Source organism: Macaca nemestrina, chromosome 10 (assembly GCF_043159975.1).
Source record: "Macaca nemestrina isolate mMacNem1 chromosome 10, mMacNem.hap1, whole genome shotgun sequence".
NCBI classification, from domain to species: Eukaryota; Metazoa; Chordata; class Mammalia; order Primates; family Cercopithecidae; genus Macaca; species Macaca nemestrina.
In genome coordinates this window covers 77,874,196-78,018,374 of record NC_092134.1, presented here as the reverse complement: position 1 = coordinate 78,018,374, position 144,179 = coordinate 77,874,196, and the positions used below count along the sequence as shown (strand labels likewise).

General features: G+C 37.5%; 3 protein-coding genes and 2 pseudogenes across 4 annotated transcripts; 4 read left to right on the top strand and 1 right to left on the bottom strand.

Moving 5' to 3' along the window:
- The first annotated feature begins 13,580 nt into the window (after nt 1-13,580).
- Nucleotides 13,581-21,357, top strand: LOC105474192 (olfactory receptor 6C2). The gene is made up of 2 exons (XM_011728680.2): nt 13,581-13,663; nt 19,336-21,357. The coding sequence occupies exon 2, from the start codon at nt 20,224-20,226 to the stop codon at nt 21,160-21,162; it is 939 nt and encodes a 312-aa protein (XP_011726982.1). The 5' UTR covers nt 13,581-13,663; nt 19,336-20,223; the 3' UTR covers nt 21,163-21,357.
- A 27,606-nt stretch (nt 21,358-48,963) lies between these two features.
- On the top strand, nt 48,964-123,548 carry LOC105474189 (olfactory receptor 6C4). Of its 2 annotated transcripts, XR_011608557.1 has the most exons (5): nt 48,964-49,001; nt 49,150-49,190; nt 91,217-91,256; nt 117,697-117,757; nt 123,515-123,548. XR_011608557.1 is itself a non-coding variant. In XM_011728678.2 (3 exons), exon 3 carries the CDS (start codon nt 91,235-91,237, stop codon nt 92,162-92,164), a length of 930 nt encoding a protein of 309 aa, XP_011726980.1. In that variant the 5' UTR covers nt 48,989-49,001; nt 49,150-49,190; nt 91,217-91,234. The 2 variants fall into 2 exon arrangements, 1 of the variants encoding a protein (XP_011726980.1); XM_011728678.2 differs by lacking the exons at nt 117,697-117,757; nt 123,515-123,548 and having other exon boundaries at nt 48,989-49,001; nt 91,217-92,164.
- Nucleotides 119,525-120,454, top strand: LOC105474188 (olfactory receptor 2AP1). Its single transcript, XM_011728677.2, has one exon. The coding sequence runs from the start codon at nt 119,525-119,527 to the stop codon at nt 120,452-120,454; it is 930 nt and encodes a 309-aa protein (XP_011726979.2).
- A 1,803-nt stretch (nt 123,549-125,351) lies between the features above and the next one.
- Nucleotides 125,352-127,227, bottom strand: LOC105474384 (ATM interactor pseudogene; annotated as a pseudogene).
- A 15,774-nt stretch (nt 127,228-143,001) lies between these two features.
- Nucleotides 143,002-143,953, top strand: LOC105474383 (olfactory receptor 6C4-like; annotated as a pseudogene).
- The last annotated feature ends 226 nt before the right edge of the window (nt 143,954-144,179 follow it).

Here is a 144,179-nt window from a genome sequence, read left to right as displayed (position 1 = left end):
TATGTTAAGTCACATAGGTGAATATATGAATGTACATGCACATGTATGTAGTCAGATATACATGTGTGTTTGTTTCTGTGTCAATGTTTGCGTATATATGTATAAATTCATATATTCATATATTCATATATTTGCATATATGAATATACATACATGTACACATTGCATGTTCATAATTCACATATATGAATATGCACACATATATACATATATTCTAAAGATATTATATTTGTATATAATATCTTTATATATTATAAATAGTACATATTTATAATATACTATATATGTGTGTACATTCATATATGTGACTATATGAAGAGTGACTAATATATTCACTCTTTCAGTTTTTTTTTCTTTAAAATGAAACTTAAATGAAACTTATGGGATATAGTAATAACTGGTATATGAACAAACTCTAAGAATTTAATAATTTAAATAGGGGAATTAATTTTTATCGTGATAATATTTAACTTATGCTTAACATATCCTATATAAAATACAAAAAATAAATTTCATGTTTGTCATTATGACAGCAAATTATGAATTAGAATAACCTTTATTAGTTTTTCTTTTGTTTTTAGATCAATTTATTGTGAATGCTTAAATAACAAAATCAATTAATATAACAAACCGTGTCATTAAGGATAATTTCCTGAGTATAGAAATTTTCTAATTATAGTTATTACTTAAGAAAAGTGTGATAGCATTTAGCCACATTTCTACAAAACATTTCTACAGAGAACTAGCAACATCTGGCTTGGGAATAATGCTCTCTGAGGATTTTTATCCAAGAATGTTATTTACAACTCAATAACCATGCAATATAGTAGCTTATGGTATTGTTTTCTGTCCTTTATCTGTTGTTTCAGACTAGTTTTGATACAATTTGCCCACTGTATTATGTGTGATTATATTAGTTGCCAAATAAATATCAAAATAAAACATGTTTCAGCAAAAAAAAAAAAAAAAAGATTTATTGGATTGATAATCTTAGGAAGACTTAAAAGTTCTGAATTATTCTGTTTAGCTCAGGAGTCAGAAAAAAGGATTCACATGTGCCATGACACCATCTTGCTCAATCTCACCTTTGTATACCTCTGTGTCTTCCTGTTTTTATATGTCATATCTTTATTGTTTATGTTTATTTTCTTCTTCCTTACTACAGATACTCTTTTGTCACATTATAAATAGACTTTGCACTCTCCCATTTATTCTTTTCAATTCATGAAACAATGAAAACAGACTCCCTATGACCAACTCCAACAGAAGTGTCAGTTGAAAAGAGTTGATTGACCCATCTTTGAGTAGGTGTTAGTCATCGACATTTCTTTGATCCAAGAGGATCAGTTATATGATTCTCGGCCATAGTGTGTTGGTTAGTGTATGCATGGTAGAGTTAGGCTGTTTGGGTTTGTAAGTCTGACTCTGTGGTTTGCAAGCTTGAGACTTTGCTGGCCATCCTTAAAGTGCTTAGTAATGTTAATTATATTATTATTGTCATTGTTATTGTAGTTACTGTTATTTACATGGCCTACCTGGGTCACATTGTTCTTTGAGAGGTGGAGTTGGGGGCTGGTAGTTATTCTTGCTTGAAAGTAAGAGAAAAATAATTCTTGAGTAAACAAAATGCCATTCAAACCTAAATCAGCCAAATCTATTTGGTCAATTTGGCTGTGTCGAAAGCATGGCTACCTGTAGATACAGATACTTACAAGGTAAGGGGCAAATGATAATGCATTCAAAACTCTTCAAAAACTGGCATCCCCTGAGTAAATTTATGATAGTAAAGGATTGACCTTATGCCTTGTCCAAGTGTCATATTTTATCTTGGATTCCTACCAATTACAGTCAAAAGAGAGTTAAATATAGAAAGCATAATGTTCATTTCCATTATGCTTTATGTGTAAGTAAACATTATAACTTAAAAATGGTTACTAGTGGCTGGAGTTTTCATGTTCCCTATGTAGAAAGCCACATTCTTGGCATCTGCATACTAGAGCAGCTAAGATTCTTTGGACAGTAAGATGATGTAGGAAATAATTATCATCGTTCATTTTTCATTGTGTTTGCTTGCTTTTTTTAACTAGATGTGAAAATACATGACAAATCATTCCTCTCCACGAAAGCACCTGTGATGTCCACACAACCCAAACCAAATGTTTTTCTTACTGGATTGCACTTTAATACTGCTAAATTCTGATTTGGAGGATTTATTTTGTATTAACGAAGTAGCTAACTCTCCTTAATTGATGTGCAGCAAGTTTAACCTCTCAGTTACTTGGCTTTATTAACTGTCAAATTGGGTTAACACTCCATCACTCACAGAATTTTTAAAATTCATTGAGAGTAAATTAAGTCATTTAAACTGTTTGTTTCAGGAACTCGATAGATATTTGTTATTATTTTACTAATATAATCTCCCTTTTTTCATGCATTCTTCAACCCTGGATTTTAAAAAATTGCACATTTCTACTCGTTTTGTTTACGACATTCTTTCCCCAGTTTACCCATTGCGTATTTGTCTTCTGTAACTAAGCCATTGACAGTATGTTTATTGTCATTCTGTATACGCCCTGCCTTTTAAAATTGTGTCTCAGAGTTTAATACTATATTCTGAGACAATGGCTTTTAAATTTAAGTCTAACCTACTTTTATCATATGCCCAAGGCCTAACTATCTGATTTTCTAATTTTCATCACGAAGAAGTGGCTTGGATAGTGGGTATCATAACCAAAGTCTTTTTTTTTCTTCTGGATCTTAACCCCAAAATAACCTCAAATAAGCCTACTCTCTAAAACAACAATAACAACAAAACTCCATCCTTGCTAAACAATATCACATAAAATGACATTATCTTAGTCATAATATCATTTATGGAGATTGCCCTACAAGCTGTCCCTTCTTTATAGCATATCTAGAACTGCCAATGCAAATATTCCATGGACTTTTATTTTATTTTATTCTTTTTTTGTTTGTATAAGTTTATAGGGCATAAGTGTAATTTTGTTACGTGTGTAGATTGTGTAATGGTGAAGTCAGGGCTCTTAGGGTATCACTCAAATAATATACATTGTACCCACTAAGTAACTTCTCATCATCTACCCCTCCCACCTCCTCAGCCTTCCAAGTCACCATTGTCTATTATTCCACACTCTACATGCATGCTTGCACATTATTTGGTTCCTATCTATAAGTGAGAACATACAGTACTTGTCTTTCTCTCCCTGACTTGTTTCACTTAAGTGATGGCCTCCAGTTCCATCTATCTTGTTTAATTTTATTTTTTATTTTTTTTAATATATTTTAAGTTCTAGGGTACATGTGCACACCATGCAGGTTTGTTACATATGTATACTTGTGCCATGTTGGTGTGCTGCACCCATCAACTTGTCAGCACCCATCAACTCGTCATTTACAACAGGTATAACTCCCAATGCCATCCCTCTCCCTTCTCCCCTCCCCATAATAGGCCCCAGTGTGTGATGTTCCCCTTCCAGAGTCCAAGTGATCTCATTGTTCAGTTCCCACCTATGAGTGAGAACATGTGGTGTTTGGTTTCCTGTTCTTGCGATAGTTTGCTGAGAATGATGGTTTCCAGCTGCATCCATGTCCCTACAAGGGACACAAACTCATCCTTTTTTATGGCTGCATAGTATTCCATGGTGTATATGTGCCACATTTTCTTAATCCAGTCTGTCACTGATGGACATTTGGGTTGATTCCAAGTCTTTGCTATTGTGAATAGTGCCGCAATAAACATACGTGTGCATGTGTCTTTATAGCAGCATGATTTATAATCCTTTGGGTATATACCCAGTAATGGGATGACTGGGTCATATGGTATTTCTAGTTCTAGATCCTGGAGGAATCGCCATACTGTTTTCCACAATGGTTGAACCAGTTTACAATCCCACCAACAGTGTAAATGTGTTCCTATTTCTCCACATCCTCTCCAGCACCTGTTGTTTCCTGACTTTTTAATGATCACCATTCTAACTGGTGTGAGATGGTATGTCATTGTGGTTTTGTTTAATTTTATACCTCTGCTTTTGTGAATAGCACTGCGATGAGCATATGAGTACAGGCAGGTATCTTTTTTATTTAATTATTTATTTAAATAATTTCTTTAATGACATTTAAATAATTAATGATTTAAGTGATTAATGTTTTTAATGATTTATTTGAATTATTAATGATTTATTTTCCTTCTTTCCAATTCAATGAGTTCTTTTCTTTCTTTTCTCTTCACTAGTAGGGTGTTGCTGGGTCAAAGGGTAGTTCTATTTTTGTTCTTTGAGAGATCTTAATAGGATTTTCCATAGAGGCTGTACTAATTTACATTCCCATCAGTCTTTGTAAGACTTCTCTTTTCTCTACATCCTTGCCAGCACATGTTATTTTTTATCATCTTAGTAATAGCCATTCTCACTGGTATAAGATGATATCTCATTGCAGTTTTAATTTGCATTTCTCTGATGATTAGTAATGTTAAGCATTTTTTCACATACCTGTTGGCCATTCATATGGTTTCTTTTGAAAAATACCTATTCATGTCCTTTTCCACTTTTAATGGAATTACATGTATTGTTGTTGTTATCATTGAGTTGTTTTGAGTTCCTTACAAAATCTGGATATTTGTCCTTTGTCAGACGCATAGTTTGCAAATATTTTCTCCCATTCTGCAGGTTGTCTTTTCACTCTGTTGATTATCTCTTTGCTGTGCAGAATTTTTTGGGGGGTTGAATTAAGTTCCATTTGTCTATTTTTGTTTTTTTGCCTGTGCCCCAGCTACATTCCTCTGTGGATATCTGACTGCTCATAAAAATCAAGTATCAAAAACTGAAAGATTTGTCTTTTTCCTCCAGTCAAACTTGCTTTCCTTCTGATCATTTATTTGTGGAGTTACCTAATTTGCCAAACCATAAGCCCAGGGTTCATCTCTTACTACTTCTTTTCCTTTTCTTACTTCAAATTTTCATTAAAGTTCATTTATTCTACCTTCACATGTTTCTCACGTCATCTTATTGATCTCTGCACCAATGAGATTATGTTACAAAGACAGCAAATAGCCATGAGCATTGATCTCTCCCAAGGTCTTACCCAAGTTCAATGATCATGGGTATCTTCAGCAATGAGGCTTACAATTCTCAGGGTGCCCAGAAGCCACTGGGCAAATCACATATTGAGTCACTGTTGACTCTTACTTGCTGCCAGAAACTGCTGCCAAATAACACTGGCTTCTCCTTTTTTTGATAGTCCAAATTCAATGAGAGTATTTCTAAGGTGGAAACTTACCTGCTGGAAAGGCAGAATCTTCAAACATTTTCCAGAAACATTCATTTCTAATAAATGAAATTAGCAATTTTGTAAGACAGAAAGTTAATTTATAAAACTAAATGTGTATATTTATAGTAGTAATAAGTAGTTGAAACCCAAAATAAACAGTACCATTTACTGTCCTCAAAAATGAAATACTTAGGTATAAATCTAAGAAAATTTGTGTGGAATGCATGGGCTTAAAAACACAACCATTGATGAACAAAATCATATGGCCTTTGAAAAATGAAGAGATATACTATGTTTCTGAATAGAAGACTATTTTAATATGCCAATTGTTCCTATCTTAATCTATAGATTCTTGTGATCCCAACCAAAATCTTAGTATATTTATAGTTATTAAATCTTAAACCTAAATTTGATGTCTAAAGGCAACAGAAATATGTTAGTCAAAACAATTTTGAAAAAGAATAAAATATGAGTACTCACAATACTTCATTTCAAAATCTGCTATAAAGCTGCAATAACCAAGATAGTGCAGTACTAGTAAAAAAAAAAAAAAGGCATATATCAATTTAAAAAGAATAGACATACATGAAGTAATGTCTAACAAACATACAAAGGCAATTTAACCAGGAAGGATTTTTTAATGAATAGTTCTATAACAATTGTATCTCCATATGTAAAGAAATAAATCTCAACATTTACCCCATGCCTTATGTAAAATGTGACTCCTAAGTAAAATAGAGAGCCAAAGGTAAAATGTAAAACTGTAATACCCTAGAAGAAAACATAGGAAACAATCTGAATGACCTTGGTTTTTCAAGAAGATTTTGTGCTTGACCAAAGTCATAATCCACAAGAAAGTCTGGTAAGTTGAAATTCGTTTTATTCATTGTTTTAAAGTTCTTAAAACAACACTGTTAAGAATCAAATGATTAAAGACTGGGAGTAAATGTTTTCAAATCACACTCCCGAGAGCACACTTGTCTCTAGAATGTGTAAAGAACACTCTACCCTTAGAATAAAAAAAGAGCAACACGATAAAACCTGTGCATAATATTTGCATAGAAATTTCATCATAGAGGATTTATAGATTGCAAATATGTATATGAAAAGATGCTCTACATCATGAATTATTAGTGAAACGCAATTAAAACCTGCATATCTATTTGAATATTCGCAACAAAATTACTGGCAATATCAAATGTTTACAAAAATATAGAGCTACTGGGAGTCTCATACTTTTCTAGTGAGAATACAAAACAGTACAACCACTTGGGAAGCCATTTGGGAAACTCACAGAAAGTTAAATTTACACATATCATATGAACTAGCAATTCTACTCCCATCCAAAAGAAATGAAAACTTATGTTAATTCTCAGGAGTCTGGCTCTTGATCTTGATGCTGTACAAAAAAACAATGTGTGATTTATTGGCCTCTACTATAGGAAATTACAAAGGCTTTCCCTAGCAGGGTTCACAGGAGCAAGCTGCCCTTCCCATATCAGATGGTACACTGTTCATGCATCATAGTCTCTGAAGGAAATGATAGTAAAGGACTCAGATCATCCAGGCCAAATATGCTGTTACATTTATCTTTAATTCTAGCCCAGGTGCCTCCACTTGCAGGCCTCCTTCTTGGGAAAACTTGAAGACACTTTTCTCCACTCGGATCCAGTACTCAGCACTTTTACATTCCTAGCCCTGACACTCTCTCCTTCCCATGGCCCCTTGCCTCCATACAACTGCAAGAGATTTTTGTTGGGTGATCCCATGGTAGTAAGGGGACCCCCATGTCTGTGTTATTCTACCTGACACTCAATGCTGTGTCCTTTCATGGTAGAAAATGGAACAGGCAGGAGTCCACACTTCCTCTGATTTTAGCCTTTCCTATACTAATGCAGTAATTGATTTCAAACTTGACTGTTACTTTCCATTTAGGCTGGTTGCTTTCACCAACCACTCCAATATCCAGCAGCTCAACTCTCTCTCCAGCTCAGCAGGGCTCTTGATACCCTCAGAAATATGTATGTGAATTTTTAAGGCAGCTTTATTTATAATCAGCAAAATTGAAACAATATATATGTTCTTCAACTGAGGAATGGATAAACAAACTGTGGTACATACATATATTGACATATTACTCAGCAACAACAACAAATGATTCATTCAACAATAATGAATTGGAAAACAGGGTTTGAGCAGATTTATTTTTTACAAAAATAACTGTAAGCAATGTAGTTTGTAGACTTGTAACATGGGTTAAGAATTATGAAACTAATTGTTGTACAAGATTTAAATAAATATTTAGATATATTGTCATAATAGAAGTCAGTATTTCTATGTTGAAGAAAGAAGTTACAATTAAAGAAAGATAATAATTACAATAAATTCTGTGATTGTAGTCAGAGGTATCACGATGGACTCTTGATTTGTTTCACCTGTTTTAATTTATAATCAGTAAATATGGGAACAAATATAGATGTGTCTTTACGCATGAATTAGTACACAATCATGTGCTACACAACGATGATACAGTCAGCAATGGACCACATATATGACAGCGGTCCCATACAATTTTAATGGAACAGAAAAATTCCTATCACCTGTTGACATCATAACTGTCATAATGTCATAGCACAACACATTACTCGTTTGTTTGTGGTGTTGCTGGTGTAAACAAACCTATTATGCTGCCAGTCTTATAAAAGTGTAGCACACACGATTATCTATAGTACATAGTATTTTAAAATAATAATAATCGGCTATGTTACTGGTTTATGCATTTACTATATTACAATTTTATTGTTATTTTAGAATATACTCTCTCTATTTATTAAAAAAGTTAATTACAAAGCAGCCTCAGGCAGATCCTTCAGAAGGTATTTCAGAAGAAGGCATTGTTACCCTAAGAGACGACAACTCCTAGGCATGTTTTTGCTCCTGAAAACCTCCCACTGGGACAAGCTACGGAGCTGGAAAACAGTGAAACTGATCATTCTGACCCTGTGCACACCCGGGCTAAGGTGTGTGTTTGTGTCTGAGTTTTTAACAAAAAAACTTAAAAAGTAAAAAAAAGATAAAAATTGTTAAAATAGAAAAAAGCTTATAGAATCATGATCTAAAGACAATGTTTGTACATCTCTACATTGTGTATGTGTTTTAAGCTAAGTGTTATTACAAGAGAGTCAAAAAGTTTTAAAAAATTAAAAAGCTATATGGTTAAAAAGTTACAGTAAGTTAAGCTTAATTGATTCTTGAGGAAAGAAAAAAAGTAAAAGAAATGTGCTGTGCCCTAAGTGGAGGCATTTAGAAAGTCTACAGTAGCATACAGTAAATCCTAGGCCTTCACATCCCCTCACCACCCACTCACCGACTCACCCAGGATGACTTCCAATCCTGCAAGCTCCATTCGTGGTAAATGCCCTGTACAGGTGTACCATATTTATCTTTTATACCGCATTTTCACGATACTTTTTCTGTGTTTAGATACACAAAAACCACTGTGTTATAATTACCATACAGCAGCATGCTATACAGGTTTGTAGCCTAGAAGCAATAGGCTATGCCATGTAGCCTAGCTGTGAAGTAGCCTATACCACCTAAGTTTGTGTAAGTATACTCCATGATGTGTGCACAACAGCAAAACCACCTAATGAAGCATTTCTCAGTGTATCTCCTTTGTTAAGCAGTGTATGACTATATATATTAAATATATATACCTCCTGTCTCTAACTACCTTGAAAGGGAAAAAGCAGTGACACCTCAGTGGCAATGGACCCACCTAGCACTCAAGTATTGGGTTTTCAATATCCTTTTCTAATAAATGGAATTACTTCTCCTTGTAAAACTGGTATATTTTAGGAATGAGGTAGATAGAATTCAAGGTAAGTCTGAAGCAACTTTTGGTTTCAGAAAATAAGGAAGGTCTAAAAATTCCAAAAGATGACAGCATATTGAAAGGTCACAGCACTCCACCTAAAAATGCTCCCAGAGTTAAACATCTTGATTGGATTGGATTATAATCCCCAGAATAAAATGAATATTGATGAGTCTATATTAACATAAGCAAGTAAGTAAATAATCAATTAGGAAGAAGTGGCAAGCTCTTCTCACAGAAGAATTTCCATTAATAAATGTAGAAAGAATGAGGAAAATGATAAATCACCATTAGCACACCACCATAATCATTGCTCCACATAAGATTTACCAATGAATGTTAAAGTGAATGGGTAGGCCGGGCGCGGTGGCTCAAGCCTGTAATCCCAGCACTTTGGGAGGCCAAGACGGGCGGATCACGAGGTCAGGAGATCGAGACCATCCTGGCTAACACGGTGAAACCCCGTCTCTACTACAAAATACAAAAAAACTAGCCGGGCGACGTGGCGGGCGCCTGTAATCCCAGCTACTCGGGAGGCTGAGGCAGGAGAATGGCGTGAACCCGGGAGGCGGAGCTTGCAGTGAGCTGAGATCCACTGCACTCCAGCCTGGGCGACAGAGCGAGACTCCGTCTCAAAAAAAAAAAAAAGTGAATGGGTGAAAGTTTAAACTGATATAGCATACTCACAGAGTATCAAAAAAAAAAATCTCCCAAATATTTTGTAATTCAAATGTTCATTGTAGCATTATTCACAATAGCCAAAATATGGAATCAACATAAGTGTCTATCAACAAATGATTAGATAAAGAAAACATGGTGTGTGTGTATATATATATATATATATATACACACACACACACACACACACAAACACCACTGTGTCATAATTGCCATACAGTAGCATGCTACACAGGTTTGTAGCCTAGGAGCAATAGACTGTATATATATATAGTATATATATATATATGTATATGTATATATGTGTGTGTATATATAGTGTGTGTGTATATATACATATATATACACACACAGTGAAATACTAATTATCCTTGAAAAAGAATTTGAAAATGCTGTCATTTGTAACAACGTAGGTAAACCTGGAGGACATTAGGCTAAGTGAAATAACCCAAGCACAGAAAGAAAAATATGGCATAATTTTACCAATATGTGGAATATTAAAACATTGAGCTAATGGAAATACAGAGTACAATGGCATTTACTAGGGACTTGGAAAAAATGAGGAGTCTGAAGAGATTTTGGTTAGAAGGTATACAATTTAAGTTAGATAGGAGAAATAAGTTCAACAGATTTATTGAAAAAAATAAAAGAGAAGTAAAATTAAATGAAGCACTTCAGATCAGCAAAATCCAAGAGAATTCTTTATCAACTGAACCACAAGAAAAGAGATGAGAATTAAAAGATGAAGGAAGAACTGAGGAATTGAAGAAATAAGGATTCATATGTTGGTAAATCAAAATGAATATTGATTATCATATTAAGTATAATATCTGGAGAAGTGTAAAAATATTTAAAATTAAAATAAACTTTATAAATTATTAAAAGCTTATTTACACTTATTTTACATGTTGGTTGTACTCTTCTCCGTATATTTTTCCTCCTAGGGCCCAGGTGTAAAAGAAACCCTTATCTCGGACATGCCCTTTCCATCACAGAGTGGAGACAGTATGGGCAAAACCACCTGGTGATTCTTGGATACAGTGAAGTCACATTACAAAAGCTAATGACAATGATTTGAGGAAATTGAATTCTCACAGGGAAGAACAGTGAATATTTAAGAATGATGAGACATTCTACCGCATTTGACTCTGTCGATCACAAATATTCACTTCCCTCTTTGCTGCGTACAAGACATATTTACCCTTCTCTCAGGGAGACAGGCCAAAGGCCACATGAAGTCAGCCATTGTGCTCAACTTCCAGGATGCGATGACAATTTCTATACTTTAGAGTCACAAGTGCCTTCTCTAAATTCAGACAGTTGATTTGTCTAATGTACACACCTTACAATTACTAGAGAAACAGGGAAAAAACAATATAAAAAACACTATCATTCAGAAAGGATAGGAATTGGGAATACACAGCAAACACTGTCAATATCAAGTCTAAAATAGAACTTGATAAGCAATGCAGGGGCCCCTCACTCTGTAGCTCTGGAAACCCTCTTAACTGGCTCCCAGTTATGCTTCTTGAGAATAAGACCCAGCCACTTTTATTTCGTGGCTCTTGAGTCACAATCTAAGAGGTCTCTGCTTTTCTATTATTTTACTTTGCCATATCCAAAAATGTTCTAAAGAAGTTTTAAAGAACATTAAAAAAATAAAACTTCCTTGGGACTTCCTTCTCAGCCTTCTTTTTTCTTTTTCTTTTTCTTTTTTTTTTTTTTTTTTTTTTTTTTTTTTTTTTTTTTGTCTATAGACTGTGGGAGCAGAAAACTGATTTACATTCAATCTCTCCTACCCAGGCTAACTACTTAAAAACATGATCCTCTTTTAACATGCTAGATTCTTTCTTGTATGATGTCAATAGTCTTACTCACTATTATTTTTAAGTACTTATTTACACTTACTTACAGATACTTTAAACTTAAGAGATTTTTAAGGCAGAGCTATGTCCTTCTGAAAAAGTCCTACACCCAACAGAAATTACATACTTAATGTTAAGATATTGAGTTAATAGTTTCAGATGTTGAAACAAATGATATGGTAGCAACATCACTGGCAGGTTCTTGCTGCGAAATGGTTTTCATATACCTCAAAGAATGACTAAACTGTATTTTTAACTTAGGGGAGATGAGATGTGGTTGCATCTTCAACTCTAATTCCCATTTGTTTGTGGATTTTCTCTATTCCCATCCACACCAAACACCAAATAGGCCAATTCATTTATCAGTTTCTTTATTATAGGTCATAGCAAACAGATTAATTCCAAATTCCCATTCATAAAGCCACAGACACTTTTGGTATCTTATTTACCTTTCAGATTATCTCAGGTGGCAACTTTACCGAAATTTTCACTACTGCAGCATAACCTAAGCTGTTGCTGCTATATTTTTACTTCAAAGGAAGTCTACAGGTCAAGAAATAAATTTCTCTTAAATGGAGGGGCTGTGAATAGTCATTAAAAAATCTACCAAGTGTACATAAAACATTCAACATATTCTATAGACAATTTTAATTATATAACTAAGTTTAACAACGTTGATGGAGCAATGGTAATCTGTAAAATTAAATGAATTTCTAATATCATTATATCAAAACTATGCTATGTATAAATAATATGTAAATATTATCTACCTCTATATTATATAAAATTGAAAGCAACATAGAACTACACAAATACTTGACAATGAATCTAATGAAGGAAGCATAACATACACAAAAGAAACAATAAAATCTTATTGATAAAAATTTACATGGAGGCTAGGACTTCCATATCTCTTTGTTATTTAACCTAAAGCAATACTTCTGGCCAGCCCTCCAACCCTAATTTTGTGTACTTTTAAAGCATTCACAGTCAGTTTGAGATGTTGCTTTTAAATACACTTATTTAAAAATCCCAGAGACAAACATTACAAAGCTGGAATGCATTGAAACAGTGGTTCTTAATGAAACTGTTTTTGAAGGTCATCCATGTAGTGGTGGTCTTACAGGACATTGTCTGTAGACAGAATAAATAATATATCTGACCTATGTGATTTCTTCTGTTTTTCAAATGTAAATAAATTATCCTGTGATTAACACAATATGAACTGATTTTACAATGTCTCTGTATACATAGTAACTTTTATCCATACTGATTTTCATATATAGTAGAGACTTTGCAAAATTATATTATGGGGGATTAGATTAAGCAAAATATGTTGATTATTAAAAAGCAGACATACTCATATCCTTAGAAAGTGTATTAGGAAATAGAATCAGACTTGTGCATTATTTTTCTCATTAGCATGTGCACCAGTCTTCTATCTGATGCTATTGTTCTGCCTTACTGTCTCAAAGGAAGGTGTCTCTGTTGCTGTCTATTTTAGTTGCTTTACCAAAGTTAATTACATAGAAGCTTCATTAGTGATGTTTGAATCTGGCCACTAAGGATGCTTTATTTATTCATATGATCCCAGTGCACTTCCAAGAGATGGAGCAGAAAAAATAAATATTTTGGGAATAGAAAAGCTAACTCTCTGCTCTTCTGAAATCAGAAGAAACTCTGTTGCCTTCCTCCCTTACATCACATTTTCTTACCATTATGACAGAGTCCAAGGAAAATATTTTCCAAGCGTAAAATAAGAAAGTTTCTAAAAAGAGTGTTTATTGTAATGTGAACATGCAAAACTAGGAGACCTCAAGATCCTTCAGGAGATACCTGAAGATTGATGATCAAGTTAAACCAGTACAAAGTTACATCTTCCTTAACACAACACAGTTCAACCCACTAGGGAGCTGCCACCTGAAACGTGAAAAATGATCAAAAGAGTAAGTATTTTAATGTAGGTATGACAATTCCTTTCTCATATGAGAGATAAGAGAAAGAAATTTTTGCTGGAGTACTCTTCTGTAATTTTGTTAAGCTTGTTTCAAATTTTTAATATGGAAAACTGTAGTGAACATGTTTTTAAACTATTAACAGATCTTTGACAAGACTAAACATCATAGCTAGGGCATATTTATGCATTCCTACATAGTCACACATGCAGTAGTTTGTGGTCACTCATAAAATATAAAAGACACACAGAAATATGCCTTCCAAATCCTTGGAATATATACAAAAAAAGCATATTACACTGCTTATAATGTTAGCTTTTTTCTAAATTGTAAATATTCTCTTATGGTTAAATGTCTAGCCAGAAATAATTCAATCCCTCATATTTATTAGTTCAACAAAAATGCTCCCTTAATGTCTAAGTGACACTAAGACTGAGAGGCCTTTGTGTTGCTGCTCATGATGCACTGCACCGCACAAGATGATCAAGGCGTAGAAGACTATTTCACCAAGAAAGCTTTTGCCTAGTGTGTATTCAAAGGGAGAGGCATGAAAACAAACATGACAGAAAGGATGTCAATTCTCAGTTACTTCATAGTTTATGCTGCTTATTGCAATTTTCATGACCCCGAAGTAGTTGGGAGAAAACTAGTTCTTAAGCCAAAATCAAGGAAAAGGTATAGTAAATTATTAGTACACTGCTTGTATAAAACCAAAACTTCCAATAAATTGACTTTATCTAACAAAGTCAAAAGGGATTTGCATGAAAGAAAGAGGATTGAGGCAACATAAGAAACCTCAGAATATCTGAAAACAAGGAACTCTGTTTTTCTTTCCTGGAATAAAATGATGAATAGTGTGAGAGGCTTGCAGAGAGACCAGTTTTGAGGGCAGTAAGGTAATCAAGGCAACAGTTTTAGTTTTATGGATTTCTTGAAACACCTTGGGAGTTTTACTAAGAAGTAAGCATATGTGACAGAATGACTGTGTCTTACTGGCCAGTATGCTCTGTTAGCATCTTCATTCTCATTATGCCAGACTCGTACCATCTCTCTTAACAGATTTGTATTAGGTTTTCTGCATAAGTGTGTATTTTCCTATAGCGGTAATTTTAAAGCAAGATGGGCCTTGCCATATGTACCTTATGGGATTTTATAAAGCACATGTCCATAAGAGTAAGGAATTCATTTTCCCAGACCCAGAAGACTCATGATATTTGCAGTGATTTTTTATATGCAAAGCAGGTGAAAAAGCATTCATATAACAAACTAATTGGTATCTTATGAGGAGATGCAATTTCATTCAGTGATGGAGAAATAGCAAGAACCGTAGAGACTGTGTTGTCAGATAAGACTTATGTTTGTAGCTACCATTATAAATAATTAATGCAGGCTAAGAACTGGGAGCAGTTATTGCTCCATGAACAGAAATAAAGTCATTTCCTCTTGCTGAAGAATGCCATAATGGTCAGGGACGACATTAACAAAATAAGACCCATAATGCAAATTAAAGAAGCCAGTTAGTATTTTAGTCATCCTTCATTTGTGTCTGAAATTATAAATATATAAATTAGGTGATCGCTGATGACATAAGGGACAACACTGATAGGTGATTTAGACGATGATGTCAAGGGCTGTCAACAAACTTCCTTAATTGCCTAAGTGGTTCTCAGACATTGATGTGCATATGAAACTCTTGGTAATTATACCACAACTATTCTAATTTCTAATTTCTTCACTACAGCCTAACCTCATTTGCCTATTTCCTGGCTAAAACGTATTAGCTCTGCATCCCAGAAGTCTATACTTGTGACAAATATCTTTGATATTTATAATTCAGAGAAATACACACCAAATAACCTAGTCAAATGCAAGTATTTCTGGAAGAATAAAGTAAAGCATTGGATAAATACCACAGCGGTAATTTTCTTTCTTTCTTTTTTTTTTTCATGAGACGGAGTTTCGCTCTTGTTGCCCGGGCTCGTTCAAGTGATTCTCCTGCCTCAGCCTCCTGAGTAGCTGAGATTACAGTCATGTACCACCACACCCGGCTAACTTTATATTTTTAGTAGAGATGGGGCTTCTCCATATTGGTCAAGCTGATCTCAAATGCCCGCCTCGGCCTCCCAAAGTGCTGGGATTACAGGCATGAGCCATGGCACCTGGCCAGTGGTAACTTCAGTATAAATTAAATGACTTTCAAAACATAGAGCCATGCCTTGTGCCTGGCTTGCATCATATTTTCCAACAGCTAGGTGGAAGCATATCCTAACACAGAATTAAGTGGATGTGCTCTAACAGGAGGGCAAAGAGAGAGATGGATCCAGAGCTGCTTAATTCCTTGAGAAGAGTGGAGAACTCCATGCAATAAATGCACACACAGTCAGTGTACCTCAGGGAATCAAGGGAAAAGAGGTTGGGAATTTAGAAAGTTGAGTATGGAGAACAAAAGCTGTGGAGGCAAAATACACTTGTCACAACTTGTCTTCTAAGAAAGAGGAAGATATATTCACTCTTAATCAATACAATGTAAAGACTGAAAAAATGAATTAAAAGTGCCATTGTATTTATGAAGAGAAAAAGAGATGAGAGGCTGGTTAAACTCAAAGTTTAGGTAAAGGATTGTGTGAGAAGGTGAAAAGTAGAAAAGGGCAAACCGTAGGTCCAATAATTAAATAGGTAAATGTGGTCTTTAAGACCATCAGAATGAGTATTCTGTCTCCTCCCCAAACCATATTGTTGAACTTACACCTGTAGATGCGATTCACCAATAGCCTAGCCTATTCACAAGGAACAAAGAACTGTGAGTCTAGGGCTGAATGCTATTTTGCAGAATGTGCTGCAGCCTGTTAATACTTACAGAAGTTATGATTCATTTAGATAGTCTCATGGTCCTCACTATATACGTTTTATTGAGGTATAATCTATATTAAAAACTGCACATGCAAAAAAAAAAAGAAGAAGAAGAAGAAGAAAAAGAAAACAAAAGAAATACACTGCTATTGTAGGGTTGTTTTCCTTAACTCAAAAGTGTTGGGTCATAAGAAATTTAGAATGCTGTGGTATTTTAGGTGGACTGATGTACTGGAAAAAGGGGAGGAGTTCTGACCAGACAAAGAAAAGCTGAATAATACAGTGTTTTAAACTCCATAATTATTCCAGGCTATAGAAATGTAATGACATTATTTTTCTATTAAAAGAAGTAGGTTTGTTCATATCTCTTTATGCTAAGTATTTTTGTTTCTCTAAAAAACACTCCTCACTGAGGTTGGTTCTATTATAGTGCAGAAAATTGGGCAACTAAATGAACCTTCTAATATGTGTAGAAAGATACAGGTGGAACTAGAATTATGCAAATAAAAAGGCTATTTCACCAATACATTCAGGTTATATTAATTAGCAAATGCACTAAGAGTGTTGGTATGAAAGAAACAGACTTTAGGATATAAATAAGACAGCAAATTATTTAAACAAAGAAGAAAATTTTATCTTGGTAATAATTATAAGTATAGCAGCAATTCTAATCTTCTTGACACTGCAGTATGAGCCTTTTAGCTTAATATTGTCTAAACTTTAAAATACTTTTAAAAGTTGGTTTTTCAAAGAAACTTTAAAACTCTGATTTTTAAGAGATAAAAATACAGATAATGTTGTATAAAAGGTACATTAACTCATTGAAAAATTGTTGAACACATGCTATGTGTCAAGCAGAGTCTCCACAGCAGTAAAAGATATAACAGAGAAAGAACAAAGCTCCTATTCATAGTGTTTACTTTTGAGTGACCCTAAAGATCCACCGATCCTAAGAGTATTAGGATATCTTTGAACTTCTTGGATACATCCATGCATATAATCTATATGAATTCCACGTGATTTTTCTGTAAGATAATCCAAAGTCTCTCTTAGAAAAGAAATGAATCTTCAGACACATAGTAGGTGGTTTCAGCCTTGAAAAAGAAAGGAAAACAGAAAGTAAAACAATTGTAGTCTCTAGAAAATGATATATGAGAATCAAATTCTGGAAAAAAGGAAAAAAAAAATCCTAAGTTCCTAAGAAGAGGTCGGGAGAGAGATTACTAGAAACCACCAAGCAAATAACAATAGCATATAAGGAATTATAATATCAAGGTAAAGTAAGAAGTAGTTCAGAGAGGAAAGAAAAACTCTGGAAAAGGTACTAGCGAAATAGCATTTGCAGAACTTTGAATTGAAAACAGTCTGGCCTTTTGTTTAAGAATGTACTGAAAATGACAGTGCAGTTTGAAACAGGTATGTAAATAAGAACGTTGAACCAGCTGACAGGATAAGCATTAAAAATATAGCTTACTGTCACTATGTAGACAAATCTGTTTTATTTCTTCACTAAATTTACTGAGAACCCTACATAGGCCAGATATAAGAGAAAATCAGAGTATATAAAATATTGTCTCTAAAGAAGTTTACAGAAACATACAGGAGAAATACAAGTATGATGAAGAGTATAATACAGTGTGATATAATCCAAGACCAAGTACATAAGTACTTGGAAAAAACACAGAAGCATAATTTCACATTTGCTGTGTGGGTAAATGAACATTTCCTTGAAGAATCAATCCCTAAGTAGAATCCTAAAGACTGATATGCACTAGTCAGTCAAAAGATAAGCCTGTGCAGACAAGAGCATGTAGAAAATTGAAGAGTTGCAAGTAGTCAATGCTAAGGCAACTTGAGCCATGAAGAAGAAAGGTAAGAAGATGGTAAGTGATGAGATCTGAAAATTAAGGAAGGTCCTGCCCATGAAGAGCCTGGCAGTCCACACGAAAGTAATTAACCTGTAACAAGCAATAGGTAATACCAGTAGAACAGAAGACTCAAAGAAGGAGCATGACATGACTTAGAGCATGTTGTAAGTGAGGTATCTGTGGAACATCCAACTTGTGATGTATACTTAGCAATGCTTTTTACCTGGTCTTTGGCTACATCATATACATGATCATCAAATCAACTGGACTGGGCAAAATCATCCTTGAAGAGTAGAGGGTAAGAAGAATAACAAACAGAAAACAAGAAGCAGGAGGTCTGAAGATTATTGACAATACCAGTATTTCACAGATGAAGGGAGAAAGAGGAGACTAAAAAGAGAAACCCTAAAAAGACAGATATCGAAAGAATATCAGAATTAGACATGAAGCCTATTTAAAGAATTATTGAACTTTAAAACAAAAATACTATAGCAATTCCAGGCAAGATTAAAAACCTAAATGTGCCCTTAGCTTCAACAGTAACGAAGTCTTTGCAGATTCTTCAGAGGGTGGAGGTGAAAGTGAGAACACAAAGGGTTAAAGTATAAAGTGAGTAAGGGTGAGAGGAGGAGACATTAATGTCTTTTTAATTTTTTTTTAATTTTATGGGTACATAGCAAGTATATATATTTATAGGCTACATGAAATATTTAGATACAGGGATGTAATATGAAATCGGACATGATGGAGAATGAGTTATCCATTCCCTAAAGCATTCATCCTTTGAGTTACAAATAATCCAATTATATCATTTGTTATTTAAAAATATACAATTAAGTTATTATTGACTACAGTCACCCTATTGTGTTATCAAACAGTAATTCTTATTCATTCTTTCTGGTTTTTTGTACCCGTTAACCATTCCCACCTACCCCCAAGCCCCCCACTATACTTCCCAGCCTCTGGTAACCATCCTTCTACTCTCTATGTCTATGAGTTCAACTGATTTGATTTCAGAATAAGTGAGAATACATGATGTCTTTTTAAAGGACCTAAAAATATATTGAAAAAGACACAGCCTAGAAGACTATATTTAGTGGTGTTAAATGTAGATTTGCTTCTGGAGCTTTGAGGGGAAAAGAATCACAATTAACTGAATATCAGATGGAAGCATATGAGAATATTCATTTTGTAAAAACCTTGAACACAACTTTTTCTCACATTATAGATAAAATAATTTTACATCAACCCATCTACAGGTAATAGACGGTTGAGAATAAGGAATGCCAGCAGAGAAGAATAAAAGACCAGGGAAAGGCTCAGGGACAATGATTGTATTTTGTTGTCATTGTTGTGTGCTTGTTTGTTTGCTTTTCAGGAGAAATGCATCTTAATCTTAATACAATCCTCAGATAATAACAACTGAAGAGAATTAATGTTATTAATTACCTGGATGTATCTTATATCCAGAGTTTGTCCTGGACAAAGAATTTTTAAGTACCTATAAAATGGCATCATTTCTTTCTAACCCATTTGTAAATCCATTCCATGTAACAAACTACAATCAACTGCATTTGTACATTCTGATGGATAAGGATGATCAAGGAAAATTTGGACTATTTTACAAAACTTGATTTCTTAAGGAAATATCCACTGCTCATATATGTGAAGTTTAGGAAGGTTGTTGAAACAGTGGCAACACTGATTATTCTATAAAGGGAGAAAATAAACGTAGGCTGGTCGACTTGGCTTCTAGATGCATAGCCTTTTGCTATAGAATTCAAATATCTACTTCCTCATAAACCGTGATTTTTAAACAAGGATTGGGTAGATATCAAAGAACAGTGATGAAAAACTGCACAGTAATAAGAACTTTTATACTGCTGGGACTGACAGATGACCCACACCTGCAAGTTTTGCTTTTTATCTTTCTATTTCTCACCTACATGTTGAGTGTAACAGGGAACCTGACTATTATCACCCTCACATTGGTGGACCACCACCTTAAAACTCCTATGTACTTCTTTCTCAGAAATTTTTCCTTCTTAGAAGTCTCATTTACTACAGTCTGTATTCCTAGATTCTTGTACAGTATATCAATGGGGGACAATACCATTACCTACAATGCTTGTGCCAGTCAAATATTCTTTGTTATTCTCTTTGGAGCAACACAATTTTTTCTCCTGGCAGCCATGTCTTATGACCGCTATGTGGCCATCTGTAAACCCCTTCATTATATGGTCATCATGAACAACAGGGTGTGTACCTTATTAGTCCTCTGCAGTTGGGTGGCTGGCTTGATGATCATTGTTCCACCACTGAGCTTAGGCCTCCAGCTCGAATTCTGTGGTTCCAATGCCATTGATCATTTTAGCTGTGATGCAGGTCCTCTCCTAAAGATCTCATGCTCAGATACATGGGTAATAGAACAGATAGTTATACTTATGGCTGTATTTGCACTCATTATCACCCTAGTTTGTGTGATTCTGTCCTACTTGTACATAGTCAGAACAATTCTGAGGTTCCCTTCTGTTCAGCAAAGGAAAAAGGCCTTTTCTACCTGTTCATCCCACATGATTGTGGTTTCCATTGCCTATGGAAGCTGCATCTTCGTCTATATCAAGCCCTCTGCAAAAGATGAAGTGGCCATAAATAAAGGAGTTTCAGTTCTTACTACTTCTGTTGCACCCTTGTTGAACCCCTTCATTTACACCTTGAGGAACGAGCAAGTGAAACAAGCTTTCAGTGACTCTGTAAAGAGGATTACATTTCTCTCAAAGAAGTAGAAGTTGTGATGAATTAGCGTAAAGTGAACGAAGAATGCTCCCTAAATGTCATCCTACGGCTTTTAACTTATTTCATTGCTTCCTGACTACAGTTTAGTCATGTGAACCTTCTCAATGACATTTAATATTGTATCCTAATCCCATCTTTATCAAAATCCTTATTATTTCAAACCAAGGTCATAAATTGTATTTTCCCTCATTGTGAAACTAAAAATTACTTTTCCAAAAATCAAGGTTTCTTCCACTTCTGATCTAGTCTTTTCTTCATTCCTCTAGGGAAGAGAAAATAAAGAATAATTATCAGTGTATACATTATCTACAAGTTAATTTATGTAGTAATAAAAAATTCTTTCTCTAATACAAAATTATCAAAATATTATAAATCCAAGAATCAAAACAAAAAATAGAAAACAACAAGAGACATATATTAAAAATAAATTAAATCAAATAAGGTATTCCAGCCCTATTAGGATAACTGGGAAAGAAGACATCAACAGGAGTTAAAATTAATCCGATTTGAAGAAATGGAAACACCTTCAAAATCTCTGGTAAGACGTATTAGCTATTGCTTTATATTACATGAGAGGAAACTCATGCAAAAAGCATACATTTAATTTAAAACAAATGTAAACATAAAATCACTTATTTTGGGTTACAAAATCAGAATGAATGCATAAGAGCAAATTGAAACACCGAAATTTAAGTGCTTATTAAACAAAATAACTATTTACCACAACATAAAGGTAATTAAAGGGTTAAGAAGATATGGAGAATATCCAACCAATATTCTTTTTTATACAGAAAAAAGAAGAAACTAAAAATGTAAAAAAAAAAATTAGAATTATGATCAAGCGGAAAATAGAGGAAAATATTCAAAAGTTAAAATGGTTAGAGCTGAAAGAAATAATTACTTCCACAGGCTGAAAAGGATGAAGATTAAATTATTATAAGAAAGTTGAAAAAAATACCTCATATTGAATTATAAACTCAGTGATTATTTATTTTAAATATCAAAAGTGGGCTTTGACATAGCAATAAAATATTTCTTCAAATTATTTCTATTGACATAATTTTGAAAATAACTGCCACTTTTGAACCATGTCAAACTCTTTGTAAATGTCATAATTAAAGTCTTTACACATCCTGTAAATACATTTTAAGTGCATCAAAATATAGAAATAAAAAGATTGTGTATACTGGCCAATATATCATAGGTAGGAAATGATGGAGCCTGATTTCTGATTTAAAATCGTGTTCAATCCACTGTATGACTTTTCCTTTGAGGTGGGAGCAGAATGAGAAAAGATGCTCTAACTGGAAGTATATGAGCTCACACAGCTCTCTTTCTCTCTCTCCCTTGCTCTTTCTTTATATAAAATTACAATGTTAGTTTATCAATGTGTCTACTTCTATTTTTTAAATGGCTTTATTGACTTTAAAGAAAAAAATTAAAATTTTACAATTTATGGATTTTACAATTATGGACAGATTTTATATACCATAATCTGTCCTATTCTAGTTTAAGTAAGATTTTATGTTTTGATAAGGAGAAAGTAGATGGCATAAAATTGAAGCAATCATCTCCCTGCCAATATTGAAGCATATTTATTATCAACATGACTTCAGGAAGCATTCACCTCAGAGCTCTGGTGTATTGAAATATCTTATGTATCTCATTTCTTACATATTGTATTACATAAGAAATATCTAAATTAAGAGACCTGCACAAAAGACTCTCTAAAATATTCATAATCTAAACCAAAGTGAATATAACTATTATATATTATATATTTGCAAAGCAGGACTAGATTTTTTAAATTAACTCTTTTTTTTATTATACTTTAAGTTCTAGGGTACATGTGCATAACGTGCAGGTTTGTTACATATGTATACTTGTGCCATGTTGGTGTGCTGCACCCATCAACTCATCAGCACCCATCAACTCATCATTTACATCAGGTATAACTCCCAATGCAATCCCTCCCCCCTCCCTCCTTCCCATAATAGGCCCCAGAGTGCGATATTCCCCTTCCAGAGTCCGAGTGATCTCATTGTTCAATTCCCACCTATGAGCGAGAACATGCGGTGTTTGGTTTTCTGTTCTTGCGATAGTTTGCTGAGAATGATGGTTTCCAGCTGCATCCACGTCCCTACAAAGGACACAAACTCATCCTTTTTTATGGCTGCATAGTATTCCATGGTGTATATGTGCCACATATTCTTAATCCAGTCTGTCACTGATGGACATATGGGTTGATTCCAAGTCTTTGCTATTGTGAATAGTGCTGCAAGAAACATATGTGTGCATGTGTCTTTATAGCAGCATGATTTATAATCCTTTGGGTATATACCCAGTAATGGGATGGCTGGGTCTTATGGTATTTCTAGTTCTAGATCCTTGAGGAATTGCCATACTGTTTTCCATAATGGTCAAACTAATTTACAATCCCACCAACAGTGTAAATGTGTTCCTATTTCTCCACATCCTCTCCAGCACCTGTTGTTTCCTGACTTTTTAATGATTGCTATTCTAACTGGTGTGAGATGGTATCTCATTGTGGTTTTGATTTGCATTTCTCTGATGGCCAGTGATGACGAGCATTTCTTCATGTGTCTGTTGGCTGTATGCATGTCTTCTTTTGAGAAGTATCTGTTCATATCCTTTGCCCACTTTTTGATGGGGTTGTTTGTTTTCTTGTAAATTTGATTGAGTTCTTTGTAGGTTCTGCATATTAGCACTTTGTCAGATGAGTAGATTGCAAAAATTTTCTCCCATTCTGTAGGTTGCCTGTTCACTCTGATGGTAGTTTCTTTTGCTGTGCAGAAGCTCTTTAGTTTAATTAGATCCCATTTGTCAATTTTGGCTTTTGTTGCCGTTGCTTTTGGTGCTTTAGACATGAAGTCCTTGCCTGTGCCTATGTCCTGAATGGTATTACCTAGGTTTTCTTCTAGGGTTTTTATGGTTTTAGGTCTAATATTTAAGTCTCTAATCCATCTTGAATTAATTTTCGTATAAAGAGTAAGGAAAGGATCCAGTTTCAGCATTCTACTTATGGCTAGCCAATTTTCCCAGCACCATTTATTAAATAGGGAATCCTTTCCCCATTTCTTGTTTTTCTCAGGTTTGTCAAAGATCAGATGGCTGTAGATGTGTGGTATTATTTCTGAGGGCTCTGTTCTCTTCCATTGGTGTATATCTCTGTTTTGGTACCAGTACCATGCTGTTTTGGTTACTGTAGCCTTGTAGTATAGTTTGAAGTCAGGTAGCGTGATGCCTCCAGCTTTGTTGGATAATGTATTATAAAATATATTAGGTAAAACAAAAACAATTCAGGACAACAATATGCAAATTGAAACAGATAGAGGAGAAGCAAAGAAACTAAGCCAGGTAGCATTGTTCCCATCTTCTTTAGATGTTAGTCCTAAGTGTTAATCTTCACTAAGGAAAAAAATGATATTTAGTAATTCATATCAGAAGCTTTGAAATTTCACTCAGAGTGAAAAATAGTATTCTTTGGCCTTGTGAGTATAAGGTGAGAAATACAATAGTTTAAAAGGAAAGAATGAAAGTCACTGATACTGAGCAGTGGCTTCAAATAAGATTAAAATATGCTTATTTTATCAGACTGATGTATACCATAGCACTTATTTAATCAGCTCTCATGCTTATATTCTGACATTCTGGCTCCTAAAGTAAATTCTCAGAATTGGGAGCATGGCTTTGAAATTATTTATATGTTCTGATTATTGGCATCCTATTAAACCCACGTGTCTTTAATTTTTTTTTTAAAAAAATCTGATTTCAGAAGCTTTTAACCAAGGTTTCCAATCAAATCACTGCTCAATCTTAACATAAGTGTGTTCCAGGTAAAATGGATTTTAGATAGAACATCACCGCTCTGTAGATCAATATTCTAGCTCAGTCCAAAGCTCTGTTCTGAGCTTTAGTAAAACAAGATCACCACTCCAGATATCTGTTTGGTGCTCCCTAAAAGTCTAAGCAGAAGATAGAGGAATCTTGGTGCACACAGAAATCCAAATACAGGCCAAGTGTGGCGACTCATACCTACAATCCCAACACTTTGGGAGAGTCAGGTGGGAGAATCATTTGAGCCCAGGAGTTGGAGACCAGCCTTGGACAACATAGAGAGACCCTGTCTCCAGAAATATTTTTAAAATCAGCCAGACACAATGGCTCATGTCTGTAGACCCAGCTACTTTTGAGGCTGAAGCGGGAGGATCACTTGAGCCCAGGAGTTAAAGACTACAGCGAGCTATGATTGTGCCACTGCATTCCAGCTGAGTGAGAGAATGACACTCTGTGTCATAAATAAATAAATAAGGACATGCAAATACACCTAGATGAAGTCAGTGAAATTCTAGCCTGCAGTATTAAACTGTGAGGTACAGAGAACCTCTGAGGTGCATGAACCTAATCACTCACCTAGGTTAAGAGTGATGTCATATAGAAAGCAGTCTTGGATAGTGAGGAAGCCACTAACTATGCTATCATCATTTTGTCCAAGCATGTGACAGGGTCTAAGGAGCTGGCCCTGTGGTAAAGGAACTGTGACAAAAGTAGTTAAATTTTTAGAACCCCAGCTCACATCTCCCTAACCATGGCAATAATTCCCCAGTTCTCTGTTAAAAATACTTAATTAGACCAGTCTCCCCTATTTAGACTGACCATTTGAAAACAGTTCTTCTTGACATTCATACAGCCAACAGACACATGAAAAAATGCTCATCATCACTGGCCATCACAGAAATGCAAATCAAAACCACAATGAGGTACCATCTCACACCAGTTAGAATGGCGATCATTAAAAAGTCAGGAAACAACAGGTGCTGGAGAGGATGTGGAGAAATAGGATCACTTTTACACTGTTGGTGGGATTGTAAACTAGTTCAACCATTATGGAAAACAGTATGGCGATTCCTCAAGGATCTAGAACTAGATGTACCATATGACCCAGCCATCCCATTACTGGGTATATACCCAAAGGATTATAAATCATGCTGCTATAAAGACACATGCACACGTATGTTTATTGCGGCACTATTCACAATAGCAAAGACTTGGAATCAACCCAAATGTCCATCAGTGACAGACTGGATTAAGAAAATGTGGCACATACACACCATGGAATACTATACAGCCATAAAAAAGGATGAGTTTGTGTCCTTTGTAGGGACGTGGATGCAGCTGGAAACCATCATTCTTAGCAAACTATCACAAGAACAGAAAACCAAACACCGCATGTTCTCACTCATAGGTGGGAACTGAACAATGAGATCACTTGGACTCGGGAAGGGGAACATCACACACCGGGGCCTATCATGGGCGGGTGGGAGGGTTTGCATTGGGAGTTATACCTGATGTAAATGACGAGTTGATGGGTGCTGATGAGTTGATGGGTGCAGCACACCAACATGGCACAAGTATACATATGTAACAAACCTGCACGTTATGCACATGTACCCTAGAACTGAAAGTATAATAATAATAATAAATAAATTTAAAAAAAAAAAAAAGAAAACAGTTCTTCTTTTACCCTAATATATCCACATAGTATTGGGCTGCCTTGTACTTATAAACTTTCTGTAAACCTTCAGATGTTCACATTCAACTATAAAATTATAACATAATTTTCTTTAAAGAAAGTTTTTTTGTTTTTATTTTTCTCAGTCAAGGCTGGAGTGCAGTGGTGCAATCTCAGCTTACTGCAACCTCTGCCTCTAACATTCAAGGGATTCTCATGCCTCAGCCTCCCTAGTACCTGGCATTACAGGTGAGTGCCACCATGCCCAGCTAACTTGTTTGTATTTTTCGTAGAGATAGGTTTTGCCATGTTGGCCAGGCTGGTCTCAAACTTCTGGCCTCAAGTAATCTGCCCACCTCAAGCTCCTAAAGTGCTGGGATTACAGGTGTGAGCCACCACATGTGGCCTAAAGAAAGCATTAAGATAAATATTTTTCAGGCAATATTATCCCGGAAAAAAACATTGGTACAGTTATCTAAATTTGGGGCAAATGAAATTGTGATTAAGTTTCTTATGCATTTCTTTGCACTGATGAAAACTGTGAATTATCAACTAAAAAACAGAGCAAACAATGGTTTCCTGTTGCCAGGGAATATTTAGAAAGCTTAAAATCCATATGGCCACTAATGTGTCATTTTTTATGAGGCACTGTGTTTATTCTGACAGATTTATTAATTAAGATACTTCATTTATTCCCATACTAGATAAAAAATGAACAGATGATGGATCTATCCACTTTTAGTCTTCTCCCTGAACTAAAAGTGCAGATAATTTAAAATTGATATACTATTTTGTACCTTGTTATTGACTGCCCTACAGTTTCAATATTCATTTAATCTAAAAACAACACTCTGAACCATAAAAACCCTAGAAGAAAACCTAGGTAATACCATTCAGGACATAGGCACAGGCAAGGACTTCATGTCTAAAATACCAAAAGCAATGGCAACAAAAGCCATAATTGACAAATGGGATCTAATTAAACTAAAGAGCTTCTGCACAGCAAAGGAAACTACCATCAGATTTGAACAGGCAACCTACAGAATGGGAGAAAATTTTTGCAATCTACTCATCTGACAAAGGGCTAATATCCAGAACCTACAAAGAACTCAAACAAATTTACGAGAAAAAACAAACAACCCCATCAAAAAGTGGGCAAAGGATATGAATAGACATTTCTCAAAAGAAGACATGCATACAGCCAACAGGCACATGAGAAAATGCTCATCATCACTGGCCATCAGAGAAATGCATATCAAAACCACAATGAGATACCATCTCACACCAGTTAGAATAGCAATCATTAAAAAGTCAGGAAACAACAGGTGCTGGAGAGGATGTGGAGAAATAGGAACACTTTTACACTGTTGGTGGATTGTAAACTGGTTCAACCATGGTGGAAAACAGTATGGCAATTCCTCAAGGATCTAGAACTAGAAATACCATAAGACCCAGCCATCCCATTACTGGGTATATACCCAAAGGATTATAAATCATGCTGCTATAAAGACACATGCACACATATGTTTCTTGCAGCACTATTCACAATAGCAAAGACTTGGAATCAACCCAAATGTCCATCAGTGACAGACTGGATTAAGAAAATGTGGCACATATACACCATGGAATACTATGCAGCCATAAAAAAGGATGAGTTCGTGTCCTTTGTAGGGACGTGGATGCAGCTGGAAACCATCATTCTCAGCAAACTATCGCAAGAACAGAAAACCAAACACTGCATGTTCTCGCTCATAGGTGGGAATTGAACAATGAGATCACTCGGACTCTGGAAGGGGAATATCACACACCAGGGCCTATTATGGGGACGGGGGAGGGGGGAGGGATTGCATTGGGAGTTATACCTGATGTAAATGATGAGTTGATGGGTGCTGATGAGTTGATGGGTGCAGCACACCAACATGGCACAAATATACATATGCAACAAACCTGCACGTTATGCACATGTACCCTAGAACTTAAAAGTATAAAAAAAAAAGAGAGAGAAAATAAAAAAAACTCTGAGTAAACAATGAGAAAATATCATTAATGCATGAGAGTTCTGAAATGTAACCATTATAAGATTATTACATTTTAACCACAATGTCTGGCATATAATGAAAAATTAAATAAATTATTAAAGAAGTGACCATAAGTTGGGGGCAAAAACAGCGAAAACAGTCCACAGGTGACTCAGATGTTGAAGCCTGTTGGTACACACTTTAAAATAACTATTATAAATATTTGAAAGATGTAGTAAGAGGGTAAACAAAATAGAGAAAACATGAACAATTAAAAATGAGCCTGAAATCTACATGTAGAAATCAAATGAAAATTCTAAAAGTAGAAAATGTCATATTTGAAATTAAAAGTTGGGGGTGAGTAAAACAGTAGGAAACAGGTGATGATAAATTTGTTGTACTCAAAGGCAAGTCAGTCAGAAATATCCACACTCTCAAGTTCAGAGACATCAGAAAAGACAAGACTCAAACAGAAGTTCAGAGACATATGAAACAAACAAACTTTCCAAAATATGTTTATGTCCCACAAATGGTGAGAAAGAACATGGCAGAATCAATGTTTGAAGACATAATGACCAAAGAATTTCCAAAACTTACTAAAGATATCTATTAACTGATTTGGGAAACTCAGAAAACCTCACTAAGAGCCAAAGAAAACCATAACTGTGTACCATATATCAAACCATAAGAAGCTCAATCAGAAACTTTAAAAGTCCTCAGAAAAAGCAGGCACATTATTGTGCACAACCAGACAAACAATTAATGGTTTTAGTAGAAAGTGGAAGCCAAGGGATAACAGAATAGTACCTCCAAAGTGCTGAAGAAAAAAGCTTCCATTTCAGAGCTGTATACTAAGGAAAATAAAGGCAAAGTAAACAAAAGCAGTTAAATGTTATTGGCAGCATAACTTCATAGTAAGAAACACTGCAGAAAGTTGTTATAGTTGACGGAAAATGATTCCAAATAGAAAATGGAACACTTATACACTGTTGGTGGAAGTGTAAATTAGTTCAGCCATTGTGGAAAGCAGTGCGGTAATTCCTCAAATAGCTAAAAGCAGAACTATCATTCAAACCAGCAATTCCATTACTGTGTATACATCCAGAGGAATAGAAATAATTTTAGGAATGTAAATCATTCTACCATAAAGACACATGCACACAAATGTTCATGGCACTATTCACAATAGCAAAGACATAGAATCAACCTAAATGCTCATCAATAACAGGTTGCATAAAGAAAATGTGGTACATATATACCATGGAATACAGCCAACAGACACATGAAAAAATGCTCATCATCACTGGCCATCACAGAAATGCAAATCAAAACCACAATGAGATACCATCTCACACCAGTTAGAATGGCGATCATTAAAAAGTCAGGAAACAACAGGTGCTGGAGAGGATGTGGAGAAATAGGAACACTTTTACACTGTTGGTGGGATTGTAAACTAGTTCAACCATTATGGAAAACAATATGGCGATTCCTCAAGGATCTAGAACTAGATGTACCATATGACCCAGCCATCCCATTACTGGGTATATACCCAAAGGATTATAAATCATGCTGCTATAAAGACACATGCACACGTATGTTTATTGTGGCACTATTCACAATAGCAAAGACTTGGAATCAACCCAAATGTCCATCAGTGACAGACTGGATTAAGAAAATGTGGCACATATACACCATGGAATACTATGCAGCCATAAAAAAGGATGAGTTTGTGTCCTTTGTAGGGACATGGATGCAGGAAACCATTTTGGAAACCATCATTCTCAGCAAACTATCGCAAGAACAGAAAACCAAACACCACATGTTCTCACTCATAGGTGGGAACTGAACAATGAGATCACCTGGACTCAGGAAGGGGAACATCACACACCGGGGCCTATCATGGGGAGGTGGGAGGGGGGAGATATTGCAATGAGAGTTATACCTGATGTAAATGACGAGTTGATGGGTGCTGACGAGTTGATGAGTGCAGCACAGCAACATGGCACAAGTATACATATGTAACAAACCTGCACGTTATGCACATGTACCCTAGAACTTAAAGTATAATAATAATAAATAAATAAATAAATAAAAAACAAAACAAAACAAAACAAAAAATATATATATACCATGGAATACTATACTTCCATAAAAAAGAATGAGATCATGTCTTTTGTGGGAACATGGATGGAGCTGGAGGCTATTATCCTTAACAAACTAACTGACAAATAGAAAAACCAAATACCAGATGTTCTCACTTATAAGTGGGAGCTAAATGATAAGAACTTACGAACACAAAGAAGGAAACAACGGACACTGCAGTCTACTTGAGAAGGGAGGGTGGGTGGAGGTAGAGGAGAAGAAAAGATAACTATTGGGTACTGGGCTTAATACCTGGGTGAGGAAATATTAATAATATGTACAACAAACCCCCAACCCATGACACATGTTTACCTATGTAACAAACCTTCAGAAAAATACAAACCAAACATTACAGTTAAAAAAAAGAAGATGCATGCAACTGACAAAGACATGAAGAGTGAAAAAAGGTAAATGTAAAAGACTACAAAACAAAAATTTTAAAATATGTTTTGCTGAGTTTAAAATATGCATACAAGTATGAAACATGATAATAATTGCACAAAGTGCAAAAAAAATCTACATAAAGATAGACTATTTTAAGTCATTCCTGTAAATCTTATGTTGTTCAGGTTGTGGTTAAAAATACTAACTAAGCAGTAAAAAGTCAAATAATAAATGTTGTACTCATTACTGAAATCATGAAAAGAATATTACAAAATGATAAAACTAAAAAGTTAATAGATAAAAAAATTGAACAATAAAAAATGCTTAATCTAAATGATTTTATGAATGTATTAATAAGAATGAAGAACATGAGGTGAACAGAAAAAAACTAGCAAGATAGTAGACATAAAACTCATTATAATTGTTAGAGTAAATACTTTGTAATTGCTGATAAATATAAAAATGTGAGGTCCATTCCAAGATGGCCAAATAGGAAGAGCTTAGGTCTGCAGCTCCCAGCATGATTGACACAGAAGACGGGGGATTTCTGCATTTCCAACAGAGGTACCTGGATCATCTTATTGGGACAGGTTGGGCAGTGGGTGCAGTCCACAGAGGGCGAGCTGAAGCAGGGCAGGGCATTGCCTCACCTGGGAAGCACAAGGGCTCAGGGGATTTTCCTTTCCCAGTCAAGGGAAGCCGTGACTGACTGCACCTGGAAAAATATGACATTCTTGCCCAAATCCTGTGCTTTTCCCATGGAGAATTTCCAGCAGACCAGGAGATTCTCTCCCGTGCCTGTCTTGGTAGGCCCCATGCCCACAGAGCCTTGCTCACTGCTAGAGCAGCAGTCTGGGATTGACCTGCGAGGCTGTAGCTGGGCGTGGGGAGGGTTGTCCACCATTGCAGAGGCTTGAGTAGGTAAACAAAATGACCTGGAAGCTCAAACTGGGTGGAGTCCACTGCAGCTCAGCAAGGTCTACTGCCTCTATAGACTCCACCTGTGTGGGCAGAGCATAGCTGAACAAAAGGCAGCAGAAACTTCTGCAGACTTAAATGTCCCTGTCTGACAGCTCTGAAGAGAGCAGTGGTTCTCCCAGCAAGGTGTTTGAGCTCTGAGAACGGACGGACTACCTCCTCAAGTGGGTCCCTGACCCCCATGTAGCCTAACTGGGAGACGCCTCCCAGTAGGGGCCAACAGACACCTCATACAGGCAGGTGCCCCTCTGGGATGAAGCTTTCAGAGGAAGAATCAGGCAGCAATATTTGCTGTTCTGCAGCCTCTGCTGGTGATACCTAGGGAAACAGGGTCTGGAGTGTACCTCCAGCAAACACCAACAGACCTGCAGCTGAGGGACCTGACTGTTAAAAGGAAAACTAACAAACAGAAGGGAATAGCATCAATATCAACAAAAACGACATCCACACCAAAACCCCATTGGTAGGTCACAATCATCAAAGACCAAATGTAGATAAAACCCCAAAATGGGGAGAAACTAGAGCAGAAAAGCTGAAAATTCTAAAAATCAGAGCACCTCTTCTCCTCCAAAGGATCACAGCTCCTCGCCAGCAATAGAACAAAGCTGGACAGAGAATGACTTTGAAGAGTTGACAGAAGTAGACTTCAGAAGGTCAATAATAACAAAATTCTCCTAGCTAAAGAAGCATGTTCTAACCCATCTAAAGAAAGCTAAAAACCTTGAAAAAAGATTAGATGAATGGCTAACTAGAATAAACAGTGTAGAGAACACCTTAAATGACCTGATGTAGCTGAAAACCATGGCACAAGAATTTCCTGACACATGCACAAGCTTCAATAGCTGATTCGAGCAAGTGGAAGAAAGGGTATCAGTGATTGATGATCAAATTAATGAAATAAAGTGAGAAGACAAGTTTAGAGAAAAAGAATAAAAAGACATGAACAAAGCATACAACACATACGGGACTACATGAAAAGACCATATCTACATTTGTTTGGTGTACCTGAAAGGGAAAGAGAGAATGGAACAAAGTTGGAAAACACTTTTCAGGATATTATCCAGGAGAACTTCCCTAACCTAGCAAGGCAGGCCAACTTCAAATTTCCTGAATTTGAATACAGAGAATACCACAAAGATATTCCCAGAAAAAAGCAATCCCCAGACACATAATTGTCAGATTCAACAAGGTTGAAATGAAGGAAAAACTGTTAAGGGCAGCCAGAGAGAAAGGTTTTGTTACCCACAAAGGGAAGCCCATCAGACTAACAGCAGATCTCTTGGCAGAAACCCTACAAAGGCAGAAGAGAGTGGGGGCCCATATTCAACGTTCGTAAAGAAAAGAATTTTCAACCCAGAATTTCATATCCAGCCAAACTAAGCTTCATAAGTGAAGGAGAAATAAAATCCTTTACAGACAAGCGAATGCTGAGAGAGTTTGTCATCACCAGGCCTGTCTCAAAAGAGCTACTGAAAGAAGCACTAAACATGGAAAGGAACAAGCAGTTCCAGCCACTGCAAAAACATGCCAAATTGTAAAGACCATCGATGCTAGGAAGAAACTCCATCAATTAACGGGCAAAATAAACAACTAACATAATAATGACAGGATCAAATTTACACATAACAATATTAACCTTAAATGTAAATGGGCTAAATGCCCCAATTAAAAGACACAGACTGGCAAATTGAATAAAGAGTCAAGACCCATCAGTGAGCTCTATTCAGGAGACCCATCTCACATGCAGAGACACATATAGGTTCAAAATAAAGGGATGGAGGAAGATCTACCAAGTAAATGGAAAACAAAATAAGTGGAGGTTGCAATCCTAGTCTCTGATTTAAAAAAAAAAAAAGACTTTAAACCATCAAAGATCAAAAGACACAAAGAAGGCCATTACATAATGGTAAAGGGATCAATACAACAAGAAGAGCTAATTATCCTAAATATATATGCACCCAATACAGGAGCACCCATATTCATAAAGCAAGCCTTTAGAGACCTACAAGGAGACTTAGACTCCCACACAATAATAATGGGAGAATTTAACACCCCACTGTCGATATTAGACAGATCAATGAGACAGAAGGTTAACAAGGATATCCAGGACTTGAACACAGCTCTGCACCAAGTGGACCTAATAGACATCTACAGAACTCTGCACCACAAATCAACAAAATATACATTTTTCTCAGCACCACATCGCACTTATTCAAAAATTGACCACATAGTTGGAAGTAAAGCACTCCTCAGCAAATGTAAAAGAATAGAAATCACAACAGAATGTCTCTCAGAACACAGTGCAATCAAATTAGAACTCAGGATTAAGAAAATCACTCAAAACCACACAACTACATGGAAACTAAACAACTTACTCCTGAATGACTACTGGGTAAACAACGCAATGAAGGCAGAAATAAAGATGTTCTTTGAAACCAATGAGAATAAAGACACAACGTACCAGAATCTCTGGGACACATTTAAAGCACTGTGTAGAGGGAAATTTATAGCACTAAATGCCCTCAAGAGAAAGTAGGAAAGATCTAAAATTGACACCCTAACATCAAAATTAAAAGAACTAAAGAAGCAAGAGCAAACAAATTCAAAAGCTAGCAGAAAGCAAGAAATAACTAAGATCAGAGCAGAACTGAAGGAGATAAAGACACAAAAAACCCTTCAAAAAAATCAATGAATCCAGGAGCTGGTTTTTTGAGAAGATCAACAAAATTGATAGACCGCTAGCAAGACTAATAAAGAAGAAAACAGAGAAGAATCAAACAGATGCAATTAAAAATGATAAAGGGGATATCATCACTGATCCCAAGGAAATACAAACTACCATCGGGGAATACTATAAACAACTCTATGCAAATAAACTAGAAAATCTAGAAGAAATGGATAAATTCCTGGACACATATACCCTCCCAAGACTAAACCAAGAAGTTGAATCTCTGAATAGACCAATAACAGGCTCTGAAATGGAGGCAATAATTAATAGCCTACCAACCAAAAAAAGTCCAGGAACAGACAGATTTATAGCCAAATTGTACCAGAGGTACAAAGAGGAGCTGGTACCATTCCTTCTGAAACTACTCCAATCAATAGGCAAAGGGAATCCTCCCTAACTCATTTTATGAGGCCAGCATCATCCTGATATCAAAGCCTGACAGACACAACAAAAAAAGAGAATTTTAGACCAATATCCCTGGTGAACATCAATGTGAAAATCCTTAGTAAAATACTGGCAAACTGAATCCAGAAGCACAACAAAAAGCTTATCCACCATGATCAAGTGGGCTTCCTCCCTGGGATGCAAGCCTGGTTCAACATACACAAATTGATAAATATAATCCATCACATAAACGGAACCAAAGACAAAAACCACATGATTATCTCAATAAATGCAGAAAAGGCCTTTGACAAAATTCAACAGCTCTTCATGCTAAAAACTCTCAACAAACTAGGTGTTGATGGGACGTATCTCAAAATAATAAGAGCTATTTATGACAAACACACAGCCATTATCATACTGAATGGCCAAAAACTGGAAGCATTCCCTTTGAAAACTGGCACAAGACAGGGATGCCCTCTCTCACCACTCTTATTCAACATAGTGTTGGAAGTTCTGGCCAGGGCAATCAGGTAAGAGAAAGAAATAAAGGATATTCCATTAGGAAAAGAGGAAGTCAAACTGTCCCTGTTTGCAGATGACATGATTGTATATTTAGAAAACCCCATCATCTCAGCCCAAAATCTCCTTATGCTGATAAACAACTTCAGCAAAGTCTCAGGTATGAAATCAGTGTGCAAAAAATCACAAGCATTCCTATACAGCAATAAGAGACAAATACAGAGTCAAATTATGAGTGAACTCCTATTCACTATTGCTACAAAGAAAATAAAATACCTAGGAATCCAACTTACAAGGGATATAAAGGACCTCTTCAAGGAGAACTAAAAACCACTGCTCAATTAAATAAAAGAGGATACAAACAAATGGAAGGACATTCCATGCTCACGGATAGGAAGAATCAATATTATGAAAATGGCCATACTGCCCGAGGTAATTTATAGATTCAATGCCATCCCCATCAAACTACCAATGACTTTTTTCTCAGAATTGGAAAAAACTGCTTTAAAGTTCACATGGAACCAACAAAAGAGCCCGCATTGCTGAGACAATCCTAAGCCAAAAGAACAATGCTAGAGGCATCACACTACCTGACTTCAAACTATACTACAAGGCTGCAGTAACCCAAACAGAGATATAGACCAATGGAACAGAACAGTGGCCTCAGAAATAACACCACAGATCTACAACAATCTGATCTTTGACAGACCTGACGAAAACAAGAAATGGGGAAAGGATTCTCTATTTAGTAAATGGTGCTGGGAAAACTGGCTAGCCATATGTAGAAAGCTGGAACTGGATCCCTTCCTTACACCTTATACAAAAATTAATTCAAGATAGATTAGAGACTTAAATGTTAGACCTAAAACCATAAAAACCCTAGAAGAAAACCTAGGCAATACCATTCAGGACACAGGCATGGGCAAAGACTTCATGACTTAAAACACTAAAAGCAATGATAACAAAAGCCAAAATAGACAAATGAGATCTAATTAAACTAAAGAGCTTCTGCATGGCAAAAGAAACTACCATCAGAGTGAACAGGCTACCTACAGAATGGGAGAAAATTCTTGCCATCTACCCATCTGACAAAGGGCTAATATCCAGAATCTACAGAGAACTTAAACAAATTTACAAGAAAAAAACAAACAGCCTCATCAAAAAAATGGTCAAAGGATATGAATAGACACTTCTCAAAAGAAGACATTTATGCAGCCAACAGACACATAAAAAATGCTCATCACCACTGGTCATCAGAGAAATGCTAATCAAAACCACAATGGGATACCATCTCACACCAGTGAGAATGGCGATCATTAAAAAGTCAGAAAACAGCAGATGCTGGAGAGAATGTGGAGAAATAGGAATGCTTTTACACTGTTGGTGGGAGTATAAATTAGTTCAACCATTGTGGAAGACAGTGTGGCAATTCCTCAAGGATCTAGAACTAGAAATACTGGTTGACCCAGCAATCCCATTACTGGGTATATACCCAAAGGATTATAAATCATGCTGCTATAAAGACACATGCACACATATGTTTATTGCAGCACTATTCATAATAGCAAAGTCTTGGTACCAACCCAAACATCCATCAATGATAGACTGGATTAAGAAAATGTGGCACATATACACTATGGAATAATATGCAGCCATAAAAAAGGATGAGTTCATGTCCTTTGCAAGGACATAGATGAAGCTGGAAACCATCATTCAACGCAAACTATCACAAGGTCAGAAAACCAAACACTGCATGTTCCCACTCATAGGTAGGAATTGAACAATGAGAACACTTGGATACAGGGCAGGGAACATTGCACACCAGGGCCTGTTGTGGGGTGGGGGCTGGGGTAGCAATAACATTAAGAGAAATACCTAATGTAAATGATGAGTTGATGGGTGCAGCAAACCTACATGGCACATGTATACCCATGTAACAAATCTGCATGTTGTGCACATGTAGCCTAGAACTTAAAGTATAATAACATATATATGTATATATACATATATATATAAAGTTACTAGACTTAACATTATAATCAAAAGATAAGCATTATCAGAACCAATTTTAAATTTTTATTATTACAAGAGAAAATTTCAAATATAAGGGCACAGAGCAATTGAAAGTGAGAAGCTGGAATTAAAAGGTATTCAGGGGAAAACTAAAATAAAATTTTAAAGGGCAAACAAAGTGGTGTGGCTATATTAATATCAAACAAATGAAATTTTAAGGCAAAAAATGTTGATGAAGATGAAAAGTAAAATTTCGTAATGATGAAAGGGTCAATTAAACTTTGACAAACAAATCTTATGCACGTATATTCCTAATGATAACACCAACAGATACTAGGCAAAGATCAACAGGGAAAAGAAGAAGCACATGCAAATCCACAACCCTAGCTGGGGATTTTAATGAAATGAAAAATGTTACACTTTTCAGTAAATCAATTCTTTCAAAACTGGACTTCTGAGAGAGAATTAAATTCCATAGAAAAGTATGCCAAGAGAAAATGCAGAGTAAATTATTACCAAAATTACAGTTTTAAGTGACTCTGTTGGACAGTATAGTAGAGTGCATGTAGAAGGGACAAAAAATTAATTTGTGCAGGCTTTCTTTTTCTATCCTTTTAAAAACCTTGAACCCACTTGTGTCTTTGTACCTAAGGTATGTTTTTGTTAACCAGCATGTAAATAAGCTATTTTTCCCTTGTAACCTGAAAATCTTTCACTGGGTATTAAGTCTATTGGTATTGTATTTACTGTGGTTTACTTTATGTCTTTTCTCCTACCATCATTTAAATTTATCCCACATCTTTTATTTTCCATTGCTTTCCTTTCTTACCTAATTTAGTTTTAATTAAATACATTCTTGTTTTGTTTCTGTTGACTTATTTAACTAAATATTTTGTCATTATTTTAGTGCTAAGGCTAATTTGGATTACTTCGTTCAGGAGGTATCTGTCAGGTCTTGCCACTGTAAAGTTACTCTTTTCCTTTATAGTTAAGTAATAACTTGAGAATATATATATATACTTTTCTCATTAAATGCTCACTGACTATCTTGACATCTTTTAACATTTTATAACTCAATTTTTTTCTATACTTCTTACTCACCATTTGACTATATGAAAGAGCTTTTTTTTCTTTATTTATTCTATATAAGTACATATAGTATAGGTTTTAATTTTATTCTATGAGTTATAATGTGTTGCTCTCTTTATTATATGACTCTAAATTTCTTCCAGATTTGTTTAGCTGGAGTCCCTTTAGTTGACATCGTGTCCTTTTTAAAATTACTCAATATACCCAAGACATTTAATGCTGAATTCTATACCAAGTGCTCAATAGTGTTTCCACATGCAATGCGGTTCCATAAGTGGACCTAGACTTTGAACAAAGCAACAAAAATGAATTTTGTGAGAAACTGAAGCAAATTGATATCATTTGTGGAAATATTTGCAAGCATGCAAATAAGAAGATGGTCATTACAATTTCTTGGTAAGTTGTAATCTTATGAGAAAAACAAAGTACATCATTCAGTTGGACATTGATTTTCATATATTAAGAGTGTTACTTTTTTTAAGCTGCTATTCCTCCAGTCATGATAATAAGCAGAAAATGTTCCAGTCTTCCATATGAGGAAGAGCTGAAATCACCTTCCCTCACACGTTTGGTAGTTGGCATCCAGCTGTTTGAGGCCTCAGTTATTTTTCATATGCTCCTCTCTGCATGGTCTCTCCTTAGAGCCGGTTTGGGCTTTTTCACAGCATGATGGTTGAATTCCAAAGGTAAGTGTCGCAAAACATAGGGATCTAGAAAGCAGCTATAACATCTTTATTACCTAACTTTGAAATCACAAGACATCTTTTCTTCCATACTCTAGTAGATTGAGCTTATTTTCACCCAAATTCAAAGAAAGGAAACTTAGACTCCACTTCTTGGAAGGAGTGTCAAAATTGCATTGTGAACAAAAACAAGAAATGGGAAAGGATTCCCTATTTAATAAATGGTGCTGGGAAAACTGGCTAGCCACATGTAGAAAGCTGACACTGGATCCCTTCCTTAAACCTTATACAAAAATTAATTCAAGATGGATTAAAAACTTAAATGTTAGATCTAAAACCATAAAACCCCTAGAAGAAAATGTAGGCAATACCTTTCAGGACATAGGCATGGGCAAGGACTTCATGTCTAAAACACCAAAAGCAATGTCAACAAAGCCAAAATTGACAAATAGGATCTCATTAAACTAAAGAGCTTCTGCACAGCAAAAGAAACAACCATCAGAGTGAACAGGCAACCTACAGAATGGGAGAAAAATTTGGCAATCTACTCATCTGACAAAGGGCTAATATCCAGAATCTACAAAGAACCCAAACAAATTGACAAGAAAAAAACTAAACAATCCCATCAAAAATTGGGCAAATGATATGAACAGACACTTCTCAAAAGAAGACATTTATGCAGCCAACAGACACATGAAAAAATGCTCATCATCACTGACCATTCGAGAAATGCAAATCAAAACCACAATGAGATACCATCTCACACCAGTTAGAATGGCGATCATTAAAAAGTTAAGAAACAACAGGTGCTGGAGAGGATGTGGAGAAATAGGAACACTTTTACACTGTTGGTGGGACTGTAAACTAGTTCAACCATTGTGGAAGACTGTGTGGCGATTCCTCAAGGATCTAGAACTAGAAATACCATTTGACCCAGCCATCCCATTACAGGGTATATTCCCAAAGGATTATAAATCATGCTGCTATAAAGACACATGCACACGTATGTTTATTGTGGCACTATTCACAATAGCAAAGACTTGGAACCAACCCAAATGTCCATCAATAATAGACTGGACTAAGAAAATGTGGCACAGATCTAGAGCAAGATGGCCGAATAGGAACAGCTCCAGTCTCCAACTCCCAGCGCGAGCGACACAGAAGACCGGTGATTTCTGCATTTTCAACTGAGGTACTGGGTTCATCTCACTAGGGAGTGCCGGACAATCGGAGCTGGTCAGCTGCAGCAGCCCGACCAGACCAGCAAGAGCTGAAGCAGGGCGAGGCATCGCCTCACCTGGGAAGTGCAAGGGGAAAGGGAATCCCTTTTCCTAGAAAGGGGAACTGAGACACACAACACCTGGAAAATTGGGAAACTCCCACCCCAATACTGCGCTTTAAGCAAACAGGCACATCAGGAGATTATATCCCACACCTGGCTGGGAGGGACCCACGCCCACGGAGCCTCCCTCATTGCTAGCACAGCAGTCTGTGATCTCGCGTCAAGGCAGCAGCGTGGCTGGGGGAGGGGCACCTGCCATTGCTGAGGCTTAAGTAGGTAAACAAAGCCGCTGGGAAGCTCGAACTGGGTGGAGCTCACAGCAGCTCAAGGAAACCTACCTGTCTCTGTAGACTCCACCTCTGGGGACAGGGCACAGTAAACAACCACAAAAGCAGCAGAAACCTCTGCAGACGCAAATGACTCTGTCTGACAGCTTTGAAGAGAGCAGTGGATCTCCCAACACAGAGGTTGAGATCTGAGAAGGGACAGAATGCCTGCTCAAGTGGGTCCCTGACCCCTGAGTAGCCTAACTGGGAGACATCCCCCACTAGGGGCAGTCTGACACCCCACACCTCACAGGGTCGAGTACCCCCCTGAGAGGAAGCCTCCAAAGCAAGAATCAGACAGGTACACTCGCTGTTAAGCAATATTCTATCTTCTGCAGCCTCTGCTGCTGACACCCAGGCAAACAGGGTCTGGAGTGGACCTCAAGCAATCTCCAACAGACCTGCAGCTGAGGGTCCTGACTGTTAGAAGGAAAACTATCAAACAGGAAGGACACCTACACCAAAACCCCATCAGTACGTCACCATCATCATCAAAGACCAGAGGCAGATAAAACAACAAAGATGGGGGAAAAGCAGGGCAGAAAAGCTGGAAATTGAAAAAATAAGAGCGCATCTCCCCCGGCAAAGGAGCGCAGCTCACCGCCAGCAACGGATCAAAGCTTGACGGAGAATGACTTTGACGAGATGAGAGAAGAAGGCTTCAGTCCATCAAACTTCTCAGAGCTAAAGGAGGAATTACGTACCCAGTGCAAAGAACCTAAAAATCTTGAAAAAAAAGTGGAAGAATTGATGGCTAGAGTAATTAATGCAGAGAAGGTCATAAACGAAATGAAAGAGATGAAAACCATGACACGAGAAATACGTGACAAATGCACAAGCTTCAGTAACCGACTCGATCAACTGGAAGAAAGAGTATCAGCGATTGAAGATCAAATGAACGAAATGAAGCCAGAAGAGAAACTAAAAGAAAAAAGAAGAAAAAGAAATGAACAAAGCCTGCAAGAAGTATGGGATTATGTAAAAAGACCAAATCTACGTCTGATTGGGGTGCCTGAAAGTGAGGGGGAAAATGGAACCAAGTTGGAAAACACTCTTCAGGATATCATCCAGGAGAACTTCCCCAACCTAGTAGGGCAGGCCAACATTCAAATCCAGGAAATACAGAGAACGCCACAAAGATACTCCTCGAGAAGAGCAACTCCAAGACACATAATTGCCAGATTCACCAAAGTTGAAATGAAGGAAAAAATCTTAAGGGCAGCCAGAGAGAAAGGTTGGGTTACCCACAAAGGGAAGCCCATCAGACTAACAGCAGATCTCTTGGCAGAAACTCTACAAGCCAGAAGAGAGTGGGGGCAATATTCAACATTCTTAAAGAAAAGAATTTTAAACCCAGAATTTCATATCCAGCCAAACTAAGTTTCATAAGTGAAGGAGAAATAAAATCCTTTACAGATAAGCAAATGCTTAGAGATTTTGTCACCACTAGGCCTGCCTTACAAGAGAACCTGAAGGAAGCACTAAACATGGAAAGGAACAACCGGTACCAGCCATTGCAAAACCATGCCAAAATGTAAAGACCATCCAGGCTAGGAAGAAACTGCATCAACTAACGAGCAATATAACCAGTTAATATCATAATGGCAGGATCAAGTTCATACATAACAATATTAACCTTAAATGTAAATGGACTAAATGCTCCAATTAAAAGACACAGACTGGCAAACTGGATAAAGAGTCAAGACCCATCAGTCTGCTGTATTCAGGAGACCCATCTCACACGCAGAGACATACATAGGCTCAAAATAAAGGGATGGAGGAAGATTTACCAAGCAAATGGAGAACAAAAAAAAGCAGGGGTTGCAATACTAGTCTCTGATAAAACAGACTTTAAACCATCAAAGATCAAAAGAGACAAAGAAGGCCATTACATAATGGTAAAAGGATCAATTCAACAGGAAGAGCTAACTATCCTAAATATATATGCACCCAATACAGGAGCACCCAGATTCATAAAGCAAGTCCTTAGAGACTTACAAAGAGACTTAGACTCCCATACAATAATAATGGGAGACGTCAACACTCCACTGTCAACATTAGACAGATCAACAAGACAGAAAGTTAACAAGGATATCCAGGAATTGAACTCATCTCTGCAGCAAGCAGACCTAATAGACATCTAGAGAACTCTCCACCCCAAATCAACAGAATATACATTCTTCTCAGCACCACATCGCACTTATTCCAAAATTGACCACATAATTGGAAGTAAAGTACTCCTCAACAAATGTACAAGAACAGAAATTATAACAAACTGTCTCTCAGACCACAGTGCAATCAAACTAGAACTCAGGACTAAGAAACTCAATCAAAACCACTCAACTACATGGAAACTGAAAAACCTGCTCCTGAATGACTACTGGGTACATAACGAAATGAAGGCAGAAATAAAGAAGTTCTTTGAAACCAATGAGAACAAAGATACAACATACCAGAATCTCTGGGACACATTTAAAGCAGTGTGTAGAGGGAAATTTATAGCACTAAATGCCCACAAGAGAAAGCAGGAAAGAACTAAAATTGACACTCTAACATCACAATGAAAAGAAATAGAGAAGCAAGAGCAAACACACTCAAAAGCTAGCAGAAGGCAAGAAATAACTAAGATCAGAGCAGAACTGAAGGAGATAGAGACACAAAAAACCCTCCAAAAAATCAATGAATCCAGGAGTTGGTTTTTTGAAAAGATCAACAAAATTGACAGACTGCTAGCAAGACTAATAAAGAAGAAAAGAGAGAAGAATCAAATAGACGCAATAAAAAATGATAAAGGGGATATCACCACCAACCCCACAGAAATACAAACTACCATCAGAGAATACTATAAACACCTCTATGCAAATAAACTGGAAAATCTAGAAGAAATGGATAATTTCCTGGACACTTACACTCTTCCAAGACTAAACCAGGAAGAAGTTGAATCCCTGAATAGACCAATAGCAGGCTCTGAAATTGAGGCAATAATTAATAGCCTACCAACCAAAAAAAGTCCAGGACCAGATGGATTCACAGCTGAATTCTACCAGAGGTACAAGGAGGAGTTGGTACCATTCCTTCTGAAACTATTCCAATCAATAGAAAAAGAGGGAATCCTCCCTAACTCCTTTTATGAGGCCAACATCATCCTGATACCAAAGCCTGGCAGAGACACAACAAAAAAAGAGAATTTTAGACCAATATGCCTGATGAACATTGATGCAAAAATCCTCAATAAAATACTGGAAACCAGATTCAGCAGTACATCAAAAAGCTTATCCACCATGATCAAGTGGGCTTCATCCCTGGGATGCAAGGCTGGTTCAACATTCGCAAATCAATAAACATAATCCAGCATATAAACAGAACCAAAGACAAGAACCACATGATTATCTCAATAGATGCAGAAAAGGCTTTTGACAAAATTCAACAGCCCTTCATGCTAAAAACGCTCAACAAATTCGGTATTGATGGAATGTATCTCAAAATAATAAGAGCTATTTATGACAAACACACAGCCAATATCATCCTGAATGGGCAAAAACTGGAAAAATTCCCTTTGAAAACTGGCACAAGACAGGGATGCCCTCTCTCACCACTCCTATTCAACATAGTGTTGGAAGTTCTGGCTAGGGCAATCAGGCAAGAGAAAGAAATCAAGGGTATTCAGTTAGGAAAAGAAGTCAAATTGTCCCTGTTTGCAGATGACATGATTGTATATTTAGAAAACCCCATTGTCTCAGCCCAAAATCTCCTTAAGCTGATAAGAAACTTCAGCAAAGTCTCAGGATACAAAATTAATGTGCAAAAATCACAAGCATTCTTATACACCAGTAACAGACAAACAGAGAGCCAAATCATGAATGAACTTCCATTCGCAATTGCTTCAAAGAGAATCAAATACCTAGGAATCCAACTTACAAGGGATGTAAAGGACCTCTTCAAGGAGAACTACAAACCACTGCTCAGTGAAATCAAAGAGGACACAAACAAATGGAAGAACATACCATGCTCATGGATAGGAAGAATCAATATCATGAAAATGGCCTTACTGCCCAAGGTTATTTATAGATTCAATGCCATCCCCATCAAGCTACCAATGACTTTCTTCACAGAATTGGAAAAAACTGCTTTAAAGTTCATATGGAACCAAAAAAGAGCCCACATCTCCAAGACAATCCTAAGTCAAAAGAACAAAGCTGGAGGCATCACACTACCTGACTTCAAACTATACTACAAGGCTACAGTAACCAAAACAGCATGGTACTGGTACCAAAACAGAGATATAGACCAATGGAACAGAACAGGGTCCTCAGAAATAATACCACACATCTACAGCCATCTGATCTTTGACAAACCTGAGAGAAACAAGAAATGGGGAAAGGATTCCCTATTTAATAAATGGTGCTGGGAAAATTGGCTAGCCAGAAATAGAAAGCTGAAACTGGATCCTTTCCTTACTCCTTATACAAAAATTAATTCAAGGTGGATTAGAGACTTAAATGTTAGACCTAATACCATAAAAACCCTAGAGGAAAACCTAGGTAGTACCATTCAGGACATAGGCATGGGCAAAGACTTCATGTCTAAAACACCAAAAGCAATGGCAGCAAAAGCCAAAATTGACAAATAGGATCTCATTAAACTAAAGAGCTTCTGCACAGCAAAAGAAACTACCATCAGAGTGAACAGGCAACCTACAGAATGGGAGAAAATTTTTGCAATCTACTCATCTGACAAAGGGCTAATATCCAGAACCTACAAAGAACTCAAACAAATTGACAAGAAAAAAACAAACAACCCCATCAAAAAGTGGGCAAAGGATATGAACAGACATTTCTCAAAAGAAGACATTCATACAGCCAACAGACACATGAAAAAATGCTCATCATCACTGGCCATCACAGAAATGCAAATCAAAACCACAATGAGATACCATCTCACACCAGTTAGAATGGCGATCATTAAAAAGTCAGGAAACAACAGGTGCTGGAGAGGATGTGGAGAAATAGGAACACTTTTACACTGTTGGTGGGATTGTAAACTAGTTCAACCATTATGGAAAACAATATGGCGATTCCTCAAGGATCTAGAACTATATGTACCATATGACCCAGCCATCTCATTACTGGGTATATACCCAAAGGATTATAAATCATGCTGCTATAAAGACACATGCACACGTATGTTTATTGTGGCACTATTCACAATAGCAAAGACTTGGAATCAACCCAAATGTCCATCAGTGACAGACTGGATTAAGAAAATGTGGCACATATACACCATGGAACACTATGCAGCCATAAAAAAGGATGAGTTTGTGTCCTTTGTAGGGACATGGATGCAGCTGGAAACCATCATTCTTAGCAAACTATCACAAGAACAGAAAACCAAACACCGCATATTCTCACTCATAGGTGGGAACTGAACAATGAGATCACTTGGACTCTGGAAGGGGAATATCATACACAGGGGCCTATCATGGGGAGGGGGGAGGGGGGAGGGATTGCATTGGGAGTTATACCTGATGTAAATGACGAGTTGATGGGTGCTGACGAGTTGATGGGTGCAGCACAGCAACATGGCACAAGTATACATATGTAACAAACCTGCACGTTATGCACATGTACCCTAGAACTTAAAGTATAATAATGATAAAAAATAAATTAATTAATTTAAAAAAAAAGAAAATGTGGCACATATACACCATGGAATACTATGCAGCCTTAAAAAAGGATGAGTTCATGTGCTTTGTAGAGACATGGATGAAGCTGGAAACCATCATTCTCAACAAACTGTCACAAGGACAAAAAACCAAACACCACATGCTCTCACTCATAGGTGGGAATTGAACAATGAGAACACCTGGACACAGGAAGGGGCACATCACACACCACAGCCTGTCATGGGGTTGGGGGAGGAGGGAGGGATAACATTAGGAGATATACCTAATGTAAATGATGAGTTAATGGGTGCTGCACACCAACATGGCACATGTATACATATGTAGAAAACCTGCATGTTGTGCACATGTACCATAGAACTTAAAGTATAATAAAAAATCATAATAATAGCATTGTAAAAATAGGATGTCATTCTCCTGCTTTATTTCTAAGATTTGGAAAGTTTTTCTCAATTAATTTGTGCAATTCTCCTGGCTTCCCTCCTTTGTATTTTTTCCCCTGGTGTTGATAAGCAGCATACCTGACAGGTGAGTTTTTTGTTGTTGTTGTTTTTACTTTAAGTTCTGGGATACATGTGCAGAATATGCAGGTTTGTTACACAGGTATACATGTGCCATGGTGGTTTGCTATACCTATCAACCCATCACCTAGATTTTAAGTCCCACATGCATTAGGTATTTGTCCTAATGCTCCCCCTCCCCTTGCCCTCCACCCCTTAACAGGCCCCAGTGTGTGATGTTTCCCTCCCTGCATCTATGTGTTCCCATTGTTCAAGTCCCGCTTATGAGTGAGAACATGTGGTGTTTGGTTTCCTGTTTCTGCGTTAGTTTGTTGAGAATGATGGTTTTCAGCTTCATCCATGTCCCTGCAAAGGACATGAACTCATTCTTTTTTATGGCTGCATAGTATTCCATTGTATGTATGTGCCACATTTTCTTTATCCAGTCTAACTGATGGGCATTTGGATTGGTTCTAAGTGAGTTTTTAACAAGAATACAGGTTTTCTAGTTCCTTGCCCCTTTTATATTGTCCTTCTGCAGATGGTAAAACATTTTGCCCTAGGTTGTGGAATAGATTTGGATTTCCAGCACTGCCAATCCAGTAGATATTATTAACTTATGGATTTCTCATTTAGATGTTCAAAAGCATGTTTTCACTATCTCCATAATAAAACTGATATTTTAATGACCCATTCGCTTGCCTACTTTCTGTCTCTAGTTGACCCAGAACTCAAGCAAAGAATAGGGTGAAGTTCCTTCACATCCTACTAACTTAAAAATGATGCATTAGAGACCTATATAATCATGTGAGTATAACGTGGTATTATACATTGGAAGCAAAATGTGGTAGTACATTGAAATTCTAAAATGTGAGTGAACTTTGCCTCAGAAATTCCACACTTGATGATTTATACTAAGGAAACAGATGATGTTTTTATAAAATAATTATTGGGGAATTTTAATATATTATTTTATTACAATTACAATATACTTTTTACATAAGAAGAATACAATGCAGAGACATAATAATGTAACTTTATATTTTTAACATTTTTCACTTAGAAATTGACTTCTTTCAAGTATATTTACATTTTTTTCACTAAAAATTTAGGCATAAAGTGATTTTGTTATCTGTTATTAACACTTTGTTATCTATGGTTTGAAGAATAGCCAGAAATGTCTTTTCATCAGGCAACTATTGTTTTGCATTTGGAATGTGTCTAACCAAATCGACGCATCTTACTGTCTCCGAGGACACTGTTCCCACTGCTACCTTTGTTAGGTGTTTTGCCAAAATTCAGTGAATGTTAGGTTCGTCACTTATGTTTGAATTTGGTCACAAAGGACTCTTTGTCTTCAGAGATGAAGCTAAGAGACTAACATAAGAGACTAACATAATAAAGCGGTCATCTTTAGTCACAGGTAAAAATCTATACTTGCCCACAGATAACAGAAATCATCTCTTTTAAATCTGATAATCACCTCACATTTCTCAGACATTTAAAATACGTGTCCGTTTATTTCAGCTTAGAGATATAAGAAATTGTTTCCCAGGCTTCAAGTGGAATGGTATGTTTAAGGAGAGTCTGCTGTCAACTCAGACAGCACCAACTACTGCAAAAAAATTGTCTGTGGATGTGTATGTCTTCATGAGAGAGGCATTTGTGCACACATTTGATTCCACTTATATTTTCAATTGTATCTTTGGGCCTACCAGGATTACACCATCAACTAAAGTCATGATTACTTTCCATAAGAGTAAGTATGTTTTTGTTTGGTAACTTCAGTTTCTTTCTTCTTCCAACATTCAATTTCCTTGGTCTCTGTAAAATGTCGTACTTATCTGTTTAAAAATCAGAGATGACAGTAAATTAATATGGGTATCTCTAGAAAAGAAAATAGTCATTTCTGATGTCATTTTGTTCTACAAAAATTAAATGTGAAGAAATTGGACTAACGGAAATATTTATTACAAGCATGAGTAAGAGATAGGTGAGCTCCTGTTCACTGTTTATCCTCAGTATCTGCAGTAGTACCAGTCATATCACAGGTGCTCAGGAAATATGTGTTAAATGAATTCATGAGTGCTCACAGAAACAAGATAATTTGAAGGGCAAACAGAAGTGAAGTGCTCCGCAATGTCACTCTCAACAATCCATACACATCTTAAATCAAAATATTACTACAACATCCTTCATTAGAGTGCCAAATTACCTGCAATGCTTTCATTAATATCACTCAGATAATTATAATGCAAATATTCTCTGAAGTACACTAAACTGAAAACACACCTAAATTAAATTGGTTTACCAAAACATTCATTTAATATTTGGGTGTCACAGAAAATAACTATTAGTTATTAGAAAGAGAGGAGACTTTTGCTATTTTGGATGTTGCTTTGGGACAAAATGCTACAGGTAAGCACTGAGAGCTTAAGAAGTTTCTCAATTTGGTTCAGAAAGCTCCATTCCTATGTGATTCTACCTAAAAGGCTACTAATTAACAGCTAATTATTTCTCCCCTGAACCTGGACTAATGATCTTTTCCTATAGATATGCCTGTAAAGCATCTCTATTTTCCTGTCTATAGTAATCTAATGCTGTCATTTGTTATCATATTAATAAAAACAGCATGCCTCAATTCACCAACCTAAGGAAAATATACCTCTAAGTTTCTTGCGGGATGTAGTTTATTGGAAATAAGTGAAACCACGATGTATCAAACCAATTAATTTTCTCATGGAAGATTTTTTCTACCTTGGAATGGAAAAAAATAGAACTCTTTATTTACAAAATAGGCTCCTTATTTACAAAAGGAAATAGATGCCCATATAATTAGTTAACTAATTAATTATCATTGAGAAAGAAATGTGAAATACCTATTGTGTCATGTCCTAAATTTTCGAGTCCCTGCACCCTGCCCTTAACATTTCATTAGCAGAACATTGAACAGTTATTAGAGGCATCAAAATTCACAAACTTTATAAAGAATGTATGAGAGAAAGCAGAGTAGGCACAGTGACCATTGATTAGTGGTGTCATGCATTAGCATAAGAATTAAAACAAGTTTTGGAGCAAAAAGAAGAAGAAAAATAGGAAAAAGAAAACCAAGAAGAAAGAGGTAGGGGTAGTAATTAACTCACTATCCGCCAGGCATTTGGCATGGATTACCTCAAGTCAATTCTCACAATAATTCCATAACTAGATATTACTGAGGAAACTGAAGTTAAAAGAGACAAGTAGGTTGAGAGCACCCACAGTCTGTTTCCAGAGATTGTGTGAAAAACACAGGAAATACATTTCCTCTCACATCACTCCACAGGAAAGCATTACAGAGAGTTTGAGTCAAACCTGTGTAATATTAAAGGCAGCCTCAAAAATCAGTGGATTTTTACTACTAGACTCATATAAAAAATATTATTAAAGTTCATTCTAAAGGCCTACTAAACCTTTTAAAAGATACTTTGTTTTTGGTATACAAGACAAATATGACATTCATTCTTTTCTTATTTTCACAAATTTTTCAAGAGCACTTACTATGCTTCTGGAAATAAGCTTGTTTCTGGGAACACAGCAATGTTCAAAATAAAATTTGTCAACATAATTTGACAATCTAGTATTGTGCTTTAACAAGAATAATTAGAAGCTATTATGTGAGTAGTAAGAGGAAAAATTAACCTCGCCTTGAAGAATTATAAATGTTATTGTAAAAAAATTAAATAAAATAATTACAGATGAATTTCTGGTGGAACTGATACCTAAGCTCAAACTTGAAAGAGGGATGGGGAGGTTTAGCACGATCAGAGAGACAGGAACTTCCACAGATAATCTGAAGAACGGGCTCTTGTGGTTACAGTTAGTAGACAAGTGAATCAAATTGAACCCAGAAACATGAAACTAACTACCTGACTCCGTAGACTATATTTTTTGTTGTTTTGGTTTTTATTTTCCTTTTTTCTGGGGTACATGTACAGGATGTGCAGGTTTGCTATATAGATAAACGTGTGCCATGGTGGTTTGCTGCACCTATCAACCCAACACCTAGGTATTAAGCCCAGCATGCATTAGCTATTTCTCCTTATGCTCTCCCTCCCTCAACCTCACCTCCCGACAGGCCCTTGTGCGTGTTGTTCTCCTTCCTGTGCCCATGTGTTTTCATTGTTCAGCTCCCACTTATGAGTGAGAACATGCGGTGTTTGGTTTTCTGTTTCTGCATTAGTTTGCTGATGATAATGGCTTCCAGCTTCAGTCATGTCCCTGCAAAGGACATGAACTTATTCTTTTTTACAGCTACATAGTATTCCATGGTGTATAGGTACCACATTTTCTTTATCCAGTCTATTGTTGATGGGCATTTGGGTTGAATATGTTATCTTGCTAGCAGCCAGAGCAACTGCACTAAACAACAGGATGAGAAATTAGGTAAACTGTATGAATCAATACTGAAAATTTAGAAAGATCTTCATATGCTAACTAAGGAGCTTAAGTTTTTTGATGAGGGCAAAAGGAAATAATTTATAGTATTAAAGTTAATGTTTCAGTTAACAAAATCTTCAATTAGAAGCTCTGAAAATATAAATAAAACTTATTTTAAAATTTAACTTAATATCTATTTCATCCCTCCCTATCAAACCTCACCACCTCATACTAGTGGATTATATCTGTATATCTGCATTGCTGCCCTCAACCCAAGTTTCTCTTAATCCTGGTACAGTTACATAGTTCCAGTGTGTTAAAATGTACAGAAATGTCAGTTTTCATCAGGACTGACATTGACAGGAACATCCATCAACTCTTCTGGTTCTCAGACACCTGCTCATGCGCATCACTGCTGTGGGATCTCTTTTTCCCCTGGCCTATAATACTCGTCAAGTATTGTTGTTCTCTATGTTAGGTTTAAAACACTTTTATTATTCCTGTGGCAAACTACAATACAAGAAAACTTGTGAAATATCTAAAGTTCTTCTTTACTTTCATGTCACTGCTAGGCATAAGAACGTCCTTCTGCTAATGCTGTATGATCTTGAAAATGAGAAAACTGTATATGACTTCCTAAAGCCCTTTTAGTCTATATTCAAGAAGCAGTTAATTATTTCCTACTGTTATTCCCCTTAGATATCTACAAGGAAAAGGAATTACATAAATATGTCTCCTTTTTCCTTCCCTCTACTCTTCTGGTCTCATATTAGTGGAAGGTGACAGAGGGTCAGTGAGAGACCTCATTCAGAGTCACCAAACTCTCTAAACTATTCTCTAGCTCTTCTATCCTCTGCTAAAGAGATTTTATAAATTATGTAAGGATGAGAAGCTTTGTCATTATTTATTCTCCTGCATAAAGATATTATTACCTGAAAATGTTTTATTAATCACAACACTTGATGCATTTGAAACTCCAAACAATAAATGTGCTCTTTCTTCTCCTCTCCACACTTCTTCCCTAGAGCCAAGACAAATTAACATATGAGTGAATACAAAGTGAACCAAAGATTTCAAGGAAATGCAGAGTATGGAAAGAATGTTAGTTAACAGTGGATCCAAACTTTTTCCATGATACACAGGGGAAGATTAGTCTTATCAGGGCTTTGGAAAAATAATTTTGATTCCACTGATTTTAAAAGATTGAATGAGACATGCAAAAATGTCAGCAAATGTTAACGTGCATTTGTGGCATTTCAGCTATGAGTTAAAAACACCACAGTGAAGCCAGTGTCATGAGTAAGCAAATGAAGGAAACAAATTAACAAAATATTAAGAATACAGAAATGACAGGACCTGGTGATCAACTAAAAATGGGGGAAAAAAGAAGCAAACATGTCCTTTTGAGAGATTTAGTATAAACCGTAAAAGAAACATAATAATGAGTGCCTCATTTAAAATCTTGAAATGTGCACATTTAGAAGACTCTCAATAGAAGATAATAAGAGAAAATAAAAATGCTTAATATAGTAAGTAGTAGAGATATTTTATCTCTGTTATCTAAACTTACCAGTGTAGCAAAAAATGCACATATGATTTTTACCTGAATTTGGTACATGAGAAAAAACACAGGATAAAGAAATTAAGCAAATTGTTCAAGGACATTCAAAAAGGAAAAGGAAAAACCTAATTCAGACCTCCTAAGTATGATCTAAATGACCAAAAATAAGTTTACTGTTGAAGTCAGGAAACTATAAGATACATTTTCCTACAGATATAAATGTGAGAATCATCGACCTATTACTAGTCACCATTCATAATAATTTCCTAGAGTTGGAGAGCTGAGTGAACGAAAGGACGGCCTAGAAAAGAGATTTCAGGTGCACCAACAACTATAGAGATTGTTCAAGAAAAATAAGCCACAAAGGAGAATAGAAAAGAGCATAGTGTTAAGAAAAAATTTAGGAGCAGCCCAATTCACAATATCAAAGACATGGAATCAACTTAAATGCCAGTCAGTGGTAGACTGGATAAAGCAAATGTGGTACATACGTACCATACAATACTCTGCCACCATAAAAAGAACAAGATCATGTCCTTTGCAGGAACAAGGATGCAGCTTGAGGCCATTATCCTAAGCAAACTAACACAGAAACCGAAAACAAAATACTGCATGTTCTCACTTACAAATGGGAGTTAAATGATCAGAACACATGAACATGTAGAGGGGAATAACACACACTGAGGACTTATCAGACGGTGGAGAGTTGGAGGAGGGAGAGGATCAGGAAAAATAACTAATGGGTATTAGGCTTAATACCCAGGTGATGAAATAATCTGTATGACAAACCCCCATGACATAAGCTTACACATATAACAAACCTGCACATGTACCCCTGAACTTAAAAGTTAAAAAAAAAAAAAAAGGAACATTTTCAAAAGCAGAGTTTAACCTTTCAACATCCAAATGGTGCCTTATTTAAGATGAAAATTTATTACCACCCCGGTAAATAAATCATAAATTTAGAATATTAGAGCTGGGATGATTCTTAGAGATCATCTAATATAATTTTATCATATTAAAGATGAGAAAGACTGAGGCCTGGGGGCTTACGCCTTTTTAAGTCTTAAAAAAAAAAAAAGAAAGAAAGAAAATGTGAGATACTGGAAATTAAACTATAAAATCTTTCATGAAGTTTACAGTTCACAGTCTTACATGCAACAGAGAGTTTGAGTTAAGTGAACACTAAATTGTGCTTAATTAATGAAGCAAGTGGAGGCTATTGATGACCTTGCCCAGAGTAGTTTCAATGGTCCTAAAATCAAATGAGTTGATGTTTAAGTGGGAAACAGAAAAGTGGAGGCAATTATCAAGTAGATGAAATTTAAAAGGAAGTAAAAAGTGGAAGTATGTTTAAGAAATAGCTTAGCTTTTTGAACATGATATTACAAAATGTTATTGTCATTTATAGTAAGGTGACAGAATGTATTTCAAACTGACACAAGGCTGATCAAAACCAGAAAAATTCAGGGATGTGGCTCTTCAGGTCTATAAACATACTCCTAACATTCCATGTAATAAACTCTAAATCAAAACTATCACTATAGAATTCATACAAGAAGTTGAAATATGCCACTGCCAGATGCGTTTAAAAGAAACACGGGAAATTCATGTTTATTGCGGCACTATTCACAATAGCAAAGACCTGGAACCAACCCAAATGCCCATCAATGATAGAATGGATAAAGGAAACGTGGCACATATACACCATGGAATATTATGCAGTCATAAAAAAAAGATGAGTTCATGTCCTTTGCAGGGACATGGATGAAACTGGAAACCATCATTCTCAGCAAACTAACAGAAGAAGAGAAAATCTAACACCACACGTTCTCATTCATAAGTGAGAGTTGAACAATGAGAACACATGGACACAGGGATGGGAACATCATACACTGGGGCCTGTTGGGGGTGGAGGTCTAGGGGAGGGACAGCATTAGGAGAAATACCTAACATAGGTGACAGGTTGATGGGTGCAGCAAACCACCATGGCACGTGTATACCTATGTAACAAAACTGCACATTCTGCTTATGTACTCGAGAACTTAAAGTATAATTTTTTAAAAAAAGAATTGTAATACTAAAAATCTGCTCTTATTGATAACCCTTTGGTTGAAAAAAGGAGGAGAATCCTCAAGATCTAGAGAATATGGAACTATAGCAGCTCGTTAAAGAGGGCAATAGGTTTTCACTGTTAAAGAAATCTAAAAGGAAAGTAATTAACCAGATCATACAATTCCAGACTTCCTCTTATAAACAGGGGAGAAATTCTTTGTAGTGTGAGGATATCCCAGAAAGCATAAAAATATACAACATTGACATTTTATTCTAACCTTAGGAGGAAAATATAGCCAAAGAAAAATATACAAATATAAAACACATTTAAATCATTTTCTACCTTGACCTTAACACATTTAAATGGATATCAAAGAAAATGTATCCAGTAAAAACTGATTCAAACACACCTCAGAGGAGCTGGACTGCAACTACATGGTAAGTATTCACTGTCAGTTTAATAATTAATGCACATCTGAACTTGAATATTAGGATTCTTTGACAAAGACCATTGTTAGCTTATTTGGGGATTTATCTACCAAAAGCATGTCTGCGGATAAGAAGTTAGGGAAGGCAGAATTGTGATTCAAAAGCAACTGATTAAAAGGAGACTTTTTTCAATGACGTTTATAAGATAATATGTTGAGCTGATACCAATTACAGCTAGATTGTATATTCATTAGATGCAGCAGTATAAAATATGTGATTCAAAGACAAATAGTTTGTGTGACACAAAGAGGAGGTGATCAAACATCAGCATGTGTTGTATGTTTGCTTCTCCACTAGTCAGTTGTACAGGAATCACTCTCAAGTTCACTTTTCTTGAGGTTAGAAGCTAACTAGAACTCTGGAACTCCTCATAGAAAGCCTTTCTTACTGTTTCCAGCAGCTTGGGCAAGAGACAACAATTAAGGATGAAGAATCAAACAGCAATAACAACCTTCATCTTGCTGGGACTGACAGATGACGCTCAGCTACAAACTCTGCTTTTTGTCTTTCTATTTCTTTCTTACACCTTGAGTTTATCTGGAAACCTAACCATCATCACCCTCACACTGATTGATTCTCACCTTAAAACACCTATGTATCTTTTTCTCCAAAATTTCTCCTTCCTAGAAATTTCATTCACAACTGCTTGTGTTCCCAGATTCTTGTATAGCATATCCTCTGGGGACAAGTCCATTACCTATGATGCTTGTGCCAGTCAACTGTTGTTTACAGACCTCTTTGCAGTAACAGAGTTTTTTCTCCTGGCTACCATGTCCTATGACCGCTATGTGGCCATCTGTAAACCACTGCATTACATGACCATCATGAACAGCAGAATCTGCAAGAACGTCATCCTTTTCTGTTGGGTAGCAGCACTGATCATCATTCTCCCACCAATTAGTTTGGGTTTGGGCCTGGAATTCTGTGACTCAAATATTATTGATCATTTTTGCTGTGATGCATCTCCTATTCTAAAGATCTCTTGCTCAGACACATGGTTGATAGAGCAGATGGTGATAGTGTGTGCCATGCTGACATTCATCGTCACCCTCATGTGCGTAGTACTTTCTTACATTTATATCATCAAAACGATTCTGAGAATACCCTCTTCCCAGCAAAGGAAAAAGGCCTTTTCCACTTGTTCTTCCCACATGATTGTTGTTTCCATTACTTATGGTAGTTGCATCTTCATTTATGTCAAGCCTTCAGCAAAGGATGAGGTGGCTATTAATAAAGGGATTTCACTCCTTATTACTTCTATTTCACCAATGTTGAATCCCTTTATTTACACACTAAGAAACAAGCAAGTGAAGCAAGCTTTCAATGACTCAATTAAAAAAATAGCATTTCTCTCAAAGGTGTAAAGGGAAAAACGAGTTGATAAATCCAGCTAAAAGGAAGGAAGAATGAGCACAAAATCTGGAGCTTTTGATACTATTTCACCATATAATTTATTCTCCATTCATATTGATATTCACAATTTTTCTTTAAACTTGTTTACTGTGAACTGACTATTCCATTCTTTATCCCCATTAAAACCAAACTCTCTTCAGGATGCTTACTTTTACGATCTAGCTGAAATTGCTATTTAGCTGTTAACCCTGGAAACACGGTAGATCACATTTTTTCCACCATCTTTTCCCACATTAATAGATATGGCTATTTATTTTAAGTTATAAATAATAGAGTGGATGTAGAAATAATATGCAGCATTTCTAAAAGTGGCCTATAAAAATACCCAACATGTGACACCCTCTCACTTTTCTCCACCTACCGGCCAGATACCCAAGCTAAAATGACTTTGTAAGCTTCATGTTAATGATGAGTGAGCTTGAGAAAGCCTGCTTGTGAAAAGACCTATAAAGAGACCTCCTCGGTCACCACCAAACTGAAATCTCCGTAAACCATTTCTGCAAGAAATAAATTTCAGCTCTGTTTGAGCTATTGTCCATGGGATATATCTTAAATTTGTCAGCTATTATAACAAAAACTTAACATATATGGCATTTGCAAGCAGTGAGGAAACTGACAAAAGACTAGAAACATGAAAATTATTGTAATGTCCTGGGAAAACATGTAGTAAGGTAGGTAGTTACCTGAATTTGGAAGGCAGACTAAGAGTCTGCTAAGATAATAGCTCATGGGAAGTAGTTAGATAAAGCCAGTAGTGTGGAGGGGGGGTATTATTTGCTACTTTTTGGAAAGATACTGAAGAATAGGCATGAGCCTGAGCTAAAGCTGGCATATGTGAGAGCAGAAATTAAACGGATTAAACAGGATGCAGAAAACCGTAGTATAATAAATTCAGAAGATCCAATGTTTCCAAATCCTGAACAATAAGAATTAAAATGAATAAATAAGACTAAAAAGACTTTAAGAAAAAAAAGTATGACTTCTCAGTTAAAGAGATTCAATTCTATGCATAAATCATTTTATATCTTTTCTTTTCTAGCTAGGATTTTGTTTCAGATAGGCATAAATTGGCCCCCATTTATTTACAAAAAGAAAAGAAGGTAAAGAAACGAGAAAATTTAATAATATGCCTAGAAAGAAAATTTGTCTGGGATTTCTAGCACATAAAACTTATTGGAATCAAATCACAAGTTTTCAAAGTTCAATTTGAGGAAATTTTCATGTTCTTTTCTGTTTTGCCTGTAGATGCTAATTTGCAGGGTAGCCTCTGAAGTCACAGATTGTAGGTGGCAGAGATCATCAGCCATTCATGAGAAGAATGCATCTACAATTATACATCCATGCCCTCTTTAATATGTTATCCTACATAATTAGCATATATTAAAAGATGATGAAAATCAATTTCCTAAAAACTCAATCTGTGATGAACAAAAGCCACATAATATATTTTGAAGAGTAAGAAAAATTATATGTGTAAACTCACAGGAAAATGAAGAAGCAATTATCACAGTAGTCTCTTCCAAACCAATGCACTAAGCAATGATTTTTATTTTGAAATATTAAGAAGATTTTAAGGCTAAAAATAATTAGCAGGATGAAAAATATATAATACAATAGCAAAATTATAAATATAGCACTTTATTTTACAACTACGGTGGATGAAGATAGGTTACAAGATATTGTTTAGAATCATCTAGAAGTTATAAATAAAGATACAAATATATACATATACTTACAAACATGCATATGTCCATTTGGATATATGGAGATATATGTATACATACACACATACACACACACACATTTAAGTGCATTACTGTACTCAGAAAATAAAAGCAAATCCCAAGTTGCCTGAAACAGATCAAGAGAGTGAGTAGAGACACAGTATAGAGGGGAAGGGTGAGGAGATTGTCAAACTATGAAACTAGGAAGCTTAGGTTTGAACATCTGCATGGAGATAGGAGGTCTCAGGTGAAGAATCTGAACACATAACGCTAGCATAAAGCCTAGACCATAAAATGCCTATAAGCCCAAGGAAAACCCAAACTAGAAAAAAATCTGCATATCTGCATAAGGAGATGGAAAATAATTTTAACTCATTTTTTACTGGGCTGTATATTAATAAAATAGTCTGGTCCAAGGAATATAAAACCATATATCAGACATTACAGAATTATTTCTTATATCCATTAACTAACCCCACAAGATATTCCACTTTTGAAATATGAATAAATTAAAAATAAAAAAGAGCCACTTGGAATTTGACAAAAATACTTAAATTTACTCTTTGGGTAAAGAGACCTTAAGAACTGAAATGACTTGCTCTCTCTAAAGTCATGGTATGGAGAATTTTTTAATCCTTCAGGTGTTGATGGAGGTGTTTAATGGTGTATGTAATTTTCCTACAGCTTCATTTACAGCTTTTTCTGGCCAATCTGTTCCCAAAGGTTTACATAATTTAGGGTTTTAAAATATACATCATCTGCACAGGTCTGATTTTCATTTAATTCTATCAATAACTTTACTAAGAATTTGTTACATCTGGCAGCTATGGTAAAGACACTAATGTTTGATACATCATACATCAATTACAAGTATGGTATCCTTCTTTATTATTTACCTTAATGACCTTTTGTTTTATATAACATATTCCCAGTAACTAGGACATTTTTCAGTAAATCTTGGGTTTTTTTCTGGTTTGTCCCAGATATCATTATAGGCCTTTACAGAAACTGATTTCAATCTGTAACAATACCCCATCTACCCTCCCAATGGGAAGAATACATTATTTCTCCTTTATTTTCCAGTCATGTTCTACTACAATTTAGACTTATATGAACACAAATGCACCATCCCCATCTCCTTCCTAGGCTGGTGGTACTTGTGACCACAAACTTAACTATCAGATTCTAAATGACAAGAAGATTCACAGTCCTTCCTGGGTGAGGATATAAGGTTTCTCCAAGCTTACTTGATAAATATGGTGTTTCATTGTGCTATTATTTGATCAGCCAGTTACAAGTAGTTTCATTTTCCTCCCAAGTTGATATCCAGAGTCTCCTAGAAGAGAGCTTCCTTAATGTTTCTGTTTGATTTGGCAAGTCTTTGTTCTTATGATAATGAGCCCACAAAAATGTTATTTTCACCTGACTTGGTACTGCAAGACTTGCTCCTAATATTTACAAAGAATATACGGCAAAGTAGAGACTGCTGATCAAGCTATTACACATGTTGCTCCCAACTGGATAGTAAAATGAGTACAACTGAGAGATATATTATGTGCATTTGTAAGTCTTGTGCACTCTAGGAAACTGTGAATCAATTATATTATCTTCCTATACAAAACTCAGTCCGTGGATGCCATAATGCTGCTCATATAAGGCCATTGCATATCCCAAGAGGGTGATTATTGTTACTGATCTGTATAACCACACCCAAATTCATTTCTCTTCAGTCTGACCAGGTTCCTTTGTTTTGCTTAAAATTATTTCATTCATATTCATATTTGATAGCAGACAACGCTTTCCAATCATATGCAGACACATGTCTTTTCAACACGACATCATTTTCTTTTTCAACCACAAAAGGAAGTCCCTGCTTTAAGTAATCCATTAATATTAATCCTAAGAAATCATCTGACAAACAACTAGAATGACAGATAGAGCCAATTGAACCATGAAGTGAATATAATAATGCCTCTGGCCAGGTAACAGTGAGGTTCAGGGCAGAGGATTACTGCATTACTTCTTTTCTCCAAATTTTCAGTGGAATTTTTAGGCCTGCTTTGGTCATTACTCAGCACCAGATGTAAGTTATGCTCTTGTTCTGAGATGCTTTCATGGAAATTTTACTCTGTCGTTGTGAACTACTTATGAGTGTTCTCCTCAGTTGCCATGACCTCCACCAGTTTTCATTTATTACCTGTTTCGATAATACTTATGCCTGTGGTCTGGTTTTTCTATCTCAGCAATAGTTTTCACCTAAAGGACAGGGAGTCACAGAAGGCTGGTAATGCTTCTCTTCTGCTCTCCCTCCAAGTAGCTGTCTCCAGATATGACATATAAACTATCACTAACCTGCCCCTGCCATTTAGTAAGGGGGCCACATTGACAGTTAGCTCTAAATTGGCTACATGAGTGAAATTACAACTGACCTTAAAGTATCACTAGAAATACATGCAGCTAAATGTAATGGTATGGATATTAAGCCTTAACTATTGGTGTCCCTCTGCCCAGGCACCCGTGAATTCAAAACTGGCCCAGGACCACCATTTGAAAAGAAAAAGCAGAACTAAAAGTAATATATACAAAGTTGTGAAGTTATAAAACCACCCAACCTTCGTTCACATCTCCTGTTCTATAAACCTTTCCAGTAAGGTGTCTGTCTTACTTCCACTTGTAAGCACTGTGGGAAGTAATTATTTAAATAAAATTCTAGCTTTTCAATATTTATCAACCACTGCTTTCGAATAACTGCCCTTTCCAATTTTTTATAAGCCCATTGCATTAAAGGCATTATGGGATATATGTTTACATAATCTCTTTACTTTTCCCTTTTTATGCATTGGTAGCAGTAAAACACATAACTTTTTCTGAATAGTTACAAGATACCCTACAAAGGTTTGGGCATATAGATGTTGGTCCCTCAGTCCATCTCTGTCAGATTCCATAGTTTAACTGAGGGAGTAAATTTAACATCCTGTTCAAAAATGTGTCACGCTAGATCACCATCCTCTGGTAGATATGGATTCTAACAGGCTGGGATAAATTGAACAAATTTGAGTGAGCCTGTAGGCTAAAGGGGCTTTCTAAGACACTAAAATTGATTTTTTACTATTAACGCTTTGGTGGCATCCTATCAATTGTTCTTTTTACAATATTGTTCTCCCAAAAATTGTCCGAACAACTCAGTTATTTAATTATAACTTACAGCCGCATCTTTTCATTTCTTCCCTTGACTGACCTCTCTTTTACATAACATAATTTTTTCATCATGTAACCCCATGCATGATAACTAAATTAACCATTCACATACAGCCTCCTAAATATCTTTTTGACCTTCTGAGAATAAAGTGATGAAGGGTGTCCAGAGTTGGCCTCATCCATTACAGTATCCTTAATGGTGTGCATTAACAATATTAACTTAAGTCTGCCTTTCTTGACATCATAAGTTCTTTCTAGAGTTGCCTGATTAGTGAGATATCTCCATATAAGAAGGAATATTTCAATTATGGGTCAAGAAGGGGATGGAAACATATCTCTCTCAGGGTGAGTCTGCATAACCTCTACCTTTACCCACTGGAATAAGGTCACTGGTCACTGTTATCACTCTGGCCATATCCCCTCACAAGAGTTTAAAGTCACTTAGGTCATCAGTCTAAATTATTCCTTCTATTCAGCAGTACCTACTATTAATGAAGTGCTCCCTTACTATTCATTTTAAGAATAAACAATAATAACACCAGTTAAGGATTCAGTAGGTTCTTGCTGCTGTTTCCTCATAAAATATTCTAGTTCTTTGACAGCATTATCTTTGCCTCTATTTGTCCAGTCATTCAGGTTAATCAGTGGTCTCAGCTGAGTTCATCTGAGTTGAGAGTGATAGAATTTCTTCCCAGGTGGCCAGACGAGCATGTGAAGGCTTTCCAACAAGAAAGCCTTTCGTTTTCTCCTATAACTCAAGTTTCTTCCTTCAGATAAAAGAATAGAATATTCCTCTAATTTGCATTATGCATTGTATTATCTGTTTTTCTACTTACCTATTTCCTCTGGGCCTCTATTTAATCCAATTTCCATCGGTAAAACTTGCAACCTCAGTCTCCTAAAGATTTTCATCACTTCATACCAACGATGATTTGTTAGCCATCATGGCATTAAATATTCATTACATTTTTCCATCCTCCTTCTGTCTCTCTGCTCTTCAACCCTTGCCAAAACCTCATTAGCTGTTATGATTCATGGATCTAAATCACCATTCTGATCATAAAAGAAATCTTACATACCAGAAATGTTGCATTGTTAAATCAGATTCAACATGAATTGTAACCTTTGTTCATTGTTTCCAAAGACACTGGTGATAGCAAGCTATAGGTCAAGCATTTTCCTTTGAAAAGGCTCGGGATTCACAGGTGCAGCTTTCATAAAATGTCCATATATTCCTATGAAGAATTTGATATGATTTGGATCTGACATTAAAGATTTCAGTGATGCATTTGGAGCATTGTTTGAAAAAAAGGAGCCAATAAAGCATCTCATATTTATGCACTATTAGTTACATCACTTACAAATCATTTCCCAGTAAGCCCCATGACCCTTAAGTCCAAAATTCCAGGTTTATTAACAATAACCAACATTGAAAAACTGTATAATCCTGTTAGAAACACCTCATTGAAAAGATCTCTTGGCTAAGTATGTTCCTCAGGAGGTCTGTTATTAATTAAATACCTAGTAAAAGGAATTTCATGGGGTCATGTTTTCCTTTCTTTCTCAGACATCCCTAGGAAAGGTATAAAATAAACAGTAGGCTTGCTACTAACTCATTCTTAACCCTCAATTATGCGCTCAGCCAGACTGATTTTTATAACGTTGATATGAGTGTCATTACCTAGGAGGGTATACTCAGACACACTTCTGAAAGCTTAGAACAAGAGTAGATTATAGGTTACAGCTATAAAATATATAGAAACACACTATGGAGATCAAATTAACTAATTCCTCACTTTTTGTGGGTTCATGGTATGATTTACTCTCTTATTTAATTATCCACAAACCTTATAGTGCATGGAAAACACATTTTACAACATACAGTTTTAAAAAAAAAAAAGAATCATAAAGATTAATAATGGATTTTCCCCCAAGCTATTGCAGTTAATTCATCGCAAGGTCTCAGCTATAACTCATATTCAGGTGGGAATTGACGTTGTTAACATGCATTCATGAAGTGCTCACCTTCTGTGGTTCTCATAATACCACATGTTCCTGATTTCTCTCCTTCTATTTAGGTTTCTTCCTAACCATCTTCATTCATGTATACCTTAAATGAGGCTGTTTCTATAGTTTTCCTCAGGCACCATCAAATTATTTTTTAATATTCTTTCCTCAGATAAACTCTCTTATCATCATGCCTCTTAGTATCACTGCTCTGAAGCTAACTTTTGGTTATTCTTATTCCTGAACTCCAAATGACAATTCTGAATACATAGATGACTTTACTTTTTTTTCTTACTTTAAATCAAGCACATATGCAGAAGCATTTTATACATCCATGTGTAAAATATACATGGTACAGCCTTTCTGAAGGATCCCTTAATGTATACAGGTGTGAACAAATTCCAGGCTTAACTCTGAAACACATAGCCATGGTTCATAACAAAAATAGCCTTAGCAAAGCTTAAAATAATCAGCTGATACTTGAGCCAACACTGCAGAAAGCAATACTGAGTTTGTAGTCTGAGACTAACAGGGTTGATTACTGGCTAAAAAAAAAAAATAGTTTACATCTCCCAGAAGAATATAACATAACCCAGAGTTTAAGCAATGTAATATTCACAATGTACAAGATCTAATCCAAAATTACTGGATATGCAAAGAACCAGTGAAATGTAGACCATCCAAAAGGCAAGCACTTACTGAAAGGACAACTGGTAGGTACCAAGTCAAAGATGACCAAGATATTGGTATAGTAGGAGAAGTTTAAATCAGTCTATACAATTACACTTTGTGAGATACAATAAGATACTCAAAATAAATAAAATATTAAGAAATCTCAGAAGATAAAAATTTTAATGAAAGTATTAGAAATGAAAGATACAATATATATCTATAAAATTAACTCTTTCGGCTTATTAACAGAAAAGAGATTACAGAAGAAAAAGGCAATGATCTTGAAATTAGAAGAATAAAAATTATCTAATCCTTAGAGGGAAATTGATTTTTTTTAAATTACAGATATTCTTGGATTTAGATGCAATGTCAAAGTCTAGCCTAAGTGTAATTTGAATCCCAGAAGGAGATAAAAGAGAAAATGGGGCAAAAAAAATTGTTTAAGTAAACTATGGCTAGAAACTTTCCATATCTTGGGAAATAAGTAAATGTATAGATTTAAGAAGGTTGGTGTATAATCAGCAGAGTAAACAGACAACCTGCAGAATGGGAGAAAATATTCGCAAAGTATGCACCTAATGAAAGGCCAGAGGGCTTCCCTGGAGGCCACCATCACAGATGCTGAGCAGCGCAGGGAGCTGGAGCTGGCCGTCAGGGATGCCAACACCAAGCTGTCCGAGCAGGAGGCCGCCCTGCAGTGAGCTAAGCAGCACATGCCACAGTAGCTCTGTGAGTACCAGGAGCTGATGAAAGTCAAGCTGGCCCTGGACATCGAGATCGCCACCTACAAGAAGCTGCCGGCAGGCGAAGAGAGCCGGCTGGAGTCTGGAATGCAGAACATGAGTGTCTATACAAAGACCATTAGTACTAGTGGCTATGCAGATGGTCTGAGCTTGGCTTATGGGGGCCTCACAAGCCCCGGCCTCAGCTATGGCCTGGGCTTCAGCTCGTTCAGCTGCACCAGCTCCCCAGGGCCGTTGTTGTGAAGAAGATCGAGACCTGTGATGGAAAGCTGGTGTCCAAGTCCTCTGACCTGCTGCCCAAGTGAATAGCCATGGTAGCCCCTCCCAGCCTGCCCCTCCTGCAGGTGCACCAGAGTCTGTGAGGGGAGGCTGCTGTGCAGAGGAGCACAGGGATAGGGAGACCCACCCTGAGCCTCAGCCCTAGCCCTCAGCTCACCCACGAGGGCAAGTTTACTGCCTGGGGGACCCCCTTTGCCCATACCTCCAGCTACAAAACAATTCTTTTTTTTTTTAAACAAAATAAAACCTCAGCTAGCTCTGCAAATAAATAAATAAATAAATAAATATATAATAATAATTCCATTAAAAAGTGGGCAAATGATATGAACAGATATTTCTCAAAAAAAAAAGATATACAAATGGCCAAAACTTATATGAAAAAATGCTCAACATCACTAATCATCAAGAAAATGCAAGTTAAAACCACAATAAGATACCACCTTACCGACTCTCCACCCCCAGAATGGCCATTATTAAAAGGTCAAAAAACAATAGATGTTGGCATGGATGTGGTGAAAAGGGAACATCTACACACTGCTGGTGAGAATGCAAATAAATACAACCTCTATGGAAAACAGCATGGAGATTTCTCACAGAACTAAAAGTAGATATACCACTCAATGCAGCAATTCCACTAGTGGGTATCTACCCAAAGGAAAAGAAGCCACTATATTAACAAAGACATCTGCACACACATGTTCATTGCAGCACAATTCACAATTGGAAACATATGGAACCAACCTAAGTCTCCATCAACCAATGAGTCAATAAAGAAAATATGATATATGTACACCATGGAATACTACTCAGCCATAAAAAATAATGAAATAATGTCTTTTGCAGAAACTTGGGTGGAACTAAAGTCATTATTCTAAATGAAGTAATCCAAGAATGAAAAACCAAATACAACATGCTCTAATTTATAAGTAGGAGATAAGTTATAAATGTGCAAAGACATACAGAGTGGTATAATGGACACTGGAGACACAGAAGTGGGGGAGTAGTGTGATGGTTAATATTGAATGTCAACTTGATTGGATTGAAAGACACAAAGTATTGTTCCTGTGTGTGTCTGTGAGGGTGATGCCAAAGGAGATTAACATTTCAGTCAGTGATCTAGGAGAGGCAGACACACCATCTATCTGGGTGGGTACCATCTAATCAGCTGCCAGCACCTCTTAAAAGTAGGCACAGTAATTTGAAAGGACTAAACTGGTAAAAGACTTCTGGCTTCCATCTTTCTCCAGTGCTGGATGCTTCCTGCCTTTGAGCATCAGACTCCAAGCTCTTCAGCTTTTGGACTCTTGGACCTACACCAGTGGTTTGCCAGGGTCTCTTGGGCCTTTGGCCACAGACTAAAGGCCACACTGTCAGCTTCCCTACTTTTGAGGTTTTGGGACTCGGACTGGCTTCCTTGCTTCTCAGCTTGCAGACAGCCTATTGTGGGACTTGACGTTGTGATCATGTGAGTCAATACTCCTTAATAAACTCCCTTTCATATATACATCTATCCTATTAGTCCTGTCTCTCTAGAGAACTCTAATATAGATTTTGGTACCAGGAGTGATTCTAGAGGAACAGAATATTAAGGATGGAGTTCTTTCATTGGTTTTGGAGTTTCTGGAGTTGGCCGCTTAATATGATTAGACCCAAAAATGCTAAGGATTCTATTTCTAACAGTATGAAAAATACTGATAGTCCTTGGTGTGAACTGTTGAGAGAGTTATGCAAAATAAACACATTTAATACTCCTGATTCACCACTCATGAGAGACAAGGAGTTTAGCGACTCTACACATAATGCCTTTGACCATATGTGGAGAACCAAGGAATATAATGAAGCTGGTTGGTTGTTCCTAAGTTCAATGGACAAAGTGATGAAAGAAAACAATGAACTCAGATTCTATCTCCTGTCTACAGGTGCACATATTGAGCCTCAAATTCTAAGATTGCCCTGAATGAGGATCTTATCTCTGATAGAGAAAGAGTTGAAATTATGGAAAATCAGACACAAGCTTTTATCATGCCAGTGGCTGATCTGCAACAAAAGGTGCACGCACAGCCTCACCAGGTATCTACTGTTAAAATGAGGGCATTGGTTGGGAAAAAAAAATGGGACCCTGCAACTTGGAATGGGGACATATGGGAGGACCCTGGTGAGGCTGAGGGCCTGAAGCTCCTGAATTCTGATGAGCCTTTTTGCCAGAGGAAACAGCCTCCCCACCCCCAGTGGTGGCAATATCCCCTCCCCACCCCCGCCCCCCATGCTGCCATCAGCCTTTCCACCTTTGTCTGAGAAGATTAACCCTGCACTGCCTGAGGCAATAGTAATGGCCTCCCCTGAGGCAGTTGCCAGGCAAGATATTGCTGATTTTCCTCAGTACCCACCCCCAACACCCCCGACTGCTTCTAGACCTGTAATTAAAGTTCAGCAGACCCCTAGAGGTGAAGTTCTGGTGTAACCCATGATAAGGTGCACTACACTTCAAAGGAACTGCTAAAGTTTTCTAATTTATATAAGCAGAAATCTGGAGAACAGGGATGGGAATGGATATTAAGGGTGTGGGATAATGGTGGAAGGAACATAAAGTTGGATCAAGCTGAATGTATTGGTTTGGGCCCACTAAGTAGGCATTCCGCATTTAATGTTGCAGCTTGGGGAGTTTAAAAAAAAAAAAATGTTCTAATGGTATATTTGCTTGGTTAGCTGAAATATGAACTAAAAGATGGCCCACTATGAGCAAGCTGGAAATGCCTGATCTCCCTTTGTTGAATGTAGAGGAAGGGAATCAAAGGCTTAGGGAGATTGGGATGCTAGAGTGGATTAGTCACCTTAGACACACTCATCCCAGCTGGTCCAGAAGACACACCCTTGACCAATACTTTGCAAAATAGATTTATGAGGGCAGCACCTGCATCCTTGAAGAGTTCTGTGATTGCTCTTCTCTGTAGGCCAGATCTTACAGTGGGAGTCACAATCACTCAACTACAAAATTTAAACACAATGGGAATCGATGTGGCAGGAGCCAAGTGGCATGTATTCATCCATTTTCACACTGCTGATAAAGACACACCCGAGACTGTGCAATTTAAAAAAGAAAGAAGTTTAATTGGACTTAAGAGTTCCACATGGCTGGAGAAGCCTCACAATCAAGGTGGAAGACAAAGAGGAGCAAGTCATGTCTTACATGAATGGCAACAGGCAAAGAAAGAGAGAGCTTGTGCAGGCAAACACTTGTTTTGAAAACCATCAGATCATGAAGCTCATTCACTATTGTGAGAACAGTGCAGGAAAGACCCGCCCCCATAATTTAATCACAGCTCCCACCGCATTACTCCCACAACATGTGGGAATTGTGGGAGTTACAATTCAATATGAGATTTAGGTGGGGACACAGCCAAACCATATCATTCCACCCCTGATACTAGCAAATCTCATGTCCTCACATTTCAAAACCAATCATGCCTTCCCAACATTACCTCAGTGTCTCACATCCAGGTCACGTTGATGCAAGAGGTGGGTTCCCATGGGCTTGGGCAGCTCTGACCCTGAGACTTTGCAGGGTATAGTCCACCTCCTGGCTACTTTCAAGGGCTGACGTTAAGTGTCTTCAGCTTTTCCAGGCAGTATATAATCGTATATCTGACCATTTCCCTTTGTCACTGTCCTTCGGGTGTATCCTAGAAGGGAGCTATAGTGCTGCAGCTGTGCCCAATTTGCCAGCAGCACAGATCAACACGGAACCTTCAATATGGCACCATTCCTCAGGGTGATCAGCCAGCTACTTGGTGGCAAATTGATTATATTGGACTTTTCCATCATGGAAAGGGTAGCAGTTTGTCTTCACTGGAATGAACACTTACTCTGGATATGGGTTTGCCTATCCTGTGCTCAATGCTTCTGCCAAGACTACCATCCGTGGACTCATGGAATGCCTTATCTACTGTCATGGTATTCCACACAGCATTGCCTCCTACTAAGGCACTCACTTTATGACTAAAGAAGTGTGGCAGTGGGCTCATGCTCATGGAATTCACTAGTTTTACCATGTTCCACATTATCCTGAAGCAGTTGAATTGATAGAACCACTGTCTATGGCCTTTTGAAGTCACAATTACAATGTTAACTAGGTGACAATACCTTGGAAGGCTGGGCAAAATTCTCCAGAAAGCTGTGTATTCCCTGAATCAGTGCCCAATATATGGTACTGTCTCTCCCATAGTCAGGATTCACAGGCCCAGGTGGAAGCAGAAGTGGCACCACTCACCACTCACCAAAATTTTTGCTTCCTGTTCCTGCAACATTATATTGTGCTGGCTTAGAGGTCTTAGTTCCACAGGGAGGAATGCTATCACCAGGAGACACAACAATGATTCCATTAAACTGGAAGTCAAGATTGTCACCCGGACACTATGGGCTCCTCCTATCTCTAAGTCCACAGACTACAAAGGGAGTTATGGTGTTGGCTGGGGTAACTGACCCAGTCTATCAAGGTGAAATCAGTCTACTTCTCCACAATGGAGGTAAGGAAGGGTAGGCATGGAATACAGGAGATCCCTTAGGACATCTCTTAACATTACCATGCCCTGTGATTAAGGTAAATGGAAACAACAGCCCTATTCAGGCAAGACTATAAAAGGCCCAGACCCTTCAGGAATGAAGGTTTGGGTCACTCCACCAGGTAAAAAACCATGACATGCTGAGGTGCTTGTTGAAGGCAAAGGGAATACAGAATGGGTAGTAGAAGAAGGTAGTCATCAATACCAGCTATGACCATGTGACCAGTTGCAGAAACGAGGACTGTAATTGTCATGAGCATTTCCTCCTTAGTTTGATAAGAACATATTTGTACATGTATACATTTTTACTAAGAAAATATCTTCATTTTGGTTTCCTTCTTTTTCGTTTATCTTGTGACATAAAATTTGTTAACATCATATCAGCATTTAAGTGTTGTCAACTTTATGTAATAGTATTTGGGTTGGGGATTGGTGCGTTTCCAGTTGTATGAAGGATAGCTGTATTATGTTAGGTATAATTGTGACCTTATTACTGTCTTTATTTGAAGATTATGTATGATTTCAGGAGATGTGTGTGGGTTCAAGGTGACACGGGTGAACTTGTGATGGTTAATATTGAGTGTCAACTTGATTGGATTGAAGGATGCAAAGTATTGTTCCTGGGTGTGTCTGTGAGGGTGTTGCCAAAGGAGATTAACATTTCAGTCCATGGTCTAGGAGAGGCAGGCCCACCATCATCCTGGGTGGCCACCATCTAATCAGCTGCCAGCGCCTCTAGGATAAAAGCAGGCAGAGGAACGTGGAAGGACTAGACTAAGTCTTATGGCTTCCATCTTTCCTCCACGCTGGATGCCTCCTGCCCTAAATCATCGGACTTTAAGTTCTTCAGCTTTTGGACTCTTGGATCTACACCAGTGGTTTGCCTGGGTCTCTTGGACCTTTGGCCACAGACTGAAGGCTGCACTGTCGACTTCCCTACTTTTGAGGTTTTGGGACTCAGACTGGCTTCCTTGCTTATCAGCTTGCAGATGGCCTATTGTAGCATTTCACCTGGTGATCATGTGAGTCAATTCTCCTTAATAAACTCCTTTTCATAAATACATCTATCCTATTGGTCCTGTCCCTCCAGAAAACCCTAACTAACACAGGTGGAAAGGGGATAAGGATTGAGAACTTACCTATTGGGTACAATGGACATTACTTTTGTGATAGGTATACTAAAAGCCATGACTTCACCAGTATACAATTCATCCACGTAACTAAAAGCCACTTGTACCACTAAAGTTATTGAACTAAAAAAAAAAAAAAAATGTTTTTAAAGAAGCTTGGCAAACTCCCAGCATGACAAATACAAAGAAAATCACATCTGGACATACAATCAAAGCATAGAAAAAGTACTAAAAATGTGACCTATAAAATAAAATATAAGGAGCCAGGCACGGTGGCTCATGCCTGTAATCCCAGCACTTTGGGAGGCTAAGATGGGTGGATCACTTGAGGCCAGGAGTTTGAGACCAGCCTGGCCAAGACAAGGAAAACCCGTCTCTAGAAGAGACAAAAATTAGCTGGGCGTGGTGGTGCACGTCTGTAATCCCAGTTACTTGGGCTACTCGGGAGGCTGAGGTACGAGAATCCCTTGAACCCACAAAGCAGAGATTGCAGTGAGCCAAAACCACGCCACTGCACTTCAGCCTGGGCAAGAGTGACACTAGGTCTCAAGTATATATATAAAAAGAAATGTGTGTGTGTATGTATATATATGTATATATGTACATATACTACATATATACTACATATATATACTACATATACTACATATATATGTATATATACTATATTCGTGTATAAATATACACACATTTCTTTATATAAATGATAAACATAAATATAAAAATATAAATTTAAAAAGCAAAAATAGATTAAAATCATAAATATATAAAAGAACAATATATATTAAAAATTTATAAAAGTCTGAAAGTTTATTCTACAAAATATTTTTCTCTATTTTTCTTTTTCTTTTTTTATTATACTTTCAGTTCTATGGTACATGTGCACAACGTGCAGGTTTGTTACATATGTATACATGTGCTATGTTGGTGTGCTGCACCCATTAACTCATCATTTACATTAGGTTTATCTCCTAATGCTATCCCCCACCACCTCCTCCCCACAATAGGACCTGGTGCGTGATGCTCCCCTTCCAGTGTCCAAGTGATCTCATTGTTCAGTTCCCACCTATGAGTGAGAATATGCGGTATTTGGTTTTCTGTTCTTGTGATAGTCTGCTGAGAATGATGGTTTCCAACTGCATCCATGTCCCTACAAAGGACACGAACTCATCCTTTTTTTATGGCTGCATAGTATTCCATGTTGTATACGTGCCACATTTTCTAAATCCAGTCTGTCACTGATGGACATTTGGGTTGATTCCAAGTCTTTGCTATTGTGAATAGTGCCACAATAAACATACATGTGCATGTGTCTTTATAGCAGCATGACTTATAATCCTTTGGGTATATCCCCAGTAATGGGATGGCTGGGTCGAATGGTATTTCTAGTGCTAGATCCTTGAGGAATCACCACACTGTTTTACACAATGGTTGAAATAGTTTACAGTCCCACTAATAGTGTAAAAGTGTTCCTTTTTCCCCACATCCTCTCCAGCACCTGTTGTTTCCTGATTTTTTAATGATTGCCATTCTAACTGGTGTGAGATGGTATCTCATTGTGGTTTGGATTTGCATTTCTCTGATGGCCAGTGATGATAAGCATTTTTTCATGTTCTGTTTGCTGTATGAATGTCTTCTTTTGAGAAGTGTCTATTCATATCCTTTGCCCACTTTTTGATGGGGTTGTTTGTTTTTATCTTGTAAATTTGATTGGGTTCTTTATAGGTTCTCGATATTAGCCCTTTGTCAGATGAGTAGATTACAAAAACTTTCCCCCATTCTGTAGGTTGCCTGTTCACTCTGATGGTAGTTTCTTTTGCTGTCCAGAAACTCTTTAGTTTAATTAGATCCTATTTGTCAATTTTGGCTTTTGTTGCCATTGCTTTTGGTGTTTTAGACATGAAGTCCTTGCCCATGCCTATGTCCTGAATGGTATTACCTAGGTTTTATTCTAGAGTTTTTATGGTTTTAGGTCTACCTTAAAGTCTCTAATCCATCTTGAATTAATTTTTCTATAAGGAGTAAGGAAAGGATCCAGTTTCAGCTTTCTACTTATGGCTAGCCAATTTTCCCAGCATAATTTATTAAATAGGAAATCCTTTCCCCATTTCTTCTTTTTCTCAGGTTTGTCAAAGATCAGATGGCTGTAGACGTGTGGTATTATTTCTGAGGGCTCTGTTCTGTTCCATTGGTCTATATCTCTGTTTTGGTACCAGTACCATGCTGTTTTGGTTACTGTAGCCTTGTAGTATAGTTTAAAGTCAGGTAGCGTGATGCCTCCAGCTTTGTTCTTTTGGCTTAGGATTGTCTTGGCAATGTGGGGTCTTTTTTGGTTCCATATGAACTTAAAGCAGTTTGTTCCAATTCTGTGAAGAAAGTCATTGGTAGCTTAATGGGGATGGCATTGAATCTATAAATTACCTTGGGCAGTAGGGCCATTTTCACGATATTGATTCTTCCTTTCCATGAGCATGGTATGTTCTTCCATTTGTTTGTGTCCTCTTTTATTTCACTGAGCAGTAGTTTGTAGTGCTCCTTGAAGAGGTCCTTTACATCCCTAGTAAGTTGGATTCCTAGGTATTTTATTCTCTTTGAAAAAATTGTGAATGGGAGTTCATTTGGCTCTCTGTTTGTCTGTTACTGGTGTATAAGAATGCTTGTGATTTTTGGACATTGATTTTGTATCCTGAGACTTTGCTGAAGTTGCTTATCAGCTTAAGGAGATTTTGGGCTGAGACGATGGGGTTTTCTAAATATACAATCATGTCATCTGCAAACAGGGACAATTTGAGTTCTTATTTTCCTAACTGAATAGCCTTGATTTCTTTCTCTTGCCTGATTGCCCTAGCCAGAACTTCCAACACTATGTTGAATAGGAGTGGTGAGAGAGGGCATCCTTGTCTTCTGCCAGATTTCAAAGGGAATGTTTCCAGTTTTTGCCCATTCAGTATGATATTGGCTGTGGGTTTGTCACAAATAGCTCTTATTATTTTGAGATATGTTCCATCAATACCGAATTTATTAAGAGTTTTTAGCATGAAGCGCTGTTGAATTTTGTCAAAGGCCTTTTCTGCATCTGTTGAGATAATCATGTGGTTTTTGTCTTTGGTTCTGTTTATATGCTGGATTACGTTTATTGCCTTGCATTTGTTGAACCAGTCTTGCATCCCAGGGATGAAGCCCACTTGATCATGGTGGATAAGCTTTTTGATGTGCTGCTGGATCCGGTTTGCCAGTATTTTATTGAGGATTTTTGCATCGATGTTCATCAGGGATATTGGTCTAAAATTCTTTTTTGTTGTATCTCTGTCAGGCTTTGGTATCAGGATGATGTTGGCCTCATAAAATGAGTTAGGGAGGGTTCCCTCTTTTTCTATTGATTGGAATAGTTTCAGAAGGAATGGTACCAACTCCTCCTTGTACCTCTGGTAGAATTCGTCTGTGAATCTATCTGGTCCTGGACTTTTTTTGGTTGGTAGACTATTAATTATTGCCTCAATTTCAGAGCCTCCTATTGGTCTATTCAGGAATTGAACTTTTTCCTGGTTTAGATTTGGGAGAGTGTAAGTGTCCAGGAAATTATCTATTTCTTCTAGGTTTTCTAGTTTAATTGCATAGAGGTGTTTATAGTATTCTCTGATGGTAGTTTCTATTTCTGTGGGGTCGGTGTTGATATCCCCTTTATCATTTTTTATTGCATCTATTTGATTCCTCCCTTTTTTCTTCTTTATTAGTCTTGCTAGCAGTCTATCAATTTTGTTGATCTTTTCAAAAAACCAGCTCCTGGATTCATTGATATTTTGGAGGGTTTTTTGTGTATCTATCTCCTTCAGTTCTACTCTGATCATAGTTATTTCTTGCCTTCTGCTAGCTTTTGAATGTGTTTGCTCTTGCTTCTCTAGTTCTTTCAATTGTGATGTTAGGGTGTCAATTTTAGATCTTCCCTGCTTTCTCTTGTGGGCATTTAGTGCTCTAAATTTCCCTCTACACACTGCTTTAAATGTGCCCCAGAGATTCTGGTATGTTGTATCTTTGTTCTCATTGGTTTCAAAGAACATCTTTATTTCTGCCTTCATTTTGTTATGTACCCACTAGTCATTCAGGAGCAGGTTGTTCAGTTTTCATGTAGTTGAGTGGTTTTGATTGAATTTCTTAGTCGTAAGTTCTAGTTTGATTTCACTGTGGTCTGAGAGACAGTTTGTTATAATTTCTGTTCTTTTACATTTGCTGAGGAGTGCTTTACTTCCAACTATGTGGTCAATATTGGATAAGTGTGATGTGGTGCTGAGAAGAATGTATATTCTGTTGATTTGGGGTGGAGAGTTCTCTAGATGTCTGTTAGGTCTGCTTGGTGCAGAGTTGAGTTCAATTCCTGGATATCCTTGTTAACTTTCTGTCTCATTGATCTGGCTAATGTTGATAGTGGGGTGTTGAAGTCTCCTATTATTATTGTATGGGAGACTAAGTCTCTTTGTAAGTCTCTAAGGACTTGCTTTATGATTCTGGGTGCTCCTGTATTGGGTGCATATATATTTAGGATAGTTAGCTCTTCCTGTTGAATTGATCCCTTTACCATTATGTAATGGCCTTCTTTGTCTCTTTTGATCTTTGATGGTTTAAAGTCTGTTTTATCAGAGACTAGGATTGCAAACCCTGCTTTTTTTGTGTTTTCCGTTTGCTTAGTAGATCTTCCTCCAACCCTTTATTTTGAGACTATGTGTATCTCTGCATGTGAGATGGGACTCCTGAATACAGCAAACTGATGGGTCTTGACTCTTTATCCAATTTGCCAGTCTGTGTCTTTTAATTGGACCATTTAGTCCGTTTACATTTAAGGTTAATATTGTTATGTGTGAACTTGATCCTGTCATTATGATATTAGCTGGTTATTTCGCTTGCTAGTTGCAGTTTCTTCCTAGCATCGATGAACTTTACATTTTGACATGTTTTTACAGTGGCTGGTACCTGTTGCTCTTTTCCATGTTTAGTGCTTCCTTCAGGATCTCTTGTAGGGCAGGCCTGGTGGTGAGAAAATGTCTAAGCATTTGTTGTCTGTAAAGGGTTTTATTTCTCCTTCACTTATGAAACTTAGTTTGGCTGGATATGAAATTCTGGGTTTAAAATTCTTTTCTTTAAGAATGTTGAATATTGGTCCCCACTCTCTTCTGGCTTGCAGAGTTTCTGCCGAGAGATCCGCTGTTAGTCTGATGGGCTTCCCTTTGTTGGTAACCCGACCTTTCTCTCTGGATGCCCTTAACATTTTTTCCTTCATTTCAACTTTGGTGAATCTGACAATAATGTGTCTTGGAGTTGCTCTTCTCAAGGAGTCTCTTTGTGGCATTCTCTGTATTTCCTCAATTTGAATGTTGGCCTGCCTTACTAGGTTGGGGAAGTTCTTCTGGATGATATCCTGAAGAGTGTTTTCCCCCTTAGTTCCATTTTCCCCCTCACTTTCAGGCACACCAATCAGACGTACATTTGGTCTTTTCACATAATCCCATACTTCTTGGAGGCTTTGTTCATTTCTCTTCACTCTTTTTTCTCCACACTTCTCTTCTCACTTCATTTCATTCATTTGATCTTCAATTGCTGATACTCTTTCTTCCAGTTGATCGAGTTGGTTACCGAAGCTTGTGCATTTGTCACGTACTTCTCATGTCATGGTTTTCATCTCTATCAGTTCTTTTAAGGTCTTCTCTGCGTTGATTATTCTAGTTATCCATTCTTCCATTCTTTTTTCAATGTTTTTAGTTTCTTTGCACTGGTTATGTAGTTCCTCCTTTAGCTCTGAGAAGTTTGATTGACTGAAGCCTTCTTCTCTCAACTCATCAAAGTCATTCTCCGTCCAGCTTTGTTCCATTGCTGGTGATGAGCTGTGCTCCTTTGGAGGGGGAGATGTGCTCTGATTTTTTGAATTTCCAGTTTTTCTGCACTGCCTTTTCCCCATCTTTGTGGTTTTATCTGCCTGTGGTCTTTGATGATGGTGACGTACTGATGGAGTTTTGGTGTGGGTGTCCTTCCTGTTTGTTAGTTTTCCTTCTAACAGTCAGGACCCTCAGCTGTAGGTCTGTTGGAGTTTGCTTGAGGTCCACTCCAGACCCTGTTTGCCTGGGTATCAGCAGCAGAGGCTGCAGAAGATAGAATATTGCTGAACAGCGAGTGTTGCTGTCTGATTCTTGCTCTGGAAGCTTCGTCTCAGGGGTGTACCCAGCCATGTGAGGTGTGAGGTGTCGGTCTGTACCTAGAGAGGGATGTCTCCCAGCTAGGCTACTCAGGGGTCAGGGACCCACTTGAGTAGGCAGTCTGTCCGTTCTCAGATCTCAACCTCCATGTTGGGAGATCCACTGCTCTCTTCAAAGCTGTCACACAGGGTCGCTTGCATCTGCAGAGGTTTCTGCTGCTTTTTGTTTAGCTGAGCGCTGTCCCCAGAGGTGGAGTCTACAGAGACAGGCAGGCGTCCTTGAGCTACTGTGGGCTCCACCCAGTTCGAGCTTCCCAGCGGCTTTCTTTACCTACTTAAGCCTCAGCAATGGCAGGCGCCCCCCCCCCCCGCCACAATCACTGCTGCCTTGCAGTTAGATCTCAGTCTGCTGTGCTAGCAATGAGGGAGGTGCCATGGGCGTGTGACCCTCTGGGCCAGGTGTCGGATATAATCTCCTGGTGTGCCGTTTGCTAGGACCCATGGTAAAGTGCAGTATTAGGGTGGGAGTTACCCAATTTTCCAGGTGTTGTGTGTCTCAGTTTCCCTTGGATAGGAAAAGGGATTCCCTTCCCCCTTATGCTTCCCAGGTGAGGCTATGACTCGCCCTGCTTCAGCTCTCACTGGTTGGGCTGCACCAGCTGACCAGCACTGATTGTCTGGCACTCCCCAGTGACATGAACCCAGTACCTCAGTTGAAAATGCAGAAATCACCCATCTTCTGTGTCACTCATGCTGGGAGCTGGAGGCTGGAGCTGTTCCTATTTGGCCATCTTGGGCGTGCCCTCTACAAAATATTAATGGTAGTTATCACTTTGCCTTTTCCACTGTTACAAGAATATAAAAAATTGTTTTAGAATATAGAATAGAAATAATTATCTAATTTTTTTCTCTCATTATCTGAATAGTTATATTTACACTAATCTACCTATTTTACAGGATTGCTAAATTGGAAAGGGGAGTCCTCAACATCTTAAAAATGCCTAACATGATGCTGAAACAAGAAATACAAAATAAAAGTGCTTCTTGTGTTGTAATCTGATACTTATTATTGCACACCTGGCCCTGCTTCTTACACTAGTGTCGATTAAACATGCCCCTGAGGACATTTTCCTCAGTGCAGCCTCTTCTGTACTGTATCCCAAAAGTCTATTATGCAAAAGACTTATCACTAATATTTTAGATAGAGCCACAAAGGATATCTTTGGTTTTTCCACTTATATGAAAAATGGCAGTATTTTTTTAAAAGGCAATTTTGTCAATGAGAAATATATCCCTCTGTCAGAAAAGTGAACATCAACTTTTCCAAAAACAGCAAGAGATGTTTTCCTAGTCATTTAAACTATTGTTTGCTTTGCAGTTACAAAGAGTAAAGAAAATATTTCCCAGTTTTAAGAGAAGGTAGGATTTCTGGTGAGAAAGACTCCACCTTCTGTGGTTGGTGGAAGATAGTGAAAACTGCATTTGCAGAGCTCTGAATGCGAGTGTGGACTGAAAAGAATGAGCCATCACAGCTCATCTACCTATATCCACTATAAGATACCCCTGGATTACCTTGGCAACTTTACGGTTCAGTAAACATCTGAGGCCATGATTATTAGGGAAGTACTTTTTATCTTTTCTCTTTTCCTATCTTGAGCTTTAGAATGATGTTTCCTCTGAGAAAATTGTGTATAAAAATAATAGATAAAATCTATTATTTTATTTAATATTTTATTAATAGTTTCAACATCATTTAAAAAGTGTGGCTTTTTACATGAGTAACAAATATATAATAGTCACAGAAAACCTATTGATATGTATGCACACAATAAAAGTGATCTAAATGTATTGTGACTTTGTGGGACACCCCTAACTACCCCTCTGCCACAATCTTATCCTCACTTTAAACAAAAACTGCATATAAAATATGTAATTTTTCCTTCATTAAGTGATTTATCTGCTAATGTTTTATGAGTCGGTGACCCTGCCCTCTAATAGTCTTTTACATTTTAATGTAAACTCAATTTTTCATCTCTGTTTCTAAAACAATGTCAATTAGTACCATGACAGTGCTCTTATAATGTGGAATATTAATGATTGGAAAAATATAGTTATGATTTTGAAAGAAAAGATACTGTCCTCAGTGCTTGTAGGTTAAACAAGGTGCCTCAACATGAATTGGATATCCATGAATTCGGGTGGAAAGAACTGAACAGAGATTCCTGGGCTGCAGATTAAACTCATTTCTGTACCACAATTGGAAATGCTGTGGTTGCCCTTTTATGACTTTCAAGCTGGTATGAAGGTCGAGGAGTCCAAATTTTAGGCAAACAGTACCTTTTTATCCTTATTTTGTTCTCTGTAAACAAGTGGGAGCTGATATCTACCCTTCCCTAATTAGGAAGGAAACATTTTAAGAGCAACCAAATGAAACTCTATGTCAGAATCTACTTGGTAGGGACTCTAAGGCAAATGCCTTCTAATTCAGTGTAGGAAATGAAGGCAGAAATAAAGATGTTCTTTGAAACCAGTGAGAACAAAGATACAACATACCAGAATCTCTGGGACACATTTAAAGCAGTGTGTAGAGGGAAATTTATACCACTAAATGCCCACAAGACAAAGCTGGAAAGATCTAAAATTGACACTCTAACATCACAATTAAAAGAACTAGAGAAGCAAGAGCAAACACATTCAAAAGCTAGCAGAAGGCAAGAAATAACTAAGATCAGAGCAGAACTGAAGGAGACAGAGACATAAAAAACCCTTCAAAAAATCAATGAATCCAGGAGCTGGTTTTTTGAAAACATCAACAAAATTGATAGACCACCAGCAACACTTATAAAGAAGAAAAGAGAGAATAATCAAATAGATGCAAAAAAAAAATGATAAAGGGGATATCAACACCAACCCCACAGAAATAGAAACTACCATCAGAGAATACTATAAACAACTCTACACAAATAAACTAGAAAACCTAGAAGAAATGGATAATTTCCTGGGCACTTACACTCTCCCAAGAATAAACCAGGAAGAAGTTTAATCCCTGAATAGACCAACAGCAGGCTCTGAAATTGAGGCAATAATTAATAGCCTACCAACCAAAAAAAGTCCAGGACCAGATGGATTCACAGCCGAATTCTACCAGTGGTACAAGGAGGAGTTGGTACTATTCCTTCTGAAACTATTCCAATCAACAGAAAAAGAGGGAACCCTCCCTAACTCATTTTATGAGGCCAACATCATCCTGATACCAAAGCCTGGCAGAGACACAACAAGAAAAGAGAATTTTAGACCAATATCCCTGATGAACATTGATGCAAAAATCCTCAAAAAAATGCTGGCAAACCGGATCCAGCAGCACATCAAAAAGCTTATCCACCATGATCAAGTGGGCTTCATCCCTGGGATGCAAGGCTGGTTCAACAAACGCAAATCAACAAACGTAATCCAGCATATAAACAGAACCAAAGACAAAAACCACATGATTATCTCAATAGATGCAGAAAAGGCCTTTGACAAAATTCAGCAGCCCTTCATGCTAAAAACTCTCAATAAATTCGGAATTGATGGAACGTATCTCAAAATAATAAGAGCTATTTATGACAAACCCACAGCCAATATCATACTGAATGGGCAAAAACTGGAAGCATTCCCTATGAAAACTGGCACAAGACAGGGATGGCCTCTCTCACCACTCCTATTCAACATAGTGTTGGAAGTTCTGGCTAGGGCAATCAGGCAAGAGAAAGAAATCAAGGCTATTCAGTTAGGAAAATAAGAACTCAAATTGTCCCTGTTTGCAGATGACATGATTGTATATTTAGAAAACCCCATCGTCTCAGCCCAAAATCTCCTTAAGCTGATAAGAAACTTCAGCAAAGTCTCAGGATACAAAATCAATGTCCAAAAATCACAAGCATTCTTATACACCAGTAACAGACAAACAGAGAGCCAAATCATGAATGAACTCCCATTCACAATTGCTTCAAAGAGAATAAAATACCTAGGAATCTAACTTATAAAGGATGTAAAGGACCTCTTCCAGGAGCACTACAAACTACAAACTCAGTGAAATAAAAGAGGACACAAACAAATGGAAGAACATACCATGCTCATGGAAAGGAAGAATCAATATCATGAAACTGGCCCTACTGCCCAAGGTAATTTATAGACTCAGTGCCATTGCCATCAAGCTACCAATGACTTTCTTCACAGAATTGGAAAAAAACTGCTTTAAAGTTCATATGGAACCAAAAAAGAGCTCACATTGCCAAGAAAATCCTAAGTCAAAAGAACAAAGCTGGAGGCATCACACTACCTGACTTTAAACTATACTACAAGGCTACAGTAACAAGAACAGCATGGTACTGGTACCAAAACAGAGATATACACCAATGGAAGAGAACAGAGCCCTCAGAAATAATACCACACACCTACAGCCATCTGATCTTTGACAAACCTGAGAAAAACAAGAAATGGGAAAAGGATTCCCTATTTAATAAATGGTGCTGGGAAAATTGGCTAGCCATAAGTAGAAAGCTGAAACTGGATCCTTCCCTTACTCCTTATATGAAAATTAATTCAAGATGGATTAGAGACTTAAATGTTAGACCTAAAACCATAAAAACCCTAGAAGAAAACCTAGGTAATACCATTCAGGACATAGGCATGGGCAGGGACTTCATGTATAAAACACTTCATGTCTAAAAGCAATGGCAATGAAAGCCAAAATTGACAAATGGGACCTAATTAAACTAAAGAGCTTCTGCACAGCAAAAGAAACTACCATCAGAGTGAACAGGCAACCTACAGAATGAGAGAAAATTTTTGCAATTGACTTATCTAACAAAAGGCTAATATCCAGAACCTATAAAGAACTCAAACAAATTTACGAGAAAAAAACAAACAACCCCATCAAAAAGTGGACAAAGGATATGAACAGACACTTCTCAAAAGAAGACATTCATACAGCCAACAGACGCATGAAAAAATGCTCATCATCACTGGCCATCAGAGAAATGCAAATCAAAACCACAATGAGATACCATCTCACACTAGTTATAATGGCAATCATTAAAAAGTCAGGAAACAACAGGTGCTGGAGAGGATGTGGAGAAATAGGAACACTTTTACACTGTTAGTGGGACTGTAAACTAGTTCAACCGTTGTGGAAAACAGTGTGGCAATTCCTCAAAGATCTAGAACTAGAAATACCATATGACCCAGCCATCCCATTACTGGGTATATACCCAAAGGATTATAAATCATGCTGCTATAAAGACACATGCACACGTATGCTTAATGCGGCACTATTCACAATAGCAAAGACTTGGAATCAATCCAAATGTCCATCAGTGACAGACTGGATTAAGAAAATGTGGCAAAAAGGTCAGTCAGAGAGAGCAAGATGGCCTAATAGGAACCGCTCCAGCCTCCAGCTACCAGCACGAGTGACACAGAAGACAGGTGATTTCTGCATTTTCAACTGAGGTACTAGGTTCATCTCACTGGGGAGTGCTGGACGATCGGTGCTGGTCAGCTGGTGCAGCCCGACCAGCAAGAGCTGAAACAGGGTGAGGCATCACTTCACTGGGAAGCGCAAGGGGGAAGGGAATCCCTTTTCCTACCAAGGGAAACTGAGACACACAACACCTGGAAAATTGGGTAACTCCCACCCTAATACTGCGCTTTACCAAGGGTCTTAGCAAACGGCACACCAGGAGATTATATCCCACATCTGGCCGGGAGGGTCCCATGCCTACGGAGCCTCCCTCATTGCTAGCACAGCAGCCTGAGATCTAACTGCAAGTTGGCAGTGAGGCTGGGGGAGGGGCACCTGTCATTGCTAAGGCTAAAGCAGGTAAACAAAGCCACCAGGAAGCTCAACTGGGTGGAGCCCACCACAGCTCAAGGAGGCCTGCCTGCCTGCCTCTGTAGACTCCACCTCTGGGGACAGGGCATAGCTAAACAAAAAGCAGCAGAAATCTCTGCAGATGTAAATGACCCTGTCTGACAGCTTTGAAGAGAGCAGTGGGTCTCCCAGCATGGAGGCTGATATCTGAGAACTGACAGACTGCATGCTCAAGTGGGTCCCTGACCCTTGAGTAACCTAACTGGGAGACATCCCCCACTAGGTGCAGAATGACACCTCACACCTCACACGGCAGGGCACATCTCTGAAACGAAATTTCCAGAGCAAGAATCAGACAGCAACACTCGCTGTTCAGCAATATTCTATCAGCAGCCTCTGCTGCTGATACCCAGGCAAACAGGGTCTGTAGTGGACCACAAGCAAACTCCAACAGACCTGCAGCTGAGGGTCCTGACTGTTAGGAGGAAAACTAACACACAGAAAGGACACCCACACCAAAACCCCATCAGTACGTCACCAGCATCAAAGACCAAAGGCAGATAAAACCACAAAGATGGGGGAAAAGCAGGGCAGAAAAGCTGGAAATTCAAAAAATAAGAGTGCATTTCCCTCTCCAAAGGAACACAGCTCATTGCCAGCAACGGATCAAAGCTGGACAGAGAATAACTTTGACAAGTTGAGAGAAGAAGGCTTCAGTCGATCAAACTTCTCAGAGCTAAAGGAGGAACTATGTACCCAACACAAAGAAACAAAAAATCTTGAAAAAATAATGGAAGAATGGATAACTAGAATAATCAATGCAGAGAAGGCCATAAACGAACTGATAGAGATAAAAAACATGACAAGAGAATTACGTGACAAATGCACAAGCTTTAGTAACTGACTCGATCAACTGGAAGAAAGAGTATCAGCAATTGAAGATCAAATGAATGAAAAGAAGTGAGAAGAGAAGTCTAGAGAAAAAAGAGGAAAAAGAAATGAACAAAGCCTCCAAGAAATATGGAATTATGTGAAAAGACCAAATCTACAGCTGATTGGTGTGCCTGAAAGTGAGGGGGAAAATGGAAACAAGTTGGAAAACACTCTGCAGGATATCATCCAAGAGAACTTCCCCAACCTAGTAAGGCAGGCCAACATTCAAATCCAGGAAATACAGAGAACGCCCGAGCAGTATACACTACACTATATTTGTAGTCTTTTATCCCTCACCCATGCCCACTCTTTCCCCAAGTCCCCAGGGTCCGTTCTATCATTCTTATGCCTTTGTGTCCTCATAGTTTAGCTCCTACATATCAGTGAGAACATATGATATTTGGTTTTCCATTCCTGAGTTACTTCACTTAGAAAAATAGTCTCCAATCTCATCCAGGTCGCTGGGAATGCAGTTAATTCATTCTTTTTTATGGCTGAGTAGCATTCCATCATATATATATATGTACACACATATATATACACATACATACATATATACACACACACTACAGTTTCTTTATTCTATATATATGTACACACATACATACATATATAAACACACACACCCGTTTCTTTTTTCTATATATATATCATTAATCTGTGAATGGATTAGTCTATTTATAAGGACTGAGCCTTCATGATCCAATCACCACTTAAAGGTCCTACCTTTCAATATTGCTACATTGGAATTTAAGTTTCAATGCAAGTTTTGGAGGAGACATTCAGACCATACTATTATTCCCCTGAGCTCCTTAAGCTTGTGTTCTTCTCACATAAAAATACGTTCATTCCACCCCTAAAGCCCCAGAGTCTTAACTTGCTCCCACACCAACTCAGAAGGCCAAAGTCCAAAGTCTCTACTGTGAGCCTGTGAAAGACTCACTCCCATTCCAAAAGGGAGAAAATAGGCAAGAAGAAAGAGATAACAGGCCTGAAGTAAGTTTAAAACCCAAGAAAGTAGATATTAGATACTAAGACTCTAAAATAATCTCCTTTGACTCCATGTCTGGCACTCTCTGCACTTTGGCTTGATGATTTGGTCCCCCAAAGCCTCAAGCAGGCCTGCCCCTTTGACTGTCCTAGGCTTAGTCCTTTCAACTCTCCCAGGATGGCATTGCACATTGGTAGCTCTAAAGTTCTGGAGTTTCAGCAGCAGTTCTACTCCCATGACTCCACTAAGCATGGCCCTAGTGAGGACTCTCTGCAGTGGCCTCACTCCCACAGCCCCACCAGCCCCATGGTGGGGACTCTGTAGCAGCTCCCACCCCACATTTCTGCTCAGTATTGCTTGACAATTAAGGCTCTCTGTGGTGGCTCCACCCCTGTAACACATCTCTGCTGAGAACCCCAGGCTTTTGAAGCCATTCTTTGAAATCTGGGTGGAGGCTGCCAAGCCTCCACAGCTCTCATTTTCTGAAAGCCTGCAGAATTAACACCACATGGACACTACCAAAGTTTATAACTTGTGCCTTCCAGAGCTGCAACATGAGCTTCACCTGGGGCAACTTGAGCCATGACTGAGGCAGCCATGAAGCACTGTGCTAAAATGTAGGGAGCAGAATCCTGAGGCAACCCTGGGCAGTGAACCCATGAAGATCACTCCAGGCCAATCCACTGAAAGCATTCTGCCCTCGACCTCTGGGCCTGTGATGATAGAGGCAGCATTGAAGATCTCTGAAATGTCTTTAGGCTATTTTTTCCATTGTTTTGAGAAATAGTACCTGACTCTTTTTTGCCTTTACTAATCTTTTTAGCAAATAGCCCTGCACTCTTGGTTTCCTCTCCTGAACATGATTTTTCACTCTATATGGCCAGGCTGAAAGTTTTTCAAATATTTCTACTCTGCTTCTCCTTTAATTGTAAATTGTTTTTAATTGTTTCTTTGTTCCTAAATCGCAATGAAAGTGGCCAAAAGCAACCATGCAGCTCCTTCTATTTTTTTTTTTTTTTTATACTTTAAGTTCTAGGGTACATGTGCATAACGTGCAGGTTTGTTACATATGTATACTTGTGCCATGTTGGTGTGCTGCACCCATCAACTCGTCAGCACCCATCAACTCGCCATTTACATCAGGTATAACTCCCAATGCAATCCCTCCCCCCTCCCCCCTCCCATGATAGGCCCCAGTGTGTGATGTTCCCCTTCCCAAGTCCAAGTGATCTCATTGTTCAGTTCCCACCTATGAGTGAGAACATGCGGTGTTTGGTTTTCTGTTCTTGTGATAGTTTGCTAAGAATGATGGTTTCCAGCTGCATCCATGTCCCTACAAAGGACACAAACTCATCCTTTTTTATGGCTGCATAGTATTCCATGGTGTATATGTGCCACATTTTCTTAATCCAGTCTGTCACTGATGGACATTTGGGTTGATTCCAAGTCTTTGCTATTGTGAATAGTGCCGCAATAAACATATGTGTGCATGTGTCTTTATAGCAGCATGATTTATAATCCTTTAGGGCTAATATCCAGAACCTACAAAGAACTCAAACAAATTTACAACAAAAAAACAAACAACCCCATCAAAAAGCGGGCAAAGGATATGAACAGACATTTCTCAAAAGAAGACATTCATACAGCCAACAGACACATGAAAAAATGCTCATCATCACTGGCCATCAGAGAAATGCAAATCAAAACCACAATGAGATACCATCTCACACCAGTTAGAATGGCGATCATTAAAAAGTCAGGAAACAACAGGTGCTGGAGAGGATGTGGAGAAATAGGAACACTTTTACACTGTTGGTGGGATTGTAAACTAGTTCAACCATTATGGAAAACAGTATGGCGATTCCTCAAGGATCTAGAACTAGATGTACCATATGCTCCTTCTATTTTGCTTAGACATTTCTTCTGCTACATACCCTACTTCATCAATCTCAGGTTTGATGAAAAAGCTCTCAAGTATTAACACAGCTCAGCCAAGTTCTTGTCAATTTATAACAAGGATGGCCTTTCCACTGGTTTCTAAAAACTTGCTCTTCAGTTTCATCTGAAATTTTATCAGAAAGGCTTTTACTGTTCATATTTCTTTTTTTATTATTATTATACTTTAAGTTCTAGGGTACATGTGCACAGTGTGCATGTTTGTTACATAGGTATACATGTGCCATGTTGGTTTGCTGCACCCATCAACTCATCATTTACATTAGGTATTTCTCCTAATGCTATCCATCCCCCAGCCCTCCACCCCCTGACAGGCCCCAGTCTGTGATGTCCCCTGTCCTGTGTCCAAGGGTTTTCATTGTTCAGTTCCCACCTAAGAGTGAGAACATGCAGTGTTTGATTTTCTGTTCTTGCAATAGTTTGCTGAGAATGATGGTTTCCAGCTTCATCCACGTCCCTGCAAAGGACATGAACTTATCCTTTTTTATGGCTGCATAGTATTCCATGGTGTATATGTACCACAATTTCTTAATCCATTCTATCATTGATGGACATTTGGGTTGGTTCCAAGTCTTTGCTATTGTGAATAGTGCCGCAATAAACATACGTGTGCATGTGTCTTTATTGTAGAATGATTTATAATCCTTTAGGTATATACACAGTAATGGGATCACTGGGTCAAATGGTATTTCTAGTTCTAGATCCTTGAGGAATCGCCACACTGTCTTCCACAGTGGTTGAACTAACTTACACTCCCACTAACTGTGTAAAAGCATTCTATTTCTCCATATCCTCTCCAGTATCTGTTGCTTCCTGACTTTTTAATGATCGCCATTCTAACTAGCATGAGATAGTGTCTCATTGTGGTTTTGATTTGCATTTCTCTGATGACCAGTGATGATGAACACTTTTTCATGTGCCTGTTGGCTGCATAAATGTCTTCTTTTGAGAAATGTCTTTTCATATCCTTTGCCCACCTTTTGATGGGGTTGTTTGCTTTTTTTCTTGTAAATTTGTTTAAGTTCTTTTTAGATTCTGGATATTAGCCCTTTGTCAGATGGTTAGATAGCAAAAAATTTTCTCCCACTCTGTAGGTTGCCTGTTCACTCTGATGGTAGTTTCTTTCATATTTCTATCAGCATTGTGGTCATAACCACTTAACCAATCTCTAAGAAGTTCCATGTTTTCCCTAGTCTTGTTGTATTCTAGGCCCCCACCAGAATATAGGCTTTTTCTAGCCTACTCCTCCAAATTGTTTCAGCTTCTGCCCAGTATTGACTCTTAAAGCTGCTTCTGCATTTTCGAGGGTTTGTAATTAGCAACATGTGTGTTCCTGGAAAAAGTTGAATGTGGTTAAGATCTTGCCTGCAAAGACTGTGTGCTGGCAGACCTGTTGAGATATCCCATGGGGAAATGAGTGAAAGTATATTTGTTTCAAAAGTGAAGACTGATTGCTTCTGAGAGGCTGTTTGAACTATGCATTGAATTGAACATATTAGCAAAATATGCAAACAGCAAACTATTTTCTAGCTGTTGGTTTGATGGAGTCAGTAATTTGGTAATTTAGACATGGGAGATTCATGGAGGATACCACAGCATTTAGGTTATGGTGATTTACTGTGAAGTGTCATTCATTTATATCATGTTTGAGCACTGGCCAAATTGGTTTATTAAAGGAGAGATAATAGAAACAATGACAAGGCCAGCCACACCCATCCCAAGGGAGTGTTCGTACACTGCTCTACATTTCCCCACAAACTTCATGGCTGTAGCAGATTCTCTCATGGAACCTTTTTCTCAATGGTCTCTCTGAAATCTCTCTTCTCAGCCATATGTTTACAATTTGTTCTCAAAATTGCCAACAATTGAGGTTCATTAGCCCCTTTTGAACTTGGGTCCACAGGGCTTCTTTAGCTTCTTCAGGAAATTGATCCCATGTGCCTGCTCTAAAAAGAGCAGATAAAACCTGTGTTACTGTAGCTAACAAAGAAACTGCAAAGATGCCCATCCCCTGCCATCTAAGAACTTCATAATCTTTCTTAGAACATAAATTTTAAGAAATGTGCTGCCTCTCAAAGTATTTTCTTCTAATTCAATAACTGCTATGGACTCTGTTTTACTTTTTTATTACACATGTGAAGGTCTGTGTCTCTCAGGAACTAAGATTTGATTCTGGATTGGATTCCTAAAATGGAAAATAATATCCTCTTTTTCTTGGTTAAGTTACACAAACTTAGATACTTTTCTTAAGAGAAAGGTAAAATGTGGATGGAAGCCAATGGAAAACATGTTAAAGTTTATACCACTCAAAGATCCACGTGGCACATCTCATCTTTGATTTACCTCTTAGGAACAACAAGGTAAACAGTATACTATAGTCATTCAGATTGTCAAAGGTATGAGCATCATATGTTTTTAAAGTCACTGATTTTATCATTCTATAAATGTGGATAATGAAATGATCAACTGTGAAAATCTGGAAGAAAATGCAGTACTTGCCAAAGACCACAGGTTAGTATAAACAAGGAAAAGAGGGCTGTGGGAGATCCAGGTCAATGTTTAACATCATCTAGGACCTCCAAAAACTGTATGGAAAGATGGGAAGGTTGACAAGAATGATTGTAATATAATTTTTCTAATCCATATGCATGTAAATTAGAAGGACCCCTTTATATTATATTTGCCTCTTAATCAGAAAAATCTAAAGATGCACTCACGATACTACCACCAAATTTTCCTTCCCTGAGAATTACCACTTTATCGACAAAGAACTTGTACTGTCAAAAACTTTTTCTGGTTTCTGTAAGACAAGAATAGAAAACAGGGGAGTCTGGGTCATGATAAACTGTCATCCTTAGTTGCCTTTGAGAACTCTTTAAGACTGAGCAAAATCCATTCTGTGATGCTGCTTACAGAGCTCTCAAAATTTCTCAGAGACATATCTCAAATCAGTGCCTGGAAGACTCTGAATGTGGCAGAGAAACATATAATAAAATATTAAATAACATGATTTATTGATGCTTGAGCCTTGTTCATGTAGCAGAAAAGGCTCACAATATGAAATGAGATGATCTTCAGCATTGCCTGTGTAGGGAAATTCCTACTTGTTTCTGAAACAAGGATGTCAGAGTTTTGGACAGTAATGGAGATAAGGATCTATAGCAGATATCCATTGAAGCATCAAATAGTGCAGAGAAAGGAAAGAAAGAAACAGGAAAGCACAGAAAACAGAATGAGGTAGACAGATGTGTGCCAAAAGCACAGAAGTAGGAGAGCTTATAATACAGTCAAGAGAAAGTACTTTACATGTGAAGATTTTATAAACATTTGAAAGGAAACAACAGGTTCAAAAACTTCTATTTTTCTGAAAAAAAAATCATGAGTAGTTATTCTATAATAAATTTCCTTAAGTGCCCAGGAACAGGTCAACTTGAGAAATGAAAAAGTTCATTTACACAAAAGATATGGGGCTTACATGAAGCCAAGTGCAGCCCAATGGGACACTGGTTTGGGCCATCTGGATGGTGAGCAATGTATGACCTGATTCTGTTCATTAAAATAAATTTTATCTCTCCTACTCTAAGAAACTCTTCAATTTTCATCATTCTCACCTTTTGCCTTTAGGTTTTCCGAAGGTCAACAATGAAAAACAGAACGATGTTTGGTGAGTTTATTCTGCTGGGCCTTACAAATCAACCTGAACTCCAAGTGATGATATTCATCTTTCTGTCCCTCACCTACATGCTAAGTGTCCTAGGAAATCTGACTATTATCACCCTCACCTTACTAGACCCCCACCTCCAGACCCCCATGTATTTCTTCCTCAGGAATTTCTCCTTCTTAGAAATTTCCTTCACGTCCATTTTTATTCCCAGATTTCTGACCAGCATGACAACAGGAAATAAAGTTATCAGCTTTGCTGGTTGCTTGACTCAGTATTTTTTTGCCATATTTCTTGGAGCTACTGAGTTTTACCTCCTGGCCTCCATGTCCTATGATCGTTATGTGGCCATCTGCAAACCCTTGCATTACATTACTATTATGAGCAGCAGAGTCTGCATACAGCTAGTGTTCTACTCCTGGCTGGGGGGATTCCTAGCAATCTTACCACCAATCATCCTCATGAGCCAGGTAGATTTCTGTGTCTCCAACATTCTGAATCACTATTATTGTGACTATGGGCCTCTCATGGAGCTTGCCTGCTCAGACACAAGACTCTTAGAACTGATGGTCATTCTCCTGGCTGTTGTGACTCTTGTGGTTACTCTGGTACTGGTGACACTTTCTTACACATACATTATCAGGACTATTCTGAGGATCCCTTCTGTCCAGCAAAGGACAAAGGCCTTTTCCACTTGTTCCTCCCACATGATTGTCATTTCCCTCTCTTATGGAAGCTGCATGTTTATGTACATTAATCCTTCTGCAAAAGAAGGAGGTGCTTTCAACAAAGGAATAGCTGTACTCATTACTTCAGTTACTCCCCTGTTGAATCCCTTCATATATACTTTAAGAAATCAGCAAGTGAAGCAAGCTTTCAAGGACTCGGTCAAAAAGATTGTGAAACTTTAAAAACGGAGATTACACTTCAATAAAAAATATATTTTCACTTAACAAATATGCATTGAATGTCTGTATTTCCAGTGCTAAATTGGCCCTTGAAGATAAAAATAGGAAAAGTATATGTCTTAATTATAGTCTAGAATTAAGGAAAGATATATAAATGGTAAATTTATGTAATAAATTTACAAAAAACAAAATGACATTTTAATTGTTATTAGAGAAGAGTGAATAGGGATCCAAAAAGGAACAGCTAGAAAGAATTAGTTCTGTTTTCCATAAATTATTTGAAATTTAAGAAGCAAAACATACTGCTTATTTAGAAGATTAGGAGGATAAGAATTTAGAGTGAAAAAGGAAACCAGATCATAAAAGTATGTAATTACAAATACTGAGTTAGTTGGCTTTCATGAGTCAAGAAAAATTTTCAGAATTGTTTTGAGGAGAATGTAGTATCAGCATTGTTCTTCAGCATGGAGCCCTGGAGACTATGTTTCCATCTAGGAGTGAATAATTTTGATTCTCTACCCATTTTTCATTTATATTTCAAATGTAACCATTGCAACTTCCATCCTTTCATAAGAGGAAAATAAAAGAAAAAATATACATTTAGTCTACTTTTCTCCAAATGAGGAGAAAAATTCTTAAGATTTTTTGTCAACTTACATGTCCATTTTCTAGTTTATGGTTAAAACAGGTTTCTAGAGGCAAGTTTAGAAGACTTTCATTCTCCTAGACAAAATCTATTGTTTCTTTTCTTAGGTGACATATTTTAAGTTAATGGTGTGAGATCTGTTTTCTCTCTCTTTGATAGTTTCTGGTGATCTTTTCCTACCTATTGTGATTTTATTTTCATCTTTTTGTTTCACTTTATTAGATATTAGAAAAGAAAATTCTGTTATCTGACTCTACTTCTTTAACTTTCCTCCAAATTTTTGCTTTTGTTTTTAACATAAACCATGAATGACCTTTTTATAAAGTGAAAAAGAATATGAAGTGTCAATGCAATTTTATATCTAGAATGTTCCAAATTATGAGTCTTGAAAAAACAACTAGAAATAGACTATCCTACCAAAAACTTTACATATGGATTCGAGGCCATGACAACTTGAATTTGAATAGGTAGTGGTAGTGTCCAACTTCAATGGAAGAAGGGACTTTTTTTTTTAATCTGAGGACCTGTACACAGTTTAATAATATCTTAACTAATTGCAGGAGTTTTGTTACTATTTGGGGTAGAAGTGGAACATAATCTGGTATTGTCACATGCTTTATATGTGGTAATGTGTTGAGTAGAATGAGGTACTTCTCAAGCATTTAAGGAACAAGCTAGATTGAACTGATTATGACAGCAAATTCTCAGAGCCACAGAAAATATTGGAGAATGTATAATATTTTTGAAAAAATATTCTATGTAAAGCTGTTGCTATCTTTAGTATCTTGTTTTCTTTGGTTGCTAGCTAGAGATTAGTGATAATATTCAATATAGTCCAAATTTAATGCACTACAAGAACAACAAGTGTTCTTGAATAGCCACATCTGAATCATTAAGTTCCCCTACATCCATCTACCGAAACCAATGGTACAGTGGGAGCAATGTCATAGAGTGGCTTAAAACATAGGCTTTATTTCAAATTCCAGCTTTTCAACTTTCTGCCAAAGTTACCTGGGGATAGTTACTTTATCTCTCTAAGGCTCACCTCTGTCAACTCTAAAATATTTACAATAATAGTGTCTATCTTATAGTTTTGAGCATTCAGTGAGAAAATAGATGTAAAATATTTTAAAACAGCCAGTATTTATTGTGTTTAATAAATGATATCTAATATAGCTATATGATAATTATAAACAATATCTTTTTCAAGGAACTGGAGCTTAACTAGAAAGAAGGTATTAAATTGGTTGGTTTAATATAGCTGGGACTGTAAAAATGTTGGCCATTGCACTTGAAATCCATCCACACAAGGCCAGCATATTCCTACTCTTCACACATTCAGTTGCATGCTAGGTAGCTGGGTCAGCAAAGAGCTAACCTACACTTCAGATAATGCCATCAAAATACTTGGCAGCAGGTTATAAGAACTGAGCTAGCATCAACTTCATTGCCCTAGATATCTATGGGGGAAAGGGGATGTATTAACGTGCTGAGACAAGGAAGCAAGGCACTTTGTGTAAGTCAGTGTTTAAGATCACTAGGCAAGACATCACTCAGCATTCTTTATATAAGCATTTGGAAATGAATATGGAAAAGAATGTATCACCTTCTAAATGAGCTCTTCAAAAAAAAAAAAAAGCAAGTCATATTCTTCTAAAACTGTTCATCTAGTCTGGCTTTATGTTAATTCACACTTGGAATGTAATCCAAGTCACAGATAAACAAAAGGAATGACTTCACAGAGTCTGGTGCTGAGCGGATACCAGAATATTCAGTATCTAAAGATATGAAATGGTGAGTTTTATTCCTCATGTCACCAATGTGGACAAGAATTAAAAGAAACAGCTTTAGCTGACTAACATTCTCAGAATAATATTATATCAGTGCTAGGGTGAGCAGATTATGAAAATGAGTAAGAGCCAATCTGCTACATTTGAGTGCTCACTCTTCCATTGCCTGTCTTTAAAGTCGCCAGAGCTTGTGGATGTATGGATTACAACTCTAAAGAGGTAGTCTTCCAGCATCATTTCTTGCAAAGAGTTTTAAATAAAATTCAAAACAATAAAATCTAATTTTTTTATTTTTTTATTTCAGCTGGGATCAGTGGCTCACACCTCTAATCCCAGCTCTTTAGGAGGCTGAGGTAGGTGGATCACTTGAGGTCAGGAGTTCAAGAACAGCCTGGCCAACACAGGGAAACCCCACCTCTACTATTACATTGATGCAAAAGTAATTGTGGTTTTTGCTACTAAAGATAATGGCAAAAAGCGCAACTACCTTTGCACCAACCAAATAAAAATGCAAAAATTAGCCAGGCATGGTGATGTGTGCCTGTAATTCCAGCTACTGGGGAGGCTGAAGCACAAGAATCACTTGGAGTACAAGTGGCCTTTTGTTACATCAATGAATTAAATAGTGGTGAATTCTGAGATTTTAGTGCACCTGTCACCCAAGTAGTATACACTGGACCTAAGGTGTAGTTTTTATCTCTAGCCCCCTCCCATCATTCCCCTTCTGACTCTCTAAAGTTCATTATACCACACTGTATGCCTTTGCATACTCATAGCTTAGCTCCCACTTAAAAGTGAGCACATAAAGTTTTTGGTTTTCCACTCCCATATTACTTCACTTAGAATAATGACTTCCAACTCCACCCAAATTGCTGCAAAAGACATTCTTTCGTTCCCTTCCAGGCCAGGTGCAGTGGCTTATGCCTGTAATCCCAGAACTCTGGGAGGCCGAGGAGGGCAGATCACTTGGGGTCAGGAATTCGAGACCAGCCTGGCCAACATGGTGAAACCCTGTCCCTACTAAAAATATAAAAATTAGCCTGGTGTGGTGGCACAAGCCTGTAGTTCCAGCTACCTGGGAGGCTAAAGTATGAGAACCAGGGAGGCAGAGGTTGTAGTGAGCTGAGATCATGCCTCTGCACTCCAGGCTGGACAACAGAGCAAGACTCTGTCTCAAAAAAAGATAAAATCAAATAATAAAAAATGTTGTTTCTGAGTTGTTGAATCTGGGGGCACGTCCAAGATGGCTGAATAGGAACAGCTCCAGCCTCCAGCTACCAGCATGAGTGACACAGAGATGGGTGATTTCTGCATTTTCAACTGAGGTACCGGGTTCACCTCACTGGGGAGTGCCGGACAATCGGTGCTGGTCAGCTGCTGCAGCCCGACCAGCGAGAGCTGAAGCAGGGCGAGGCATTGCCTCACCTGGGAAGCACAAGGGAGAAGGGAATCCCTTTTCCTAGCTAGAGAAACTGAGACACACAACACCTGGAAAATCGGGTAACTCCCACCCTAATACTGCACTTTACCAAGGGTCTTAGCAAATGGCACACCAGAAGATTATATCCCACACCTGACCTGGAGGGTCCCATGCCCACGGAGCCTCCTTCATTGCTAGCACAGCAGTCAGAGATCTAACTGCAAGGTGGCAGCGAGGCTGGAGGAGGGGCACCCGCCATTGATGAGGCTTAAGTAGGTAAACAAAGCCCCTGGGAAGCTCGAACTGGGTGGAGCCCATTGCAGCTCAAGGAGGCCTGCCTGCCTCTGTAGACTCCTCCTCTGGGGAAAGGGCATAGTTAAACAAAAAGCAGCAGAAACCTCAGCAGAGGTAAATGCCCCTGTCTGATAGCTTTGAACAGAGCAGTGAATCTCCCAGCATGGATGTTGAGACCTGAGAATGGACAGACTGCCTGCTCAAGTGGGTGCCTGACCCCTGAGTGGCCTAACTGGGAGACATCCCCCACTAGGTGCAGACTGACACCTCACACCTCACACGGTGGGGTACACCCCTGAGATGAAGCTTCCAGAGCAAGAATCAGACAGCAACACTCGCTGTTCAGCAATATTCTATCTTCTGCAGCCTCCATTGCTGATACCCAGGCAAACAGGGTCTGGAGTGGACCTCAAGCAAATTCCAACAGACCTACAGCTGAGGGTCCTGACTGTTAGAAGGAAAACTAACAGACAGAAAGGACACCCACACCAAAACCCCATCAGTACATCACCATCATCAAAGACCAAAGGCAGATAAAACCACAAAGATGTGGGGAAATCAATGCAGAAAAGCTGGAAATTTGAAAAATCAGAGTGCATCTCCCCCTCCAAAGGAACGCAGCTCATTGCCAGCAATGGAACAAAGCTGGATGGAGAATGACTTTGACGAGTTGAGAGAAGAAGGCTTCAGTTGATCAAACTTCTTAGAGTTAAAGGAGGAACTACGTAACCAGCGCAAAGAAACTGAAAACCTTGAAAAAAGAATGGATGAATGGATAACTAGAATAATTAAGGCAGAGAAGACCTTAAAAGAACTGATAGAGATGAAAACCATAACACAAGAATGATGTGACAAATGAACAAGCTTCAGTAACAAACTCAATCAACTGGAAGAAAGAGTATCAGCAATTGAAGATCAAATGAATGAAAAGAAGTGAGAACAGAAGCGTGGAGAAAAAAGAGTAAAAAGAAATGAACAAAGCCTCCAAGAAGTATGGGATTATGTGAAAAGACCAAATCTACGTCTGATTGGTGTGCCTGAAAGTGATGGGGAAAATGGAACCAAGTTGGAAAACACTCTTCAGGATATCATCCAGGAGAACTTCCCCAACCTAGTAAGGCAGGCCAACATTCAAATTCAGGAAATACAGAGAATGCCACAACGATACTCCTCGAGAAGAGCAACTCCAAGACACATAATTGTCAGATTCATGAAAGTTGAAATGAAGGAAAAAATGTTAAGGGCAGCCAGAGAGTAAGGTCGGGTTACACACAAACGGAAGCCCATAAGACTCACAGCAGACCTCTCAGCAGAAACTCTCCAAGCCAGAAGAGAGTGGGGGCCAATATTCAACATTTTTAAAGAAAAGAATTTTAAACCCAGAATTTCTATCCAGCCAAACTAAGTTTCATAAGTGAAGGAGAAATAAAATCCTTTACAGACAAGCAAATGCTTATAGATTTTGTCACCACCAGGCCTGCCCTAAAAGAGATCCTGAAGGAAGCACTAAACATGGAAAGGAAAAACCGGTACCAGTCATTGCAAAAACATGTCAAAATGTAAAGTCCATCGATGCTAGGAAGAAACTGCATCAACTAGCAAGCAAAATAACCAGCTAATATCATAATGACAGGATCAAGTTCACACATAACAATATTAACCTTAAACGTAAATGGACTAAATGGTCCAATTAAAAGACACAGACTGGCAAACTGGATAAAGAGTAAAGACCCATCAGTCTGCTGTATTCAGGAGACCCATCTCACATCCAAAGACACACATAGGCTCAAAATAAAGGGATGGAGGAAGATCTACCAAGCAAATAGAAAACAAAAAAAGCAGGGGTTGCAATCCTAGTCTCTGATAAAACAGACTTTAAACCATCAAAGATCAAAAGAGACAAAGAAGGCCATTATATAATGGTAAAGGGATCAATTCATCAGGAAGAGCTAACTATCCTAAATATATATGTACCCAATACAGGAGCACCCAGATTCATAAAGCAAGTCCTTAGAGACTTACAAAGAGACTTAGACTCCCATACAATAATAATGGGAGATTTCAACACCCCACTGTCAACATTAGACAGATCAATGAGACAGAAAGTTAACAAGGATATCCAGGAATTCAACTCAACTCTGCACCAAGCAGACCTCATATACATCTACAGAACTCTCAACCCCAGATCAACAGAATATACATTCTTCTCAGCACCACATCGCACTTATTCCAAAATTGACCACATAGTTGGAAGTAAAGCACTCCTCAGCAAATGTACAAGAACAGAAATTATAACAAACTGTCTCTCAAACCACAGTGCAATTAAACTACAACTCAGGACTAAGAAACTCAATCAAAATGGCTCAACTACATGGAAACTGAACAACCTGCTCCTGAATGACTAGTGGGTACATAACAAAATGAAGGCAGAAATAAAGATGTTCTTTGAAACCAATGAGAACAAAGATACAACATACCAGAATCTCTGGGGCACATTTAAAGCAGTGTGTAGAGGGAAATTCAGAGCACTAAATGCCCACAAGAGAAAGCAGGAAAGATCTAAAACTGATGCCCTAACATCACAATTAAAAGAACTAGAGAAGCAAGAGCAAACACATTCAAAAGCTAGCAGAAGGCAAGAAATAACTAAGATCAGCAGAACTGAAGGAGATCGAGACACAAAAAACCCTTCAAAAACTCCATGAATCCAGGAACTGGTTTTTTGAAAAGATCAACAAAATTGATAGACTGCTAGCAAGACTAATAAAGAAGAAAAGACAGAAGAATCAAACAGATGCAATAAAAAATGATAAAGGGGATATCACCACCGACCCCACAGAAATACAAACTACCATCAGAGAATACTATAAACACCTCTACGCAAATAAACTAGAAAACCTAGAAGAAATGGATAATTTCCTGGACACTTACACTCTCCCAAGACTAAACCAGGAAGAAGTTGAATCCCTGAATAGACCAATAAGAGGCTCTGAAATTAAGGCAATAATTAATAGCCTACCAACCAAAACAAGTCCAGGACCAGATAGATTCACAGCCGAATTCTACCAGAGGTAAAAGGAGGAGTTGGTACCATTCCTTCTGAAACTATTCCAATCAATAGAAAAAGAGGGAATCCTCCCTAACTCATTTTACGAGGCCAACATCATCCTAATACCAAAGCCTAGCAGAGGCACAACAAAAAAAGAGAATTTTAGACCAATATCTGTGATGAACATCAATGCAAAAATCCTCAATAAAATACTGGCAAACTGAATCCAGCAGCATATCAAAAAACTAATCCACCATGATCAACTGGGCTTCATCCCTGGGATGCAAGGCTGGTTCAACATACACAAATCAATCAACGTAATCCAGCATATAAACAGAATCGAAGACAAAAACCACATAATTATCTCAATAGATGCAGAAAAGGCCTTTGACAAAATTCAACAGCCCTTCGTGCTAAAAACTCTCAATAAATTCGGAATTGATGGAACGTATCTCAAAATAATAAGAGCAATTTATGACAAACCCACAGCCAATATCATCCTGAATGGGCAAAAACTGGAAGCATTCCCTTTGAAAACTGGCATAAGATAGGGATGCCCTCTCTCACCACTCCTATTCAACATAGTATTGGAAGTTATGGCTAGGGCAATCAGGCAAGAGAAGGAAATAAGGGGTATTCAGTTAGGAAAAGAAGAAGTCAAATTGTCCCTGTTTGCAGATAACATGATTGTACATTTAGAAAACCCTATTATCTCAGCTCAAAATCTCCTTAAGCTGATAAGCAACTTCAGCAAAGTCTCAGAATACAAAATCAGTGTGCAAAAATCACAGGCAATCTAATACACCAGTAACAAACAGAGAGCCAAATCATGAATAAGAGCTTCAAAGAGAATAAAATACCTAGGAATCCAACTTACAAGGGATGTAAAAGACCTTTACAAGGAGAACTACAAACCACTGCTCAGTGAAAAAAAAGAGGACACAAACAAATGGAAGAACATACCATGCTCATGGATAGGAAGAATCAATATTGTGAAAATGGCCATACTGCCCAAGGTAATCTATAGATTCAATGCCATCCCCATTAAACTACCAATGACTTTCTTCACAGAATCAGAAAAAAACTGCTTTAAAGTTCATATGGAACCAAAAAAGACCCTGCATTGTCAAGACAATCCTAAGTCAAAAGAACAAAGCTGGAGGCATCACGCTACCTGACTTCAAACTATACAAGGCTACAGTAACCAAAACAGCATGGTACTGGTACCAAAACAGAGATATATACCAATGGAACAGAACAGAGCCCTCAGAAATAATAACACACATCTACAGCCATCTGATCTTTGACAAACCTGACAAAAACAAGAAATGGAGAAAGGATTCCCTATTTAATAAATGGTGCTGGGAAAATTGGCTAGCCATAAGTAGAAAGCTGAAACTAGATCCTTTCCTTACTCCTTATATGAAAATTAATTCAAGATGGATTAGAGACTTAAACGTTAGACCTAAAACCATAGGTAATACCATTCAGGACATAGGCATGGAAAGGGACTTCATGTCTAAAACACCAAAAGCAATGGCAACAAAAGCCAAAATTGACAAATGGGATCTCATTAAACTAAAGAGCTGCTGCACAACAAAAGAAATTGCCATTAGAGTGAACAGCCAACCTACAGAATGGGAGAAAAATTTTGAAATCTACTCATCTGACAAAGGGCTAATATTCAGAACCTATAAAGAACTCAAACAAATTTACAACAAAAAAACAAACAACCCCATCAAAAAGTGGGCAAAGGATATGAACAGACACTTCTCAAAAGAAGACATTCATACAGCCAACAGACACATGAAAAAATGCTCATCACTCGCCATCAGAGAAATGCAAATCAAAACCACATTGAGATACCATCTCAGACCAGTTAGAATGGTGATCATTAAAAAATCAGGAAACAACAGGTGCTGGAGAGGATGTGGAAAAATAGGAACACTTTTACACTGTTGGTGGGATGGTAAACTAGTTCAACCATTGTGGAAAACAGTGTGGCGATTCCTCAAGGATCTAGAACTAGAAATACCATTCGACCCAGCCATCCCATTACTGGGGATATGCCCAAAGGATTTTAAGTCATGCTGCTATAAAGACACATGTATACATATGTTTATTGCGGCACTATTCACAGTAGCAAAGACTGGGAATCAACCCAAATGTCCATCAGTGACAGACTGGATTAAGAAAATGTGACACATACACACCATGGAATACTATGCAGCCATAAAAAAGGATGAGTTCATGTCCTTTGTAGGGACATGGATGCAGCTGGAAACCATCATTCTCAGCAAACTATCACAAGAACAGAAAATCAAATACTGCATGATCTCACTCATAGGTAGGAATTCAACAATGAGATCACTTGGACACAAGAAGGTGAGCATCACACACCGGGTCCTATTGCAGGGAAGGGGTAGGGGGGAGGGATAGCATTAGGAGATATACCTAATGTAAATGACGAGTTAATGGGTGCAGCACACGAACATGGCACATGTATACATATGTAACAAACCTGCACGTTGTGCACATGTACCCTACAACTTAAAGTATAATAAAAAATAAATAAATAAATAAATAAATAATGTTGTTTCTTTTCATGGCCGAGTAGTATTTCACGGTGTATATATACCACATTTTCTTTATCCATTTCATTATTGGGCACTTAGGTTGGTTCCACATCTTTGCAATTGTGAATTATGCTTTTATAAGCATACATATGCCAGTGTCTTTTTCATATAACGACTTCTTTTCCTTTGGGTAGATACCCAGTAGTGAGATTGCTGGATCAAATGGTAGGTCTAGTTTTAGCTCTTCAACGAATCTCCATACTGTTTTCAATAGAGGTTGTACTAATTTACATTCCCAGCAGCATCAATAAGCTTTCCCTTTTCCCCACATCCACACCAACATCTATTGCTTTTTGACTTTTTAATAACGGCCATTCTTGCAGGAATATGGTGGTATATCATTGTAGTTTTAATTCTCATATCCCTAAAGATTTGTGGTATTGAACTTTTTTAATATGTTTCTTGGCCATTTGTGTATCTTTAACAGAGAATTTTTTAGGAAGCCAAGTAAGATGTAACATAGAGATGATTAGGGACAGTTTGTAATGACTTGGGTTCTCTGGCCTGAAAATCATATTTACCCATTTCTTTAAATTCACCTTGAAGGTCAAAAACCAGGGCTTAAGCATTTTTTGATACATATCATTAGATAGTATAGCTAAAGCTATAGTGGAGTCACATGCTCTAAAGCTAAAGCAACCACTCATCTGAGAAACAGATATACTTGGAGGGGAAAAAAAAGATTACATACTGGACAATATATGATATTAAAAAATTAAAGCAGAAACATCAAGAATTTTAAATAATTATAATTTCTTCAAAAAGATACAAAAGATACTGGTAAAATTAAGGACAAAACATTATAAAATAATGAGGTTTAAAAACATAAAAAGTGTCCAAATTCACAAAAGGTTGGAAAAGAGAAATAGAGAAAGAAAAAACATAATAAAAGAAATAAAGAATAAAACAAATGAGAATAATACCATGACAGTAGAATGAAAGCAGAAATAATGAGCTAGAAGATCAGGTCTAATAAAGTCTCCATTAAGACAAAAGAAAACAATAAAAAGATTAAATAGGGAGAAATGATAGGTAGATAGATAGAGATAGATAGATAGATAGATAGATAACAAAAGACAAACGCAAATGCCAAAATAAATATAGACAATAGGAACCATGAGTGAAAAGAAAAGGAAAAAAAGAGAAGGAAAAAAACAGAAGGAAATAATATATTTTCTACAATATACAAAGATAGCAACTAGCAGATATCATAAATATCATACAGAATAGATAGAGAAAATATGCACCTCTAAAATCAGACATTTAAATATGATGGTAAAATAGAAGATTATCAGACATTTAAATGTGATGGTAAAATAAAAGATCACCTCAGAAGGCTCACCACACAAAGAACAAATTACAAATAATTTTAAAAAGAAATACACAAATTAGAACAGAAATAACTACAGAAGCATGATGTAAATAATAGGAAAGATTTAAATAATAATATAAATTGTATCAAACACAAAGTATATTTTTGCCCTTTGTGTATAAATTGATGGGGTACAATCATAATTTTGCTATATGGATATGTTGCATAGAGGTAAAGTCAGGGCTTTTGGTGAATCCATCACCAGAATAATATCCATTGTATCCCTTAATTAATCCACCCTCCTCCTGACCCCCATCCTTATGAGTTTCCATTGTCATTATTCTGCAGTCTACATCCATGTATATACATTATTTAGCTTCCCCTTATAAGTGAGAGCATGCGATGTTTGTCTTTCTGTGTCTGATTTGTTTCACCTAAGATAATGACCTCTAGTTCCATCCACCTTGCTGCAAAGACATAATTTCATTCTGTTTCATGACTGTGTAGTGTATAAAATTTCTTTATCCCATCATTCATTGATGGACACTTAGGTTGATTCCATATCTTTGCTGTTGTGAATAGTGCTGCAATAAGTATACAAGTACAGGTATCTTTTCATATAATGATTTCCTTTCCTTTAGGTAGCCACTTAGTAATGGGATTGCTGGATTGAATGGTAGTTCTATTTTTAGTTCTTTCAGAAATATCCCAACTGTTTTCTATCATGCTTGTACTAATTTATATTTCCACTCACAGTGTATGTATCCCCTTTTCTCCACAGCCTCACCAACATCTGTTATTTTTTGTCTTTTTAATAATAGGCATTCTAACTGGTGTGAGGTGACATTTCATTGGGCTTGAATTTTTGTATTTATCTGATTAGTGACAACGAGCATTTTTCATGAGTTTTTTGGCCATTTGTATGTCATCTCTTGAAAAATGTCTATTCATGTCCTTTGCCTACTTTTCAATAGGATTATTTACTCTGGTTGTTGCTGCATTGTTTGAGTTCCTTGTAAATTCTGGACATTAGTCCCCTGTCAGATGTATAGTTAGCAAATAATCTCTCCCATTCTGCAAGTTGCCTTTTCACTCTATTAATTTTTTTACTGTGCAGAAGCTTTTTAGGATATGAATGAGAAATTTACCAATGAGATATATTTTTTAAAAATCTGTAACTGAAAGATTTGTTGAAGAAATTACAAACTACATTTGAAAGCTTTAACAACAGATTGGACCAAGGAGGAGAAAACCTTGCAGAATTTTAAGACAGATCTTTAAAAATAATACAGTCAGACAAACAGAAAAAAAAATGAACAAGGCCTTCAAAATGCATAGAACTATTTAAAGCAACTGAATTTATGAATTATCAATATTCTTGAGGGGAAAGAAAACCAAATAGTTTAGAAAACCCATTTAAGGAAATAATATATTTTGTCTGTTCAAAAAGTGACACTCAAAGAAGAAAAATCTATTAGGATGGTGCTAAAGTAATTGCAGTTTTTGCCAGTAAAAGTAATTCATAACCGGAACTAAAATTTTAGAAAACATGCATTGTAGGGTTGCAAAGGAGGACCAAAGTAAGATAAAAGAAAGATAATATAGAATAAAAATTAGGGAGAGCAGAGCAAAATGGCAGATTAGACATCTCCATTCCTCCACAGAAACACCAATTTGAACAATTATTCATGCATAAAAAAAGCCTTCACAAGAGCTAAGGAAACCAGGTAAGAGATTGCAGTACCTATTTAGAGCATAATAACAGGAAAAAAGACTTGAAGAGGATAGGAGGGACAATTTTACATTATCTGCCCATTCCTCCCCCAACACCAGGCAGCACACCACAGAGAGAAATACAGCCTGCTTGGGATAAAAAGAAGAAAATAAGCCTTGGGCCATAACACCAGTTGCCACAGTAAAACTCAGTACCAAGCAAATCTCTACAGTTTCTGGATCAAGGCCAATACCCACAGATTAAGCCCCTAGACCTGCCTTGGTGTCAGATGGAAATCCAGGAATCCAAGGCACCTGAGTCATAGACTAGATCTCCAGTCTTCATAAATGCTAGCTGACTACAATAGTCTCGGGCTCTGGACAGCTCTTTGTGGCAGGAAGGCCTCCACAGCCACTACCTTCAGGAATTCAGCAGTGCTACACCAGCCTCAGTGGCCACAGGATTCCAGCCCAGCACCATAATAACCACAGAGGTCCTGGGCCTAGAGTTCCCCCTAGCACTGCAATGGCTGCAAAAGTCTCTGACATGGAGACCACACTAAATGCCCTGACCAGAATCTCTGCACTGGCTTAATGTTAAAGGGAGTTTCCAGACAAAGCCAGTTTGCAGTCATTGAAATAGATAACTACTTATTCAAATTACAGATATCAACACATGACTAGAAGGTTCAAGAACAATCAGGAAAACATGAAATCCCCAAATGGCCAAAGTAAAATGCCAATGACAAGCCCTAAAAAAATGGAGATATATGAAAGACCTGACAAGGAACTCAAAATAACTATTTTAAGGAAACTCAGTGAACTCGAATAAAATTTTGAATAAAATGCAGAGAAATATTTTCCTCAAAGAAACAAGGAAAACAGGAAATGACCAGAACAAGAAATTTAATGGAGAGATTAAAGTAATTTAAAAATTAAACAGAAATCTAGAGCTAAAGATGTAATAAAATAAAAATAGATTGTATAAACAGTGGAATTGATCAAGCAGGAAAAAAAATCTGTGAACTGCAAGACAGTTTATATGTAAGTATAAAGTAAGAGGAGAAAAAAAGAAAAAAAATAAGAAAATATTACAAGATTTATGGGAACACATCAAAACAGCAAGTGTTTTCAGTTATTAGAGTTAAAGGAAGCAAAAAGAAAGACAAAGAAGTAGAAAATTTGCATAGAGAAATAATAGCAAGAAAACATTTCCAAACCTGGAGAAAGACATAAATAACCAAGTACAGGACTGTCAAAGGAAAATGTAAACACCACCTATCAAAACTTATGGGTTACAGCAAAAGCAGTTCTAAAACTAAACATTAGAGCAATAAATGCCTACATCAAAAAAAGATAAACAACCTAACATTATACTTCAAGAAACTGGACAAACACAGACAAACTAAACCCAAAATTAGTAAAGGAAGAAAATAATAAAGATTACAGGAAAAATAAATAAAATCAAGACTAGAAGAATGAGAAAAATATCAGTGAACAAAGAGTTAGTTTTTTTAAAAGATTAACAAAATCAACAAATCCTTAGCTAGAATAACTAAGAAAAAAGAGGAGACTCAAATAAATTAAATCAGAAATGAAAAAGGAAACACTCAATACCACAAAAATATAAATCATCATAAGAGACTATTTGCAACAAATATACATCAATAAATTAGATAATTTAGAAGAAATAAATTCCTTGAAACATACAACATACCAAGACTGATTTATAAATAAACAGAAAATCTGAACACATGAATAACGAGTAAAGCAATTGAATGAGTAACAGAAAGCCTCCCATTACAGAAAAACTCAGGACCTGATAGCTTCAGTGCTGATTTCTACCAAACATTTAAAGAATAATTAATACCTGCTCCTTCCAAGATGGTCGAATAGGATCAGCGTGGTCTACAGCTCCCAGTGAGACCGACTCAGAACACAGGTGATTTCTGCATTTCCAACTGAGGCATCTGGTTCATCTCATTGGGACTGGTTGGACAGTGGGCACAGCCCACAGAGGGCAAACCAAAGCAGGGCGGGATGTCGCCTCACCTGGGAAGCACAAGGGGTTGGGGTATTTCCCTTTCCTAGCCAAGGGAAGCCACGAGTGACTGTACCTGGAGGAACAGTACACTCCTGCCCAAATACTGCACTTTTCCCATGGTCTTCACAACAAGTGGACCTGAAGATTCCCTCCCGTGCCTGGCTCGGCAGGACCCACACACACAAAACATTGCTTGCTACAAGCACAGCAGTCTGAAATCCACTGGGATGCTGGAGCTTGGCAGAGGGAGGAGCATCCACCATTGCTGAGGCTTGAGTAGGCAGTACTATGCTCACAGTGTAAACAAAGCTACATGAAAGCTTGAACTGGGTGGAGCCAACTGCAGCTCAGCAAGGCCTCTCTAGATTTCATCTGTGGGGGCAGGACATATCTGAACAAAAGACAGCAGACAGCTTTTGCAGACTTAAATGTCCCAGCCTGACAACTCTGAAGAGCAGTGGTTCCCCCAGCATGGTGTTCAAACTCCAATAATGGACAGATTGCCTCCTCAAGTGGGTCCCTGACCACCATGTAGCCTGACTGGGAGACACCTCCCAGTAGGGGCTGACAGACACCTCATACAGGCAGGTGCCCCTCTGGGATGAAACTTCCAGAGGAAGGATCAGGTGGCAATATTTGCTGTTCTACAGCCTCCACTGGTAATACCCAGGCAAACAGGGTCTGGAGTGGACCTCCAGCAAACTCCAACAGACCTGCAGCTGAGGGACCTGACTGTCAGAAGGAAACATAACAAACAGAAAGGAATAGCATCAACATCCACAAAAAAGACATTCACACCAAAACCCCATCTGTAGGTCACCAATATCAAAGATGAAAGGTAGATAAAACCACAAACATGGGGAGAAACCAGAGGAGAAAAGCTGAAAATTTCAAAAACCAGAATGTCTCTTCTCCTCCAAAGGAACACAACTCCTTGCCAGCAAGGAAACAAAACTAGATGGAGAAGAAATTTGACAAGTTGACAGAAGTAGGCTTCTGAAGGTCGGTAATAACAAACTTTTCTGAGCTAAAGGATCATGTTCTAACCCATTGCAAAGAAGCTAAAAACCTTGAAAAAAGTTGGACGAATGGCTAACTAGAATAACCAGGGTAGAGAAGAGCTTAAACCACCTGATGGAGCTGAAAACCACAGTACAGGAACTTCGTGAATCATACACAAGCTTCAATAGCAGATTTGATCAAGTGGAAGAAAAGATATCCATGATTGAAGATCAAATTAATGAAATAAAGCTAGAGACAAGACTAGAGAAAAAAAGAGTGAAAAGAAATGAACAAAGTCTTCAAGAAATATGGGACTATGTGAAAAGACCAAATCTACCTTTGATTGGTATACCTGAAAGTGACAGGGAGAATGGAACCAAGTTAGAAAACACTCTTCAGGATATTATCCAGGAGAACTTCCCCAACCCAGCAAGACAGGCCAACATTCAAATTCAGGAAATGCAGAGAACACCACAAAGACACTCCTCAAGAAGAGCAACCCCAAGACACATAATTGTCAGATTCACCAAGGTTGAAATGAAGGAAAAAATGTTAAGGGCAGCCAGAGAGAAACGTATGGTAACCCACAAAGGGGAACCCATCAGACTAACAGCGGATCTCTCAGCAAACCCTACAAGCCAGAAGAACATCCATACTCATGGATAACAAAAATCAATATCGTGAAAATGGCCATACTGCCCAAGGTAATTTATAGACTCAAAGCCATCCCCATCATGCTACCACTGACTTTCTTCCCAGGATTGAAAAAAATTGCCTTAAAGTTCATATGGAACCAAAAAAGAGCCTGCATAGCCAAGGCAATCCTAAGCAAAAAGAACAAAACCGAAGGTATCATGCTACCTGACTTCAAACTATACTACAAGGCTACAGTACCCAAAACAGCATGGTACTGGTACTAAAACAGATATATTGACCAATGGAACAGAACAGAGGCCTCAGAAATAACACCACACAACTACAACCATCTGATCTTTGACAAACCTGACAAAAACAAGAAAAGGGGAAAGGATTCTCTATTTAACAAATGGTGCTGGGAAAACTGGCTAGCCATATGTAGAAAGCTGAAACTGGATCCCTTCCTTACACCATATACAAAAAATTAATTCAAGATGGATTGAAGTCTTAAATGTGGCTGGGCGCAGTGGCTCATGCCTGTAATCCCAGCACTTTGGGAGGCCAAGGAGGGCGGATCATGAGGTCAAGAGATTGAGACCATCCTAGCTAACACAGTGAAATCCCATCTCTACTAAAAATACAAAAAATTAGCCAGGCATGGTGGCAGGCACCTGTAGTCCCAGCTACTCAGGAGGCTGAGGCAGGAGAATGGCATGACCCCGGGAGGCAGAGCTTGCAGTGAGCCGAGATCGCACCACTGCACTCCAGCATGGACAACAGAGTGAGACTCTGTCTCAAAAAAAAAAAAAAAAAAAAAAAAAAAAAAAAAAAAGACTTAAATGTTAAACCTAAAACCATAAAAACTCTAGAAGAAAACCTAGGTAATACTATTCCGGACATAGGCATGGGCAAAGACTTCATGACTAAAACACTAAAAGCGATGGGAACAAAAGCCGAAATAGACAAACGAGATCTAATTAAACTAAAGAGTTTCTACATTGCAAAAGAAACTAACATCAGAGTGAACAGGTAGCCTACAGAATGGAAGAAAATTTTTGCAATCTACCCATCTGACAAAGGGCTAATATCCAGAACCTACAAGGAACTTAAACAAATTTACAAGAAAAAAACAAACAACCCCATCAAAAGAGTGGGCAAAGGATATGAACAGACACTTCTCAAAAGAAGACATTTATGCAGCCAACAGACACATGAAAAAATGCTCATCATCACTGGTCATCAGAGAAATACAAATCAAAACCACAATGAGATACCATCTCACACCAGCTAGAATGGCAATCATTAAAATGTCAGGAAACAACAGATGCTGGAGACGATGTGCAGAAATAGGAATACTTTTACATTGTTGGTGGGAGTGCAAATTAGTTAAGCCATTGTGGAAGACAGTGTGGTGATTCCTCAAGCATCTAGAACTAGAAATACCATTTGACCAAGCAATCCCATTACTGGGTATATATACAAAGGATTATAAATCATGCTGCTATAGAGACCCATGCACATGTATGTTTATTGTGGCACTATTCACAATAGCAAAGACTTGGACCCAACCCAAATGTCCATCAATGATAGACTGGATTAAGAAAATGTGGCACATATACACCATGGAATACTATGCAGCCATAAAAAAAGGATGAGTTCATATCCTTTGCAGGGACATGGATGAAGGTGGAAACCATTATTCTCAGCAAACTATTACAAGGACAGTAAACCAAACACCGCATATTCTCACTCATAGGTGGGAATTGAACAATGTGAACACTTGGACACAGGGCAGGGAACATCACACACTGGGGCCTGTCAGGGAGTTGGGGGCTGGAGGAGGGTTAGCATTAGGAGAAATACCTAATATAAATGATGGGTTGATGGGTGCGGCAAACCAATATGGCACATGTATACCTATGTAACAAACCTGCACATTGTGCACATGTACCCTAGAACTTAAAGTATAATAAAAAAAATTATTTTTTAAATGTGGCACATATACACCATGGAATACTATGCAGCCATAAAAAAGGATGAGTTCATGTCCTTTGCAGGGACACAGATGAAGCTGGAAACCATCATTCTCAGCAAAATATCACAAGGACACAAAACCAAACACCACAAGTTCTCATAAGTGGGAGTTTAAAAATGAGAACACATGCACACAGGGAGGGGAACATCATACACCGGGGCCTGTTGAGGGGTGGGGTGTGGGGGAGGGATAGCATTAGGAGAAATACCTAATGTAAATGATGAGTTGATGGGTGCAGGAAACCAACACACCACATTTATACCTATGTAACAAATCTGCATGTTGTGCACATGTACCCTAGAACTTAAAGTATAATAATAAAAATAAATAAATAAGTATAATTAATACCATTCTTTCTCAAGCCCTTCCAAAAAAAATTTTAAAAGGAAATTCTTCCAAACTTATTTTAGGATGTCACCATTACCTTGATACCAAAACACAATAAGAACATAAAAAAAGAAAATTACATGAAAGTATCCTTGATGAACATAGATGAAAAAAATCCTCAACAAAATACTAGCAAAACAAATCCAACCAGCATATTAAAAAGGTCATTCATGATTACCAAGTGTGTTTCACCCCAGGGATGCAATCATGGTTCAACATGTGCAAACCAATAAATCTGATACACTACATTAAGAGAATGAAGTATAAAAACCACATGATCACCTCAATAGATGCAGAAAAAGCATTTGATAAAATTCAACATCACTTCATGATGAAAGCCCTAAACAAATTCAGTATAGAAGGAACATACCTCGACACAATAAAGGTCATATATGACAGACCCACAGCTATTATAAGTAGAAAAATGTTGAGAGCTTTTCATTTTTCCCCATTGAGCATAACATTAGCTGTGGGCTTGTCGTATATAGCCTTTACTTTGTTGAGGTGCTTTTCTCCTATACCTAATTTGTTAAGAGGTTTTTATCATGAAAGAATATTGAAAAAAACTCTTAAAATGTATATAAAACTACAAAAGACTGCAAACAGCCAAACCAATCTTGAACGAAAAGAACAAAGAAGGAAGTATAACACCACCCCACCCACCTTCAAAATATACTACAAAGCTATGATAACCAAAAACAGCATGATACAGGCATAAAAACATATATGTAAACCCATGGAACAGAATATAAAGCCCAGAAATAAACCTATGCATTTACAGCCAACTTATTGTCAACAAAGGTGCCAAGAACACACAATGAAGAAAGGACAGTCTTTTTAATAAATAGTGTTGGAAAAACTGGATACTGGCATACAGAAGAATGAAAATACACCCTTATCTAATAGCATATACAAAATCAATTCATAATAAAGACGTAAATGTAAGACCAAGACTATGAAACTACTAGAAGAAAACAAAGAGGGAAAGCTCCATAACACTGGTCTGGGCAGTGATTTTTTGGATATGACAACGAAAGCATAGAAAACAAAAGCAAAAATACACAAATGGGATTACATCAAACTAAAAACCTTCTGCACAGCTAAGGAAACAACAGAGTGAAGAGACAACCTACAGAATAGGATAAAATATTTGCAAACTAAACATATGATAAGAGGTTAACATGCAAAATACATAAGTAACTCAAACAACTGAATAGCAAGAAAACAAATAATCTGATTTTTAAATAGGCAAAAGTCTTCAACAGACATTTCTTTTAAAAAAAAAAATACAAACAGCCAATAAACATATGAAAAAATGTTCAACATCACTAATCATCAAGCAAATACAAATTAAAATCACATTATCACCTCACTTCTGCTAGAATGGCTATTATCAAAAAGATAGATAAAGGTAAGGTGCAGGGGCTCACACCTGTAATCCCAGCACTTTGGGAGACCAAAGCAGGCAGATAACGAGGTCAGGAGTTCAAGACCAGCCTGGCCAACATAGTGAAACCCTGTCTCTACTAAAAACACAAAAAATTAGCTGGGCATGGTAATGGGTGCCTGTAATCCCAGCTACTCAGGAGGTTGAGGCAGGAGAATCACTTGAACCCGGGAGGCAGAGGTTGCAGGGAGCCAAGATTGTACCATTGCACTCCATCTTGGGCAACAGTGCAAGACTACATCTCAAACAAACAAACAAAAAGGATAGATAAATAAAAATTGTTGTCAAGGATGTGGATAAAAGGAATCCTTTGGACTGGGCACAGTGGCTCATGCCTGTAGTCCCAGGACTGGGAGAATGAGGTGGGAGAGTCACCTGAGGTCAGGAGTTTGAGACCAGCCTAGCCAACATGCTGAAATCCCATCTCTACTAAAAATACAAAGATTAACTGGACATGGTAGCCATGCACCTGTAATCCCAGCTACTCAGGAGTCTGAGGGAGGAGAATTGCTTGAACCCAGGAAGTGGAAATTGCAGTGAGCTGAGATCACACCACTGCACTCCAGCATGGGTGACAGAGTGAGACTATCAAAAAAAAAAAAAAAAAGGAATCCTTTGCACATTGTTGGTAGGAATGTAAATTAGTACAGCTATTATGGAAAACAGTATGAAGGCACCTCAAAAAACTGAAAATGCAACTACCATATAATCCAGAAAACCCGCTACTAGGTATATACTCAAAGGAAAGGAAATTAATATGTTAAAGAGATATCTCCAGTCCCTTGTGTATTGCAGTACTATTTACAATAGCCAAGAGATGGAATCAACCTAAGCATTCATCAACAGATTAATGGATGGAATGCAGTGGCCCAGTCTTGACTCAGTGTAACATCTGCCTCCTGGGTTGAAGTAATTCTCCTGTCTCAGCCACCCAAGTAGCTGGGTAACTTTTTTCTCTGTGTGTGTGTGTGTGTGTGTGTGTGTGTGTGTGTGTGTATTTTCAGTAGAGATGGAGTTTTGCTATGTTGGCCAGGCTGGTCTTGAACTCCTCGCCTCAAATTATCTACCCATCTTGGCCTCCCAAAGTGCTGGGATTACAGATGTCCAGCTGAGATGTGGCCTGGCTGCTTCTAATAATCTGTGCTCATATATGTGAGCAAATAAATGATACGAAATTGGAACTTATATCTAAAGAGGAAGCAGAGAGTAAAGATTTGAAAAAATTGCAGCCTGGTTATGTGGTAGAAAAAGAAAGCCCATTCTCAGGGGAGGAATTCAAGTGGGGCTACAAAAATTTGCAAATCTAAAAGGAATGCAAGTGCTTATAGTCAAGACAACAGGGACAAGGCCTCATAGGTATTTCAGAGACCTTTGAGGCACGCACTGCCCTGCACATCCTTGGGACACTGCTACCTGCATCCCAACCACTGCAGCTCCAGCCATGGCTCAAAGGGGCCCAGGTACTCAAGCTGTTGCTTCAGAGGGTGCAAGACATAAGCCTTGGTGGCTTCCACATGGTGTTAAGCCCACAGGTCACAGAACACAAAAGTTAAGGCTTGGAAAGCTCCATCTAGATTTCAGAGGATATATGGAAAAGCCTGGATGTCCCAGCAGAAGCCTGCTGCAAGGGTATAGCCCTCATGGAGAACCTCTACTAAGGCAGTGGAGGGAAAACATGGGATTGTAGCCCCCACACAGAGTTCCCAGTGGGGCACTGCATCTGTGAGAAGGCTGCCACCATCCTCCAGATCCCGGAATGGTAGAGCCACCAACAACTTCCACCATGCACCTGAAAAACCCACAAGCACCCAACACCAGCCCATGAAAGCAGACACAGAGGTTGACCCCTACAAAGCCACAGGGGTGGAACTGTCCAAGGCCTTGGCAGCACACCCCTTGCATCAGTGTTTCCTGGATGTGTGACATGGAGTCAAAGGAAATTATTTTGGAGCTTTAAAATTTAATGACTGCCTTTCTGGGTTTCAGACTTTCATTGGAGCATGTAGCCCCTTTCTTTTGGCTGATTTCTCCCTTTTAGAATAGAAGTATTTACTCAATGCCCATATATCAGTTCATCTTGGAAGTGACTAACTTATTTTTTATTTTATAGGCTTATAAGTGGAAGAGACTAGCCTTGTCTCAGATGAGGTTTTGGCCTGTGGACTTTAGAGTTAATGCTGAAATGAGTTAAAACTTTGGGGGACTGTTGGGAAAGCATGATTACATTTCAAAATGTGAGAATACATGAGATTTGGGCAGGGCCAGAGGAAGAATGATATGGTTTGGATATGTGCACCCACTTGAATCTCATGTTGAAATGTAATCCCCAATGCTGGAGCAGGGCCCTTGTGGGAGATGATTGGATTATGCAGGTGGTTTGTCATGGTTTTACAACATTCCCCCTCAGTGCTGTCATCACAATAATGAGTTCTTGCAAATGTGATTATTTTAAAGTGTGTATCACCTCCCACTCCTCTCTCTCTTGCTCCTGTTCTGGTTATGTAAGACATGCCTGCTTCTTCTTCACCTTCCATCATGATTGTAAGTTCCCTGAGATGTCTCCAGAAGCAGAAGCCAGTGTGCTTCTGGTAGAGCCTATAGACCTGTAAACCAAGTAATCCTCTTTTCTTTATAAATTACCCAGTCTCAGGTATTTCTTTGTAGCAGTGTGAGAACACACTAATGCAGGAATATAAATTATTCTGCCATAAAGACACATGAATGTGTATGTTTGTATTAGTCCATTTTCATGGTGCTCACTGGGCAATTTACAAAAGAAACAGGTTTAATGGACTCACAGTTAATTAAATTTGTGATTTAATTTAATAAATTTAATAAATTTGTGAGGGGAGGCCTCACAATCATGGCAGAAGGTGAAAGTATGTCTCAAATAGCCACAGAAAAGAGAAGAGAATAAGAGCCAAGTGAAAGGGGTTTCCCCTTATAAAATCATTGGATCTTATGAGACTCATTCACTACAAGAATAGTATGGGAGAAACTGCTCCCATGATTCAATTATCTCCCACTGGGTTTCTCCCACAAAATGAGAGAATTATGAGAGCAACAATTCAAGATGAGATTTTGGTGGGGACACACCCAAACCACATCATTCTGTCCCTGGCCCCTCCCAAATCTCATGACCTCACATTTCAAAACCAATCATGCCTTCCCAACAGTCCCCTAAAGTCTCATTTCAGCATTAACTCAAAAGTTCAACAATCCAAAGTCTCATCCAAGATAAGGCAAGTCCCTTCTGCCTATAAGCTGGTAAAATCAAAAGTAAGTTAGTTGCTTCCTAGATACAATGAGGATACAGGCACTGGTGAAAAACACTCATTCCAAATGGGAAAAATTGGCCAAAACAATGGAGCTACAGGCCCCATGTAAGTTTGAAATCCAGAGGGGCAGTCAAATCTTAAATCTCCAAAATGATCTCCTTTGACTCCATGTCTCACAGCAAGGTCATGCTGATGCAAAAGGTGGGTTCCCATGGTCTTGGGAAGCTCTGCCCCTGTGGCTTTGCAGGGTACAGCCTCCTTCCCAGCTGCTTTCGCAGTCTGGCATTGAATGTCTGTGATTTTTCCAGGTGAACAGTGCAAGCTGTTGGTGGATCTGCCATTCTGGGGTCTGGAGGACTGTGGCCCTCTTTTCATACCTATCAGATCTCATGAGACTTATTTACTACCATGAGAACAGTATGGGGTAAACCACCCCCTGATTCAATTATCTCCCATTGGGTTCCTCCCACAAAATGAGGGAACTATGGGAGCTACAATTCAAGATGAGATTTGGTAGAGACATAGCAAAACCATATCTATGTTCATTGCAGAACTAGTCACAATAGCAAAGACATAGAATCAACCTAAAAGTCCATCAACAGGAGACTGGATAAAGAAAATGTGGTACCTATTCACCATTGAATACTATGCAGCCATAAAAAAAGAGCAAGATCATGTCCTCTGCAGGAACATGAATGGAGCTGGAAGCCATTATACTTAACAAATTAATGTAGGAACAGAAAACCAAATACTGCATGTTCTCACTTATAAGTGTGAGCTAAATGAGAACAAATGGACACAAAGAGGAAAACAACAGACACTGTGGCCTATTTGAGGGAGGAGAGTAAGAGGAAGAAGATCAGAAAAAAATAACTATTGGGTACTATGCTTAGTAGCTGGGTGACAAAATAATATGTACACCAAACCTTCATGACACAAGTCTACCTATACAACAAACTTGCACATGTACCCCTGAACCTAATATAAAAGTTAAAAAAAGAAAGTGTGGCTTTTTAGGACCTCCAAATGGTTCCACCCAACCTGTTTGTCCATAGCCAAGTCCAGCTATGACCACCCACCTGAGAAAGAAAAATATAATGACTCCATACTCTTCTTCTCTGTGGCTAATGCTCTCTAGATGCCTCCCCCACCACCACCAATACATCTCCTAACTAGTCTCCCTGGACCCTCTTCTCTCAACTGTCTATTTAAAGTTTGTTCCCAAAGTTATTCACAAAGGACATTCATTAGCCTGTTCCAGATGAAGATCCCCCAGGGAACTTGTGTTTCTTTACTCAATTGATCCCCAGTGCATGCTCTCAATAGAGCATGTATAACCTGTGTCACTCTGGGTAAAGTTTAATCTGGGGTAGGACAGGGAGTTCATATTATGCCTTCTGAGATTATCAGCTTATTTCTCCTACAACAGAAAAATTCAAGAGTACTCTGCTTCTCAAAGTCTTTGTTTTAGTGTCCTAGTTATTGGCTATGCTTTAAAAAGAGGATGTCCAAAAACTCTGATTCAGCTCCTGTTTAATTAGTTGAAGAACAGAGATAAGCAAATCCCCACTGAGATGATAAAAAACAGAAGCAGCAGACTACTTCTTACCAAGAGAAGTTTGGAAATTTGTGTACTTCTATGAAATGTAGTATAGAACTTGCTGGCAGAAAAGGTAAAAAAAAAAAAAAAAATGCAATAAATCTTATACTATTTTGTAATTATGTTGCCTTCTAATTTTAATTTACCACCAAGAACATTTAGGATTAAAATCTCGCAATAGTCATTTGGACAGTCAAGTCAGGAAGTATGTTAACTGTTTATAGCTTCATTTATTTTACTCCTCAGGAGTTGTAAAGCCTGAAACTGATGCAGATGTGAATATTCAACCACTCCCTGAAGACTCCAGGTTAGTAACCAGGAGGGAAGGGCATCTGCAGCTGATGCTCTCTGGCTACCATCCTCAGCACCACCAACCCATCTCCAAGCTAACCTCTCTGGACCCTCTTCTCTCAGTTGCATATTTAAAGTTTGTTCCCTAAGTTATTTACAATAACTTTTCTTGATCCCTGATTTCAACTGTTGACTGCAACCCAATAAGAGGTTATAAAATCAATTTAGTGGGCTGCAACCAGTATTTTAAAAATTAAATAGAAAATATCAGATTTTATCACATGGGCCAGGTACAGTGCCTCACATCTGTAATCTCAGCACTTTGGGAGGCCAAAGTGAGAGGATCATTTGAGCCCAGGAGTTCAAAACCAGCCTGGGCAACATAGCGAGACCCCATCTTCACAAAACATTAAAAAATAATAATAATTAGCTGGGGATGGTAGTGCATGCCTGTGGTCCCAGCTACTCAGGAAGCTGGGGTAGGAGGATCACTTGATCCCAGGAGATCAAGGCTGAAGTGAGTCATAATCATGCTACTTGCTCCAGCCTGGGTGACAGAGTAAGACTGCCTCAAAAAAAAAAAAAAAAGAAATGCTGTATAAAACTTTTAAGTGATATCTATATGTGTTTATTAAAATATACATAATTTAGAATGAATTTTAATCAAAAATGCTTTAAAGCTGCTGCCTTATAAACATTTATAAAAACATAACTAGAAAGAAATCTTGAATAAATCAATAAGCGCACTCCCAGATAATGTGACTCTTTACCTGCATGAGCTCACAAATAAGTAGAAACTTATTTGAAATGCCCATGAAGTACTCAAATATGGAATCTCCCAGAAAATCCTGTATCATAGTTCTATCCATTTTCCCCATAAAATTCACATGCCCACATACACAAAATGTTTTACACATAATTTAATGGATTTACATACATAGTAAATCTAATCTAGGGATTAGTAGATCCCTGGTTTAAAAATTCTTGCTTTAAATATTCTTAAGATCCTAAAATTTCCTTGGAATATAATAGAATCTCCCTACCCTTACAGGAAAGCAAAATTCTAGATCTAAAGATTCTGAATGTGTTTGAGGAAGTATTCTAATCTAATATTTACTGACCCCTAGAAAGTATGTAGAATGTTTCAAAGGACAGAATAGCATAACGCTAATACACAGATATTTGAATCTAACAGACAGACATAGGCTAAGAATTTGGAGGGTCCACTGGAAAGAAGTGGGAAGATGATACTTTTTTTGCATCAAGGGAACTAAGGAAACTGAACTCGAAGAAAAATGAGAAACTGCTATATTTATATGAAAAAAAGGTAGGGAAGAGTAAGAAAAACAACAATTCTGAGAAGAGTTAGGCACACAAAGGAAGTGGGGCAATGAATGGGGTCAATAAGAAATAAAGTTAATGTGGGGGGAAAGAAATAAATATTCTGGAAGGAGGTAGCAGCTGGAGGCATTATTTTATTAACTTATTTCACAATTCTTTGAACATCATCTCTGAGGCAGACACTTGCCTCATGTGAGCACTAGGGAGAGTACAATGTGGGAAAATCAATGACAAGAACTTTCCTCCACAGGGCAAATGGGACTGGGAAGGATCCAACATCATTCAAATGGGCCACTGGTCTGGACCACGTCATCAGAGGAGTTCATGGTCCATTTCATTTTGTTCTTGTCAGACTTCATCTGTTCATTTCAGAGCACCTCTTCCTTTCTCACCTTTGGTTACTAGTCTCTTTTTCACTTTGAGACTCAAAATTTTTTCAACAATGAAAAATAAAACTGTGTTAACTGAGTTCATCCTTCTGGGTCTAACAGATATCCCTGAACTCCAGGCGGCAGTTTTCACCTTTCTTTTCCTTACGTATTTACTCAGCATCCTTGGAAATCTGATTATCCTCATCCTCACCTTACTGGACTCCCACCTTCAGACTCCCATGTATTTCTTTCTCCGGAACTTCTCCTTCTTGGAAATTTCCTTCACAAACATCTTCATTCCCAGGGTCCTGATTAGCATCACAACAGGGGACAAGAGTATCAGCTTTGCTGGCTGCTTCACTCAGTATTTCTTTGCCATATTCCTTGGGGCCACAGAATTTTACCTTCTGGCTGCCATGTCCTATGACCGCTATGTGGCCATCTGCAAACCTCTGCATTACACCACCATCATGAGCAGCAGAGTCTGCACCCAGCTGATTTTCTGCTCTTGGCTGGGTGGGCTAATGGCTATTATACCACCAATCACCCTGATGAGTCAGCAGGACTTTTGTGCATCCAACAGGCTGAATCATTATTTCTGTGACTATGAGCCTCTTCTGGAACTCTCATGTTCAGACACAAGCCTCATAGAGAAGGTTGTCGTTCTTGTGGCATCTGTGACCCTGGTGGTCACTCTGGTGCTAGTGATTCTCTCCTATACATTCATTATCAAGACTATTCTGAAGCTCCCCTCTGCTCAGCAAAGGACAAAAGCCTTTTCCACTTGTTCTTCCCACATGATTGTCATCTCCGTCTCCTATGGAAGCTGCATGTTTATGTACATTAATCCCTCTGCAAAAGAAGGGGATGCATTCAACAAGGGAGTAGCCCTACTCATTACTTCAGTTGCTCCTTTGTTGAATCCCTTCATTTACACCCTAAGGAACCAACAGGTAAAACAAGCCTTCAAGGATATTGTCAAAAAGCTTGTGAATCTTTAACGAATTTAAGAATTATCTGTGGGACTAGGTATGAAAAAAAGAGAAAAGAAAAAAAGAATTTAAGAATTTAAGATTTCATTGATGAGTCGCTACTATGTACTAAGCTCTCTGATGGTTATTAAGTACTCAATAAAGAGTTAAACTTCAGTTCAGTGGGAAGGACTTGGATATAAATTACAACCTGTTAAGTGTTAATAGTGAAATGAATATGGTTTTATTCTATTTAGTTACTTAATTGAATAACTCAACCTAAGTTAGAGAGAAAATAAATGTTTTCAGAGGGGGTAAAGAAAGAAATTTTGGTAGAAGAAATATTGTGAAATAGGAGCACAAAATTTCAATCCAAGGAGACTGAGTAAATGTTACCACTATTAGTTTCAGTCAAAACAAAACAAAAAGCTATGGAGATGATAAATTTAGTTTTGAATTAAGTTAAATTCTCTTTTAAAATAAGTTAAATGCCCATCTGAATTTGGAACCAGATCTATGAATTTCACAATCCTTAACATGTACATGGTAGTTAATGATGTGGGAATAAATGAGGTCATATATAAAAGCATGTATAGAAAAGATTTAAATATTAAATGCTAAGGATTGTCCCAAAATTTAAAGAGCAGAAGCAGCAGAGGGGTTAATAAGAAAGGCAATTGACCTATCAAATTTATGGGAAGAGATGTCTCAAGAAACATCTCAAGATGTCAATGTGAAATGCTGCAGAGAGCGATTAATAGGAAGAATGAAAGTGTGAGAACTGACAATTGGATTTCTCATTTTCAGCAAATGTGAAAGTTGGGTAGAAAGTTGGGTTGGGTAGGAAGAAATCAGATTGTTGTGGGTTACTAGTGAATGGGAGCTGACAAGTTAGAGGATGATAAAATGGAATTTTGAGAATAGAGAAATGAAAAGAAGAATGAGTCCCAAGTTATATTTCTCCATGGTGTTCTGTGCTTTTTCACTGGTAATATCATAATAATGCTTATAGATGTAAATCCGTATTCACCTCTAGTCTGTAAGGCACAGGAATGCAGGGATAATAACTTCTTAATCACAATTTCATCTGCAACGCCAAGCAATGGTAAGTGCTCAATACATAGTTCTTAAATGGATGAATGATGGATGGATGGATGGATGGACGGAAGGATGGATGGGTGGGTGGACAAATGAATGAGGGGTCCCAGAACAGATTTTTTTAATGAAGGTTTGTGATCATTTGAGGGCTTATATACTTTGAGAAAGGAACTATCAAGACATGCTACATATGGACTTAGACCTGCCTGGAAATTCCACTCTGTTTTACATATGGAGAACTGAAGCTTCAATAAGTGAAATTACTTCTGCAAGGTCACACAGCTAAGTGCCTGCACTACAATCAGAAGCCAAATCTGTCTGGTGCCAGAGCCCACCTGCTTAACTACTGAGCCATACAGCCATTCTAACTAGTTTTGCCATTTCCTCTCCCCAACACTTCTAAGTATTTTAAGTGACCTTGATTTTTTACCTATCTCATTTTTCCAAGCTCTCAACAAGCTTTGTTAGAAGCCTTTGGGACATGATTCTCTTTAGGAAGTTGCAAGTGTACACAAGCTCATATTATTCCACCCTATGGCTCTTGACTTCTCTCAAAATCCTTCTCCTTTCCACATCCATATCTCTCATGAAGAATGTGGATCTCCTATTTATTTTCTCACTTTCAGAAGGAACATAAAGATCCCAAAGAGCATGGGAATTAACAAAACAGTATTTTGCTTCCATCTTCCCCCCAACACACACAATAAGAAGATTTCAATGAAGATTAAGTAATGAACCAGGAGACTCATATAAGCCGCTAACTGGACTCACTTCCTCCCTATTTATCTTCTTTCTGAGCCACAGGGGAATGGCCTTGGCTTCTAGACTTGAGGGCAGAAATGGTGGTCTACTACATATAACAGTGTCTACTACATAATAGGTACTCGATAAATGTTCAATTAGTAAAAGAACAAATGTACAAATGAAAAATGTCTTTATTACTTAAGGTTCGAGCAATTATCATAAGCTTTTCTACAAGCTACTTGTTTTTTAAAGGCTTTAATTTGACTAGGCACAGTGGCTCATGCCTGTAATCCCAGCATTTTGGAATGTCAATGCAGGTGGATTGCTTGAGTTTAGGTGTTCGAAACCAGCCTGGGCAACATGACGAAAACCTGTCTATACACAAAAATAAAAAAAGTAGCTGGGTGTGATGGCATGCACCTGTAGTCCCAGCTACTTGGGAGGCTGAAGTGGGAGGATCACTTGAGCCAAGGAGGTTGAGGCTGCAATGCACCAGGATCTCACCACTGCACTCCAGCCTGGGTGACAGACTGAGACCCTGTCTCTCTCTCTCTCTCTCTCTCTCACACACACATACACACACACACACACACACACACACACACACACACACACGGGGTCAAAATCTTTGAAGACTTTTGAGCACATTTTATTTTGTTGATCTTTTGTATATTTTTAGTCTCAATCTCATTTATTTTTGCTCAGATCTTTATAATTTCTTTCCTTCTACTAATTTCGGCTTTTGTTTGTTCTTGCTTCTCTAGTTCCTTAAGATGCATCATTAGGTTATTTGAAATCTTTCTGGTTTTTTGATGTAGGCATTTATCTCTATAAGCTTGCCTCTTAATACTGCTTTTGCTGTGTCCCATGTTTTGGTATGTTGTATTTCTATTTTTATTTGTTTCAAGGAATTTTTTATTCTTAATTTCTTTCTTCACCCATTGGTTGTTCAGGAACACATTGTTTAATTTCCATGTATTTGCATAGTTTCAAATGTTCTTGTTATGCATTTCTAGTTTTATTCCATTGTGGTCAGGTAAAATACTTGATTTGATTTTAATTTTTAAAATATTTTTGAGACTTTTGTGTGTCCTGACATATGGTCAGTCCTGGAATATATTCTTAGTGCTGATGAAAAGAATGTGTTTTCTGCAGCTGTTGAGTAAAATGTTCTGCAAATATCTTTTAGGTCCATTTGGTCAATGATGCAGTTTAAATCCAATGTTTCTTTGTTGATTTTCTTTCTAGAGAATCTGTCCAGTGCTGAGAGTGGGATGTTGAAGTCTCCAGGTATTATTGTATCAAAGCTTATCTCTCCCTTTAGACCTAATAACATTTCCTTTAAATACCTGGGTACCCTGGTGTTGGGTGCATATATATTTATATTGCTATATTCTCTTGCTAAATTGATCCCTTTATTATTTATGTAATGTCCTTCTTTGGTTTTTGTTTTGTTTTGTTTTGTTTTTTACGGCTTTTGACTTGAAGTCTGTTTTGCCTGATAAAAGCATAGCTACTTCTGTTTACTTTTGATTTCCATTCATATGGAATATCTTTTTCCATCCCTTCACTTTCAGTCTAAAAATGCCTTTACAGGTGAGGTGAGTTTCTTATAGGCAACATATAGTTGAGTCATGTTTCTTTTAACCATAAAGTCAGTAAACATTTTTTTTTTTTTTTTTTTTTTTTTTTGAGAAGGAATCTCACTCTGTCACCTGGACCGGAGTGCAGTGGTACGATCTCCGCTCACTGCAACCTCCACCTCCCAGGTTCAAGTGATTCTCATGCCTCAGCCTCCTGAGTAGCTGAAATTACAGGCATGTGCCACCAGGCCCAGCTAATCTTTGTATTTTTAGTAGAAATGGTGTTTCGCCATGTTGACTAGGCTGGCCTCAAACTCCTGGCCTCAAGTGATCCAACCATGTCGGCCTCCCAAAGTATTGGGATTACAGACATGAGCCACTGTGCCTAACTAGTCAATATCCTTTAAATGGGCATTTAACTTGTTTACATTTAAGATTATTGTTGATAAGTGATGACTTACTCCTATTATCTTATTTGTTGTTTTCTGGTTGTTTTGTATATCCCTTGCTCCTGACTTCTTATCTTATTGTCTATTTTTGTGATTGGTAGTAATAAGATTTGATTCCTTTGTTTTTCCTTTTTCTATTGGCTCTACCAGTGAGTTTATAGTTTTGCATATTTTCATCATGGTGGTTATCATGTTTTCTCTTCCAGATGTACGACTCCCTTGAACATTTCTTGTAAGTCCAGTATGGTGACTATTAATTCCCTTCATTTTTGCTTGTCTGTCACATATTTTATTTCTCCTTCATTCCTGAAGGATGGATTTGCTGGGCATAATATTGTTGGCTAGCAGGGGTTTTTTTTCTTTCAGTATTTTGAATACGTCATTCCATTCTCTCCTGGCCTGTAAGGCTTCTGCTGAGAAATCCACTGTTAGTGTAATGGGGATTCCCTTACATATGACTTAATGCCTTTCCCTGGCTTTTTTTTAGAGTTTTTTCTTTGTCTTTGGCTTCTGACAATTTGACTAAAATGTGTCTTGAAGAGGACATGTTTGGGTTGAATCTATTTGGGGTTTTTTTGAGATTCCTGTATTTGGATGTCCAGCCCTCTCTCAAGAATTGGAAAATTTTTACCTATTATTTTATTAAATATGCTTGCTATACATTTCCCTTATTTTCTCCTTCTAAAATACCCAGAATACAAATATTTGTTTGCTTAATGGTGTCCTGTAAATCCTATAGGCTTTGTTCACTTTTCTCTTTTGTTTTTCAGTCTGCCTGTGCTATTTCAAAAGACCTGTTTTCAACTTTAGAAATTATTTATTCTGCTTGGTCTAGTCTCATTAAAAAGTGAAAATCTTTATTGTCTAGGACCTTTTGCCACACTACTAAATTCAGTGGTGGATGTCTAATAGATATCTCAAACTCAAGCATTCTAACTAGGTGTCTAATCTACACCACCTCCCCATCTCACCTGACAATCTCTCCTTTCCTCCAGCCCCTGGCAAATTTGCTTTACCCACAGCCTTTCCCATCTCAATCCCATGGTTTTAGTCTTAAACAATCCTACTACTTTTGGTTTCTCTGAAGATCTCACCTGACTGGAAACAAGTGCCTATAAATGCATCACTCTGAGCAGTTATAGATGAAGTTAGCTTCAAGCTGGGCAAAAATGTCTGTGTGAACACTAATGGGAAGGGACACTTGAGAATCAAATGACAAATCGATTTGAGAACAAGAAGACACAGAAGAATCAAGGCTAGCCCACTGTGCAGAAGGTACAAAGTTTTGAGAGGCATAAGACATATCTGTCTGTACATTAATTGAAGAAATGCTATTCTTTGGGCCTGTGCTCCCTATTTCTTGCAAAGGATTAGAGAGACTTTTACCCAGGTTCACTTGAACAACCATATTAATTGGCTCAACAACAACAGGATTTACAATTTTTTGAAAGAGGTAGGCTCTTCTTAAGAGAGCAAGCCTCTGAATCTAAGGCATGGATCAGGGTTCCTATTGACAAGGTAGTAGGTGCACAGACTCTGTGGCAGAAGCCTCATCAATACCTCACACCACAGGCTCAGCAGGGAGTCAGCTGCAGGCTAAATGACAAGCATAAGAGAAAACTGCATCACAGGTAACCAAAACCACTTTGGGATATGGTAAACGCAACTTCTGAGGCTATCTCAGAGGTGTTGTAAGAGTCTGCTTTCTGGCATTAGAGCTTCAAGATTATTCAAAAAAAAAAAGCTACTAGTTTTATTTCTGAAGCTTCTGGTTCTTGAGTGTCTGTCTAGGAGTTGGCTGGTTGCTTAGTGATTCAACGGTCTTATTGGACAATCTCTAGCTTTATAGACAGTTCTACATTTTCCTTTTCTAACTAGGTAGATACGTGTGTTCTGCAGGGATCATGGCCAGTTTAGTAAATGTGAGACTGTAATACCATTCCACTGGCATAGGGACAGACACATGTGCACTCGAAAATCTTGCCACAGTCCTCCAAGTGTCTTTTCAAGTCTCATTACTACATTTATGTTCTCAGCACACACTTTCATAAAGTGCTGCTTTATGAGAGAAAATTGAGAAAATGGTTTGTGAGAGCCCGCAGGGCATCCTTCAACTGGACAGTAAAATTTCAGTACGGGTTTTCAAACCATTTCTTTTTCTTTTTTTTTTTTAACTTTTAAGTTCAGAGATACAAGTGCAAGTCTGCAACATAGGTAAACTTGTGTCCTGGGAGTTTGTTGTACAGATTATTTCATCACCCAAGTATTAAGCCTGATACCCATTAGTTATTGTTTCTGATCCTCTCCCTCTCCCTCCTCCCCCTCCACCCTCCAGTAGGCCCCAGTGTATGTTGATCCTTTCTATGTGTCCAGGTGTTCACCTCATTTAGCTTTTCCACCTGTAAGTGAGACCATGCAGTATTTGGTTTTCTGTTCCTGAGTAAATTTGCTAAATATAATGGCCTCCAGCTCCATCCATGTCCCTGCAAAAGACATGTTTTTTTCTTTTTTATGGCTGCATAGTATTCCATGGTATATATGTACCACATTTTCTTTATCCAGCCTATCACTGATGGGCATTTAGGTTGATTCCATGTCTTTCTTATTGTGAATAGTGCTACAATGAGCATACGCATGCATGTGTTTTTATAAGAGAATGATTTATATTGCTTTGGATATATACCCAGTAATGGGATTGCTGGGTTGAACAGCATTTCTGCCTTTAGGTCTTCCAGAATCACCCAACCATTTATCATTGTTGGATGTACTATTCCATCCTGCAGGCAGTGGCTGTTGACCAGGCGCATGCTGAGCATGGGGCTGCTGGGCAGGATCTTGCACAGCCAAGCACTGTGTGCAGGTTGTTGGCCCACACTGCCTGGGACAGCTTGATCACCAACTGCTGGATCAGTTCCCAGGATGAGGGCATCAGGCTGCAGGCTGCTGTCCCTCAGTTGGGGTCCCAGAGGCCCCCACAGTCCTGAGGCAGCCTCGACTTCACTTAGGGCTACCAGGGTGGCCAGGGGGCCAGCCGCCAGCACTGCTGTCAAGGTTCCCATACAGCCACAGAGCCTGATCATCTATACTACTCTCTGATCCGAACTATAATACTCTGTGGGTGGATTAGTGAAAGAAATCAACAATACCTGCTATGCTATGTTCCTTTAATTTAGAAAAAGGCAGATATGAAAAACATGATAACCTCAATTCTGAGTGGGGTAAAGGCAAGAGTATAAAAATTTCTTTGTACATTTCTCTCATTTATTTTATTTTATTTAACACACAAGGAGACAACGTTTCTCTATTTTAAATATCTCAATAAAGAATCTTTACTTGGTGACCATTTTTATCAAATGTGTGGCATTTGATGAAATCATATATACTTCCTCCAAAATATTATGATATAGCCTCCTTTGTGACAAAGAAAACTCCACAGAACATAATATTCTTGGAAAATACTGTCTCTAGTTTGACATGCCATAGATACTAGGCATGTTAGGCCTGTGCCATAATTCAAGTATTCTCTGGGTGGAGCTGAACAATGAGGCAGCTATCTAATCCTAATAGCCATAATACTTTATTTCATGGTAAGTTCCCACACCATTGTAATGTTTGTCCTTTCCCAAAAATATAGAAAATCATAAAAATATCACTAGTAACAATTCAGACTGTCATAACACTTAGTTCTTCCTGCAAAATCAGAAAATCATCAAAATTTGAATAAAATTTCTAAGAACTTTAAAATAGGAAGAGTATCAACAACAGTTAAAATTCATGGAAATTCAGTGTCTACACCAGCAATTCCTTGTTTTGTTTTCTTTTCTAAAACTGTCAATAACAATTGCAAATAAATATCCAAAAAGAAGAGATTATATAGATTATAACTGGCTTATTAATGATTTAAATATTTATTGACTTGAACTGTGGGTGAACAATTCTTTGCATGAGAAAATGCAGGGAAATTCTAGAACTTTCACAGTTTTGCATAAAGTTATTTCTTCTTCATAGGAGCTTCCTGCATCTTTTCAGACCTTTTGGATATGGAGTCTCTGATACAGATCTAATTACTCGCAGAATATATACATGCTCACAATGTAACATCATCATAAATTTGATGGACCAAAACTGTGCCCATCTTGGTCATCCAACTCTAGACTGCCTAGTACCTGGTTCATACTGCACATTTAGTACCAAAATGCCTCTGACTGGTCTGATCCTATATATGAAAAGGGTCTCATTATTATATAACAGAAGCTTGTACATCAAATGGTGATTCAGCATAAACTGTTACCCCTCCCCACTCTTGACCATATCACTCACTCTTTATCCCACACACACTCTCCCTCTCAATGCCTTTGGCTTTGGCAATTTCTCACAAAGTAATGCGCTCCTGCAGTTCTTGCCTGATTCAATTAACTTCCTTTTATCAATAGCTGTATTTTTGTTAGTGTTAGCATCTCCCTTTCTTTGACAAATATTTCACCCTGCTCCAGTCTTGGATTTCTGACAGAACTGTCAATCCACTCATCTCTCCTTATTTGATGTCATTGATAAACATACAATCTGGCTCATTCAACTATGATACCACATTACCCTAGCTAAGAAATTGAGTCAGAGTTAAGCATATGAACCAAGATGGGCCTTATGACCTTTTTGATTTAGACTTGAAAGAAAAGAGAGATGGTGCCATGCTTTCTGGATCATAGATTTTAAGGACTATATATTGGAGACTGTCTACTGTCTTCCAAATGAAAAAATCTGTCTCAATAGAATAATTCCAACCTTAAAAGAAGAGAATGGGGACAGAGTAACTATGTTTGAGTCCCTGTATTCTAGATCTAGTAACACCTGAAACCGGTTACTGCTGGACTTATATGTTATGTGAATTATAAATTTTTGTCTTCACTTAAGATAGTTTGACTTGGGTCACTGTCATGTGAAATCAAAAGATTCCTGAGTATTCCCCCCCGATTTTATTTCTGTGATTTTAAACTAAGTGCTACTCTTCACCATAATACACAATTAGTACCCAACAAAAATGAAACTTAGGACACTCCAACTCTATTACTGGCCAAAGTTCTAGATTCTCCTGTGTTATTCTATATTTTTTCCTTACTTCTACTCCATTTCTGCATTTGACTGGATCCTGACATAGTGCCTAATGCTCCAAAATGCTTTATTTTTTCTGGGACACATCCATGATATAAGATTGTCAGTATCACAATCTCAATTCAGGAAACAGTCTTTCATATCTTGATAAGCCACATACTTTGTCATTCAAGAAAAAGAGGTATGAATCTCTACCATTTTATGATTGCAGAATAATGGTTTCTCTGTGTTATCAGGGATTTAGAATTTAAAAATTGAAGGATTGGCTAACCTACTCCAGGAGGACTACAGTAGAAGAACACAGATGTACCTCTCATAATGTGACTAGAGTTGAGAATACTTGTATTCCATATAAATATGAGTACTCACCATAAGTCTTCTTCAACAAACAGACATACACATATATCTATTAAAAACTTGGTACACAATCGGACTTTTTCTGTGGATGAGTTTCAATCTCATTCCCCACCACTTTAATGCTTGTTTAAAACAAAGAACATTAAAGCAGGACTGTAGAATTAAGCATGAGCCTTTCCTTACCAAGACTCATCCGGCTACTGTCATTTCTGTGTCCCATCTTCTAATAGCAGAAATCAAAGCCAAGCCTATTGCATGGCACCTGCTACTTCCATATGCAATCAACCACCTGCTAATTAGTTAATTGTAAAGGGCCCTTTCTATTATAGTGGGGCAGCAATTGTCTTCACTGAAACAGCCCTTCCTTTTGGTTATGGATTTCTTCTGCCAGCTCAGCATTATCATTCATGGGCAAACTGAATGACTTATTTACTATCATTTTATCTCACAACATTTCTTATAAACAGGAAAAATATTATCATAATTAAATGTACACATATTTATTATATATCACCTTCTACCTTGATGACCCACAGTTTACCAACCCAGAATCTATAACTAACTGCAAATTCCCAAAAGAGAGAAGATAATTGGCTCCACTTGGCTCATGCCTACACTTACTTCATTCTCCTCTGGCCAAGTTCATTCTCTTCTAGTTTTCTCAACATGTGGTGTGGGCTGGAAGAGAAAATAAACAATGATCTATCTTATGTACTATAAAGTTATATCTTTGTCTTCCTCCTCAATCAAGAATTACCCACGAACACATGTTCCCACAAAGCTGTAGACTAGATTGAATTAATCCCTTCTGTAAATTATACTGTTCTTTTGTTACTCCCTCTTTGTTGCCTTTTCTCTAAACTCCTATTGTCCTGGTGTATATGTTATTGCTCTCCAGTAATCTCCCAGGACCATGTTTCTCTTTCCTAACAAATTCTGTATGCTATAATTCTCTATCACATTGGCATTCCCAAAAATCCATACTTGGCACACTCATCTATTAGGACTCTCTGTCTGAAGCCAAACTGGGATCAGAGGAGAGAGATTGTTCACAACTTAATCACAGATATCATCTAGGATCAACCTCAAATACAAACATTCCTCTCACCAAACATAAGCTGAGAATTAATCCTGTACATAGGGCTCTAGGGCAAAGCCAAACACTGATCCTTCCAAGACCATGTCCCTCTACTCCTTCCAATCTGAAATTCCTTTTGTTAGGGAGAGTCATTTAGTAGCTATTAGGAGTAACTTGACAATTATCATTTCCATGTAAACATTTAGAGATTGCAAGTGTGTAAACTTGGAAAAGTTTGAGCAGGAGTGTCAGGAACAAGTGGAAGAGCAGTTCTCAAGTCTAGAAGAAATAGAGGAAGAACAAGACCTCCTACCTCTCATCAGAGGACAGTTATCAGGGTACATGAGACTGAAAGAGAAAAGGAGTTTCTGGGAGGAAATACTAAACCCTACTCCATCTCTCACATTTCTTGACCACTATATGAGACCATCACAGCAACAGAAGGTAAATGCCCTAACCATCTCCCTCTTTAGGAGTCATATGGTGTTATGAACATTAAGAAAACAAGTTATATTGTCTAGCTTTATACATAAATATAATAATGGTATTTTATTTAACATTATGCCCAGGATACACTAGACTGCTCAAAAAAACATATCATTGCAAAATGGCAGTACTAAGTCCTTACCTAAAAATAATATCTTTGAATGTAAATGAACTAACATCTCCAATTAAAAGACAAAGAGGTCTGAATTAAATATATGCTGCCTACAACAAACTCAATTCATCCCTAAGGACACATATAGACTGAAAGTGAAGAGATGGAAAAAGATATTCCATTCAAATGGAAACCAGAGCAGCACTAGCTATACTTATATCCGATAAAATATACTCTAAGCCAAAAACTGTAAAAAGAGACAAAGGAGGTCATTATACAATAATAAAGGGATCAATTCAGCAAAATAATATAACATAGATGCAAAAATCTTTAACAAAATACTAGCTAACTGAATCCAACAGCATATCAAAAAGATAATCCAGCATGATCAAGTGGACTTCATACCAGGGATGCAGGGAAGGTTTAACATACGCAAATCAGTAAGTGTGATATGCCACATAAACAGAATTAAAAACAAAAATCACATGATCATTTAAATAGATGCAGGAAAAACATTCCACAAAATCCAGCATCACTTTATTATTAAAACTCTCAGCAAAACTGGCATACAAGGAAGATACCTCAATGTAACAAAAACCATCTATGACAAACCCACAGCCAACATAATAGTGAATGGGGAAAAGTTGAAAGCATTCCCTCTGAGAACGGGAACAAGACAAGGATGCCCACTCTCACCATTCCTCTTCAACATAGTACTGTAAGTTCTAGCCAGAGAAATCAGACAAGAGAAAGAAATAAATGGCATCAAAATTGGTAAAGAGGAAGTCAAATTGTCATTGTTTGCTGACGATATGATTGTTTACCTCAGAATCCCTAAAGACTCCTCCAGAAAGCCCCTAGAACTAATAAAAGAATTCAGCAAAGTTTCTGGATACAAGATTAATGTATGCAAATCAGTAGCTCTTCTATACACCACAGGGACCAAGCAGAGAATCAAATCAAGAACTCAACCCCTTTTACAATAGCTGCAAAAAACATAAAATACTTAAGAATATACCTAACCAAGGAGGCAAAAGAACTCTACAAGGAAAACTACAAAACACTGCTGAAAGAAATCATAGATGACACAAACAGAAACACATCCCATGTTTCATGGATGGGTAGAATCAATATTGTGAAAATGACCATAATGCCAAAAGCAATCTATAAATTCATTGCAATCCCTATCAAGATACCACCATCATTCTTCACAGAATTAGAAAAAAAAAAATCTAAAATGCATATGGAACCAAAAAAGAGCTCACATAGCCAAATCAAGATTAAGCAAAAAGAACAAATCTGGAGGCATCACACTATCTGATTTCAAACTATACAGTAAGACCACAGTCACCAAAACAGTGTGGTACTGGTATAAAAATAGGCACATAGACCAGTGGAACAGAGTAGAGAACCCAGAAATAAGCCCAAATACTTAAAACCAACTGATCTTCAACAAAGTAAACAAAAACATATAAAGTGGGGAAATGACATGATTTTCAAAAAATGGTGCTCATATATTTGGCTAGCCACATGTAGGAGAATGAAACTGGATCCTCATCTCTCACCTTATACAAAAATCAACTCAAGATGGATTAAGGACTTAAACTTAAGACCTGAAACTATAAAAATTCTAAAAGATAACATTGGAAAAACCCTTCTAGACTTTGGCTTAGGCAAGGGTTTCCTGACCAAGAACCCAAAAACAAATGCAATAAAAACAAAGATAAATAGTTGGGACCTAATGAAACTAAAGAGATTTTGCACAGCAAAAAGAACAGTCAGCAGAGTAAACAGACAATCCATAGAGTGGGAGAACATCTTTATAGTCTATACATCTGACAAGGACTAATATCCAGAATCGACAACAAACTCAAACAAATCAGTAAGAAAAAAACCAAACAATCCCATCAAAAAGTGGGCTAAGGACACAAATAGACAATTCTCAAAAGAAGATATACAAATGGCCAACAAACACATGAAAAAATGCTCAACATCACTAATGATCAGGGAAATGCAAATCAAAACCACAATGTGATTCCACCTTACTCCTGCAAGCATGGCCATAAACAAAAAATTTAAAAACAGTAGATGTTGGCATAGATGTGGTGATCAGGGAATACTTCTACACTGCTGGTGGGAATATAAACTAGTACAGCCACTATGGAAAACAGTGTGGAGATTACTTAAAGAACTAAAAGTAGAACTACCATTTGATCCCATAATCCCACTACTGGTTATCTACCCAGAGGAAAAGAAGCCATGATACGAAAAGATACTTTCACATGCATGTTTATAGCAACACAATTCACAATTGCAAAATCATGGAACCAACCGAAATGCCCATCAATCAACAAGTGGATAAAGAAACTGTGGTGTGTGTATATATATATGTGTATGTGTGTGTGTGTGTGTGTGTGTGTGTGTGTGTGTATATATGATGGAATACCACTCAGCCATAAAAAGGAATGAATTAATGGCATTTGCAGTGACCTGGATGAGACTGGAGACTATTATTCTAAGTGAGGTAACTCAGGAATGGAAAACCAAACATTGTATGTTCTCACTGATATGTGAGAACTTAGCTATGAGGACACAAAGGCATAAGAATGATACGGTGGACTTTGGGGACTTGGGAGGAGGTTGGGAAGAGGGTTAAAGACTACAAATAGGGTCTGGTGTATGCTGCCCAGGTAATGGGTGCACCAAAATCTCACACATCACCACTAAAGAACTTATTCATGTAACCAAATACATCCTGTACCCCCAATAACCTACTGGGGGAGAAATAAATGAATAAATAAATAAATATAAAATGTGTTCTTCTAAAAAAAGAATTAATAAAGATCAAAGCAGAAATAAATAAAATTGAGACTAAAAAAATACAGAAGATCAACAAAACAAAAAGTTGATTTTTTGAAAAGATGAAATTGACAGACCTTTAGCTGGACAGAAAAATTAAGAGATAACACAAATAAGTAAAATCAGAAATGAAAAAGGAGACCTCACAACAGATACCACAGTAATACAAAGGGTCATTAGAGACTGCAATGAACAACTATATGCCAATGAATTCAAAAATCAAAAGGAAATGGATTTATAAATCCCTCAACACATACAACCTACTGAGATGGAGCCTAGAGGAAACTGAAAACCTGAACAGACATGAACAAGTAACAAGATTGAATCAGTAATAATAATAAAAAGTCTCCCAACAAAGAAAGGTCCAGAACTAGATGCCTTCACAACTGAATTCTACCAAACCTTTAAAGAAAAATTAATATCAATTATTCTCAAACTATTTCAAAATGTTGATGCAGAGAGAACTTTTCCCAACTCATTCCATGAGGCCCTGATTCCAAAATCAGAAACGGACACAGAAAAAAAAAAAAAAACATGGGCCAATATTCCTGATGAACATATACACAAAAACCCTCAACAAAATACTAGCAAACAAAATCAAACAATATATCAAACACATAATACACCATGACTAAGTGGGATGTATCCCAGGAATGTAATGATGGTCCAACACATGCAAATCAATAAATGTGATTCATCACATAAAATAGAATGAAGGACAAAAAACACATGATCATCTCAATAGATGAAGAAAAGATACCTGATGGAATTCAATATCCCTTCATGATAAAAACTCTCAAAAAATTAAGTATGGAAAGAAAGTACCTCAACACAATAAAGGCCTTATATGACAAACCCATTATACTGAATCTGATGTCTAATATACTGAAATTAACATTATACTGAAAGCTTTTCTTCTAAGAACTGGAACAAGACAAGGAAATACACACTCACCACTCTTATTCCACATAATAATTGAAGTCCTAGTCAAAGCAATTAGGCAGGAGAAAGAAATGAAAGGCATTCAAATTGGAAAGGAGGAAATCAAGTTGTCCCTGTTTATATATAGAAAATCCTAAAGACTCAACCTAAAAACTCTTAGAACTGAAAAGTAAAGTCACAGGATACAAAAGCAGCATGCAAAAATCAGTAGCATTTCATACATGAACAACTAACTAGCTGAAAAAAGAAATCATTAAGGCAATCCTATTTACAATAGCTATTAAAAATAAAATAGCAAGGAATAAATTTAATCAAGGAAGTGAAAGACCTCTAGAAGGAAAACTACAAAACACTGATGAAAGAAACTAAAGAGGATACAAATGGAAAGATATCACATGCTTGTAGGTCAGAAGAATTAATATTGTTAAAATGACCATAATCCTAAAGCAATCTACAGATTCAATGCAATCCCTATTAAAACAATGACATTCTTCACAGAAATAGAAAAAACAATCTTGAAATGTGTATAGAACCACAAAACACTTCGAAAAGGCAAAGCAACCCTGGACAACAAGAACAAAGCTAAAAGAATCACATTGCCAGACTTCAAAATACACTACAAAGCTGTAGTAACAAAAACAGGGGGAGGGATTGCATTGGGAGTTATACCTGATGTAAATGACGAGTTGATGGGTGCTGACGAGTTGATGGTGCAGCACGCCAACATGACACAAGTATACAAGTATGCATATGTAATAAACCTGCACGTTATCCACATGTACCCTAGAACTTAAAGTATAATAAAAAAAAAAGCATGATACCAGCATGAAAACAGACACATAGACCAATTGAATAGAATGGATAACCCAGATATTAATACACATATCTATAGCCAATTGATTTTGACAAAGGCACCAAGACACTCTTGGGGAAAGGACAGTCTCTTCAAGAAATGGTGCTGGGGAAACTGGATGTCCATATATAGAAATATGAAACTAGACTCCCATCTCTCTCCCTACAAAAATCAACTCAAAATGGATGAAAGACCTAAATGTAAGACCCAAAACTATAAAACTTCTAGAAGAAAACAAAGGGGGAAATCTCCATAACATTGGTCTGGGTAATGATTTATTGGATATAACAACAAAAGCATAAGCAACAAATGTAAAAATATAGACAAACTAATTACATCAAATTTAAAAGCTTCTACACAGTGAAGGAAACAATCAACAGAGTGAGGAGACAATCTATAGAATGGAAGAAAATATTTGCAAACTATTTATCTCACAGGTGATTAATATCCAAAATATATAAGGAATTCAACAACTCAGTAGCAAGAAAACAAATAACCTAATTTAAAAACAGGCATAGAACCTAAATAGAAATTTCTCAAAGGAAGACATACAAATGACAACAGGTATATAAAAAAAAGTTCAACATCACTAATCATCAGAAAAATGCAAATCAAAACCACATGAGATAACACCTCACTCCTGTTGAAATGGTTATCATCATTGGGTATGGTGGCTCATGCCTGAATCCTAGCACTTTGGGAGGCCACGGCAGGAGGATTACTTGAGCTCAGGAGTTTGAGACTAGCCCAGGGAATATAGTGGGACCTCGTCTCTACAAAAAATAAAAATAAAAATAAATAAATTAGCTGGGGCACCGTGGCATGCACCTATAGTCCTAGCTACTCTGGAGGGTGGGGTAGGGAGATCATTTGAGCCCAGGAGGTGGAGGTTACAATGAGCTGAGATTGTGCCGCTGCACTCCATGCTGGGCAACAGAGAGAGACTGTCTCAAAAAAAAAGAGAGGCGGCTATTATCAAAAAGACAAAAGATAACAAGTTTTGGAGAAAGGGGAATCCTTGCACACTGTTGGAAGTTCCCCAAAACTAAAAAATACAATTGTTCCCAAAAGAAAATAAAAATAGGAAAAAAAAAAAAAAAAAAAAAGGCCAAGTACTATGGCTCATACCTGTAATCCCAGTGCTCTGGAAGACCAAGTTGGGGCACATCCCTTGAGTTCAGGAGTTCAACAACCCAAGAACAGCCTGGGCAACATGGCAAAACCCCGTCTCTACAAAAAATACAAAAATTACCCAGGTGTGATGGCAAGTCCCTGCAGTCCTAGCTACTTGAGAGGCTGAGGTAGAAGGATTGCTTGAGCCCAGAAGGTTGAGGCTGCAGGAAGCCATGTTTGTGGCATTGCATTCCAGCCTGGGAGACAGAGATTCTGTCTCAAAAAAACAAAATAGAATTACAAAATGATTTAGCAATCCTATTAATGGGCATATATCCAAAGGAAATTATATCAGTATGCCAAAGAGAAGATATCTGCATTCCCATGTTTATTGTGGCACTATTCACAAAAGTCAAGATACAGAACTAACCTAAGGGTCCATCAATGGATGAATTAATGAATAAAGCAAATGTAGTACATATACACAATGGAATAATATTCAGCCATAAAAATTTAATCCTATCATTTGGGACAACACGGATGAACCTGGAGGATATTATGTTAAGTGAAATAAGCCAAGCACAGAAAGACAAATTCTGCATGATCTCACTTACATGTGAAATCTCAAAAACCTGATCTCACAGAACTAGAGAGTAGAATGGTGTTACCAAAGACTGGGACAGTTGTAGGGGGGAGGATTGGGGAGATATTGGTCAAAGGATACAAAATTACGGTTAGATAAAGAGGAATAAGTTCACGAGATATGTTGCATTGTGACTACAATTAATATAAAATACATTGTATTCTTGAAAAATGCTGAGAATGGATGTTAAGTGTTCTAACCACAAAAATGATAGCTATGTGAACTAATGCATATGTTAATTAGCTAGATTTAACCATTCCAAAATGTTATATTCTTCAAAACATCATGATATACATGATAAATACATACAATTTAACTGTCAATTTAAATAAATAAATAAAGTTGAAAAAATACTGGTAATTGTTCTATTTCCCACAATTTTTTTTGTTTTGTTTTGTCGAAATAGGATTTCATTATGTTGCTGAGACTGGTCTCGAACTTCTGGGCTCAAGCAATCCACCTGCTTCAGGCTCCCAAAGTGCTGGGACTACAGACATAAGACACCATGCCCAGCCCATGATTATTTTTAACCATCATTATTTCTGCAGTTTTCATAAGGCTTTTGTAATATACTGATGTTCTCCTGTAAAATTCTTTAGAGTCTCTTTAGACTTCTTCCCTAAACTCCTATTAAAAGTTCAATTCAAGAGTTCTCAAAAATTAGGGTTCATTAGTATGTTCTGCATGTGGGTCTCTTGAGATCTTTTATTTCTTTCCTCAAATGATTATGTTGAGGTCTCCTCAGAATAGAAATTTTAAAATGTGTTTCAGTCTGGTGTGAAATCAGAGAGGATGCACATATCTATGTTCAAATAAGGCAAAGTAGAGGAAATAAATATTTGAAGGGAGAGTGCTTCCTAGGGTTTTATTCCCACTAGTATAACTTTGCATAGCTTAAAATAAGTCACATCTCAAAGGATTAGTTACTGGCCAAGGTGCATTTAAATTAATGTGCAAATAGGAAGTAGCAAATGAGAACTAAACTGATATATAACCGGATGAGTAAGATTTTTCTTACTAAGTTTTCATAAGTTTGTGAACTTTGTGAATGATTACATCAACAAATCACGGTTGGAAAAGCAAACAAGTTGAATTTTATGCCACCTCTCATCCATATCTGACTTCTAAATTGTGATCCATTCCACAGATGTCTATGGTCAAAATCCTATAACATTTGTCCTGAAAGTCAAGTGTAAGTATATTCTCAGCTTATAGTTATATCTATGTTACCTTTTTGTAATTGTGGAACATGAAATCATGTAACTGTAATTTTTTTTTTGTTTAATTAAAAAGTACCTTATGCTTGTAGCCCCTTTCCTGAAAGTAACTAGTCCATTCAGAGGCTTAGAGAATGTGTAGCATGGGCCCCAAGTACAAATAAACACTTCTCCTTAAATGTCAGTGGGGAAGATTTAAAGGAACAGATAGCTCAGTGTCCTGAAAACGAAGGACAAGGAACAGTTCTGTGCCCAAACAAACCTTACACACATTGAGTCCTTTTTACAGTCAAACCACAATGTATATATATACTTTGAAACATAACATTGTACATGATAAATACAAACAATTTGATGTCAATTTAAAAAAAAAAACAAATCCCTGAAAAAAAAACAAAATTATTATATTCCTCTTACTCTCAATAACAAACAGAACAAATATAGATTTTTATTATTTGGTGATAGAAGAGCACCAACTATGAACAAGAAAATTTCAAGCGGGGGTGGAGGGAGGGAGAGCATCAGGAAGAATAGCTAATGGATGCTGGGCACCACCATGGCACACATTTACTTATGTAACAAACCTGCACATTCTGTACATGTACTTCTGACCTTAAAATAAAAGTTGAAGAAAAAAGAAAAATACGGTCTTACTGATAAAGGCCTGGCTCTCAGCTCTTGAAATCCCAGCAAAGATGAGGTAACACACATGACTCTCTGGCCATTCATCAGTGGAAAAAGAAAGGCAAAGGTAAAATCAAGTTACAGAACCAAGTAGCTTTATGTTAGGCTAGACTTTGAAAGTTTTAGTTTCTAGGCAAGAAATCTAGGGAAGAAAGTACAACTGTATCATAAATGGCCAAGGATAAATCGGCAAATGAAGAACAAAGTAAAGTGGCAGGGGCACTAATTTTTTTCATTTATTTAACGAGTATGTATTTTGCCCATACTGTGTGTTTTTGCTGTTGTTATTGGGAGATAAATGAATATCAGAAAAGAAGAAAAATATATTTATAAAGAGATCTAGCATAAACCAACACTATAATCATACAATAAGCCTTGATTCTCTTGTCCTTCACCTGCTCTTAAGGAACTTATAAACTAGTTTTGGAAAGATGACACACACATAAGATAGAAAATGGTTGATGCCTGAACAGAATGCATCATTATGTTAATTCTTATCTTAGAATCAGACATTTCTCTGCATTTATTTTGTGTCCCAGATATTCAGATATTCATTTTGATTTTAAAATTCCACATAGAGTACAGTCACTATGGAAAACATATAGCATTTCCTCAAAAAAAATTAAAAACAGAATTACCATACAATCCAACAATGTATATCTCTGGGCATATATCCAAAAGAATTGAAAGAACTTTTTAATGATTGCCATTCTAACTGGTGTGAGATGGTTTCTCATTGTGGTTTTGATTTGCATTTCTCTGATGGCCAGTGATGACGAGCATTTTTTCATGTGTTTGTTGGCTGTATGCACGTCTTCTTTTGAGAAGTGTCTGTTCATATCCTTTGCCCACTTTTTGATGGGGTTGTTTGTTTTTTCTTGTAAATTTGGTTGAGTTCTTTATAGGTTCTGGATATTAGCCCTTTGTCAGATGAGTAGATTGCAAAAATTTTCTCCCATTCTGTAGGTTGCCTGTTCACTCTGATGGCAGTTTCTTTTGTTGTGCAGCAGCTCTTTAGTTTAATTAGATCCCATTTGTCAATTACGGCTTTTGCTGCTGTTGCTTTTGGCGTTTTAGACATGAAGTCCTTTCCCATGCCTATGTCCTGAATGGTATTACCTAGGTTTTCTTCTAGGGTTTTCATGGTTTTAGGTCTAACATTTAAGTCTCTAATCCATCTTGAATTAATTTTTGTATAAGGAGTAAGGAAAGGATCCAGTTTCAGCTTTCTACTTATGGCTAGCCAATTTTCCCAGCAACATTTATTAAATAGGGAATCATTTCCCCATTTCTTGTTTTTCTCAGGTTCGTCAAAGATCAGATGGCTGTAGATGTGTGGTATTATTTCTGAGGGCTCTGTTCTGTTCCATTGGTCTATATCTCTGTTTTGGTACCAGTACCATGCTATTTTGGTTACTGTACCCTTGTAGTACAGTTTGAAGTCAGGTAGCATGATGCCTCCAGCTTTGTTCTCTTGACTTAGGATTGTCTTGGCAATGCGGGGTCTTTTTTGGTTCCATATGAACTTTAAAGTAGTTTTTTCCAATTCTGTGAAGAAAGTCATTGGTAGCTTAATGGGGATGGCATTGAATGTTTAGATTACCTTGGGCAGTAAGGCCATTTTCATGATATTGATTCTTCCTATCCATGAGCATGGTATGTTCTTCCATTTGTTTGTGTCCCCTTTTATTTCACTGAGCAGTGGTTTGTAGTTCTCCATGAAGAGGTCCTTTACATCCCTTGTAAGTTGGATTCCTAGGTATTTTATTCTCTTTGCTGGAAAGGATGTGGAGAAATAGGAACACTTTTATACCATTGGTGGGATTGTAAACTGGTTCAACCATTGTGGAAAACAGTATGGCGATTCCTCAAGGATCTAGAACTAGAAATACCATATGACCCAGCCATCCCATTACTGGGTATACACCCAAAGGATTATAAATCATGCTGCTATAAAGACACATGCACACATATGTTTATTGCAGCACTATTCACAATAGCAAAGACTTGGAATCAACCCAAATGTCCATCAGTGACAGACTGGATTAAGAAAATGTGGCACATATATACCATGGAATACTATGCAGCCATCAAAAAGGATGAGTTCGTGTCCTTTGTAGGGACATGGATGCAGCTGGAAACCATCATTCTCAGCAAACTATTGCAAGAACAGAAAACCAAACACCGCATATTCTCACTCACAGGTGGGAACTGAACAATGAGATCACTTGGACTCTGGAAGGGGAACATCACACTCTGAGGCCTATTATGGGGAGGGGGGAGGGGGGAGGGATGGCACTGGGAGTTATACCTGATGTAAATGATGAGTTGATGGGTGCTGACGAGTTGATGGGTGCAGCACACCAACATGGCACAAGTATACATATGTAACAAACCTGCACGTTGTACACATGTACCCTAGAACTTAAAGCATAATAAAAAATTTTTAAAAATTTAAAAATTAAACAAAAAAGAATTGAAAAGAGGCTCTCAAAGAGATATTTGCACATCTATGTTCATAGCAGCGCTATTCACAATAGCCAAGTAGAAGCAATCAAACTTCCATCAACAGATGAAGAAGTAAACAAAATGTGGTACGCACATACAATTGCGTATTATTCAACATTAAAAAGGAAAGAAATCTTGTCACATGCTACAACATGAATAAACCTTGAGCTCGGGCCTGAGGGAAAGCAGACACCAGCAGCAAATATTTAGAGACTGGTAATAGTTACAAGAGTCCACATATTCAAAAATCAAAGGGAAGCTGTGGAATCTTTGATTATCACAGTTTCAATGGTACTGCTGATTCCATCCCAAAGACTTTTCAACTGTGAGCTACCTTTTTTCTTTTTTCTTTTCCCTCTGAGACAAAGACAGTGATGAAAGAAACATCACTGCCAAATTAACAGATATAATGAAAGATCAAAAGTAGAGACATGTTCAAAGTGAAAATAAAAACTGGAAATGGAGAATTTAGGCATTCGTTTTGAAGGTAAGCTAGGAAAGTATATGAAAATTGTTAAGAGGAGTTTTAGAGAAAATCCTACATGAGAATTTAAGAAAATAGTTGTTGTAAAGAGCCAGCTCTTATCCAATAAAAAAAAAATTTGAGTAAGACTGTCAAAAAAAAAAAGACACTTAAACTAATCCTATGGGTAAAACTTGCCTCTCCAAAATGTTCTTGAGCTCTTCTGTGTTCATCACTAACATTTTTCCTCTATACATTCACAAGCAGCAAAAGTTAGAAATGAAAAACCAAACCTTTCTCACAGGATTCATTCTGCTTGGACTAACAGACAACCCAGAGCTTCGAATTATCATTTTTGTATTTCTCTTCCTCACCTACATATTCAGCATCATTGGAAATCTGATCATCATCATCCTTACACTACTTGACTCCCACCTCCAGACCCCCATGTATTTTTTCCTCCGGAACTTCTCCTTCTTATAAATTTTCTTTACAACCACTTTTACTCCCAGGCTACTGTTCAGCATCTCAACTGGGAATAAAGCCATCAGCTTTGCTGGATGCTTCACTCAATATGTTTTTGCCATATTCCTCGGGGCCACAGAGTTTTGTCTTCTGGCTGCCATGTCCTATGACCGTTATGTAGCCATCTGCAAATTCCTGCATTACACCACCATTGTGAGCAGGAGGATCCACATTAAGCTGGTTCTCTGCTCTTGACTGAGTGGATTCTTGATCATCTTTGTCCCAATCATCTTCACCAGTCAGCTGGATTTCTGTGCCTCCAACAGAAATCATTATTATTGTGAATCATTATTATTGTGACTATGGACCCCTCATAGAAATAGCTTGCTCAGACACAAGTCTACTGGAACTGGTTGACTTTTTCTAAGCAGTTATGACCTTGATGATCACCCTGATGCTAGTGATTCTCTCCTACACAAACATTATCAGGACTATTCTGAAGCTCCCCACTGCTCAGCAAAGAAAAAGGGCTTTTTCCACATGTTCTTCCCACGTGGTTGTCATCTCTCTTTCTTATGACAGCTGCATCTTCATGTACATAAAACCTTCAGCAAAAGAAGGTGTTGCCTTCAATAAAGGAGTAGCTGTGCTCAATATCTCAGTTGCCTCTTCACTGAACCCATTCATTTACACTCTAAGGAATAAACAAGTAAAACAAGCCTTCAAGGACATGGTCAGAAAAATTGTGAGTCTTTATTCAGTTTAATCACCCCGAAATAAATAGAACTTTTGAATGATATTCATGGAGCTCCTCCAGCTGATAACTTGAGCTTCAGATTTCTCCTTTTGTTAAAGTGATTTCTCAGAAAAATACAATGTGAGCATGTGTCTTCTTTTTTTTTTTTCAAACTTGCTGACAAAAGTATTCAGAGAAGGCAAGTTCAAATTTTTTTCTGGTAGATATAGTTTAATAAAGGGAAAAATTAGGAAAA

Coding starts and splice junctions, on each gene's coding strand:
- LOC105474188 (XM_011728677.2), top strand. CDS start 119,525: ATGAAAAATAAAACTGTGTTAACTGAGTTCATCCTTCTGGGTCTAACA.
- LOC105474189 (XM_011728678.2), top strand. CDS start 91,235: ATGAAAAACAGAACGATGTTTGGTGAGTTTATTCTGCTGGGCCTTACA.
- LOC105474192 (XM_011728680.2), top strand. CDS start 20,224: ATGAAAAACTGCACAGTAATAAGAACTTTTATACTGCTGGGACTGACA.